Source organism: Bufo gargarizans, chromosome 1 (genome assembly GCF_014858855.1).
Source record: "Bufo gargarizans isolate SCDJY-AF-19 chromosome 1, ASM1485885v1, whole genome shotgun sequence".
Classification (NCBI taxonomy): Eukaryota; Metazoa; Chordata; class Amphibia; order Anura; family Bufonidae; genus Bufo; species Bufo gargarizans.
Window position 1 is genome coordinate 749,325,034 of NC_058080.1, and position 126,017 is coordinate 749,451,050.

Below are 126,017 nucleotides of genomic sequence, written 5' to 3' on the forward strand. Positions count from 1 at the left end.
AAAATGGCCTGGTCCTTAAGGTGAAATGGGGCTGTGTCCTTAAGGTGGGGCTGTGTCCTTAAGGTGTCCTGTGCGACACCTGAGGGGTTAACTGCCGCGGATCGCAGCACCCTGTCAGAGGCATGGGTGTTGGCAATGTGTTTCTGCCGCCGCCTGCATTTGTAATGTATTAAACGTTAGTTATCATTGGTGGCGCAGTGGCCACAGCCCCTCCCCTCCTCCGCCCCTCTGCGTCCCCATTGGTGGCAGCGGAAGCAGCAGCACAGGGGGAAGGGAGAGACTGCTTCCTTCTTCCCTGTCCTGCTGAGGGAACATGGCTGAGAGCATCGCGAGGCATGTTCTCTGATACTGGGCTGTGCAGTAGCACAGCCTAGTATCGATAAAAGGCAAATCTGGACAAAAGTATCGAATGGGTATCGAAAGTTCGATACCTCAAACAACCCTAGTCCAAATTTCACAAAATAATCACCTCTTACATCACATTTCATATCCACCACATAATAGGCATGATGAGGTGAGAATGGATGATGGGAGTTATCCCCTTAAAGCGTCCTCCAAGGTTCTCCCTCAGGAATAGGCCGAGGGCCCCATACTCGATGAGAGGGACCGGTCTCCATAGTAACTATAGGGCCCGGCCTTTGAGGGGAGAAGGAGCCTAGAGAACACTGGACATTTCTGTATAAAATGATGGATTTCCCCCAATAGATGAGAATTTCGGCTTAAAACCTCATTCACACGGAGCAGATTCTCTCATCCAGCACTGAATGATGACAACCCCCACTATCCCTACTCCTCCCCCCATCATACTAAGCTGAGGAGCGGAGAAGGACTCCTTGTGTGTAATGGAGGAGAATCTCCAGAGGTGACATGTCTGAGCTCTCCACCACACTGTCTCCTCACAGCTCATCTTACCTGCAGGCTGGAGGAATGGCTGATACCAGAGAGAACAAGAGCCCTGACTACCGACCAGGACCTGCCCAGTATCTGCTGCACTGCCAGAGCTGAAGGACCTGGGGTGACGTCACCGTCATGTGATCAGTGCAGGGGGCGGGGCTAAGCAGTGGGAGAAGAGGTGTGAAGGACCTGGGGTGATGTCACTGTCATGTGATCAGTGTGGGGGGCGGAGCTAGGCAATGGGAGAAGAAGAGGTGTGAAGGACCTGGGGTGACGTCACCATCATGTGATCAACTGATGAGCGCCCCCATCTACTAATCACATGACAGTGACATCATTCCAGGTCTTTCACCACCTCGTCTCTTCTCAATTGAGACCCGCCCTCTTCACTGATCACATGACTGCGACATAATCACAGGTCCTTCATCTATTCCTATCCTATCCATTCCTGAGCTCCGCCCCTTGTATTGGGCACATGGTGGTGACGTCATCTTAGGTTTTCCCGGTCTTGCCCTGCAACAGATACTGGGCAGGTCCTGGTCGGTAGTCAGGGCTCTTGTTCTCTCTGGTATCAGCCATTCCTCCAGCCTGCAGGTAAGATGAGCTGTGAGGAGACAGTGTGGTGGAGAGCTCAGACATGTCACCTCTGGAGATTCTCCTCCATTACACACAAGGAATCCTTCTCTGTGCCTCAGATTAGTATGATGGGGGGAGGAGTAGTGGGGGTTGTCATCATTCAGTGCTGGATCAGAGAATCTGCTCCGTATGAATGAGGGAAACACTGCACTGCCAGGAGCTTAGATACAGACGGAGCTCAGGGTTTTCCCGTCAGTGCAGCTTTATGAGGGTCTGAGTTTTGCGGGATGAGTTGTACTTTTTCTCGGCCTCATTATCGGGGACTCACTGATTAACCTTTATTCCTGTTTTTAGAGGCATCATGAAGAAAACCAGCAATATGAGCCTTCTCCTGAATGAGCCACCAAGGATGGACAGGAAGGAGATCAGCAGAAGAATATTAGACCTCACCTTGGAGATCATCTCCCTGCTGAGCGGAGAGGTAAACTTTTCTAGATTTCTCTCCTCTTTATTGTATTCTGTAACAAGTCAGACATCGGGAAGGAGAATCCATCATAGGAAGTGATAGGAAGAGTCCAGGGTCCTGGAGAACGGCCTCCAGACCTTCCAAGTGACGGAGAACCTGAAGATCAATCCCCAGTATAGTGAGTGATGTGTCATCTGACCAGTGATCAATAGTCATGTTGTAGGAGCCATGAGAAGGTAAGTAGGCACGTTGTACCCAGGAGGGAAGGGCCGGAGGAGAGCACATGGCCCCTGAAGGTTTTATTTCCTAAGTGTCTCTCTCCATCCACAGGAGTACACAATAGTGAAGAAGACATCGGGGGACTGTGTGACTCCCATCATCCATCTCCAGGAGTCAGGAGGGCGGAGCAGGACCCCTCACCCCATCACAGAGCCTCCCCCTCACCCCCTGATACATGAGCAGAAGATCCTAGAACTCACCCACAAGATGATGGAGCTGCTGACTGGAGAGGTGACACTGCTGGGAATGCTGGGAAATTCTCCAGTAACAGCACTGGAGGGGTCTGGGTGATGACGGTGTCATTGTGTTGTCAGGTTCCTATAAGGTGTCAGGATGTCACTGTCTATTTCTCCATGGAGGAGTGGGAGTATATAGAAGGACACAAGGATCTGTACAAGGAGGCCATGATGGAGGAGCACCAGCCTCTTATATCACAAGGTAAGAGCCGTCATGTGCAGTGTATACACGTGTGTGCAGTGACATGTAATGGAGGAGCACCAGCCTCTTATATCACAAGGTAAGACCCGTCATGTGCAGTGTATACACGTGTGTGCAGTGACATGTAATGGAGGAGCACCAGCCTCTTATATCACATGGTAAGAGCCGTCATGTGCAGTGTATACACGTGTGTGCAGTGACATGTAATGGAGGAGCACCAGCCTCTTATATCACAGGGTAAGAGCCGTCATGTGCAGTGTGTACACGTGTGTGCAGTGACATGTAATGGAGGAGCACCAGCCTCTTATATCACAAGGTAAGAGCCGTCATGTGCAGTGTATACACGTGTGTACAGTCGTGGCCAAAAGTTTTGAGAATGACACAAATATTAGTTTTCACAAAGTTTGCTGCTAAACTGCTTTTAGATCTTTGTTTCAGTTGTTTCTGTGATGTAGTGAAATATAATTACACGCACTTCATACGTTTCAAAGGCTTTTATCGACAATTACATGACATTTATGCAAAGAGTCAGTATTTGCAGTGTTGGCCCTTCTTTTTCAGGACCTCTGCAATTCGACTGGGCATGCTCTCAATCAACTTCTGGGCCAATTCCTGACTGATAGCAACCCATTCTTTCATAATCACTTCTTGGAGTTTGTCAGAATTAGTGGGGGTTTTTTTGTTTGTCCACCCGCCTCTTGAGGATTGACCACAAGTTCTCAATGGGATTAAGATCTGGGGAGGTTTCCAGGCCATGGACCCAAAATGTCAAAGTTTTGGTCCCCGAGCCACTTAGTTATCACTTTTGCCTTATGGCACGGTGCTCCATCGTGCTGGAAAATGCATTGTTCTTCACCAAACTGTTGTTGGATTGTTGGAAGAAGTTGCTGTTGGAGGGTGTTTTGGTGCCATTCTTTATTCATGGCTGTGTTTTTGGGCAAAATTGTGAGTGAGCCCACTCCCTTGGATGAGAAGCAACCCCACACATGAATGGTCTCAGGGTGCTTTACTGTTGGCATGACACAGTACTGATGGGTGCGCTCACCTTTTCTTCTCCGGACAAGCCTTTTTCCTGATGCCCCAAACAATCGGAAAGAGGCTTCATCGGAGAATATGACTTTGCCCCAGTCCTCAGCAGTCCATTCACCATATTTTCACCAGAAGATCAATCTGTCCCTGATGTTTTTTTTGGAGAGAAGTGGCTTCTTTGCTGCCCTTCTTGACACCAGGCCATCTTCCAAAAGTCTTCGCCTCACTGTGCTTGCAGATGCGCTCACACCTGCCTGCTGCCATTCCTGAGCAAGCTCTGCACTGGTGGCACTCCGATCCCGCAGCTGAATCCTCTTTAGGAGACGATCCTGGCGCTTGCTGGACTTGGACGCCCTGAAGCCTTCTTAACAAGAATTGAACCTCTTTCCTTGAAGTTCTTGATGATCCTATAAATTGTTCATTGAGGTGCAATCTTAGTAGCCACAATATCCTTGCCTGTGAAGCCATTTTTATGCAACGCAATGATGGCTGCACGCGTTTCTTTGCAGGTCACCATGGTTAACAATGGAAGAACAATGATTTCAAGCATCACCCTCCTTTTAACAGGTCAAGTCTGCCATTTTAACCCAATCAGCCTGACATAATGATCTCCAGCCTTGTGCTCGTCAACATTGTCACCTGAGTTAACAAGACGATTACTGAAATGATCTCAGCAGGTCCTTTTAATGACAGCAATGAAATGCAGTGGAAAGTTTTTTTGGGATTAAGTAAATTTTCATGGCAAAGAAGGACTATGCAATTCATCTGATCACTCTTCATAACATTCTGGAGTATATGCAAATTGCTATTATAAAAACTTAAGCAGCAACTTTTTCAATTTCCAATATTTATGTAATTCTCAAAACTTTTGGCCACAACTGTAGTCTGTGGCTATCTTTTCTCCCCCAAGTTTTCACCTTACTTTTTATTTTCCAATTAATTACTAATTGTGGCATACCACATAATCTCCATATGTTATCTTTTTTTCTCCCTTAAAGAGGACCTTTCACTAGTATACAAACTAAAAACTAACTCTATCTGTGGGCAGAGCGGCGCCCAGGGGTCCCCCTGCACTTACTAGTATGCCTGGGCGCCGCTCCGTTCGCCCGGTATAGGCTCCGGTGTCTCAGCTCCGTCTGTTGTACTGGACTGATTTTTTTGTAGGAGGCATGTCCCTTGCTGCAGTGCTGGCCAATTGCAGCACACAGCTCATAGGCTATGAGCTGTGTGCTGCGATTGGCCAGCACTGCAGCAAGGGACATGCCTCCTACAAAAAATCAGTCCAGTACAACAGACGGAGCTGAGACACCGGAGCCTATACCGGGCGAACGGAGCGGCGCCCAGGCATACTAGTAAGTGCAGGGGGACCCCTGGGCGCCGCTCTGCCCACAGATAGAGTTAGTTTTTAGTTTGTATACGAGTGAAAGGTCCTCTTTAATCCCCCTCCCCGTACTCTGTAACCGCCTAGATGAATAATATTAAATATCTCAATAATATACGTGCCCCAAGGTAGATATTGCCAATATCTCTAGAAGATGGATCGCATTTGCGTTCCACATGTAACTTCCGGTGCCACATGGAGCTCCGATTGACTCCACACATTACTTCCGGCACCGTTGACTTCCAGTTGAGTGCCCTCGGAATGCATTGCGATGCTAATGAGCGCATTTTCGGTCTGTGGAACGCATTTGCATTCCACAGGGGTGTGTTTAACCGCAGTTTTCGTGTTTGGGGGACGGTGAGAGAGTCACGGCTGGGCAGTTTTGTATCCCGGATTGGGAGGGTGGGCGAACTGGCACTGGGACAGATGGGGGACCTTTTATATAAAAATGTTATGTTGGTAATCTGGCTGGAATTTATGGAAGGAAGTAAAGGGGTATGTTTAGGGGATGTGCTGCATTTAAGATGCCAGTGTTGAATCAAACACTGAGACGCCTTCTATCCTTGAGCCTACATCATAGCCCAGGTCTCCCTGTGGCCTATCTCAGGGACTACTGATGTCCTTATCTCTGGATGTCGCTTCACTTAGGTCAGGATTTTTATCTTTAGACCTTGTTTAAGTTTCATCTTGTCTAGTCCCCTGACCAACCAGTATTTGATTGCTGGGGAAACGCCGTGTCTGGGCGACTTTGTTTTTCTCTTTTTTTTTGGCACATTTAATAGTATCTTTATAGAACTGTTCCTTTTTTTTTTTTTTTTTGTTGTCTATCTTTGACCTACTTAAAAAAGATCTTACTGAAGGGCCTGGGTAGGTGACTAATAGATTAGGTACGAGGACAGGGAACCCCTACCATCAGGGGTGTTCCTTGGCTGAGGATTAATAAGGGTTTAATAACCCTCGGTAATCAACATATCCATAGAGTCTCTAGTGGTTCTACAAATCGTGAGTAACACAAGAGACATGGACAGTTTCTGATTTAGGTTTATCAACTGTATTACTCTTTATTGTATTGTGCCTGAGAATTTGTAGGATCAGGGTTTGATATATTCTCGATTTTTTATTTTTTATTTTATTTATTTTTTTAGAGATATTTATTAAAAGTTATATTTTACACGTAGGAAGGTGTCAAAATTGAGATTTATCAAATTTACCACATGTCATGAAGTACACTATGTGACGAGAAAACAATCTCAGTATGGCTTAACTTTAAAACGCTTTTAATTACTTAGCACCACATAAAGTCACACGTCATATTTGCAAAAAATGGCCTGGTTCTTAAGGTGAAAAATGGTAAGGTCCTTAAGCAAACATAATTGATTCTCGATTGGAGTGATTTTTGCAAAGGCAACTTAATACATCGTTCGCTGTGGTCACCACGAAAATCGGTACTCTCGTTCATTTCCTAATTTTCTGATGTATTTTCTGAGAGTGGTAACAAGGAGTTACCTCCGCATCGGGAGTCCTGTCAATCTTATTCCCAGAGCTAAACTGCCCAAATCTCGGTTGTATAATCTTTCGGAACCCGAAAGAAAGGCCATGCAAGAGTATATCACAGAGAGCTTGGCGAAGGGTCATATCAGACCATCCAAGTCCCCAGTGGCTGCTGGGTTTTTCTTTGGAAAAAAAAGAATGGTACTCTTAGACCATGTCTGGACTTCCATGAGCTCAACCGTATTACCTTCCTTGATCCTTGCCCCCTTCCTTTGATTCCGGATTTGTTTAATCAGATTGTCGTGGGGCCAAGGTGTTCTCTAATTGGATCTGACGGGAGCATATATTTTGGTAAGGGTTAAGGAGGGGGATGAATGGAGATGAGGGTCATTTTGAGAATCTGGTCATGCCTTTTGGGTTACCCATTGCTCCAGCGGTTTTTCAACACTGTCAATGACTTCTTTCATCATCTGGTGGGGAGTTTTTTTTGTTGTATATCTGGATGACATACTAATTTATTCGCCTGATATGGAGACTCATCAGGATCATGTGAGAGACAGGTGTTACAGATCCTAAGAGAGAATAAGTTGTATGCTAAGATGGAAAAGTGTGTATTTGCAGTGCAGGTAGTGCAATTCCCGGGTTACCTGCTCTCATCTTTAGGTTTTTGTATGGATCCCGAGAAATTCCGACTGTGGTTAGACCTTTAACAGACATGACTAGGAAGGGGTCGATTTCTCTATTTGGTCTGATGATGCATTACAAGCCTTTTCAGCGGTGAAGGAGTGTTTCGCTTCTGCCCCTATACTGGTGCAACTGGATGTGTCACAGCCGTTCATTGTGGAAGTTGACGCATCCGAGGTTGGGGTAGGAGCGGTCTTGTCGCAGGGTCCTTCACCTAGTAAATGGCGCCCATATGCATTCTTCTCTAAGAAATTCTTGACTGCTGAAAGTGATTATGATGTGGCTAATAGGTTATTGCTGGCCATTAAGTCTGCTTTTCAGGAATGGCATCATTTGTTGGAAGGAGCGATTTCATCCTATTACTGTGCTTACTGATCACAAGAATCTGGCTTACTTGGAGTCGGCTAAATGACTGAACCCAAGACAGTCCAGATGGTCGTTGTTTTTTACCAGAATTAATTTCATTGTCACCTATCGCCCTGGCGTTATGAAAGGTCAAGGCTGATGCTTTGTCGCGTAGCTTTCCTGGGGGAGGTTATTCGGAAGATTCTGGCCCAATATTGTCCAAAGGGGTAGTTATATCCGCCCTATATAGAGGCTCAGGGAGATGCACCGGTATCTTGTCCTCTGGGGAAGTTGTTTGTTCCATCGGAATTACATCACAAGGTGTTTGAGGAACATCACTGTACGGTTCTCATAGGACACCCTGGGAGCAGATCCACTGTCTATCTCATCTCTTGTAGATTCTGGTGGCCGAGGTTGCATAAGCGTGTTGAGGACTATGTGTCAGCTTGTGGTACTTGTGCACGTGCTAAGGTGACACATACTTTGCTTCTGCTGACCGTCTAGACCATGGACTAATTTTATCCATGAATTTTATCACATATTTACCTAATTCTTCAGGGAAAACTGTGATTCTGGTTGTTGTTGATCAATTTAGTAAGATGGCGCACTTTATAGCATTACCAGGTCTACCCAATGCTAAAACTCTTGCATAGGTGTTTGTCGACAACATCGTGAAACTACATGGTATTCCCTCTGATGTGGTGTATGATAGGGGGACTCCGTTTTTTTCCAAATTCTGGAAGGTGTTCTGTACTCGTCTGAGGGTACAATTGTCCTTCTCTTCGGCCTTTCATTTTCAGTCGAACGGACAGACGGAGCGCACTAATCAGAATCTGGAGACTTACTTGAGATATTTTGTCTCAGAGAACCAGGAGGAGTGGTCTTTGTTCTTGGCTTTGGCCGAGTTTGCCATAAATAACCGTAGACAGGAGTCCACTGAAAAGTGGCCGCCATTCTTTGGGGCATATGGGTACCACCCGTAATTTTAGCTCATTTTCTGGCACTGAGACTTTTGGTGTACCGGAAGAGTAAAGATTTTCCTCTTCTTTATCATCTATCGTGCGGAAAATTCTAAATGAGAAACATTAAGTTGAAAATACCTTCTTGGAAGTTGGGTCCAAGGTTTTTTGGTCCATAAAAGATCACTGCCATTATTAACCCTGTAGCCTTTCGTCTTGAGCTTCCTCAAGCTTTGAAGATTTATAACGTGTTCCATAGGTCGTTGCTGAAGATATATGTTGAACCTGTTGTGCCGTCCTCCTTGCCTCCCGCTCCTGTCATGGTGGACGGTAATTTGGAATTTGATCATTGACTCCCGAGCTCTCCGTAGATCCCTCCAGTATCTCGTGCACTGGAAGGGTTACGGATCTGAGGAGAGGATGTGGGTCCCAGCGACCGACGTTAATGCTAATCGTCTGGTGAGGGCCTTTTACAAAGCTCAATCGGAGAAAGTTGGTCCTGGGTGTCTGGAGGACATGTGTAGATGGGGGGGACTGTCACAGTCACTCCCGTGGCAGGTTTTAGAAGTTCGGAGAGACTTGCTGCCTATGATGTCATCTGACAGTCTCTTTTGGTTTTACTTCTTTCAGTGCTGTTGATGATAATGACCACACCTCTGGTCTCAGGTGCAGCATAAGTGGTCATTACCATTCCCCTAATTAGTCTAGCTACTACCATCACTCCCTGTGGTGGATAGCTTCATTTTGGTAGTGAAAGAGCTGGTGTGTTGTCTGGGTGTTTCTGCTCGTCCATCTACTTCAGGAGTTTCTGAAGTGTCTCGTTCCCTTTTATTTCTATCGTGTTGTTTCCCCTGTCTTTTAGTATCAGGCCTGAGGTAGACTCCTGTTCCTTTAGCTGGAAGGAACGGGTCGTATTTGGCCCAGTCACTATCACCAGGGCCTTACAGGGTCAGGCTTTAAGTTCCAGTGAATGAACAGTTCTACCATTGAGGTCTGCTCATTCGGTTAGCAGTCAGGGCTAGGGTTAGGATTTCATTAGGTTGTGACCTTTCCCTGTTCCCTAGTTTCGAGGCCTGATACCGTCCCCCCTCCCTCTTGTGTTTGGTGTGGAGTTTCCTCCCACACCACGCCGTGACAGATAGCATCTCTTAGAAAACCTTCAAACATTTACCCATGACAGATACCTATAGTTTCCGTGCTCAGTTTTTTTTACCCTTTTTGAATATTGGCACCAAATTCGCTAAGTGCCAATTCTGTGGAACACTCCGTGTCAATATAGAGTCCTTAAATATCAGAAATAAGGGTCTGGCTATGACATTACTTAATTCTCTTAGGATATGGGGGTGTATGCCATTTGGTCCCGGTGATTTGTGTAATTTTATCTTTTTAGGACGCTGCTGTACTTCTTCCTGGGTCAGACAGGGCACTTTTAATAGGGACAGTTTATTTTCCTCAGTGATGACAGTGGAGAAAAAAATATTTAATAGCTTTGCATTCTCCTCATTGCTGTCTGCAACGTTCCCCTCATTACTCTGTAAAGGGCCGACACCTTCTTTGGCAATGGATCTCTCGGTCTCTAATTTGGCTGATTTTGTCTTTTACATATTCTATATATATTTTTTCTTTATAGTTTTCCCATGCTTCATCGTTCCCCTCCTGTTTTAGATTTTAAATGTTTTCTTTTTTGTATCCTTTCTAAACGGACTGTAACCCTGTATGTTAACTGTTCAGTCATAGCTATCATCCAGCCATGTCTCAGTTATTCCCACTGTCATAGTCCTCCTCACACATCACAAATTCCAGTTCACTAGTTTTATTAGTGAGGCTTCTGGCATTAGTATACATACAGTTTAGAGGTTTATGTATATATTCTTTACCATTCACCTTTACTTATGAACTGTTCTAGTCCCTCCTTCCATTCCTCCTCCAGTTCCATCACCTCACCCCTGGTCTCTATCTGCACTATCTTCCCCTCCTATGATGTAATTTCCCAATTGAGGTGTAGCCCATCCTTACGATAGAGCCTGTAGCCGACAGATAAGTCGGCCTAGTTCTCCAGGAACCCAAACCCCTCCTTCCTACACCAGTTCTTGAGTCGGTTGTTAAACTCCCTAATCTCCTGCTGCCTTTCTTGTGTGGCTCATGGTACAGGTAGTATTTTGGAAAACACTTCCTTTGAGGTCCTTGCCCTAAGCTTGTGACCTAAATCTCTAAAATCATTTTTAAGGACGTTCCACCTGCCTTTGTCATTGGTTCTAATGTGGACCATGACTGCTGGATCTTCGTCAGCCCCTCCCAGTAATCTGTCAACCCTATCCGCAATGTGTCGAAGTCGAGCGCCAGGAAGACAACACACCATGCAACATTTATGGCATAGTGATGGCAGCAGCTCAGGAACTGAGCCCCATAATCCGCTTCTTGCGTTAATATGCTATGCAATACATTTACGCCATGGTGCAGGAAGGGGTCAAAGAATATAACTCATCACAAAAAATGCCCTCATACAGCTACATCGACAAAAAAAAAAAAGTTGTGATGTGATAATGAAAATTGGTCAATAAATGACAACCAGGCTTGGTCAGCCTGATCACTAAGGGGTTAAAAATATATATTTTTTCCCCCGTTGTACTGATGTCTTTAGCTCCATGATTATCAGGACGTTCCTATGTCACATGTGATTATTATACAGACAGACGTCTCAGTGATGGTCACCTGCACTCATAGTATACTTCATTATCTCCACCTTCTTAATTCTTGATAGGACTCTCGTTCCCCTTAGAACATCCTGAATTCTTATTGGAATGGACCCAACAATGTCCTGATTGATTGACCTCACTCGATCTATTCTAATACATCCTAAAGATGTCTATAAACCTGAGATCTGGTGACTGTGTGGCCATGAGACTATACAGACCACATTGTCATGTCTGTAAATTCAGCATGAGACGTGTGCGTTACCTCATGGTACATTATCTTGCTATATAGCTAGTTCAGTACTCTGTCATGGGTGCAACTGTAATCTGTATGCCTACTGCACTGAACAACTAATGAGCCAGTGGGAGATGCAGAAAAGCGGACAATGATCTCACATCTCCTGGCGGCTTGTAAGTTATTCAGCGCATTTTATTTTTAACTGTCTCCCATAACAGTAACCTCCACATCGCCCTGCCCCCTTAATTAGGACCTCCACAGCACACCGCCCTTTTAACTGTGACCTCCAGAGCGCCGCCTCCTTAACGGTGACCATCACAGAGCCCCACCCCCTTAATATTGACCTATAACAGTAAAGAAAAATGGCTGAGTTGTTGTGGGTATAAAACTGTGGGTATGTCAATGAGGTGAGGAATGAAGGACCTATAAGTTTATTTTTGCTAATAAGGGTAATGTTACTGTGTGTATGTTGGGATATGACAGGATATTGGCTTATACGAGTCGTGTGATGATGCCATATTTGCATTTCTTGGGAATATCTCAAGTACTGTATGACTGCTAAGACCTTTAGGAAAGCTTTCCAGACAGCCAGAGTACCTACTGTATGTGCCAAATTTGTTGTCCAATGATTCAGGTGTTTGGATGCCTATAAAGGACAGAGGGAGACCAACATTGATTTTTATAATATAGATACAGTATATGGACAGTTTTAGCTACATATAAGGGAGTCAGTAAGGTACATCAGCAGTGATTGAGGATGGTCTTCACTGTTCAGTACAGCGATTTCCAGAGAAACTAATTGGCAGTTATGGTTTAAGCTATAGCTGATTTTTATGGCATGGATTTAAATACTAAATCCACCAGCTTCATCAGGTCTAGGAGATTTATTTTATGTTGAGGAATGTGGAGAAGGATTCATTTTAAGTTAATTTGTTGCATTGACATGATGCCCACTCGGCACAGAAGGGCCAAAGGTGTTGTAAGACAGGGTCAGGTTATTCACATTTGAGTTATGTTTGTGGTTACCGGAAGTAGACTTGAATCAGTTTTTTGTAACCAAAATCAAGAGTGATTAAAGATTTAAAATGGATGATGTGTACCTTTTTGTTCCTGCTGGATCAATTTCCAGTCTAATAGGAACGTTATAGGATTGTCTACGCTGTAGTTTTTTTCATTTCCAATTTTTGTCTTCACAGAAAATACCAGTAAAAATTGTAATGGAAATGTTATATTATCACTAAATTGTAAAGCAGAAGATGAGGATACCATGCAGCATCCTTCAGGAGAAACTCTCATTACCCTTAATGTACATCCAGGACTTCACAGAACAGATGTATCTTATAATCTCCATAATCATGAGGAACCTCAAGGGGATAAAAGATTTCAATGTGGTAAAGACTTCAGTAAAAGATCAATACATTCTACACACAGAATTCTTCCAGTTAAAAAGCCATACTCCTGTTCAGAATGTGGGAAGTACTTTACATTAAAATCAAGTCTTGTTAGACATGAGAAAATCCACAAAGAAGAGAAGCCATACTCCTGCTCAGAATGTGGTAAATGGTTTATAGAGAAATCAAAATGTGTTAAACATGAGAGAACTCACACAGAAGAGAAGCCTTACTCCTGTTCAGAATGTGAGAAATGCTTTCTTAGGAAATCACTTCTTGTTATACATCAGAAAAGTCACACAGGGGAGAAGCCATATTCCTGTTCAGAATGTGGGAACTGCTTCACATTAAAATCAAGTCTTGTTAGACATGAGAAAATTCACAAAGAAGAGAAGCCATACTCCTGCTCAGAATGTGGTAAATGGTTTATAGAGAAATCAAAACTTGTTAAACATGAGAGAAGTCACACAGGAGAGAAACCATATTCATGTTCAGAATGTGGGAAATGTTTTACAGATAAATCAACTCTTGTTAGACATGAGAGACGTCACACAGGAGAAAAACCATTTTTATGTTCAGAATGTGGGAAATGTTTTACAGATAAATCAACTCTTGTTGCACATTGGAGAATTCACACAGGAGAGAAACCTTATTCATGTCCAGAATGTGGGAAATGTTTTACAGAGAAATCAAATTTTGTTACACATTGGAGAACTCACACAGGAGAGAAGCCATATTCATGTCCAGAATGTGGGGAATGTTTTACTACTAATATCAAACTAAAGGATCATCAGACATGTCACATAGGAGAGAAGCTGTTTTGATGTTTTATATATTGAAAATGTTTTATGAGGCAAACAAATTCCAAAACTCATCGACTCAGAAGAAACCTTATTATTTTTTTGGAATATAGGAAATATTATAAGAGCAAAAATAAATGTTAACCCTAGTTATTCATAGACAGGTAAGTAACTGGGGCTACATAGTAACATGTGTTCCACAACAGTAAGAAAAGTTGCACAATGTGTCTGCAACTTGACAAATTGGCCAAAAATGTGCTGAATTGCCAAAATGTCAGTCAAGTTGCACTGGCACCTGACTTGTATTGTGTTCTATGATGGCAAAGTCGCATATGACCTGCAACCACACATCCAAGTGTCATGGCATATAGCGTGTCACATTGTGACCATTTGACAAAAGATGCAGTGTCACAATGTGACATTGTGATTTTCATACCACATAACGTATGTGGACATATTAATATTTCATCTTCTTCAAACAGTATTAACAGATAAAAGAAAATCTTCTATTTGCTCCATGACATCGTCACCATTGTCACTGATAGACATTGTCTTTTTGGCTCATATATTTTCTCCTAGCGCTGTGACCTTCATTGCTCCTACAGACTTAAGCCTCATGCAGACGTCTGTGGAACACGGGCCGTGAGATACCGGAATGGCATTGCAGAAGCGCACGGCGTCATAGCAACCAATGACACCGTGCGCTCCTGCAGTGCCAGTCCGGTATCTCGCGGACCTTGTTCCACGGCTGTCTGCATGAGGCTTAACCCTCCTGTGCGGAGACAGTGATATTGGTGGCATGATGACTATATCGCTAATTTATCTGATCGGGTGATCTGTGATAATTAACCCCATATGTACATTCCTGCGGTTTAAGTATCTAGATACTGGAGCTGAGTGATATATCGGTGGTGGGAATCGCTGGTGATGTCACATCTGTTAATTAACCCCTGAATAATGGGAACATGAATTCAGTGACCAAGTGATGCTCATATATGTGTTTCATATGTATCCTGCCTGCCTGCTTTTGTACCCGCAGAAGCATGAATGGAGACATACTGGGGAATTATTAGTATTTTGTACACTTATTGACAAAAAAAACTATTCAGCAAGAAGGAGTTGTAGAATGGAATGATGAATATATGTGAGTGATCACAGTTTTAAAATTGATACCTTACTTGGGGAAGGCTGTACAATTAAAAGGAGGCTCTAGGACCCTGTCTGGCCCCATTTAGCCTAGATAGAAGATAAGATACAGTTGGGTATGGAGGCCTACAGATCCTGTATGGTATCTTGTGGCACATTTACCCTGTAATGTTACAGCTGGACCTGTAGATCCAGCACACTTGTAGGTTGGTGAAGCTGGCATCCCTTCTGGTCCCATAAATGCTGTTGTGGTGAATAAATCTGGTGACAGGGCAGCCAATGATAGTGTTGTAATCTATGTAGAGACATTCCTAGGAAACCCTTGAGTGCATTATCCTGCTGAAAAATGCCAGGTGGAAGCCCTGCCATGAGAGGAGCACATGTGGTGGCACGATGTCCTGTACATATCTCTAAGTAGGTAATTTCCCTCATATCACTACTGAGGTGACGAACTGTCATATGTGACGGCTCCCCCAATCATCACACCAGCTGTTAGGGAAGACACAGCAAAGTAAGGAATGAAGTGCTCACCATGAGGTCTCCATACTCAAACTAGACTGTCATCAGATCCCAAACAGAACCTAAAGACAATACGATTGCAGTCTGTAGCAATCCAGGTTTCTCTTTCATGACACCCCTTGCAAAAGAAGGCAACGGTGGGTGGCTGTGAATGGCAGGACATGTAATGGGCACAGTGAAAGTTTCCTTCTGCTAAGTGCCTAGAAATGGTCCGTACAAAGAACGGGGTGTAATGAAGGGACCACCTATGTCCGGATGATTGATAACAAAACTGTGGGAGCTGCTCATGCATGTCAGTGGATAATCCTCTCTACTGGTGGTCTATTTGGGCTGTCTGGAGGCTGTTTTCCAAGTGTTTGAGTCCTCATGTAACCACCGCTCCCAACACCTCCTAACAGCTAGGTCAGAACAGCCTAGATGATGGGCAATTTGTCAAAATGACCATCCTGCTTCTTTCAGTCCATTGATGTGCCCCTTCTCAAGGTCTGACAGCTGGGGAAAATGTCTTTGAGTGCATGATAGGGGCATGTCTCATATTAAACAATCTCTCACCAAAAGGTACGCTGCTCAAAAGTGGCCCCTTAAGGCCTTTTCATATGGCAGCAGGGGGGAGCAGTTTATGCCCTCTTGTGGGAAGACCCAGTGCCTAAACAGAGCACACCTGCAATTCTTTACATATCTGCCTGAGATATACAGTGCTGCCCATAATTATTCATACCCCTGGCAAATTTTGACTTAGTTACTTTTATTCAACCAGCAAGTAATTTTTTCACGGGAAATGACATAGGTCTCTCCCAAAAGACAATAAGACTACGTACCAGAGGCATTATTGTGGAAAAAAATAACATTTCTCAGCTTTTTTTTACATTTGAGCAAACTTGCTGGTTGAATAAAATTGAAGTCAAAATTTGCCAGGGGTATGAATAATTATGGGCAGCACTGTAACTGCATGCTGAGTTTTGCAGCAATTCGATATTTCTATCTGAATGCAGTATGTTTGTTGTTTTTTTGTTTTTATCAATGAGTGTTTTTTCCAGATAAGTACTGGCCAGTAGATCGCCCTGTCATCTGGCCTCTGTTTGTTGAATATTACATACACATCATATGCTTTTTTTGTTTTGGTTTTTAACACATTTTGTAATCCCCCCCCCCCCCCAAACATTTCAGTATGCTGTATAAATATAACACCAAATCCCTAGGTGTGGGGAATAATAAAACTATAGCAAAAATGAAAAATAAATAAAATAATTTTAGGTTGTATATATTATGTATAGAAAGATATATATTTTACTAATGTCTTATTTTAAATCTTACAGCTAGAGGTATTCTCATCTCATTTTATGGCATATCCACTGGCTGAGAGAGGTGGCCTGGTTTAGATACAGCCAAGCTCACTGTACTACACTTTTGTTTTGTTTTTTTATTTCTATTGACTTCTATAGGTGCTACACAAACAATAGGGCAGGGAATTTGACTGCATCTGTAAACACAACCAGATCTTGGATATGGTGGCCAGTGGGTCTAGGTCAGTTGTAGGTCTCAAGAGGAGGGACCAACATCTCAGATATGTCATAAATGTCTAAATCAGAATAAGTCAACTTTTCTATTTTAATTATATTGAAGATAACTTTATGTATCGCTGCCCTGAAGTGAAATCCTGTGTAGACTACACTGACGAGCAAAAGTGTAAAAATGTTTGGAACTTTTGAATTTCAGGCTCCATATCTCACCATCCACTACAGCTTCGAATGTAAGACTATCATCATTTTATAGACAATCATCTTGGCTATCTCATACATAAATTGGACTTGCAACTATTTAGCATATGATTAGTTATGCAGATTCTTGTCATGTAACTGCATCGTTACTGTTTTGCTCCTGGTAATGGAACGATATTTTTCTTCTTGTATACTACAAATTACAACCTGTTCTCACATTTTGCTACAGTTTGCTGCAGTGTGTTATTAGGTTGATGCCCAAGCAAAAGGTCACTGGTTCGAATCCAGGAGCAGCCATGAAGAAGATTTCCCAAGAAAAGAGAAACGGCATCATGCAGCTCATCGATAGCGGTATCTCAGCCAAGGAAATTGCCAAACTGCATCATGTGAGCGCCATGACAGTTGGAAGAATCTGAAATGAAGTCTGTCCATCCATTGCAAAGGCTATAACAACATCTAATTGCACATGAATGTGCCAGGATGTATAGTCACACTCCCGATTTATAATTAAATTTCCATTGTTGACTGGGTATATTAGTGCATTAAAGCATAACTTTTACTAGATATGCCATAAAATATAGAGTGGTTAAAAAACACCAACTAACAGTGAGCACATGAACTGAACCTGCACATCCAACTACTGCCTAAGATAGAAAAGGGTAATATCCTTCAGTGCAGTGGCAAAGGATTATAAGGACGGGTGCTAGGTTACACCAAGGCAGCACAAACTAGTATCCCTAGTTTAGGTTCCCTCATAGTTACTCTAAGGAGGGGACTATTCCATTTGACTGCCTATCAGACACCGAGCACTCGCCACTGTCATGCCCTGCTCTGACTATGTGTGGAGGTCGGCCAGAATAGCAGCACGTGCTTAGTGTTTGTTTTGGAGTCTTGCTGGATCCGCCTCCCATCAGGTGCACTGGGTGGGGTCATTAGTTTAAATGGCTCTCAATTCCAGTGCTCTGAACAGGTTATAGAAATCAGTCTGGCCTAGGAAGGAAGGTTTTCTGTCCCAGCTCTGATAAGATAAGTGTGGTTTCTGTTTTTGTTGTTTGCTGTTTCAGTTGTGTTTGTGTCATCTCTCCCTTCCAGGTTCTGTGCGAGCAGGCTGCTCCTATTTCCCCTTTTCTCCATCTCAGGGAATTTAGGGTGTATTAGCCCAGGCACGAGGATACAGCATTCCTACCACCAAGGTCTGTCTGTGGGCTGAGCAGTGCAGGGAGAGAGGTCAGGGATTAGCTAGGAGGTGACCCTTCCCGTGCTTCTCGCTCAGAGCCTGGTTGTTGGTTTTTCTGTGTGTCTGAGTGCTTGTCTGCCATGACAGCCACCAACGGTGAGACAGCAGGATGTATGGGACACTTCTAAGCATCTGAATACAGTGTGACCACCGTCCGACTAGTACAGCCTCCTTTGAGTTAGGAGTGGATACGATACCTTACTATATATCTTCACTATTACACTCCCCTGATGAGGACAAAACGTGGCATGTAGGGATTAGTGAGAGCAAGCAGAGGGAATAGGCCCTTAGGAGCGACCCCGTACGGAACCTGTCCCTACTTATCAGGGCAGGTGCTCTGTGCCTGATAGGCAGCCAAATGGAATAGTCCCCTCCTTAGAGTAACTGTGAGGGAACCTAAACTAGGGCTTCTAGTTTGTGCTGCCTTGGTGTAACCTAGCACCTGTCCTTATCATCCTTCGCCACTGCACTGAAGGATATCATACACGTCGTACACCCATCTGCAATCTACACGTCTGAGATGGTAGGACTGTATATTACCCTTTTCTATCTTGGGCAGTAGTTGGATGTGTAGGTAGTGGTTCAGTTCATGTGCTCACTGTTAGTTTGTGTTTTTTAACCACTCTATATTTTATGGTATATCTAGTAAAAGTTATGTTTTAATGCACTAATATACCTAGTCAACAATGAAAATTTAATCATCCATTGCAAAGCCAAGAGGTGGATGTCCAGGCAAAATATCGAAGTCAACAAGTCGGCTCATCACTAGGTCTATCAGTCCTGGCGCGACAAACACGGCTGTGGAGGTGGCTCGTATGCATTCGTAATAGTGAGATCACAGACATCCATGCAAGCAACATGTATTACACAAGTCTGGAACGGTGGCCCGAAAAGGTAATGAATATAGTCACATTGGCTCGAGTTTGCAAAAAAGTACGAACAGCAGGACAGTAGAACATTAGAAATAGGTGATTCAGAGCAATGAGATGAAAGTCAATAGACTGGGCTCTGATGGGTGCAAATAGGGTCTTGAAGAAACGAGGAAACAGAGGGGCTAACGGATAGGGAAATTGAAGGAACTGTCAAGTTTGGTGTAGGAAGCCTGATGATATGGGGTTGTTTCACAGCCAAAGACATTGGATACTTGACCAGGAGTTTATATGCGAGTATCCTACAAGATGAGTTACTTAGTACACTCTAGTACAATGGATATGAAAAGGACGACATAGTGAACCAGCAGGACAACGACCTGAAGCATATATTGAGATTGGTGAAGAAATGGTTCAATGACAATGAAGTAAAGGCGCTGGATTGGCCCCTACAGTCCCCAGACTTTAACCCAATTGAACACTTGTGGGTAGAGGTGAAGAAAAAGCTGTATTCGTACCCAAGTTAGTCAACGAGTATACACCAACATTGGGAACATGTAGAAGAGACCTGGGAACAGATTTTGGTTGATACATGCTTGAAACTGATCGAGAACATGCCCAGAAAGTTCCAGGCAGTGTTGAAAGCCAAAGGTGGATTTACAAAATACCCAAAAAATTGAATTTAGAATTTTAGGAGCAAAATAGTAACAATGCAGTTACATAAGAAGAATCTGCATAACTAATCATATGCTAAATAGTTGCAATTCCAATTTATGTATGAGATAGCCAAGATGATTGTCTATAAAATGATGGTAGTATCACGTTTGAAGCTGTAGTGGATGGTGAGATATGGAGCCTGAAAAGTCAAAAGTTCAAAACACTGTTGCCCATTTGCTCATCAGTGGTCCATTTTCTCCCACCTGAAGCTGTGTTCAAGGAAGAATTCAGATTAAGGACACTATAAGTTCCCTGGGGTTCTCTGTAACAGACCATTGAGTGTATTAGTAAATTGTCATAGGCTGGACTTTTTTCTCTTTGATCAGTATCTAACAATAAAGGGGTTTATTTTTTTAATAATTTTTGATGTTTCTCTGTGTTGCTCCATGTATGTGCTCTCTGGATCCAACAATTTCTGTAGCTACGCTATTCGTTTTGGTCTTGGGGGTGTTTCTAAGAATGAGTATGATGTCATTGGTGAACAACGCTATGACCCTACTTTAATTCCCTGATAAAGGGACGAGTCCTCGAGATAACAAATCAGTGGTTCAGAGGCCAGATTACATAGTAAGAGTGACAGGGAGCAGCCCTGAATCCTTCCCTTGGTCAATTTAAATGGTTCTAAAAGAAAGTATTCAAGCTGTAGGATTTATATATTGGTCCGAAATGAACTTTCGGAAATTCTGAGATTTTTTACTTTCTATCACTGCTGCAATACATGATGAAATATCTCTTTTCCAGTTGTGGGATTGTGAGGATTTCCACTACTTTATTGTCATGAAGTTTGTCAAGTAACCGAAACAGCATCTTATGGGTGAAGAAGTCATTTTCTCTATTCATAACCATGAAACTCAAGTAGAGGCTCCTTTTATGAATGAATTAGGAAGCTGAAACTCACAAGACGTGGGGCCCCGACATCACTCAGCTAGGGTGTAGACAAGGAAGCTAAGTAGATTCAATTATCTGCCCCTACTGGGTTATTCTCCAGGCCGTGGAAGACTAATCAGGCAATGCACATGACAATGCAAAAGACGTCACTCAGCATAGAACCAGCCGAAATGTGAAATCATGGCAAAACTATAACACTAAGCCATAGCTCAAATGAACTGAGCATATTGCACCATCACAATGCCCCTTAAGCTAAATGTAACCCCTTCAGGATATCCGCTGTACATGTATGACAAATCTCCAGTCTTTAAAGATGAGGCTTTAAAGACTGGGGCTAATGTGTGTGATCGTTGATAATGGCAATCACAGAAACTGAACCCCTCAGATGCCATGGTGAAAAGTCACCACAGCATCTGAGAGAGATTTGTGCTCCTGCGTTTGTTACAGTCTTCCCCCTATCAGTTTCCCTGTTGCTTGAGGCTCCGATGCCTGTCACTAGTCATATTCCAATACAGGCCTGCAGGTGGCAGCACCGCATTGGAATATACTGAATATTGTACACTGTAAGGCCTCTTTCACACTTGCGTTGTCCGGATCCGGCGTGTACTCCACTTGCCGGAATTACACGCCGGATCCGGAAAAACGCAAGTGTACTGAAAGCATTTGAAGACGGATCCGTCTTCAAAATGCTTTCAGTGTTACTATGGCACCCAGGACGCTATTAAAGTCCTGGTTGCCATAGTAGTAGTGGGGAGCGGGGGAGCAGTATACTTACAGTCCGTGCGGCTCCCGGGGCGCTCCAGAATGACGTCAGAGCGCCCCATGCGCATGGATCATGTGATCCATGCGATCACGTCATCCATGCGCCTGGGGCGCCCTGACGTCACTCTGGAGCGCCCCGGGAGCCGCACGGATGGTAAGTATGCTGCTCCCCGCTCCCCACTACAGTTTACTATGGCTGCCAGGACTTTAGCGTCCCGGCAGCCATGGTAACCATTGAGAAAAAGCTAAACGTCGCATCCGGCAATGTGCCGAAACGACGTTTAGCTTAAGGCCGGATCCGGATCAATGCCTTTCAATGGGCATTCATTCCGGATCCGGCCTTGCGGCAAGTGTTCCGGATTTTTGGCCGGAGCAAAAAGCGCAGCATGCTGCGCTATTTGCTGCGGCCAAAAAACGTTCCGTTCCGGAACGGAAGACATCCTGATGCATCCTGAAGGACGGACTGTCCATTCAGAATGCATTAGGATAATCCTGATCAGTATTCTTCCGGCATAGAGCCCCGACGACGGAACTCTATGCCGGAAGACTATAACGCAGGTGTGAAAGGGCCCTAATGCATAAATATCTTTTACAATATACAAGTAGCAATCTAATGAATGCTTGTTGTAGTCGCCTAAGATGACTTAAAGAAAGTAAAAATAAAAAAAAGTTCAAATTAGTTCAAAAATAAACATTCAAAAAAATCATGTGTCGCCACATCCAAAAACACACACTTTTTTTTGTAACTTTGCTTCCCCAAAAAATGTAATAAGAAGTGATAAAAAAAGTCATTCACAACCCCAAATGGTATCATTGAAAAGTACTCAACTGAAATTGTAACAACCTGGAAATTTTTTGTGTTTTTTTTTTTTCAGAGTTTTTAATTGTTTTTATTGCCCTTATAACATCAGGTTTTTTTCTGGTGTTTTTCAAGTCCTAACTTAAAAAAAAAAAAAATCTTTTTATTGAGTTTCAGTACAATAACTCCAAGACAAAACCATTAAATGGACAATCAAACCAGCAGACTTTCCAGTCCTAACTTACACATGGAGAAAACAACTCACTCAACCATTTTCTAAAGTACCATAGAACTGAATGGAGAGTGCACCACGCAAGTGCGACCACCGCTGCATTCACTTCTGTGAGACTGCAGAAAATAGCCAAGCCAGTGATGGGCTATTTTCAGAACTTTATAGAAATGAATGGAGTACGGCCGCACATGCGCGGTTGGTGTGCTCTTGTTCACTTTGGACGCTCCGTTCTAGAGATAGTTGCAGGCCCCAGAGGTGGGACCCACACCCATCTGACAAGGGTGACATATTCTAGTGATATACCACCAATTTCTGAGGTTCGATAACCCTTTTAATTGCGGCTGTTATCAGAAATTAGTGCATTCAAGTCTCCTGGTGGAAATAAAAAAAACATAAAAATGTTTATGTTTGCAAACTATTTTTCCCAATGCAAATGCTTCCTTATATCAAAAGGTAAAAATGAATAAAAGTGTGCATAGCTAGTACTTGTCACATCCATAATGACCCTGAACCATTAAAGTTTCACATTATTTAGCCCACGTCAGGGTAGCATTGTCTTCCCACTCTGTCAGCTGCCTACTTGCCAATGTGCCTCTCCTCCTGCTCCCGTACGGCCCGTGTGTGCACTCTCTGTTACTCACAATCTTTACCAGCAAATGGCTGGCAACAGGGACGCACAGGGCAATGAGGCGAGGTGAGGCAATTGTCTCAGGCAGGACCACCTAATGAACAGTGAGGGGAGCAGCAGGGCCGTGGGTAATGAGTCCTTCTTTTGTGTAAGTGCTCATCTTTGCATATTCAACTGTGTTGCCATCAGGATGGCATACAGTCAAATGCTGTGGCAGGACAGAGGAGCGATCTCTCCCTGCCCCACCATTCCCTCTGACTGGCCGTCAGGCCTAGTGCCTGTAGCATATCAGGGACCGGAGCAGGCATTGCAATGTCATGAGCCAGGCAGCATACAGCTCAGGTCACAGACCAGAAGAGGCCAGGGTCTTGCACTGCATCATGACAGTGGCATAGAGGTAAGTATTTGAGTTTGTTACTTTTCTTTGGCAGCATGCTGTTGGGTCTGTATGTGGAGAGGGTCATTATTATGCTGGGGGGGCACTATGGGGAAATTGTTTTTAATGGGGAGACTAAAAAGGGTATTTTTGTACTGGAACACATAAGGGGGCATTTTAGTTGTACTGGTACACATTATAAGGGGGGGAAACTACGGGGCCATTGATTCTAAAGGGGTCATTTTTTGTACTGGTGCACATAAAGGGTTATCCTTTGTATTGGCACACAAGGGAATTTTTTTTGTACTGGCACCTGTTGAAGGAGGGCATTTCTTGTACTGGCACAGATTGTAAGGGGGTATTTTTTGTACTGGCACAAATAATAAGGGGTTATTTTTCTACTGGGACATGTTATAAGGGAGTAGATTTCTAATGCCACACATTATAAGGGGATATTTTTGTACTGGAACACAAGAGGGTATTTTTTGTACTGGCACACAAGGGAACACTTTTGTGCTAGCATACGTTATAAGAGGTTATTTTTTGTATTGGCTCATGTTATAAGGGGATATTTTCTGTACTGGCACAGGTGTATTATTTGTGCCCCCACCCCACTCCCCTTATTCTATACCCTCTTTCCTTTCCCAATCTGTCCATCAAAGTAGAAAATTACTCCCATTGCCATTAATGACCCTGCTAATGTTTAGAATTTAAGAGCAGTTTTCAGTTCTCTCTATCACCCCAGTATAGGGCTCATTATTTGTATTATTAATTAGATGCTAATTATATCGTTTAATATACTCTAATTAGTGGAGGAGGTACAGATGTAGCAGGGTTAACACACAAACTCTAATTTCTTAACTCATTGTGTCATCTTGAAACAAAGCCATTGAAAGCAATTGAAGGTGTTTGCTTAATGCATTTAGTTTAGGTAACGTGTGTGTTAACTCATCTGTACTACATCTGCATATTACTGTTTGGCCTCTTCTCCGTATTTGACTTGCCAGCCTATAAATCCCCCTTGTTTATCTTCAATATGCCATAAATCACACTGCTTCCTACTACCAGCGCTGTCGTTAATCTTGAACAGCGTTCTGTTGGGTGCAGAAGACCCTTCCCGGTCTTCTAGCAACCCGTTCTTCTAATACGCACGAGTTCCCGAGATATCTGGTGAGATGATGCTCCGCAACGTCACCAGCGCGGGAACTTACCATCGGGAAAGCTGGCTTCTTAAGGCGCATGGTGCAGATGAACAAACGCTGCCATTTAATGCCCACACGCCTGGTGAGGCCCTTAGCAAGTTTGGGAAGCGCCCACTTGCCCCCATCTTTGCGCCCCCATCTTTGCTTACATTAAGTGGGCACACTACATTATCAGGTAGTGAGCCCTGATACAGACCATGAAGAGGAATCTGCTTCCCTAGGCAGCCCCATCTTTGCTCATATCAAGTGGGCTTTTTTTTACTTGGTCTTCAGCTAATGCCCATTTCCCCCGATGAACCAAGGTGAAACATGCTCGTAGGGAAAGTTTGAAAGGGCTTTCTAGGTCTTCTATTTAGAGGCATGTTTCCGGACTGGGTCTCCCGTGAATCGGTCCATAGGGCCAGCGTAGTACCCCCTTAGGGCTAACTAGGGACAGATTTTGGTTCCCTCACCGTCTGTTCCTCCCAATTAAAGGAACCTGTAAGGGAAACCCCCACAGAAGATCAGAAATGTTCATCTGCACAACTACCAGAACGACTACCCCTTATGACTATACCAGGATGTGATAGAACAACTGTGTTCTTTAAATACCGTTTCTGGCTTAGTACTGCCGTGCACTTGGATACCGCCGTGTAGCAATTGTCATTTTTCTTGGGAATATCTATTTCACTTAATCTTGTATACACTTCTACTTATTCATTTTAGAGTTGTGAGTAAATGTTTTGATATTACAACTTTTTAATCTGAATATTGATTGTATTTATTTGTACTGGCACACATTAACCCCTTAACACATTAACCCCTTTTCACCCTTCTGCCCAGGCCATTTTTTGCAAATCTGACATGTCACTTTATGTGATAATAGCTTTGGAACATATTTTTTATCCAAGCCATTCGGAGACTGTTTTCTCGTGACACATTGTACTTCATGGTAGTCATAAATTTAAGTCAATATATTTCAATAAAATTCGCAATTTTCAAAATTTCAATTTCTTTGCTTTTAAAACAGAAAGTGATACCTCATAAAATATTTATTACTTAACATTCCCAGTGTGTCTACTTTATGTTTGTATCATTTTGTAAATGTCATTTTTGTTTTTTTAGGACGTTAGAAGGCTTAGAATTTTAGAAGCAATTCTTAAAATGTTTAAGAAACTTTCCACTTTTTAAGGACCAGTTCAAGACTGAAGTCCCTTTGTGGGGCTTACATAGTAAACTCCACCCCCGCCCCCCCCATAAATGACCCCATTGAAGAAACTACACCCCTGAAGTTTCTTCAAACTGATTTTACAAACTTAGTTAACCCTTTAGGTGTTCCACAAGAATTAAAGGAAAATGTAGATTACATTTCTAAATTTCACTTTTATGGCAGATTTTCAATTAAAAATTTTTCTTTAACACATCGAGGGTTAACAGCTAAACAAAACTCAATATTTATTACCCTGGTTCTGCGGTTTACAGAAACGCCCCACATGACGTCGTAAACTGATGTAAGGGCACATTGCAGGGCGCAGGAGAAAAGGAGCGCCATATGGTTTTTGGAAGGCAGATTTTGCTGGACTGGTTTTTAGATGCCATGTCCCATTTGAAGCCCCCCTGATGCACCCCTACAGTAGAAACTCCCAAAAGGTGACCCCATTTTGGAAACTAGGGGATAAGGTGCCAGTTTTATTGGTACTATTTTGGGGTAGATATGATTTTTAATTGCTCTATATTACATTTTTTGTGAGGCAAGGTAACTGTTTTGGCACTGTTTTTATTTTTTATAACATTCATCTAAGGGCTCATGTAGCAACCAATGACGCCGTGCGCTCCTGCTCTCAGCAGGAATCCAGCCCGTGGTTCCACGGACCGCTCACGGCCGTGAAACACGGCCGTCTACATGAGCCCTGACAGGGTAGATTATGTGCTAGTTTTATAGAGCAGGGTGTTACAGATGCAATGATATCAAATGTCTACTTTCTTTGCTTCAGTTTTACATAATAGATTTTTGAAAAAAAATGATGTTTTTTGTGTCTGTTTCCTGAACGCCTTATTTTTTTTACTTTTCTGCAAATCGTCTTGTGCAGGGGCTCGTTTTTTGCAGGAAAAGTTGGCGGTTTTATTGGTATTATTTTTGGGTACATGTGACTTTTTGATAATTCATTATTACACTTTATGGGCCAAGGTGACCCAAAAATTGGTTGTTTTGGCACAGTTTTTATTTATTTTTACAGCGTTCACCTAAAGGTTTAGGTCATGTGACATTTTTCTAGAGCAGATCGTTACGGACTTGGCAATGTATACTTTTTCTTATTTATTTAAGTTTTACACAATAATAGCATTTTTGAAACAAAAAAAATGATGTTTTTGTGACTCCATAGTCTGAAAGCCATAACTTTTTTTATTTTTTGACCGATTGTCTTAAGCTGGATCTCATTTTTTACGGGATGAGGTGATGGTTTGATTCGTACTATATGGGGGGGGGGGGGCATACACCTTTTTGATCGCTTGGTGTTGCAATTATTGTGATGTGAGGTGACAAAAAATGGCACTATTTTTATTTTTTTACGGTGTACAGATGAGTGGTTAGGTCATGTGATATTTTAATAGAGCTGGTTGTAACAGACGCGGCGATACCTAATATGTATACATTTTCTTTATTTATTTCACTTTAACACAATAATAGCATATTTGAAACAAAAAAATGATATTTTAATGTCTCTATGTTCTGAGAGCTATAGCTATTATTTTTTTATTTTTTTAGCGATTTTCTTATGTAGCGTCTCAATTTTTGCAGGATGAGGTGATGGTTTTATTGATACCATTTTGGGGGGCATACACCTTTTTGATTGCTTGGTTTTGCACTTTTTGTGATGTAAGGTGACAAAAATGGCTTTTTATGACCGTTTTAATTTTTTTTATGGTGTTTATCGGATGGGGTGGATCATGTAATATATTTATAGAGCTGGTCGTTACGGACAGGGCCGGCCTTAGGCCTTTAGGCGCCCTGTGCGAGAAAGCTTTACAGCGCCCCATAGTGACTACGCCCCTCAGTAACCACGCCCTTCAGTAACCACACCCTTTCAGTGGTCACACCCATTTCTTCAATATCGGCTCCATTTAAAACCTTCCATTCCGTTAAGTCCCCAAAAAACAGATTACAAGCTATGATAAAAATACAACTTTTATTCAAAAGGTATTAAACTTGTAAGCACAATATAATCATTCATATTAAATAAAACAACAGAAGACAATCAAGTGGTAAACAATAAATGTCAAACTAAAATAGAGTCTATAAAAGAAAGTGTCAGGTTGCCCCGCAGACCCTTTTTTTCAAGTGCATCTAGAAAAGTAAAAACAAAAAACAGAACACAAAACCTAGACTAGATTGTTACTATAACAAAGTGCACCACGTGTAACAAAGTAAAATGTAAACTAGAACTCCACAAACTCAAAATGAGTACTAAGACACCCCTTGCAGATCCTCATCACTTGGTATTTATTTCCTGCACTAATACTTTGAAAGAGGAGTCTGAAAGTGCAATAATCCAGAGTATAAAACCTACAAAAGTGCCAGCTTTTCAAATAAAGCTTTAAATGTAAAAGTGCCAAAAAAATAGGTACAATTTAACTGTGTACGGAAGTGATTACACATGCACAAGCTCAAAACACAACTTTTCGTGCTTTTGCCTTTGCAAATTCATCAATGGTGCTGTTAAGATCCAATGTTTTGAAAACGTCATTTTCAATGGACAGCACTGATAACGATGTTAGTCGTTCATCACTCATAGAGGATCTGAGGTAAGTTTTTATCAGCTTTAATTTAGAAAAGCTGCGTTCTCCCGATGCCACAGAAACAGGGATTGTCAGTAGTATGCGTAGTGCAATCCAGATGTTTGGGAATGTGTCAGTGAGTCTATTCTTAACAATGAAGTTAAGTACATTCAGTGGCGTTGTTGATTCTTGGGGAATAAGGCCTTGAATGTGCCAAAGCTCCTCTGCTAAGTCGATTCCACTGATAAGAGATTGGCTGTCTTTCTCTAAAGCCTTCTGTAACATCAAGCAGCATTCCTTCAAATTTTCCCTTGCTGGGAGACACTTTATGGCATACAGGAATCCCCAAACCTTGCTATGATTTTTCAACTGGTCAAAACGCTCATCCAATGACATAATTGTTGTATCCACTAAAGAATAGATTTGTAGAGAAGAAATAGAATGAACCTTTTAGATGGCGCTGTCAGCAGGAGTCAGAAACAGGTAGGTATTGTTAACACAATACTTTTTTATTTTCAGTCAACGCGTTTCAGGGGCGGAGGGCCCCCTTTATCAGGACAATATACAAATGTTGTATATTGTCCTGATGAAGGGGGCCCTCCGCCCCTGAAACGCGTTGACTGAAAATAAAAAAGTATTGTGTTAACAATACCTACCTGTTTCTGACTCCTGCTGACAGCGCCATCTAAAAGGTTCATTCTATTTCTTCTCTACAAACGATACCTCTCCCCGACGATTGCTTCCAAGGCACGGGGCTGTAACCTAGGCAGCAGCGCAGGCACCCCGCATGCTGATCGGGCAAATCAGCAGAAGCTTCATATAGGTGTTGTGACTCATCACAACACTATCCGGTAAGAGTTTTAACTTACCTCTTTTATCAATTATCCCACTATACCACACATGAGGCGCTGCCTCCTATTCCTCTTTTAGCTTCACTAAAGAATAGAAGAATTCAATTTTAACCCCTTAAGGACACAGCCTTTTTACACCTTAGGACCAGGCCATTTTTTGCAAATCTGACCAGAGTCACTTTAAGTGCTGATAACTTTAAAACGCTTTGACTTATCCAGGCCGTTCTGAGATTGTTTTTTTGTCACATATTGTACTTCATGACACTGGTAAAATGAAGTAAAAAAAAATTTTTTTTTTGCACCAAAAAATACCTAATTTAACAAAAATTTGGAAAAATTTGTAAATTTCAAAGTTTCAGTTTCTCTACTTCTGTAATACATAGTAATACCCCTAAAAATTGTGATGCCTTTACATTCCCCATATGTCTACTTCATGTTTGAATTATTTTGGGAATGATATTTTATTTTTTGGGGATGTTACAAGGCTTAGAAGTTTAGAAGCAAATCTTGAAATTTTTCAGAAATTTACAAAAACCCAATTTTTGGGACCACTACAGCTCTGAAGTCACTTTGCGAGGCTTACATAATAGAAACCACCCAAAAATGACCCCATTCTATAAACTACACCCCTCAAGGTATTCAAAACTGATTTTACAAACTTCGTTAACCCTTTAGGTGTTGCACAAGAGTTATTGGCAAATGGGGATGAAATTTGAGAATTTCATTTTTTTGGCTAATTTTCCATTTTAACCCATTTTTTCCACTAACAAAGCAAGGGTTAACAGCCAAACAAGACTGTATCTTTATTGCCCTGACTCTGCCGTTTACAGAAACACCCCATATGTGGCCGTAAACTACTGTACGGCCACACAGCGGGGCGTAGAGTGAAAGGTGCGCCATATGGTTTTTGGAAGGCAGGTTTTGCTGGACAGTTTTTTTGACACCATGTCCCATTTGAAGCCCCCCTGATGCAACCCTAGAGTAGAAACTCCATAAAAGTGACCCCATCTAAGAAACTACACCCCTCAAGGTATTCAAAACTGATTTTACAAAGTTTGTTAACCCTTTAGGTGTTGCACAAGATTTAATGGAAAATAGAGATACAATTTCAAAATTTCACTTTTTTGGCAGATTTTCCATTTTAATATTTTTTTTACAGTTACAAAGCAAGGGTTAACAGCCAAACAAAACTCATTATTTATGGCCCTGATTCTGTAGTTTACAGAAACACCCCATATGTGGTCGTAAACTGCTGTACGGGCACACGGCAGGGCGCAGAAGGAAAGGAATGCCATACGGTTTTTGGAAGGCAGATTTTGCTGGACTGGTTTTATTGACACCATGTCCAATTTGAAGCCCCCCTGATGCACCCCTAGAGTAGAAACTCCAAAAAAGTGACCCAATTTTAGAAACTACGGGATAAGGTGGCAGTTTTGTTGGTACTAGTTTGGGGTACATATGATTTTTGGTTGCTCTATATTACACTTTTTGTGCGGCAAGGTAACAAGAAATAGCTTTTTTGGCACCGTTTTTTATTTTTTTTATTTACAACATTCATCTGACCGGTTAGATCATGTGGTAATTTTATAGAGCAGGTTGTCACGGACGCGGCGATACCTAATATGTATACAATTTTTTTTATTTATGTAAGTTTTACACAATGAATTAATTTTTAAAACAAAAAAAAGTTTTAGTGTCTCCATAGTCTAAGAGCCATAGTTTTTTCAGTTTTTGGGCGATTATCTCAAGTAGGGACTTATTTTTTGCGGGATGAGATTACGGTTTTATTGGCACTATTTTGGGGTGCATATGACTTTTTGATCGCTTGCTGTTACACTTTTTGTGAAGTAAGATGACAAAAAATAGCTTTTTTTACACCGTTTTTTTTTTTTTTTTTACGGTGGTCACCTGAGGGGTTAGGTCATGTGATATTTTTATAGAGCCGGTCGATACGGACGCGGCGATACCTAATATGTATACTTTTTTTATTTATGTAAGTTTTACACAATGATTTCATTTTTTAAACAAAAAAAATCATGTTTTAGTGTTTCCATAGTCTAAGAGCCATAGTTTTTTCAGTTTTGGGGCGATTATCTTGGGTAGGGTATGATTTTTGCGGGATGAGATGACTGTTTGATTGTTACAATTTTGGAGTACATACAACTTTTTTGATCACTTTTATTAACTTTTTGGGGAAGTAAGGTGGGCAAAATTTCAATTTCATCATAGTTTTTAATTTTTTATTTTTATGGCGTTCACCGTTTGGGTAAAGTAACATGACCGTTTTATAGATCAGGTCGTTACGGACGTGGCGATACCAAACATGTGTAGGGAATTTCATTATTTATTTTTTTAATCAGTGATCAATGTGTTTTTTGATTTTTTACTTTATTTTCACTTTTTTTCATTTTCTTTTTGACCCAGACCCACTTGGTTCTTGAAGATCCAGTGGGTCTGATGTCTGTATAATACAGTACAGTACAATATATAGTACTGTATTTTACACTTTGTCTGAACAGATCTATGCCTTTCAGCACAGATCTGTTCAGCACCATGGACAGCAGGACGCCTGTTGCCATGGGAACCTTCCCCGTCTGCTCAGTTATGGTCAGAACTGCGCAGATGGGGAAGGGTAAGGACGGGGCTTGGGGGGCTGCCTGGGAGCTCTCTCCCTCTCCATTTGGGGGGCTGCAAAGGCACATCAGCCGCCCGATGGGAGAGGGAGGGAGCTCCCTGCGCTGTTAACCTTTTCCATACAGCAGTCCGTACGGACCGCGGTATGGAAAGGGTTAAACGGCTGACATCGCAGCACAGATGTCAGCCGTTTATACCAGGGTGCCAGCAATGTGCTGGCACCCTGGTATACCCACTAGAAACCAACGATTACGCAATGGGAGGCGGGCGGGGATCGCGATCCCGCCTGCCGCACCGCCCGCCTCCCGCACCGCCCGCAACCCTCCCCCTGCACCTCCCACCGTGCTCAAATAACTCAGGGGTGCAGGGGGGAGGGATGCAGGAACATTTTTGGAATCCTAAAGTTTCTGATCCCCGCGGTCAGGGACCGCGGGGAACGGAAACTGCAGAAATCGCAGCAAACCGCAGGTCTGAATTGACCTGCGGTTTGCCGCGATCGCCGACATGGGGGGGTCACGGGACCCCCCCGCGCATTTAGCCTAGGTGCCTGCTCAATGATTTGAGCAGGCACCGGGTTCCGATCACTGCCAGCCGCACGGCAGTGATCAGAAATACACAGGGCGTACATGTACGCCCTGTGTCCTTAAGTACCAGGGCACAAGGGCGTACCTGTACGCCCTATGTCCTTAAGAGGTTAAATCTCTCCTTTGGATTACTTAAAGGTTCATCTTTCCCCTCATAATTGAATAAAGCCTTCTTCCTTCGAATGCGAGCAGATGATAAAAAAACAGGCTCAACTTCAAGCTTTTCCGCTATTTCCTTTGCAATAAGGAATGCACTTTCAAATCCAGTGTCTCTGAAGATTTGCACAAAGTGTTTACATTTCTCTATTAACTCTGTAACCAAAATCAAGTCCGCTGTTTCACGCTGCATTGCCTTACTGACAATATTGACTTGGTACAATATCTCATACCAAACACATAATGCCATAATACATTTGAAATTGCCAACCTGCTGAGACAATGTCAGAGCTTTGTGACAGACACTTGGTTCTGCGTGTTCTTCCTCTGACAATGCAATCAATGCATCCTGTATCTCAACAAGATTATGCCTGAAAGGTTTAAGGCAGTTGATCCGACATTCCCACCGTGTAGTGCATAGAGGCTTTAACGTGAGGCCAGATACATGGTCTGTCAAAATCTTCCACCTCTTTACAGATGCAGAGAATAAAACATAAATGCGTTGAATTACTCCAAACAGCTCTAGTGATTCCTTGCCTGACCGTGCTGCATCACCAATGATGAGATTAAGGCAATGACATCCACATGGTACAAATATGGCTCTTGGGTTAATACTTAAAACTCTTGACTGGACACCACTGTTTTTTCCTGCCATATTTGCCCCATTATCGTACCCTTGTCCACAGCAATTATCAATATCCAGTTTTTTTTTTCAGATAGAAATTGAAGGAGGAAGTCAGCCAGTCCCTTTCCAGTTGTGTCATCTACTGTTTGAAACCCAATAAAATGTTCTTTTACTTTCAAATCCCCAGTGCTGTTATCCAAAAATCTAACTGTAAATGACATCTGTTCCTTGTGGCTAATATCTGGGGTGCAATCCAGGATTATTGAGTAATATTTTGCTTTTCTACAACGTTCCAAAATGTCCTCAAGTACCTGTTTTGCCATTAGGTTTATTATTTCATTTTGAATTGTTTTTCCACAGTAGTGGTCTGCTGTCTCCTTTGAGGCCACACGGCGTAAGTGCTCTGCCATCACATTGTCATATTTTCCCAGTAATTCCACAAGCCCAAGAAAATTGCCATTATTGGGTGTAAAAAAACGATCTGAAGATCCTCTAAATGCCAAGTTACGCTCAGTTAAAAACTGAACAATGTTTAGTAGCCTCTCCATTACTGATCTCCAATGTTTTCTTTCTTGGCTCATAAGAGATTGTAAATTGTGATCAATTGCACTTTTGGACTTCAATCTCAGTTGTGTTTCCATCCACATCTGTTGAGCTAAAAAGTGACTGCTGGAGGTTTCATGAGATTTGAGAATATTTGCCATATGTCTCCAGTCTTCTGACCCTCCTGAAGCCAAAGAACTTTTTGCATTCCAGTCAAATAACTTGCAAAGAAAAACAAAAAGCTTTATTTGCAAATGGAGAGTACACCAGCCATCGCCTTGTCTGCTCTTCTCCACTTTCTAACTTTCGCTTATAGAATGTAGCAGAGAAGTGGCGATTATGAACATCTTTTTTAAACTCCATATTTGTTACCTGCACAGGGCCAAATTCCAAAATACGGTCAACATTCTTGGAAATTAATTTCGGCCATAAAGCAGGATCTGATAGACTTTCAGATGTTGTCTCAGAAGACACTGAGTCAGGGGGACTATTAGAAGACAGTGGGTTAGAGAGAGCACTTGAATCCTGATCTTGTAGACATGACCTTAATGTTGAAGGTTCATTCTTCTCAAGATGGACATCATCAGCTTGACTGCTGCAGCTAACGTCATCTAGTTTTTCTTCTTCAGTTGCTTCGGAAGCACTATGTGCTGATCTTACCAAGAACTTTTTTAAAGCCCCTGCACTCTTCTGGTCCTCTAAATTCATAAGCACCTTACGTTTTCGATTTTGGGAACCAGAGAGTTTTTTGGGACCCATGATGTCACTAGGTAAGGACAAGGTACAATCAGTAATGCAAATATTAAACATACTAATCGTAAATAACAATGGCAGTTGAACAATTATAGTAAAAAAAATAAAAACCCCAGTGGTGATTAAATACCACCAAAATAAAGCTCTATCTGTCCCTAAAAAATAGTATAAAATTAATTTCAGTACAGCGTTGCATGACAGAATAAACGTCAGTGAAAGTACCGCAGCGCTGAATACGGAAAAATGGCCTGGCCAGGAAGTGGTTAAGAAACACTCTATTTAAATAATAAAATACAAAACCGACATTAAGCAGTACACTGCATTTATAAAAAAAAAAAGAATTTACTTACAGAAGTTTTTACATCTGCTGCCTGCTTCTGAGGATTCATGCCCTCCTTTGTCTTCTCAGTGCGCATGGCATATGAGCTCCTGCTCCTCATCCCTGCTCCTCATAGCAAGGCAAGGACAGCCTCCCGAGTCCCACGTGTCTTTCCGGCAGAATCCGCCTGTGGCTTGCCAGGCTGCCAGTATATTGTCCAGATTTAAAGATGGCCGCCGCGCTGTTGCTGAGCGGCGGCCATCTTAATGATTAATCCACAGACTGCCAGTGACACTGTCACTGCAGCCTGTGCTGCCTGGCTAAGCCGACAGCTGATGCTGATCCATCCAGCGCCCGCACGCGATTATAAACGAGCTTTTAGGACTGAATGTGTGCTGGACCTGGTTGCCAGGTGCCCATGTTGCTATGGCACCCTGTGTGACCGCACAGCCCGCACACCCCTAAGGCCGGCCCTGGCCAGAGGCGGCGGAGCTCGGCAGTGTCACAGGCGGAGAGAGCGGCCGGAGCGGCAAGTGACAGCGCGGACCTCAGCACACCATGGACACGGACTCTGGGGACCTGAGCGAGGGGGAGCTGTCACCAGGTAACAGCAACGCCAAACTTGTCTGCAGCACTGCTGACTGACAGCCGCACGTCCCGCTACAGATCAATCCACTTTATTGAAATGGGCGGGAGGCTGCATTCCGCTGGTAATGGGGGGTTAACCCCTTTTAAAGGGTTAAAAGGAGAGAGCGCTGTGGCTCTCAGGAAGTGGGTGCTCCGCACGTAGGGCAGGAAGTTTGTTAGGGGCATGTGGTACCTGAGCACCTGTCGCTGGTCATAGCAGGTGCTGCGGATTATAAACCGCAGTCAGTGCTCTGCATGGTAGTCACTGTGCCAATGATAGAGCTGCACAGGGTGGGACTGAGGGGGATGTAGCAGAGCTGCCTGGAGGTGCTGCTCACCTACCTGTTGTGTTATCATGGATGACATGCTCAGCTCTGCTACATCAAGAGCTGTGGACTGTAAACCTGACACCTACTGGAGTGACCAGGTGCCAAGGCTGGTCCCTCAGACACTAGGTGGTTGTGATATGTTGTAGCAGGATTAAGCACACACTGTCAGTCTGTCCCCCTGTCCTCTATGAGCCCCCCCCCCCCCCATGGCACATTTTTCCCACTCCATTATTGGCCACCAGGGCCAGTGGCAGATGGGATCCATCCAGATGTTATCTTATCTTTGTACAAAATTGTACTTTGTACTACCAAATACCTGTAAGTAGTTCTGTGTGTTCTGACTTGTTATGGTGGTCCGGTGGAACACTGGAACTTGCTGCTTGGCTTTGGCTGGCTCAGGCGTCTGTTGTGGCTGCTGCTGGCTGGCGCTCGGGCTCGCTCCGCCTCCTTCTTCTCTCTGCCTGTGCGGCAGCTGCCTGCGTCACACACACTCCAGCAGCCACTGCTCTGCTCTGTTAAAGAGACAGGCAGGCCAGGCAGCAGAGCGGAGCGCAGAGCAGCCGCGGGCTCGCCCCCTCCTCACTCAGTCTCTTAGTCCGGACCGTGACGGTGTCACGGTGACTTCATGTTCATGCTGTTAGATGGCCGGCGGGCCGCGGCGACAACAAAATATAGTAGTAAGTAGTAGACTGACTTCACTTAGAGTTCGGCGGGCTGTGTCGGCCGCCCGGCGCCCCTGTTGCTATGGCGCCCTGTGCGGCCGCACAGCCCGCACACCCCAAAGGCCGGCCCTGGTTACGGACACGGTGATACCTAATATGTGTGTATTTTTTCTATTTTTTATTATAAAATTATTTTTTAACTTGAAACTAAATTTTGGGATACTTATCCCCTCTGCAATGCATTACAATACATCTATATGGTAGTGTCTTGCCTGTTAGTGTATTACAATGAGTAATACACTAACAGGTTGCCTAGGAGACCGGGCCTGGGGTTGTGTAGTGTACGGGAGAGTAATACCCCGTCACTACTGAAGGGTCACTTGGGTACTGTCGTTCCCCCTGTATTTATGGGGAGGTTGGTATAGAACATCTTGTCAATGTACTGCTATGTATTTTCCTGTTACTGTGAAATGTGCATGTGCAGGCCGGCTAGGGTGTTATTCCAGCTCTGAGTCACTAGAGGGAGCTAGGGAGCCCTAGTTTATATAAGGCCCAGTCAGGAAGTAGTAAGCAGGCAGACAGTGGGAGAAGGAGTCAGAGATGATCCTGTGTCTGAGTCACGGCCAGGCTATGGGCCTGTGAGAGTAGAGCAGGCCTGAAGCCTGCCGACTAGGAGAGGGTAGTTATAGGCCCTGTAACCGGGTTCCGGATCCAAGGAAAAGGTTCCCCTCCTGAGTCATCATCCGTTTAGTCCTGAAACATCTAAGCAACCAGCCGGGACACAGAATACAACAGAGGCCAATCTGATAAAGCAAGAGGTACTCAAGATAACAGAGGAGGTACTAGATAAGGACAGCTTCAAGGATATGCCAGATATAGGGTATTAGACCTTGGAGAATAAGTCACATGTTTCAGGACCAGTCAGGAATAGTGTGCAAGCCGCCTGTACTGCATCTCCTGTAATTAACACTCTGTAAAGAACATTGCTATAGCCGGCCAGTCTGTACTTCTAAGAACCAACTGTATTCAAATAGAAACCAACTGTCTTCCATGGAACTGCGCTTCCAACTATGTCCATGTATGATTATCACTGACATTCAGTAAAGTTCCAGTTTTGGTTGGCTATCCCGTGGTTGCTTCATTCTTCTACATTACTATACACGGCGTGTCACCGTTTAATTGACACTGGCGTCACGAATATTTACGAACTGCCTGTTCCAGTCGCTGCCCAGATTGAAGACGACAGTGAATCCCAGGTTAGTGGGTTACTCTGCACTACAAATCCCAGCATACACTACTGACCCCCCTGGGACACTGCATCGCTCTTTTTGGCGTCACGAACAGGATCCGCATACTTCTGAAGTGCAGAGAAGTGTGAACTGTGTGCTTTAACTATTCCACCACCGTATTACAAAGACTGTAACCTTTATTCCCAAATCTGTGGATTACAATGGTGCCTGGGAGGAATTAGAGACGCTGTGCTGTGTTGCGCTACCCCCAGAGAGAAAATCGTATTTATGGACTGTGATTTATTGGACTTTTCATCAACCTGCTTGCTGTCATTGAATTGTAGCATCAGGACATCCAAAATGGCCGCCGACGCCATGAGGCTTTTTACTGCGCCATCAAGATGTACAGAGGCGCGAATATTTGGCGCCAAACCCCTCCAAGAAGGAGGAGGAGATTGTCCGGGAGCGCCACCCACCTTGAGAAGTGATGATGCGGCTGACTTCCCTGAAGAGTTACGCCTGGGAGGCGGGCCTCAGATGGAGGTAGACCGGCCCAGTGTGTGGGAGGAGCCAGTGTCGACTCTGCACCCAGTGAGAGAAGAGATGGCTATGGCGTGCGCTGAAGAGCCGGAGTTCGATGCCACGTGTGAGTGGGGCGCCACTCCACCAGACTTTCCCGATTTGGAGGCATGGGACCCTCTAGCCTGGACGGCCAGTTCCTGGGGACAAGCCATGGATCTGAGTATAACTCGTCCCCGGTCCCCACCGATCCGTCGCCGGCATGCGCAATGGCCGACAATCATGGCCGAATTAAAAGCCGCGGTCGCGAAAAAGAATACCAGCCGGAAGAAAAGATTCGAAGAAATGGCTAAATCCATTCAAGGGGACTCCTTCCCAGGTAAGCCCCAGCTGGAATGGCGCCGCGGGATCGTGGTGGCATTTGATAAGGAGAGGGGGTTCGGATTCATCCAGGAGCTGGGGACTGGCCGGGACTTCTTTGTAAACCGGCGCTCAGTAAAGCGGCACTATCTTCCGGAGCATCTCCATAACCTGACCCTGGGAGAAATCGTTGAGTATACCCCAGCAGAAAGCTTAAGGGGCCCCTATGCTACCGCCGTCACTCGCCCGAAGGCGCCGGCTGAAACTTGGGACCCAGAGAAAGAGGAGATAGACCCGAGTGAGGCAGAGGAGGCGAGAATTGGGCCGGCCCGAACCACTCACCTGCATAGTCAAATTTATCTAAACCCCAATGTCTTTTGGGAGCCTATCATCTTGCAGGGGCCAGAAGAACAATACCCCCCTCCCGATGCGGTGAGAAGAGGAGAGAGAGCGGCTGGACAGCTGCCAGCGAGCAGAAGAATGCGCTGAGGCCCGGCGTCTAGCAGCAGCTGCCGCAGTTACACTAGAGGCCACTGTTACCGGACCCCCGGTAGCACCGCTGACCAGCACAAAGGCAGACGTAGAAGCCCTGCGCAAGAGAGTTTACTGGGTGGAGGACCTCGGGTACGCAGGATGCGTTCAGTGTATCCCGTTTCCCAGAACTGATGCAGAGATGGAGGCAATGAAAGACAAGCCTCCTCCTTTAAAGATCGTCAGAGGGGACGGATTCCAGATATGGCCGGCTAGGCCAGAACAGTTGCTGCAAGAATCCTTTGTTGAGTCGTCATCGGATGAGGAGTATGACACTCGTCTGTGAGTAGGCCTTGCTAGTTGCTTATCTCCAACATGGCCAAGTTGTCCCTCCTGTTGGCAAAGCTGGTGAAGCTCGCTGCCAGTTATACACGGCCGGTGGCATGATGACCAAGAAACGGTGCCACTGTATACCACAGCTCCCAGCCTGCCCATGTTGTGTTTGGGACACCCGGCCTGCTGCTAAAAATATCCCAGGTTGTGCCTTAAGCTTTGCACCAATTTCCCTTTTTACCCCCATTTCAGGTTGAAAAGACATTTTTATGTCAGCACTATTTTAAAGGGTAAGCAGGACTTGCCAGGATAACATGGCCCTGGTATTGTTAGAGTCCTGTATTGTCATTTTATATATGTGCTGCTGACAGTATTTAATAACTGGTTTTTATTCACGTCTATGTGCCCAGAGATGGACTTCCTATGTGCAAGCCTCTGAGAGGTTGATTTTATTATGGACTTATTTATTGTCATGGACTATCCTGGTTCTTTAAACACTCCGCTGTGCCAGGTCAGCGCCCCAGTTCCACTCACTATCCTGAGAAGAAGAGATCGACGCCCCTTGTCACCGCACTTCACCTTTGCCAATTGGGTCTGATATGAGTGTAAATGACATATATGTATGCATGCATGTGTCTTTCTCTATTTCAGGTCATTATTCCAGTTGGGCGGGCCCTGATGGAGTACGAGGTCGTACTCAGCTTAAAGCAGCGGGGTATGTAGTGTACGGGAGAGTAATACCCCGTCACTACTGAAGGGTCACTTGGGTACTGTCGTTCCCCCTGTATTTATGGGGAGGTTGGTATAGAACATCTTGTCAATGTACTGCTATGTATTTTCCTGTTACTGTGAAATGTGCATGTGCAGGCCGGCTAGGGTGTTATTCCAGCTCTGAGTCACTAGAGGGAGCTAGGGAGCCCTAGTTTATATAAGGCCCAGTCAGGAAGTAGTAAGCAGGCAGACAGTGGGAGAAGGAGTCAGAGATGATCCTGTGTCTGAGTCACGGCCAGGCTATGGGCCTGTGAGAGTAGAGCAGGCCTGAAGCCTGCCGACTAGGAGAGGGTGTTATAGGCCCTGTAACCGGGTTCCGGATCCAAGGAAAAGGTTCCCCTCCTGAGTCATCATCCGTTTTAGCTGAAACATCACAAGCAACCAGCCGGGACACAGAATACAACAGAGGCCAATCCGATAAAGCAAGAGGTACTCAAGATAACAGAGGAGGTACTAGATAAGGACAGCTTCAAGGATACGCCAGATATAGGGTATTAGACCTTGGAGAATAAGTCACATGTTTCAGGACCAGTCAGGAATAGTGTGCAAGCCGCCTGCACTGCATCTCCTGTAATTAACACTCTGTAAAGAACATTGCTATAACCGGCCAGTCTGTAACTTCTAAGAACCAACTGTATTCAAATAGAAACCAACTGTCTTCCAAGGAACTGCGCTTCCAACTACGTCCATGTATGATTATCACTGACATTCAGTAAAGTTCCAGTTTTGGTTGGCTATCCCGTGGTTGCTTCATTCTTCTACATTACTATACACGGCGTGTCACCGTTTAATTGACACTGGCGTCACGAATATTTACGAACTGCCTGTTCCAGTCGCTGCCCAGATTGAAGACGACAGTGAATCCCAGGTTAGTGGGTTACTCTGCACTACAAAGCCCAGCATACACTACTGACCCCCCTGGGACACTGCAATTGGATCTCCTGGGCACCTGTAGAAGGCAGGTCCTGATGCCGTTAAGGTCATTGGTCAGCCTCTACACAGCATCGGGCTGCCTTTTCACCTATCAGGTCCCCGCCACAGCAGCGCGGGGACCCGATGGGCTCCCTCACCTGACGCAAACGCCTTCTATGTCACAGTCATGCCGGCTTTTACAGCAATGCCGGCAGATACAGCAGGGGCCCGGCTATCAGGGACTGCCAGGCCCCTGCAATGATTGGCACACACCACTCTGGTGCCCGCTCGATCACCATGACGTACTATTACATCATGATGCGGGAACGCAGTGACTTCCATGACGTAATAGTACATCATCTGTCAGGAAGGGGTTAACTGTGCAATTACATGTTGAACTCTTTCTCGCACTCTCTCTCTCACACACAAACCTTCAGCTCATTTCGAGCACTATGTTTATTATTTATTATTACTTTTGTCAGTTTCAAGTTTTTTCACTGACCACTGTGGGTTTTTCTTTCTTTAATGGAATGGTACCAACAATTTTGTCCATGTGCTACATTTTTAAAATCTGACGTGTCACTTTAGGTGGTAATACCTTTGGAATGCTTTTACATACCCAAACAATTCTGAATGTGTTGTTTTGTGACACATTTTTAGTGAGGTACAAAAAATATATATACTTTGTCCTCATCAAGTCTTTTGCTATTGAAAAACTGAAAAAAATAAAAATCCTGTACATATTTGGCACCACTGTGTCCATAACATCCTGCACTATAAAATATCACGATCCATTCCATCCTTGGTCAACCTGCCTCCAAAAAAAACATCATATCAAGCAATCACAAAGTCGTATGTACCAGTACCCAAAATAGTACAAAAAAGAGTGTTAAAGGGGTTGTCTCAAGTTAATGCCCGGCACTAATGTATTGTGATTGCCCATATTGCCTCCTTTGCTGCCGTTGCATGTGCTCTTGGCAGCTGAAGGCATCTGTGTTGGTCATTGCTGAGAAAAATGATTTTTTAATATATGCAAATTAGCCTCTAGGAGCAACGGGGGCATTGCCATTACACCTAGAGGCTCCATTCTCTCTGCAACTGCCACAGCCCCTGCACTTTGATTGACAGGGACAGGCAGTGAAAAAGTTATCACACCTGGTCATGTGAATCAAAGTAGAGAGGGTGCAGCTGTTGCAGATAGAGCAGAGCCCCTAGGTGTAAGGGCAGCGCCCCCGTTGCTTGTAGAGGCTCATTTGAATACATTAAAACATAATAATTCTTAAGTCATCACCTCTATTTTCTTTCCATCTGTAACATAAACCTCAGTTGTCTTCTTCTGGCTCATCTTCATTAGCTTGCAGATTTAATTGTTCTGGATGGCCAGTGATGGTGTCACTGCTCTAATAGTCCTGCCCTGAAGTATTTACTGTTACATACATGAAAAACACCATAAATACCAAATCTAGAAATCTATGACCTATACAACTGTGATACTTCGGGCCCACTGGCTGCACCTGGGGGATCCCTTACCCCTCCAAGAGGTTTTTACGATGATATGTCCCTCTGTTAGAGTAAGTAGTCATGACGCCAGTTGCGGTTAAGCAATGGAAGCCCAAGGCTCCCTTTAGGTGATGGTATGGTACCCAGACGTAGGACTGCCAGAGTGGTGTTAAATAGGCCACAATATTGCAGATATGTGTAGCGCTTTGTCACGGTCCTCCTACCTGAATACGGGTGGATCCCAGACCAGTGTGGTCTGAAGCAGTGCAAAGGGGTAGTAAAACTTGGATGATGTAGAACAAAGTTCAGTCCAGACTTTGTAAAACATTGAACAGTTGCTTTTACTTGTAATAAACGATAATCCATACAGTTTCCAGACTTTATCTTGGTTACCAGCAGGCTTAGGCATGAAGTGGCAGGCAAATACTCTCTCTCTCTCTGCAAACAAACTTCTCTCTGTGTGTCTTTCTATAATAGCTCTCGCAGCTCAGCTATGTCAGCAATAGGCTGTCTCTTACTGTAGGCAATCGTAGGAACATCTTTCCTGGCTTTGAATACCTCAAGTTTGGCTTCAGCTTGGATTTAGGCAATGCAAGCCCAGGAGGGGACATGCAACCTGTGCCACAACCTCCTTTAGTGAGCTGGGCTAACTTGGGCAAGGCTTCTGCACAACCTCCTTTTTGCAGGGGGTAACTTAGACTCTCTTAGACAGGGCGATGGACCTCAGCCCTTACTTCCTTCTCCTAGCAGGGAGGATTCTAGACTGACTTATAACTAACTAAACTCCTCCTCTCTTTCTCCCTCTAGAGGGAGAGAGAGAATGGACAATCCAGTCCATTAACTCCAACTAGCACTGCCAAGTGTTGCTGCCACCTACTGGTGTACCAGGCAATTACATGAATATAACAGTTTCAATGGAATACATATGCACATTATTATGCGATGACATGAAACACATTAGATGACATAGATTAGCACATAGGAAATAGCAGCAAGGTGTAGTGGTAATCACGCTCCTGGTCATTACACAACTGTGATTGTTACAGTATAAATGTGGGTTCTCTGGAGATTAGTGATGATGGAAGGAACTATTGTGACTGAGGCACTGGCGCTGCCAAATCTATAACGGGTTATAGATAAGGCTATCTCATAGATGCAGACTCCAAGAGTCCTCTATGGCTATGTGCTAGACAGCTATAGACTCCAAGAGACCTCTATGGCTATGTACTAAACAGCTGTAGACCCCAAGAGTTCTATATAACTGGCTGTGCTAGACAGATGTAGACCCCATGAGTCCTCTATGACTGTGCTAGACAGCTGTAGACTCCAAGAGTCCTATTGTCACGGACGTTCCCGTGGCAGGTACCAAGAGATCAGAGAGACTGGCAACTCGTGGGTTAAATTGACAAGTTCACTGTGGATCTTATTGTATCTGTGTTTTGGTGAATGCCACACCCCTTGCTTCAGGTGTTGCTTGTTGGTAATTTACCTTTCCCATAAGTAGCTGCTTCTCACTCTTGGAGGTGCGGTTTATAGATTTTCTTCCTGCCTTCTTACTAGCTGGTCGTTTGTACTCTGTGGTGCTTCTGGAGTTGCCAGTTTTCTACTTTCAGATAAGTCTTGTCTTTTCTTATTGTTTTGTGTTTGTTATATTCTCTGTTGTTTGTATCTGGGCCTGAGACAGAGACTTCCATTCGTCCATCTGGGGAGGAATGGTTTGTCTCTGGTCCTAACCTCATTCCAGGGCCTTATAGGGATATGATGAATTAGGTATACAGCATATGAATATTCCTACCTTCAAGGTCTATTGATATTGAGAGGTAGTTAGGGCCCGGTTTATGGTTGTTTAGGAGGTGACCTGTTCCTTCCCTAGTTTCCAGGCCCAGTTACTGTTCCCCTTCCTTCCTATGTTTAGTGTGGAGTTTTTCCCCCACACTGATCGTGACATTATAAACCGCCCAATAACCGTCATTTTGTTGTCTGTATCAGTTCAGCCATGGATGTTATCGCTGCACTGAGCAGACAGCTACAGGGGCTGTCTCTGGAGGTGGATTACCTCCGCACGACCATCTCACAGATGCAGAGACCACTGTTGGCTGATCCTAGTAGTGGTTGTCCTGAATCTAAATTTGCTCTCCCGGATAGATTCTCGGGGGGAGTGATCATTTTATTCGGTTCAAGGAAGCGTGCAAATGGTACTTTAAGTTGCGTCCACACTCATCTGGGAACGAGAGCCAGAGAGGTGTGATTATTTTGTTGCTTAAAGGGGATGCCGAGTCTTGGGCTTTTTCTCTGCCGACCGGATCACAGTCTCTCCGATCAGTAGATGCATTTTTTTCGGAGCTTTAGGTCTCATCTATGATGACCCGGACCGAACCTCCCAGTCCGAGACTAAATTACGCGGCCTGCGTCATGGAGAGCGGTCGGCGGAGATCTTTTGTTCCGAATTTAGGAGTTGGGCTACGGTTACTGAGTGGCACGATCCAGCTCTCCGTAGCCAGTTCTGTCAGGGATTATCTGAGAGGCTGAAGGACGCTTTGGCCTTTCATGAGAATCCTCAGTCTTTGAAAGCCGCTATGTCTTTGGCTGTACGTATTGATAGACGCCTGAGAGAGAGATCTAAGGGCCCACTCTCTCAGGACGTTCTATTACATAACGTACCGTATTCCTTTGACTCTTTGGGTGAAGAGACTCCAGAGGGGCACTTTGAGAACCTGGTCACTGCCTTTCGGATTGACCAATGCCCCGGCGGTCTTCCAACATTTTGTGACTGACATCTTTCATCACCTGGTGGGGAGGTTTGTGATTGTGTATTTTGATTACATTCTTATTTATTCTCCTGACATGGAAACACATCATAATCATGTGAGACAGGTGTTACAGATTCTAAGGGATAATAAATTGTTCGCAAAACTAGAGAAATGTGTTTTTGCGGTACACGAGGTGCAGTTCTTGGGCTACCTGCTGTCATCTTCGGGTTTTCGAATGAATCCTGTGAAAGTCCGTGCTGTATTGGACTGGGATCGACCTGAAAATCTGAAGGCTCTTATGCGGTTTTTAGGATTCGCCAACTATTACCTAAAATGTATTAAGAATTATTAGACATTGGTAAAACCCTTAACAGACATGACTAAGAAAGGGATTTCTCTGTATGGTCTGATTCGGCATTGCAAGCCTTTTCTGCCATTAAGGAATGCTTCTGTTCTGCTCCCATATTGGTGCAGCCAGATGTGTCACAACCGTTTATTGTGGAAGTGGATGCATCTGAGGTGGGAGTAGGAGCAGTTTTGTCACAGGGCCCATCACCTGATAAATGGCGACCATGTGCATTTTTCTCAAAAGAACTATCCCCCACTGAGAGAAATTATGATGTGGCTAACAGAGAGTTGCTGGTCATTAAATTGGCTTTTGAGGAATGGCATCATTGGTTGGAAGGGGCGATTTCATCCGATCACGGTATTCACTGATCACACAAATCTGGCTTATCTGGAGTCTGCAAAACGACTGAACCCAAGACAAAACAGATGGGCCTTGTTTTTCATTAGATTCTATTTCACTTTCACCTATTGTCCTGGGATTAACCTCTTCAGGACACAGGTCGTACAGGTACGCCCTTATGTCCTGGTACTTAAGGACACAGGGCGTACCTGTACGCCCTGTGTATTTCCGATCACCGGCGGGCGGTAATCGGAAGCCGGTTCCTGCTCAAATCATTGAGCAGGCACCTCGGCTAAATGCGCGGGGGGGGGGGGTCGCGTGACCCCCACATGTCGGCGATCGCTGCAAACCGCAGGTCAATTCAGACCTACGGTTTGCGGCTTTTTATTGTGGGGGCGGCGGTGGTGCCATTGGGTCCTCATGGGGCTGTGGTGGTGACCCGATGGCATGGAAGGCAGCGCGATGCCTTCCTGAGGCATCTGCGCTGCCTTCCGGTAACGAGCTTGTGAGATCCAGCCCCCGGGATCTCACAGGCCGGAAGCTGTATGAGTAATACTCACTGTATTACTCATACAGCCAATGCATTCAAATACAGAAGTATTGGAATGCATTGTAAAGGATCAGACCCCCAAAAGTTCAAGTCCCAAAGTGGGACAAAAAAATAAAGTGAAAAAAAAGTTGAAAAAATAAAGTTTTCCCCCCAAAAAATTAAAAGTTTCAAGTAAAAATAAACAAAAACGTCATTTTCCCCAAGTAAAGTAAAAAAATAAATGGTAAAAAATAGGGGGGAAAAAATAGACATATTAGGTATCGCCGCGTGCGTATCGACCGGCTCTATAAACATATCACATGACCTAACCCCTCAGATAAACGCTGTAAAAAAAAAAAACTGTGCTAAATAAACCATTTTTTGTCACCTTACATCACAGAAAGTGTAATAGCAAGCGATCAAAGAGACATATGCACCCCAAAATAGTGCCAATCAAACCGTCATCTCATCCCGCCAAAAACGAGACCCTACCTAAGATAATCGCCCAAAAACTGAAAAAACTATGGCTCTCAGAATATGGAGACACTAAAACATGATTATTTTTTTTGTTTCAAAAATATTATTGTGTAAAACTTACATAAATAAAAAAAAGTATACATATTAGGTATCGCCACGTCCATATCGACCGGCTCTATAAAAAGATCACATGACCTAACCCCGCAGATGAACACTGTAAAAAATTAAAACTGTGCTAAATAAACCATATTTTGTCACCTTACATCACAAAAAGTGTAATAGCAAACGATCAAAAAGTCATATGCACCCCAAAATAGTGCCAATCAAACCGTTATCTCATCCCGCAAAAAATGAGACCCTACCTAAGAAAATCGCCCAAAAACTGAAAAAAATATGGCTCCCAGACTATGGAGACACTAAAACATGTTTTTTTTTTTTTTTTATGAAATCATTGTGTAAAATTTACATAAATAAAAAAATTGTATACATATTAGGTATCGCCGCGTCCGTGACAACCTGCTCTATAAAAATACCACATGATCTAACCTGTAAGATAAATGTTGTAAATAACAACAAAAAAAGGTGCCGAAACAGCTATTTCTTGTTACCTTGCCTCACAAAAAGTGTAATACAGAGCAACCAAAAATCATATGTACCCGAAACTAGTACCAACAAAACTTCCACCCTATCCAGTAGTTTCTAAAATGGGGTCACTTTTTTGGAGTTTCTACTCTAGGGGTGCGTCAGGGGGCTTCAAATGGGACATGGTATCAAAAAAACCAGTCCAGCAAAATCTGCCTTCCAAAAACCGTATGGCATTCCTTTCCTTCTGCGCCCTGCCGTGTGCCTGTACAGCAGTTTACAACCACATATGGGGTGTTTCTGTAAATTACAGAATCAGGGCCATAAATATTGAGTTTTGTTTGGCTGTTAACCCTTGCTTTGTAACTGGAAAAAAATAAATTAAAATGAAAAATCTGTCAAAAAAGTGAAATTTTTAATTGTATCTCTATTTTCCATTAATTCTTGTGGAACACCTAAAGGGTTAATGACGTTTGTAAAATCAGTTTTGAATACCTTAAGGGGTGTAGTCTCTTAGATGGGGTCATTTTTGGGTGGTTTCTATTATGTAAGCCTCAAAAAGTGACTTCAGACCTGAACTGGTCCTTAAAAAGTTTTTTTTTTTTTTTATTTCTGAGAAATTTCAAGATTTACTTGTAAACTTCTAAGCCTTGTAACGTCCCCCAAAAATAAAATGTAATTTCCAAAGTGATCCTAACATGAAGTAGACATATGGGGAATGTAAAGTAATAACTACTTTTGTAGGTATTACTATGTTTTATAGAAGTAGAGAAATTGAAATTTGGAATTTTGGGCAAATTTGGTATTTTTTTATAAATAAAAATTATTATTTTTTACTCCATTTTACCACTGTCATAAAGTACAATATGTGACGAAAAAACTGATCTCGGAATGGCCTAGATAAGTCAAAGCGTTTTAAAGTTATCACCACTTAAAGTGACACTGGTCAGATTTGCAAAAAATGGCCTGGTCCTTAAGGTGAAATAAGGCTGTGTCCTTAAGGAGTTAAGAATGTCAAAGCGGACACCTTGTCACATAGTTTCCCTGGAGGTGGTGATTTTGAAAACCCGAGTCCCATACTGTCTAAAGGGGTGGTGATATCCGCCCTCTACCCTGACCTTGATGTGAAGGTGTTAGAGGGTCAGGGAGATGTACCGGACTCGTGTCCATCTGGGAAACTATTTGTGCCACCGGAATTGCGTCACAAAGTGTTGGAGGATCATCACTGTATGGTTCTTACAGGACATCCTGGGAGTAGGTCCACTGCCAACCTCATATCTCGTAGATTCATGTGGCCGGGGTGGCGTAAGTGTGTAAAGGACTATGTGTCAGCCTATATTACCTGTGCACGTGCCAAGGTGACACATACTCAACCTTCTGGATCTTTACTTCCGTTACCCATTCCGTCCAGACCATGGACTCATGTATCCTTGGACTTTATCACTGATCTACCTAATTCTTCAGGAAAGACAGTTATGATGGTGGTAGTTGATCACTTTAGTAAAATGGTACATTTTATTGCATTACCAGGACTACCTACTGCTAAAACCCTTGCACAGGTATTTGTTGACAACATTGTGAAACTTCATGGCATTCCCTCTGACGTGGACTCGGTTTGTTTCCAGATTCTGGAAGGCGTTTTGTACTCGTCTGGGAATTCAACTGTCCTTTTAGGCTTTTCATCCTCAGTCGAACTGACAGACGGAGTGCATTAATCAGAAGTCTTTCTTGAGATGTTTTGTATCTGAAAACCAGGAGAAGTGGTCTTCCTTTTTTTTTTCTTTGCCAGAGTTTGCCATAAACAATTGTAGTCAGGAAACCACTGGTGAGTCTCCGTTTTTTAGGGCCTATGGATTTTACCCGCAGTTTGGCATATTTTCTGGTTCTAATACTTCTGATATCCCTGAGGAAGAATGTTTTTCAGTCATCATTGTCATCCATATGGTGAAAAATTCAAAATTACTTGAGAAATATGGCAACAAATATAAACGTGTGGCTGACAGGAAACGTATATGAATGGTCCGGACCTAAGTGTGGGTGATTCAGTGTGGCTGTCCACAAGAAACATTAAGTTGAATGTATCTTCCTGGAAGTTGGATCCAAGGTTTATCGGCCCATATAAGATCACGGCCATTATTAATCCTGTAGCTTTTCGTCTTGAGCTTCCTCAGGCCCTGAAAATTCATAATGTGTTCCATAGGTCTTTGTTGAAAAAATATGTGGAACCTTTACAGCCATCTTCCTTACCACCCGCTCCAGTCATGGTGGACGGTAATTTGGAATTCGAGATCGCGAAAATAGTTGACTCTCGAGTTCTCCGTGGATTCCTTCAATATCTTGTCCACTGGAAAGGTTATGGACTGTAGGAAAGGATGCGGGTGCCAATCGTTTAGTGAATGCCTTTCATAGATCTCACCCAGATAAGGTCGTCCTGGATGCCCGGCAGGTCACCCGTAGAAGGGGGGGGGGTACTGTCACGGACGTTCACGTGGCAGGTAACAGGAGATCAGAGAGACTGGCAACTCGTAAGTTAAATTGACGAGTTCACTGTAGATCTTATTGTGTCTGTGTTTTGGTGAATGCCCCACCCCTTGCTTCAGGTGTTGCTTGTTGGTAATTTACTTTTCCCATAAGTAGCAGCTTCTCTTGGAGGTGCGGTTTATATATTTTCTTCTAGCCTTCTAACTAGCTGGTCGGTTGTACTCTGTGGTGCTTCTGAAGTTGCCAGTTTTCTACTTTCAGATAAGTCTTGTCTTTTCTTATTGTTTTGTGTTTGTTATATTCCATGTTTGTATCTGGGCCTGAGACAGAGACTTCCATTCCGTCCATCTGGGGAGGAATGGGTTGTCTCTGGTCCTAACCTCATTCCAGGTCCTTATAGGGATATAAGGGCCTAGGTATACAGCATATGAATATTCCTACCTTTAAGGTCTATTCATATTGATAGGTAGTTAGGGCCTGGATTAGGATTGTTTAGGAGGTGACCTGTTCCTTCCCTAGTTTCCAGGCCCAGTTACTGTTCCCCTTCCCTCCTGTGTTTTAGTGTGGAGTTTTTCCCCCACACTGATCGTGACACCTATATGACTATGTCCTAGACAGCTGTAGACTCCAAGAGACCTCTATGACTATGTGCTAAACATCTGTAGACACCAATAGACCTCTCTGACTGTGCTAGACAGCTTTAGACTCCAAATGTTTTATATGGCTGTGTGCTAGACAGATGTAGACCCCCAAGAGTCCTCTATGGCTATGTGCTAGAGAGCTGAAGACCCCAATAGTCCTCTATGGCTATGTGCTAGACAGCTGTAGACCCCAAGAGTCCTCTATGGCTATGTACTACACAGCTGTAGACCCCAATAGTCCTCTATGGCTATATGCTATACAGCTGTAGACCGCAAGAGTCCTCTATGGCTATGTGCTAGACAGCTGTAGACTCCAAGGACTATGTGCTACACAGCTGTAGACTCCAAGAGTCCTTTATGTACAGTACAGACCAAAAGTTTGGACACACCTTCTCATTCAAAGAGTTTTCTTTATTTTCATGACTATGAAAATTGTAGATTCACACTGAAGGCATCAAAACTATGAATTAACACATGTGGAATTACAAACCGGATTCCAAAAAGGTTGGGACACTATACAAATCGTGAATAAAAACTGAATGCAATGATGTGGAGGTGCCAACTTCTAATATTGTATTCAGAATAGAACATAAATCACAGAACAAAAGTTTAAACTGGGAAAATGTACCATTTTAAGGGAAAAATATGTTGAATCAGAATTTCATGGTGTCAGCAAATCCCCAAAAAGTTGGGACAAGGCCATTTTCACCACTGTGTGGCATCTCCCCTTCTTCTTACAACACTCAACAGACGTCTGGGGACCGAGGAGACCAGTTTCTCAAGTTTAGAAATAGGAATGCTCTCCCATTCTTGTCTAATACAGGCCTCTAACTGTTCAATCGTCTTGGGCCTTCTTTGTTGCACCTTCCTCTTTATGATGCGCCAAATGTTCTCTATAGGTGAAAGATCTGGACTGCAGACTGGCCATTTCAGTACCCGGATCCTTCTCCTACGCAGCCATGATGTTGTGATTGATACAGAATGTGGTCTGGCATTATCTTGTTGAAAATGCAGGGTCTTCCCTGAAAGAGATGACGTCTGGATGGGAGCATATGTTGTTCTAGAACCTGAATATATTTTTCTGCATTGATGGTGCCTTTCCAGACATGCAAGCTGCCCATGCCACACGCACTCATGCAACCCCATACCATCAGAGATGCAGGCTTCTGAACTGAGCGTTGATAACAACTTGGGTTGTCCTTGTCCTTTTTGGTCCGGATGACATGGCGTCCTAGATTTCCAAAAAGAACTTCGAATCGTGACTCGTCTGACCACAGAACAGTCTTCCATTTTGCCACACTCCATTTTAAATGATTCCTGGCCCAGTGAAAACGCATGAGCTTGTGGATCTTGCTTAGAAATTGCTTCTTCTTCCACTGTAGAGTTTCAGCTAGCAACAGCGGATGGCGTTCACTGACAATGGTTTCTGGAAGTATTCCTGAACCCATTCTGTGATTTCCTTTACAGTAGCATTCCTGTTTGTGGTGCAGTGTCGTTTAAGGGCCCGGAGATCACGGGCATCCAGTATGGTTTTACGGCCTTGACCCTTACGCACAGAGATTGTTCCAGATTCTCTGACTCTTCGGATGATGTTATGCACAGTTGATGATGATAGATGCAAAGTCTTTGCAATTTTTCACTGGGTAACACCTTTCTGATATTGCTCCACTATCTTTCTGTGCAACATTGTGGGAATTAGTGATCCTCTACCCATCTTGGCTTCTGAGAGACACTGCCACTCTGAGAAGCTCTTTTTATACCCAATCATGTTGCCAATTGACCTAATTAGTGTTAATTGGTTTTCCAGCTCTTTGTTATGCTCAAATTTACTTTTTCCAGCCTCTTATTGCTACTTGTCTACGTTCTACAAATAAAATATTGACATTTGCCATCCCCACATCATTGTCCCAACTTTTTTGGAATCCGGTTTGTATATACATAATAAAAAAGTGTGAAACAACTGAAAATATGTCATATTCTAGGTTCTTCAAAGTAGCCACCTTTTTGCTTTGATTACTGCTTTGCACACTCTTGGCATTCTCTTGATGAGCTTCAAGAGGTAGTCACCTGAAATGGTCTTCCAACAGTCTTGAAGGAGTTCCCAGAGATGCTTAGCACTTGTTGGCCCTTTTGCCTTCACTCTGCAGGTCCAGCTCACCCCAAACCATCTCGATTGGGTTCAGGTCCGGTGACTGTGGAGGCCAGGTCATCTGGCGCAGCACCCCATCACTCTCCTTCATGGTCAAATAGCCCCAACACAGCCTGGAGGTGTGTTTGGGGTCATTGTCCTGTTGAAAAATAAATGATGGTCCAACTAAGGCTACTTTCACATTTGCGTTCGGGGCTCCGCTTGTGAGTTCCGTTTGAAGGCTCTCACAAGCGGCCTCGAACTGATCCGTCCAGCCCTAATGCATTCTGAGTGGATGCGGATCCGCTCAGAATGCATCAGTCTGGCAGCGTTTGGGATCCGCTCAGCAGGCGGACACCTGAACGCTGCTTGCAGCCTGGCCGTGCGGAGGCAAACGGATCCGTCCGGACTTACAATGGAAGTCAATGGGGGCGGATCCTTTTGAATTTGACACAATATGGCTCAATTTTCAAACGGATCCGTCCCCCATTGACTTTCAATGTAAAGTCTGGACGGATCCGTCTGCGGCTACTTTCACACTTAGAATTTCTTTAACAATATAATGCAGACTGATCGGTTCTGAACGGATCCATCGTTTGCATTATATGAGCGGATCCGCTCTGAACGCAAGTGTGAAAGTAGCCTAAACGCAAACCGGATGGAATAGCATGCCGCTGCAAGATGCTGTGGTAGCCATGCTGGTTCAGTATGCCTTCAATTTTGAATAAATCCCCAACAGTGTCACCAGCAAAGCACCCCCACACCATCACACCTCCTCCTCCATGCATCACGGTGGGAACCAAGCATGTAGAGTCCATCCGTTCACCTTTTCTGCGTCGCACAAAGACATGGTGGTTGGAACCAAAGATCTCAAATTTGGTCTAATGTCCATTCCTTGTGTTCTTTAGCCCAAACAAGTCTCTTCTGCTTGTTGCCTGTCCTTAGCAGTGGTTTCCTAGCAGATATTCTACCATGAAGGCCTGATTCACACAGTCTCCTCTTAACAGTTGTTCTAGAGATGTGTCTGCTGCTAGAACTCTGTGTGGCATTGACCTGGTCTCTAATCTGTGCTGCTGTTAACCTGCGATTTCTGAGGCTGGTGACTCGGATGAACTTATCCTCCGCAGCAGAGGCGACTCTTGGTCTTCCTTTCCTGGGGCGGTCCGCATGTGAGCCAGTTTCTTTGTAGCGCTTGATGGTTTTTTTGACTGCACTTGGGGACACTTTCAAAGTTATCCCAATTTTTCAGACTGACTGACCTTCATTTCTTAAAGTAATGATGGCCACTCGTTTTTCTTTACTTAGCTGCTTTTTTCTTGCCATAATACAAATTCGATCAGTCTATTGAGTAGGACTATCAGCTGTGTATCCACCTGACTTCTCCACAACGCAACTGATGGTCCCAACCCCATTTATAAGGCAAGAAATCCCACTTATTAAACCTGACAGGGCACACCTGTGAAGTGAAAACCATTTTAGGTGACTACCTCTTGAAGCTCATCAAGAGAATGCCAAGAGTGTGCAAAGCAGTAATCAAAGCAAAAGGTGGCTACTTTGAAGAACCTAGAATATGACATATTTTCAGTTGTTTCACACTTTTTTGTTATGTATATAATTCTACATGTGTTAATTCATAGTTTTGATGCCTTCATTGTGAATCTACAGTTTTCATAGTCATGAAAATAAAGAACTCTTTGAATGAGAAGGTGTGTCCAAACTTTTGGTCTGTACTGTATATATATATATATATATATATATATACTGTATATATATATATATAAAATATAAAATCACAGAAATATAGTGGCAAATATGGGGGAACTGCTCAAACCCCAAACACTGTAGCGTGTTTTTTCATTGGGGGAGCAGTCCCACCACATGTGGACCGCAGCAAACGACCATCCCCAGCAAAAATGCATACAATGGAGGATGCCGGCGCGGTCCACATGCACCACAAAGGCATCCTACAGAAAACGGAGCATTGTGCGGATGAAAATATAATTATATAAATCACAGAAAAAAATGCACCAAACGGATATGCCACTGACTATACTAGCTGGTCATACAAGCAGATATTAAAAGCTGAGACTTTTGCCAATATATTCCTGTCAGGAACACATCAGAGCCCATCATGCACCACGTCACGGTCTCTCAGCATGGCAAGGGGTCCTACCACTACGCTAACTATGGTGTGAACAAGGTCTGAAGGTGATAAAATCCAGCTCACAGCCAGGCTTCCACACAACCGCATAGCAGGACAGCTAATGCAATGTGAATAAAGCCAGACTGTAAGCCACACCCATATCAGACCATGTGATGGAGGTCTCCAGGTGCAAAAGAATGTTTAGATGCCAGGTAAAGGCACATTCAATACATATAAAACAAAATCACAGAAATATAGTGGCAAATATGGGGGAACTGCTCAAACCCCAAACACTGTAGCGTGTTTCTCATCGGGGGAGCAGTCCCACCGCATGATCATCCCCAGCAAATGATCATCCCCAGCAAAAATGCGTACAATGGAGGATGCCGGCGCGGTCCACATGCACCACAAAGGCATCCTACAGAAAACGGAGCATTGTGCGGATGAAAATATAATTATATAAATCACAGAAAAAAATGCACCAAACGGATATGCCACTGACTATACTAGCTGGTCATACAAGCAGATATTAAAAGCTGAGACTTTTGCCAATATATTCCTGTCAGGAACACATCAGAGCCCATCATGCACCACGTCACGGTTCTCAGCATGGCAAGGGGTCCTACCACTACGCTAACTATGGTGTGAACACAGTCTGAAGGTGATAAAATCCAGCTCACAGCCAGGCTTCCACACAACCGCATAGCAGGACAGCTAATGCAATGTGAATAAAGCCAGACTGTAAGCCACACCCATATCAGACCATGTGATGGAGGTCTCCAGGTGCAAAAGAATGTTTAGATGCCAGGTAAAGGCACATTCAATACATATAAAACAAAATCACAGAAATATAGTGGCAAATATGGGGGAACTGCTCAAACCCCAAACACTGTAGCGTGTTTCTCATCGGGGGAGCAGTCCCACCGCATGTGGACCGCAGCAAACGATCATCCCCAGCAAAAATGCGTACAATGGAGGATGCCGGCGCGGTCCACATGCACCACAAAGGCATCCTACACAATATGTTATTTTTATATGTATTGAATGTGCCTTCACCTGGCATTAAACATTCTTTTGCACCTGGAGACCTCCATCACATGGTCTGATATGGGTGCGGCTTACAGTCTTGCTTTATTCACATTGCATTAGTTGTCCTGCTATGCGGTTGTGTGGAAGCCTGGCTGTGAGCTGGATTACATCACCTTCAGACCGTGTTCACACCATAGTTAGTGCAGTGGTAGGACCCCTTGCCATGCTGAGTGACCGTGACGTGGTGCATGATGGGCTCTGATATCTTCCTGACTGGAATATATTGGCAAAAGTCTCAGCTTTTAATATCTGCTTGTATGACTAGCTAGTATAGTCAGTGGCATATCCGTTTGGTGCATTTTTTTCTGTGATTATATATATATATATATATATATATATTTATATACACGCACAAACATATATATATATATATACATACATGTATACACAGACACACACACATATATGCACACATGTATATACACATATATATATTACATTTTACTACTGAAAAATGCTAGTAGAAAGGGGATTAAAAGACTAATCAACAGGAGGCCAGTGGGGTGCTGCTCAACACCTAATGTCTTTTTATAGCATGGTCATGGGAACCAATCACAGAAATTAAGGTTAAATACCTTGTTAACCAATATGACATAATTGTTTTGACAAGCTGTCATCACCAATTAAGCTGGATTGCCAGAGAACCGGCCTGTGATTGGTTCCCATGACCGTGGGAACTAGAATGTGATTGGCTAAATATTCTGTATTGAGCGATCCAGCGCTATAAAAAGACCTGGCAGTGAAGAAAATGGCAGATTACTGTTATTAGGATACAGAGATGCTGCCATTTTTTTTTATATTAATTAAATACAATGACATTAGGTGTTAAGCAGCGCCCCACTGGCCTCCTGTCGATTTAACCTTATAATCCCCTGTCTACTAGCATTCAATTATTTGCTATGGGGATGAAGTGGTGAGATCGGTTATTTACAGTTCTGTATGGTACTTTCTATGGTTCAGTTCAGCACCTCTGTTTTTTTAAATTATTCATAATGGGGCAAATTTGGGGGCATTTTGCGGACGTGTGAATGGAAAAGATATCCCTCAAAATGAAAATAAATGAAATTATTAAAGTTAAGCAAAAAGCATAGATGTGGTCGGCAATAACAAGTGCTCGGCTGCACCAAATCAGAAACCATATGTCCTGCCACAATCCGGGGGGTTCCAGTGCACATCCATGAATCCTGGAGGGAAAGCAAAAAATATCTATCCATGGGCTAGATGATGATGTGGTATTGAAGGAGAGGGTGGGCAAAGAACTGTCCCTGATATTGCCCTACAGGGGGTGCTATTCTGGCCCTGATAGCCTAATCACAGACCACCCGCCCTGAATAAGAGCGACCCCATCCGGAACCTTACCCTATATAAAAATGTCCCTAGTAAGCCCCTAGCCCGTAGGCCCCTGACTTCCAGGTGATCACTATATAGATCTATGTGTTTTTGACTCATTATAAAAGTATATTATAAGTATATCGCACCCCTCTGTGTATCACACATATCGATAGTACACCTATACTAGTCCTTAAAATGACTTTTGTTGCCCTATTAGCTAGCGTGTGGTGTCCCTAACAGTCTGTCCCTTCTTATCTGAACATAAATTCAACAATGTGAGAAGTGTCAAGATGTTTCTCCGAGCATATATTATAATTGGTTCATGTATCAAAGTTTTTCCCTCAGCTCTGAGATAAGGCTTCCAGATGTCAGGTGTGTGTAGTGTTGAAGATGTCAGACATGTATGAGTTAACCCTTAATGGTAGGATGCTTATAGCTTATACAACAGTGCCACCCAGGTATGAGTAGGTAAAACTACACCAGTAGCAAAAGTGCATTCTGGGTAGTGTTATGATGACGTCACATTCATTATCAATGGACACACCTATCCGACAATGATTGGAAAGTTCCAAACTAGGTGTGTTTATCTCGTAAGTTTTTGGTTAAGAAACCACATACCAAAAAGAAAGGCAGCCGGAAGATTATCAGAAAAACTCTTGAGCCCTAGACTACCTATAACCTATTTTCCTGGGTTATGTATGATGTTAATGCGTTTGTAGTATTGATAAATTCATTTGCTTGATATCTAGCCAAAATACCCATTTTGTGTGGATATAGTGTTAGTGCTACATCAATATTGGCAGTATTCAGTGAAGATGTATATCACTGAATAAAAGATCTAATATTGATATCAAGAGAACTTCTCTGTTGGGAATCTGTATTCCCTAGTTTGATATCAAGACGATAATTTAAAGGTTTATTGCAGTACTACCAATACAAGCCGAGATTGGTCATAGTTTTGGCAGAGCAACTGCTCGTATCTGTCATTTTCTTGATTTTAATTTTTGTGCATAATCATTTGATGGTATATCTCTCATAATTGTAAGCAGTATTGCATAAATTCTTGTGTTGGTTAAATAGTAGAGAGCGCTGATAAATTTGTGTTCTGTTGGCACCGTCTAGTGGCAAATGTTGGGTACTGCATATCATTGTGTGTCATTGAACTTTACATTGATTAAATTTTGATTGTATTTAAAATTATTGTATAATAAATTATTAATATTTTTGCATAGATGCTTGTCCCTTGTTTTACTGATTCCACAATATAATTAAATAACTGATCAAACTCTTTGAGGTGTTTATATGTCCACCTCAGGATCAATAACCATTTTAATTTTTTATCCTTTCTTTTATATAAAATCTTTTGCTTTATATCCCCGACATTTTGCCACATCTAGTAACCCCCTTGGGTGATGGCCATATACTAATTCAAACTGCGAAAAACCCTGTAGAAGCCTGGGGCGCCTCTCAGATGGAAAACATAAGGTAGGGTAGGAGGCAGTCCCAGTCCAGACTATCCTTTTCTTCCACTTTTTTTAACATCTGCTTCAGGGCCTTGTTAAATCTTTCAACCAACCAGTCTGTCTATGGGTGATATATGGATGTACACATTTGGGTTGTTTTAAACAGTTTGCACAATTCTATCATGACCTTCGACATAAAGAGTCTACCCTGGTCTGTGAGAACTTCTTTTGGGATCCCCATGTGGGAGAACATGAAAAATAACTTGTGGGCAATATTTTTGGACGCCATGTTTTCATAGGGGCGCCTCCGGGTAACGAGTGGCATAGTCCAGCACAACCAATATAAACTGGTGTTCCCTAGCCCACTTAAAAATGGGACCCACTAAATCCATAGCCACTATTTCCAATGGTACCTCAATGACGGGAAGAGGTACCAAGGGACTTCGTAAATATGACGCCTGGGACACTTATTTTACAGGTGGGGCACGACTCGCAGTATGACTTTACTTACTCATACACTCCAGGCCAGTAAAACCTTTGTAGTGCCCTCTCCTGAGTTTTGCTAGTCCTCAAATGACCCCCAAGTCCATGGCTATGGGCTAGGTCTAGTACCATACGTCGATAGGGTTTTGGTACCAGAAGCTGCTCCACCGTGTCTTTGTTACATTTGGTAACTCGATACACTAAGTTTTCATTCACTGGCAAAATGCTGAATTTTTTTGTCAGCTTCTGGTTCCTGTGGTACACCATCTAACACGGTAACATTTCCTCAAGCATTCACGAGAGTGGGGTCTCTGTCACGGATGAATTTGCTGATAGCTGGAACTTATAAATAAACGACGACTGGCTTGATCCCAAACTAAGGAGCATATAAGTGAGCCCTTTAAAACCCTAAGAGCTCTCCCTGACTGCTATGCACATGCAAGGGTCTCAATGGTAGACTATTTCATGCCCACGTACCTAAGACTGAGTGACACCTGGCAGAAGGAAAGGAGATGACAAAGTGAAACCAAAACAAAGAATGTCATACAAGAGGTAGAGAAGAACGTCTGTCAGACCTTCTCACAGAACTGGCGGTGACAGTCTCTCAATTGCTCGGTACTAAAGTTACCTCGGGACACTTCTAAGTCAAATACATTTTGTCTAGATGGGGAAGCTTCCTCTTCCCCCGCTAATACCTCATAGGAAAGCGGGTGTCATCATCATCATCACCACATGACCCCATATTTTCATTAGATATTTCAGTTAATTTGACATTCACTTTGCACCTTATCCACACCATTGTTTTCAATGGTCATCTCACTGAAATGAGTGTTTAAATGGGAAGACACAGATTCTGTAGGAGTTTCTTCACTGGCTGCAGAAGAGTTTTTCTTCTCCTATACCTTCCAAAACAATGGGAAGTCCCGGCCCAATATCACATCATGCATGAGTCTTTTTACTATCCCGACTTCAGAGGTTACAGTCCCAGCTGGAGTCACCAGCTTAACCCGAGCAACCGGGTAAGATTTTGCATCCCCATGGATGCACAGCACATTTATACTTTTGTCTGGCACATACCGTATTTTTTGCCCTATAAGACGCACCTAGGTTTTAGAGGAGGATAATAAGAAAAAAATATTTTCCATTACACCTCAGGTCAGACCAGCAATTAACCCCCAATGTTAATCAGACCTCAGCTCACAGCCCCAATCAGACCCCCAATGTTAATCAGACCTCAGATCAGACCACCAAAGCCTCAGATCAGCCCCCATGTCAGCCACAATGCCCCCATGTCAGCCATCAGTCCCCAATTGTCAGCCATCATGCCCCCAATATCAGCCATCAGCGCAAAGAAAAAAAAAGAGAAAATTACTTACCTCACCTGCCCCTGGACGCCGCCACTCCTCACCACCAGCGCTCTCTTATTCCTGGTTCTCGGCTGTCAGCTGTGAAGGCTGCACACAGTGAGGTCACATGGTGTGTAGCCCTACACAGTAGACAGCCGAGCGGAGGACCAGGAAACTGTGAGTACAGATCCTTCACTGCTTCCCGGTTCTCCGGTACTAATGAAGCGCTTCATTAGTATTAGCCCCATAAGACGCAGGGGCATTTTCCCCCAACTTTGGGGCGGGGAAAACTGTTTTTATTGGGGGGAAAAATACGGTAATTTCCAGCCACGAAGATGGTATGCACTAAGGTGACCAGACTACCGGATTCGAAAAGAGCCCTGACGGAGAAGTCATTTATCACCAGAGTACATATTTGCGGCTCAGTCTCTAATCCTGGTGAGGCCGCACAGACTGGCACTGCATACAGCAACTGTCGCTGGCTACCTCCACACTCCATGGGCTCTGAGGTCAGAGGGCAATGAGCAGCAATGTGTGCCCCACTCACAGCACCTCTAGCACTGGAGCATCCCAGATGGAGGGTCAAACATCTGAGACCGGGCAGGCATGTCCATGGTGTTGCTCCACATGTGGACCCTACAGGCACGAACAGCCATTGTAACACCCAGGCAAGCAAGGACGTCCATTTTTATTTGGCATAGTCCCGGACATCCTAGGCCTTTTGTGGTTCTCTGGACAGAAAGGGAGCGAGGACCTCTGCCCATTCTGCTACTGGCAGCCTCTCTCTCTCCGCCACTTTCTCAAATATGGTGAGGTAGGCCTCAATGTCATCATCGGGCATCAGTTTTTGCAAGGCCCGCTGCTCAGCCCCCCTCACGTAAAAAGTCTCTGGGGGCCTTACCTCCACTGGTTGGGCTGGAGTTACAGCAGTCTCTCTTAGTGCAGCAATATGCTCCATCAGCAAACGATTTGTCTCCTGCTGCCGAGCCTGGGCCTCCGCCTGTTTGTTATGCATATAAGGCCTCTTCAAGCCTCTTCTGTTGCACATTGGCCTGCGCCAGCTGCTTTATCACTTCCTCCATGGCACTTGATGCACTTTGCATTGTAGTTGCAGCTTTTACCCAGGACATTAAAGCACCAACTGCCACTGCTGTTGCCCTTAGTAACTTGCTGTTGCACGCATCCTCCACTAATTGTGATGGATTTGCTCTCTCAAGCAGGGCAGGTGGTGACAGATTTTTTGACAGACAATAGGATTACAGTCCAAAAGTTGCTTTATTTTGTGACTGTGACACTCCGGCAGTTACATGTGAATCCAGTTATATCTCACAAGGAACATAAATCAAACCAAAAATTAAACTCCTGCCCATCTAGGCTCTAACTAATACAGCTTAGTATCTGGCTCACCTATTGAACGCAGGTCACACAGAGCATTAGGCTTTTCTTAGTCAGCAAGGCAGCCAGCCTCCTAGACTTCACTCTCACCAGACTGACAGCCTGTGGCGTGTTTTTATTTCCCCTTAATGATCCCAGCTGGACTTCACCTGGGATCCCTCAGACTAGGGGAAAACCTTCCCTAGGATGGGGTGGATTGGCAAGGTCCCACCACCAAACCTACCTTCCCAATCCAAATAAAATCCAGCCCTTGAATTTTAACAAACTGTCTCAGCAACCTAGGCTTTGCCGAGACCATTTTAGCCTTCTGGATTATATTTACCCAAGCTCACGTTTTGCAGGATGAGTTGACATTTTCATTGGTACCATAGTACTTTTTGATCGCTTGCTATTACGCTCTTTGTAAGGCAATGCTACAATGTTTTTATATATTTTTTTTTTTTAGTATTCACAGGGAAGGGTAGCTCATGTGATATCATGTATAAGGCTGCTTTTATTTATTTTTTACATGAAAATGTAATAAAAAAAAAAAAAACTTTTTTCCTTTTTCACTTTTTTTTTGTCCCACTAGGGTGACATCACCTTTTCCAGGGTTTGATCCCCGTTTCAATGCAGTACAATACATGTTGCATTGAGACTATCAGTAATACACAGAGTGCCTATGAGACCCAGCCTCACCATGCTGTTTACTGTTCATTTACCTGTAGCTACAGTATGTATCAGCACACTGTATTATGCACAAAGACACAGCAAACATTGAACACCTGAATATATGTAAACGTCATTACTGCTATACTTAAGATATAAAAATTAGAAGCTCTTTGCGCATATTTTGATCAAGAATATGACAGGCCCATCTTCTGACGACAAGGTGGCTTCTATCAGACAGGATCTATACTAACAGTCTTGCCTCTCTTGGGCTTTTGGCTTAAGAATTCAGGGCAATGTAGAATCCAGCTATGTGATACTTTGAAAAAAAAGTGGGAGTGCATGGTCTAAATAGGGAAAGCCAATCTCCCAAATGTAAAATGTAAAATGAGAGTTAGACCAGCACCTCAAAAGCATGTATAAAGGGAATTCAGGTGCACACTACCATAGCTACAATGCAAAAGCAAAAAAGAACTACAAGTAGAAGCATACTGCAAAACTGTTAGTGTAGGTTTCATCTGTTAGAAGCTACCTTGTCGCTGGTAGATGGGCCTGACATATTTTTGATCAAAGAGCTTCTAATTTTCATATAATAAGTATAGCAGTAATGCAGTTTTAAGCCTCTAGCTGGATCTTTTTGGACTGGTATGTAGGTTGGTAGTGGGACCTATCAGTCAACACCCTTGCTCCAGTTATTCCCTCTAGCCTAAAGAGATCCCGGGTGTGATCATTACTGGGTAATAAATACAGGCCTCAGTCAGAGTCTGCTTGCTATCTGACTGGAAGGCTGTGCCAAACCGAATCCTCCTGACAGGCTGAAAGCTTAGGTGAGAGAGATGTTTTCTCTGTATTAGTTAGAGCCCAGATGGGCAGGTGTTTATTGTATTGTTGTTATGCTTTATGTGCCGTGGATTCACCTAAGTGACTGTTAACTTGGAGGCCATGAATTGTGCTGCGCTGAGTAGCAAATAAAGCGATATTTACTTTACCCCAGAGTCTAATAGTCTGTCATTGTCAACCCCACCGCAAGTACACAATCCCTCACACTCCAGAAAGCCGCATTCTCTGATAGCCGCTTGTGATTAGTGAGCTGGCACATTGTTATGAAACAGTAACACACCGACAACTTCCCACGGTATTGGTCCTGATTGCCTTACGTATTGCCTTCATTGTTGAAGCATAGGTGTCTCCAGTAATTGTTGTCTTGTGTGGCCAGAATTCTAGTAATAAAACATCTTCTGTATCCCAAAAAACTGTTGCCATGATATTTCCAGCTGACTGCTGCACACAAACTTTCTTTGGAGTTGGTGACCCTTGTGCTTCCATTGCATGGACTCTTGATCACACATAATCATTTGTGAATAGAAGTCTCCTGGATTTTCTCTAAGCATGTCTAAATTCTCTTGGTTAAATGGCTGGCAACAAGTCTTTTGCTCAGGCGTCAACATTTGTGGCACCCAACGGGAACTGACCTTTGACATGATCAAAACATCATGAATGATACTGGAAACTGTGCCAACTGAAATGCCTAATGTATGAGCTATAACACCGACTGACCCGACGATCTTCCAAAATCATGGCCTCCACTTTACGGCACATTTCTTCTGAAAATGCTTCAATGGGTCACTCTGAATGTGGGTCATCTTCAACCTGATTCCCAATCCCATTCAAACTACTTGGCCCAAAACTTTACTTAGTAGGAAGGTGCCTCCTCCCCATATACAGCATCTTCCTTTCATGGATTTCTTTAGGCTTCTTTCTTCCTTTGTCAGTAATTTAGTCACAGAACAAAGCTCAACAGTTCCTCCCTTTCTGTGTAGACCCGCACTGTACTGCACTCGCCATCCTGCCGCTTCCAGTGCTTCTATCAGACTGAGCTGCTCCTGTGTGCGCTGCGTGTCCAGACTCAACCTGCACAGACAAGCTCAGCTCTCTGACACTGACAGAACAGGCTGGGGTAGATAACTTATTGAACACCCCTCGGATACCAAATTTCAAGGCAATTGGAACAACTTCTATCTAAATGAAAATCCTTGTAAAGCAACAAAATAGTAAAACACCTGGGGCTGTGGGGGATGGGTGGCGAATACTTTCATAAGGCCCTGTATGGGCAGATTCCTGTGGTCTTAACTATGGGCACAATGAAATACTGATGAACCGCATTCCAGTGACCGGCGTTCTCCTCTAATCTGCAGTGTTTCGGAGACCACATAGCAGCAGATTTCCTGATCCTGTCTAATTGTAGAACTGGTAACCTCGCCCCAGACTGACCCCAGCGGCTCGTACTGGGAGCTCTGGTGCGGGGGACACACGTTTCTCAGACTTCTACCAACTCCTGGTCGGCTTCTCGTGCTGCGAGCAGGCGCAGGGGGTTTCTATAAAACTGCCCCGAATGTGACCGGACGCGGCATCACTGCGGCACATTTCACTACAAAGGCCGATGTGTGGAGCACAAGTCCCCGCTGTGCACAGGACGTCTCGTCTCCAGAAGGAGCGACAATCCCATCCTTCTCCTCCGGATCTGACACAACAGACACACATTGTACTAAATACAGGACTTTCCGGGGGCGGAACCTGCAAAGAAAGGACAATGTAGTCAGAGAGCGACTCCTGGTCTCTGACTGTGACCAGTGACTGAAGGAGCGCTGCAAATGGGAGACATGTCTATGAGAGGCCCATCCATCCCATCACTGAGGAGCTCACACTGCGAGATCTGCCCCCTACAGGAGACGCCGAGAAGATCCACCTGAAGTCATGGAAATAGTCACTAGAGATCCTCACTGCTCCACACAGAGCCCAGGAGCCCCGCCCCTCATGTCACATGATCATTATCCCAGGCCCTTCACCACCTATTATCCAATCCAGTACTGAGCTCCGCCCCCTGCACTGATCACATGACGGTGACGTCACCCCAGGTCCTTCACCACCTCTTCTCCACACAGAGCACAGGACCTCCGCCCCTCATGTCACATGGTCATTATCCCAGGCCCTTTACCACCTAATCCAGTACTAAGCCCTGCCCCCTACACTGATCACATGACGGTGACGTCACCCTAGGTCCTTCACCACCTCTTCTCCTTTCCACTGCTGAGCCCCGCCCCCTCCACTAATCACATGACAGTGACGTCACCGCAGGTCCTTCAGCTCTGGCAGTGCAGCAGATACTGGGCAGGTCCTGGTCGGTAGTCAGGGCTCTTGTTCTCTCTGGTATCAGCCATTCCTCCAGCCTGCAGGTAAAATGAGCTGAGGAGACAGTGTGGTGGAGAGCGCAGACATGTCACCTCTGGAGATTCTCCGCTCCTCAGCTTAGTATGATAGGGGGAGGAGTAGGGATAGTGGGGGTTGTCATCATTCAGTGCTGGATAAGAGAATCTGCTCTGTGTGAATGAGGTAAACACTGCCAGGAGCTTAGATACACACAGAGCTCAGAGTCTCCTGCCTCCACACACTGCACTGCCAGGAGCTTACATACACACTGCACTGCCAGGAGCTTACATACACACTGCACTGCCAGGAGCTTAGATACACCCGGAGCTCAGGTTTTTCCCGTCAGTGCAGCTTTATGAGGGTCTCAGTTTTTCGGGATGAGTTGTACTTTTTCTCGGCCTCATTATCGGGGACTAGGGCTGCACGATATGGGAATTTTGTGTGATTGCGATTAGGGCCCTAAAAATTGCGATAACGATATGTGATGCAATATTTTAAGGGAATTGTGCTAGAGGTCTATTTGCTTGGATTTTCAAGGCAAAAGCACACAAAAATTACTGATAATGCTGAATTGTAGTTATGCTTAACTCAAGAACTGAAATGCATTTTGTTTTTCAAAATAAAACATCTTTTACTAAATTGAATAACATATTTGCATTACTGCAAAAGTACAAAATACAAAACTTGCCATTTTCTTAATAGCGCTGCACAGAACAGATAAATAGAACAACATTTAGTCATTAAAATAACGACTTGCCTCCAGCCCCTCCTCCCTCCCCGCACTGTAACTGATGCATCGCCGGCCGCGCTGTGCAGTATAGCGGCCGGCGATACATCCGTGTCAGCCACGTAAAAAGTCAACCATCGCTTTATAAGGCGCACTGCCATTTTCCCCCCACTTTTGGGGGAAAAAAAGTTTGTCTTAAAAAGTGAAAAATATGGTAATAAAATTGCAGCATTTTTGGGTCGGCCGATTGGCGATTTATTGCGATTGCTTTGGCGATATACTGTGCAGGCCTATCGGGGACATGGGACTCACTGATTAACCTTTATTCCTTTTATTTGGAGGGTGGATGAAGAAAACAAGCAATACGACCCTCGTCCTGAATGAGCCACCAAGGATGGACAGGAAGGAGATCAGCAGAAGAATATTAGACCTCACCTTGGAGATCATCTCCCTGCTGAGCGGAGAGGTAAACTTTTCTAGATTTCTCTCCTCTTTATTGTATTCTGTAACAAGTCAGACATCGGGAAGGAGAATACGTCATAGGAAGTGATAGGAAGAGTCCAGGGTCCTGTAGAACGGCCTCCAGACCTTCCAAGTGACGGAGAACCTGAAGATCAGCCCCCAGTATGGTGAGTGATGTATCATGTGACCAGTGACCAATAGTCATGTTGTAGGAGCCATGAGGAGGTAAGTAGGCACGTTGTACCCAGGAGGAAAGGGCTGGGAGCAAGATGATCAGATGGCGGAGTGCGGCCTGGAGGGAGGATTTCTACCTTTAATCTGAGATCTATATAGACACATAGAAGATGACAGTAGTAGGAGAGACCATGGTCCACTGAAAAGGATCTGTCCGCAGGATCAACCTTATTAAACCAGACATACTGTGTGGTATGGTTGATCCTGCTGATTAAAACTATGCCTTCTTCTGAAAATCTGTTGCAACATTACTGAGAAAAAAAGATGTTTATTCATGAGGACTTCAGTGTACAAAGGTTCGGGCCTAGTGTTTCTGTGCAGCTCCTCTTTCTAGTGCTGGCCATGCCCACATCTAGGGTTGAATCTGCTGAACAAACTGATGTTTGTCTTGGGAAAACTGATTGTGGCATTCCTGAGAAATAAGATGTGAATGTGGCCAGCACTGTAAAGAGGAGGTTCATAGAAAGGCTAGGCCCAGCCCTCAGTGCACTGAAGCCCTCACTTATAACGAATAAACATCTTTTTTCTCAGGAACGTCACAACCAATTTTCCCAAAACAGATCAAGATCAACCCTACCTGGCACTGTATGTGGATGGAAAGAGTTGATCCTGCTGACAGATTAAGGATTTTTTTCACAAGTGTCTCTCTCCATCCACAGGAGTACACAATAGTGAAGAAGACATCGGGGGACTGTGTGACTCCCATCATCCATTTCAAGGAGTCAGGAGGGCGGAGCAGGACCCCTCACTCCATCACAGAGCCTTTCCTTCATCCATTTATACATAGTCATGTTGTAGGAGTAGTGAGAATGGTAAGCAGACATGTTGTACCCAGGAGGGAAGGGCCGGAGGAGAGCACATGGCCCCAGAAGGGTTTATTCCCTAAGTGTCTCTCTATCCACAGGAGTACATAATAGTGAAGAAGACATTGGGGGACTGTGTGACTCCCATCATCCATCTCCAGGAGTCAGGAGGGCGGAGCAGGACCCCTCACCCCATCACAGTGCCTCCCCCTCACCCCCTGATACATGAGCAGAAGATCCTAGAACTCACCCACAAGATGATGGAGCTGCTGACTGGAGAGGTGACACTGCTGGGAATGCTGGGAAATTCTCCAGTAACAGCACTGGAGGGGTCTGGGTGATGACGGTGTCATTGTGTTGTCAGGTTCCTATAAGGTGTCAGGATGTCACTGTCTATTTCTCCATGGAGGAGTGGGAGTATGTAGAAGGACACAAGGATGTGTACAAGGAGGCCATGATGGAGGAGCCCCAGCCTCTTATATCACAAGGTAAGAGCCGTCATGTGCAGTGTATACACGTGTGTGCAGTGACATGTAATGGAGGAGCACCAGCCTCTTATATCACAAGGTAAGAGCCGTCATGTGCAGTGTATACACGTGTGTGCAGTGACATGTAATGGAGGAGCACCAGCCTCTTATATCACAAGGTAAGAGCCGTCATGTGCAGTGTATACACGTGTGTGCAGTGACATGTAATGGAGGCAGCCTCTTATATCACAAGGTAAGACCCGTCATGTGCAGTGTATACACGTGTGTGCAGTGACATGTATGGAGGAGCACCAGCCTCTTATATCACAAGGTAAGAGCCGTCATGTGCAGTGTATACACGTGTGTGCAGTGACATGTAATGGAGGAGCACCAGCCTCTTATATCACAAGGTAAGACCCGTCATGTGCAGTGTATACACGTGTGTGCAGTGACATGTAATGGAGGAGCACCAGCCTCTTATATCACAAGGTAAGAGCCGTCATGTGCAGTGTATACACGTGTGTGCAGTGACATGTAATGAAGGAGCACCAGCCTCTTATACAGTTGCAAGAAAAAGTATGTGAACCCGTTGGAATGATATGGATTTCTGCACAAATTGGTCATAAAATGTGATCTGATCTTCATCTAAGTCACAACAATAGACAATCACAGTCTGCTTAACCTAATAACACACAAATAATTAAATGTTACCATGTTTTTATTGAACACACCATGTAATCGTTCACAGTGAAGGCGTAAAAAGTATGTGAACCCCTTAGACTAATGACATCTCCAAGAGCTAATTGGAGTGAGGTGTCAGCCAACTGGAGTCCAATCAATGAGATGAGATTGGAGGTGTTGGTTACAGCTGCCCTGCCCTATAAAAAACATACACCAGTTCTGGGTTTTCTTTTCACAAGAAGCATTGCCTGATGTGAATGATGCCTCGCACAAAAGAGCTCTCAGAAGACCTACGATTAAGAATTGTTGACTTGCATAAAGCTGGAAAGGGTTATAAAAGTATCTCCAAAAGCCTTGCTGTTCATCAGTCCACGGTAAGACAAATGGTCTATAAATGGAGAAAGTTCAGCACTGCAGCTACTCTCCCTAGGAGTGGCCGTCCTGTAAAGATGACTGCAGGAGCACAGCGCAGACTGCTCAATGAGGTGAAGAAGAATCCTAGAGTGTCAGATAAAGACTTACAAAGGTCTCTGGCATATGTTAACATCCCTGTTAGCGAATCTACGATACGTAAAACACTAAACAAGAATGGATTTCATGGGAGGATACCACAGAGGAAGCCACAGCTGTCCAAAAAAAACATTGCTGCACGTTCACAGTTTGCACAAGAGCACCTGGATGTTCCACAGCAGTACTGGCAAAATATTCTGTGGACAGATGAAACTAAAGTTGAGTTGTTTGGAAGAAACACACAACACTATGTGTGGAGAAAAAGAGGCACAGCACACCAACATCAAAACCTCATCCCAACTGTGAAGTATGGTGGTGGGGGCATCATGGTTTGGGGCTGCTTTGCTGCATCAGGACCTGGACGGATTGCTATCATCGAAGGAAAAATGAATTCCCAAGTTTTGCAGGAGAACTTAAGGCCATCTGTCCACCAACTGAGGCTCAACAGAAGATGGGTGTTGCAACAGGAGAACGACCCAAAGCAGAGAAGTAAATCAACAACAGAATGTCTTAAACAGAAGAAAATATGCCTTCTGGAGTGGCCCAGTCAGAGTCCTGACCTCAACCCGATTGAGATGCTGTGACATGACCTCAAGAAAGCCATTCACACCAGACATCCCAAGAATATTGCTGAACTGAAACAGTTCTGTAAAGAGGAATGGTGAAGAATTACTCCTGACCGTTGTGCACGTCTGATCTGAAACGAGAGGAAACATTTGGTTGAAGTTATTGGTCCCAAAGGAGGTTCAACCAGTTATTAAATCCAAGGGTTCACATACTTTTTCCACCTGCACTGTGAATGTTTACATGGTGTGTTCAATAAAAACATGGTAACATTTAATTCTTTGTGTGTTATTAGTTTAAGCAGACTGTGATTGTCTATTGTTGTGACTTAGATGAAGATCAGATCACATTTTATGACCAATTTGTGCAGAAATCCATATCATTCCAAAGGGTTCACATACTTTTTCTTGCAACTGTATCACAAGGTAAGAGCCGTCATGTGCAGTGTGTACACGTGTGTGCAGTGACATGTAATGGAGGAGCACCAGCCTCTTATATCACAAGGTAAGAGCCGTCATGTGCAGTGTATACACGTGTGTGCAGTGACATGTAATGGAGGAGCACCAGCCTCTTATATCACAAGGTAAGAGCCGTCATGTGCAGTGTCTACACGTGTGTGCAGTGACATGTAATGGAGGAGCACCAGCCTCTTATATAGCTCGGTAAGACCATTGATTTGCAGTGCAGAGATGTACAAACTTCTTGAGATTCACTTTGTGTTGGATTTGGCAGATTTTTCAAAAAGTTGGGTTCACTCAAATCCATTCATGAGAGTCAAAGTTGGTCAAATTGCTCTATAACACTAGTCTCCTAAGACTTTTTATGAAAAAAAATTCTCAAAAATTGCCTCTTATCGGGGACATATGGTGTTTAAACACGCAGTGTGTTATGGGAAAAAACTGTGACTTATTGAGGGAACAAGCATCCAAAAATTATGCATTAATTGGGGCAGAATGCCCGACCATATGACATGCACAAGGGCTACTTGTCAGAAGAAAGAGTGTTTTGTTCTGAACGAGCCTGGAGAAATTATCCCTCTTATTTGAGAGCAGCAGTGCAGTGTGGATGTGAAAGGGTTGTAGTAGCATGTGGCTGCAGCACTAGCAGCAAAGCATGGAACAGACAAGGCAGTAGATATTTGTGTAGCTAATTGAGGGTAGTAGTAGTAGTAGTAGTAGTTGTAGTTGAGACTGTGTAGTGGTAATGGAAGTGGCAGTAGGGGAGTAGCAGGAAGCCAAAGCCATTTGGAAAGTGATGGTAGACAAACAATGGTAGAGGCCATAGCAACTGCTCCAGGTGTCCAAAGTGGCGTTCACCTTGCTATACAGCGAGAATTATAATTTGAAACTATTATTTTGGAAAAAAATAAATAAAAATGAACAGCCGGGCAGAGTAAAATTTTGGTGAAGGCGCAGAACAGTACCAGGATTACTACAACTAAGTGGTACAGCAGCAACTGCACTACCAGCAACTTGGTCAGTTGGGAGTTAATTATTACTGGTTGCGAATAGTTTTCTCATGGCCACACGTTCTGTTATGGATGTCTCACGATGGAAAAGAAGATATGGAGGAGTCTGAAAAGGAGATGAAGCAGCTGATGATAAGAACACTGTACTGCTTGGGATTGTGGATAGGCTACCACAAAAAGGACCAAATGTCACGGATGGTGTTACAGAAAACTAGAAGATCCGACTGAATTGATCCAAAACTAAGGAACAAAAGGGTAAGCCCTGTAACAGCCCTAGCACTCTACCTTACTGCTCAGCCTATGCAAAAATCTCTATGGTAGAAAATTGCATACCCTCGTTCCTCGACTGTCTGACACCTGAACACCCTATAATAGTGAGGGACACGACCACCGGCTCCCTACACTAAATACGGAGGGAGTCAGGGTCACCTAGGATCAAGCCCACAGGAAAACAGAAATAAAGAAACAGACTTATCTTGTGGATGCAGCAGTAACAGCTTCTAGCATCAGCACACTCCAGGAAGTTGTATAAACCGCAAGGTAAGGCAGTATGGGAGGGGATATAAAGGGAGGCAATCACTGCTAATAGATGACAGCTGGGAGAGGGAGGAGAGATGTCAAAACGAAAGCAAAACAAAAGAAGATCATTCAGAAGGTACTGAAGAACGTCTAACAGAACTTCTCAAAGATCTGGTGGTGACACCAGGAGAAGGAGAACAGACTTGTTGTTATTCGGAATGCTGGCCATTTCAGTTGTTTTTTTCACAGGATCTGGTGATGCCGCCTCATGTGCTGGAATAGATCCCTGGTACCTATGTTTATGTTTGAAATCCCACAGCTTATTTTAATTCTGCAGATCTTGCACATGGCTTTGGTTTTGTGTGACGGCCTTGTGGTGAAAAACTGCCATACGAGAGTTGCTCACACAGAGCTAGAGGCAGCTGAGCTTGGATTAGGTCTGGCAGGTTTGGAGCTTGTGCCTACAGTAACTGGGTGCATCACCAGCTCCTGAGCTGACCACAATAGAAGCAGATCTGGCCCTGACATTTCTTATTTTTTTTGAGGTTCTGGTCATATGTTGCCTCTGCTCTTCATTGCCACAGCTGCCACTACCCTTCTCCTCTGATGTCTCCTGCTCCTCAGCACCCTGATGCGGTTCCCAGGTCCTGTACAACACACATTCATTGTCATCACCATCCCTGCAATTTCTATCAAACTGTAATAAGTCATCGTGGGCTTCTTAGCCCCCCTTCTGATTCGCTGCTCTGTATTTGCCCAAATTGCCAATGTTGCTTCCACTTCCCATACTGCCACCACCACGGCTCCACGGGCCACTACTACTATTAGTTGGTTGGCTGGTGCTGCTACTGCTGCTACTTACATTCTGACTTCAGTCTTTCAGTTTTGCCCTCTTCCATTTCCAGACCTTTTAATTATGAGGCCTATAAATGAAAAGGCACGGTTTGGTACACACAGATTATTAAACGATACTAGCAAAACTGCAGGTGTTTTTTCTGTAATTTAAAAAAAGAGATGCAATGAAATGTCCTAAATCCCTCCAATTTCACAAACACACTGCACATTGGTATTAACAATTTACAATGGTAGTAATGCAATATTTGCAGTGAGATGTGTTTGAAGTACATATTCTGATGCAGTGATACAGACTCTTCACTAAAACACTTTTGCAGTGATGTGAAACATCTTTTGAACTAGAGGTTGTGATGCTGTAATGCCTTCAGTAACACGGTTATATTTTGTGTTACTGATAGTGAAATGCATTTGCTGCTGTATACTATCCACCCCATATATTGCAGTAAATGGCGTTATAATTACTGTATTATTGCTGTAAAATAAAAGTTTTTTTTAAGGAATAACACGTGTTCACTAAGAGTCAGGTGTAGCAATGTAATTTTTTTTCAGTGATGTGAATCATCTTCTAAACTAGATGCTGTGATGCGGTAATGCCTTCAGTAACACAGTTAAAATTTGCGATACTGATGTGAAATGTGTTTGCTTCATCCACCCGTTATCTTGCAGCAATGTACAAGATATTCAGTAACACGTCTATAAAGCAGAGATGCCCACTTACAAATGGTAATTTGAACCTGGTTTCTAGAGAAAATTGAGGCAATTCCTCAGTGTAGTATACCAGAGCATTAGTGCATTAGGGTCTGAGTTTTGCGGGATGAGTTGTACTTTTTCTCGGCCTCATTATAGGGGACATGGGACTCACTGATTAACTTTTATTCTTTTTTTGGAGGGAGGATTAAGAAAACCAGCAATACGAGCCTTCTCCTGAATGAGCCACCAAGGATGGACAGGAAGGAGATCAGCAGAAGAATATTAGACCTCACCTTGGAGATCATCTCCCTGCTGAGCGGAGAGGTAAACTTTTCTAGATTTCTCTCTTCTTTGTTGTATTCTGTAACAAGTCAGACATCGGGAAGGAGAATCCATCATAGGAAGTGATAGGAAGAGTCCAGGGTCCTGTAGAACGGCCTCCAGACCTTCCAAGTGACGGAGAACCTGAAGGTCAGCCCCCAGTATGGTGAGTGATGTATCATGTGACCAGTGACCAATAGTCATGTTGTAGGAGCCATGAGAAGGTAAGTAGGCACGTTGTACCAGGAGGAAAGGGCCAGGGGAGAGCACATGGCCCCTGAAGGGTTTATTCCCTAAGCGTCTCTCTCCATCCACAGGAGTACACAATAGTGAAGAAGACATCGGGGGACTGTGTGACTCCCATCATCCATCTCCAGGAGTCAGGAGGGCGGAGCAGGACCCCTCACCCCATCACAGAGCCTCCCCCTCACCTCCTGATACATGAGCAGAAGATCCTAGAACTCACCCACAAGATGATGGAGCTGCTGACTGGAGAGGTGACACTGCTGGGAATGCTGGGAAATTCTCCAGTAACAGCACTGGAGGGGTCTGGGTGATGACGGTGTCATTGTGTTGTCAGGTTCCTATTAGGTGTCAGGATGTCACCGTCTATTTCTCCATGGAGGAGTGGGAGTATATAGAAGGACACAAGGATCTGTACAAGGAGGCCATTATGGAGGAGCACCAGCCTATTATATCACAAGGTAAGAGCCGCCATGTGCAGTGTGTACACGTGTGTGCAGTGACATGTAATAGAGGAGCACCAGCCTCTTATATCACAAGGTAAGAGCCGTCATGTGCAGTGTATACACGTGTGTGCAGTGACATGTAATGGAGGAGCACCAGCCTCTTATATCACAAGGTAAGACCCGTCATGTGCAGTGTATACACGTGTGTGCAGTGACATGTAATGGAGGAGCACCAGCCTCTTATATCACAAGGTGAGAGCCGTCATGTGCAGTGTATACACGTGTGTGCAGTGACATGTAATGGAGGAGCACCAGCCTCTTATATCACAAGGTAAGAGCTGTCATGTGCAGTGTATACACGTGTGTGCAGTGACATGTAATGGAGGAGCTCCAGCCTCTTATATCACAAGGTAAGAGCCGTCATGTGCAGTGTATACACGTGTGTGCAGTGACATGTAATGGAGGAGCACCAGCCTCTTATATCACAAGGTGAGAGCCGTCATGTGCAGTGTATACACGTGTGTGCAGTGACATGTAATGGAGGAGCACCAGCCTCTTATATCACAAGGTAAGAGCTGTCATGTGCAGTGTATACACGTGTGTGCAGTGACATGTAATGGAGGAGCTCCAGCCTCTTATATCACAAGGTAAGAGCCGTCATGTGCAGTGTATACACGTGTGTGCAGTGACATGTAATGGAGGAGCACCTGCCTCTTATATCACAAGGTAAGAGCCGTCATGTGCAGTGTATACACGTGTGTGCAGTGACATGTAATGGAGGACCACCAGCCTCTTAGATCACAGGGTAGGAGCCGTCATGTGCAGTGTATACACGTGCATGCAGTGACATGTAATGGAGGAGCATGCAGACTGTCAGCTTTCATTTGTGGGTATTTACACCCAAATCAGGTGAACGGTGCAGGAATTACAGCAGTTTGCATATGTGCCTCGCACTTGTTAAGGAACCAAAAGTAATGGGACAGAATAATAATCAGAAATCAAACTTTCACTTTTTAATACTTGGTTGCAAATCCTTTGCAGTCAATTACAGTCTGAAGTCTGGAACGCATAGACATCACCAGACGCTGGGTTTCATCCCTGGTGATGCTCTGCCAGGCCTCTACTGCAACTGTCTTCAGTTCCTGCTTGTTCTTGGGGCATTTTCCCTTCAGTTTTGTCTTCAGCAAGTGAAATGCAGCTCAATCGGATTCAGGTCAAGTGATTGACTTGGCCATTGCATAACATTCCACTTCTTTCCCTTAAAAAACTCTTTGGTTGCTTTTGCAGTATGCTTTGGGTCATTGTCCATCTGCACTGTGAAGCGCCGTCCAATGAGTTCTGAAGCATTTGGCTGAATATGAGCAGATAATTTTGCCCGAAACACTTCAGAAATCATCCTGCTGCTTTTGTCAGCAGTCACATCATCAATAAATACCAGAGAACCAGTTCCACTGGCAGCCATACATGCCCACGCCATGACACTACCACCACCATGCTTCACTGATGAGGTGGTATGCTTAGGATCATGAGCAGTTCCTTTCCTTCTCCATACTCTTCTCTTCCCATCACTCTGGTACAAGTTGATCTTGGTCTCATCTGTCCATAGGATGTTGTTCCAGAACTGTGAAGGCTTTTTAGATGTCGTTTGGCAAACTCTAATCTGGCCTTCCTGTTTTTGAGGCTCACCAATGGTTTACATCTTGTGGTGAACCCTCTGTATTCACTCTGGTGAAGTCTTCTCTTGATTGTTGACTTTGACTTTGTTTTGGCCGCGCCTAATGTTTTTGCCATCTCTCTGATGGGTTTGTTGTGTTTTTTCAGCCTGATGATGGCTTGCTTCACTGATAGTGACAGCTCTTTGGATCTCATCTTGAGAGTTGACAGCAACAGATTCCAAATGTAAATAGCAGACTGGAAATGACCTCTGGACCTTTTATCTGCTCATTGTAATTGGGATAATGAGGGAATAACACACACCGGCCATGGAACAGCTGAGAAGCCAATTGTCCCATTACTATTGGTTCCTTAACAAGTGGGAGGCACATATGCAAACTGTTGTAATTCCTGCACCGTTCACCTGATTTGGATGTGAATACCCTCAAATTACAGCTGACAGTCTGCAGGTAAAGCACATCTTGTTCATTTCATTTCAAATCAATTGTAGTGGTGTATAGAGCCAAAAATGTTAGAATTTTATATATATATATAGATAGCAAAAAGATGAGGCAGCACTCCAACGTCAGGTGAAAACCGTGGATCCTTTATTCCCCTCTGCAACGTTTCAACTTATCATGCTTGATGACGTCTTCTATTTCGGTGATGTCATCGGCGCAGGCGCACTGAGGGAGTGCTGAGGAGACGAGCCTCCTCATCTCAGAGCGCCTGCGCCGAATCCACAGAGGCGCGCGATTTTTGAAATGCCGACAGGGCTGGCCGGAGGAGGAGATCCCGGCTGGCCCTGTCAATCAACACGACGAGGGGGCGGATTTCTGCAGCAGCTACCAGCAAGTAGCCGCCCTACTTGCTGGTAGAGACCGAATTTACATATTATAAAACTTCGTTTTTTGCAGAAACTGCTGGATCAAAGTAAGTAACACAATTATATTGTCATATATCGCAATATAACTAATTTCACTAGCCCAAAAAAAAAAAATCACTTTAGTGGGGTGACAGAAGCCCTTTAATGTCAATAAAGAGAAGTGCCATCTCTGGAGTTAACGTTGAGTTGAGTAAGGTGAAGTCGGCTATCAGGTTTTTAACGCTATCCCATAATGGGGAAATCTTAGCGCAAGACCATAAAGTATGAAGGAGAGACCCTCTGCTTCCGCAATTTCTTCAACAGCTGGGAGATGAAGTATGAAATATTATATGAAGCCTAGTGGGTGTGTAGTGCCATCTTAGGCTGGTTTTGAATACCGCTTCTTGGTGTGTTACACAATGGAAAGCAGTGGTGATGGTACAAAAAGCAGAATGCCATTGGTCCAATGAGAAGGTTTGTTGTAGGTCTGTTTCCCATTTGTGTTTTATTCCACTCCTTTTCCTGAATGGAGGAATCTTAGGACTACTCTGGGATGCATATTGCGGTTCTTTCCGTCTTGCCCAATAGGGATCTAGTTTGCAGGAATTCATATAATTCCCTGTGGGGGATTTGGTAGGCTTCATGTAAGTGCGAGAACGACAATACATTGTCCACTTCCATCATATCCTGTACTTTTTTTCTACGCCCCTGGCAGTCCAGGTCTGGAGATCCAGTCCAGGAATGTGATCCATTAAACAGGCTGTAGGTACTACAGAGGCAGGGATAGTCCCCTCATCTTTTGTCATCTGTAGAATTTTTTTCCAGGCCATGATGGATACTTGTACTGCAGTTAGGGGGGATGCATGTGGGCCTAGTCTCCAAGCCGTTCCTATCCATGGGGAGCGAAGAGTAGAGAGGTTTAGTGAAGTCCTCTCCATTGAAACCCAGTGTTTGTCTGTGGAGTCTTTCCACCAGTGGACTAATTGATCCAGGAGGCATGCTGTGTAGTAGTGTCTCAGATTTGGAATTCCTAGTCCTCCCTTGTTTTTATGCATCGTTAGTATTGAGTATGCTATTCTAGGATGTCTGGAGTTCCAAATGAAGTTCATCATTTGTTTCTTGGCTTTACCGAAAAAAGGAATCTGGGATTCGAATGGGGGGCGTTCTAAAGAGGTAAAGAATCTTGGGCAAGAGTAGCATTTTAAATGCCGCCGAACCAAGAAATTAAGCAGGATTTCATGCCTTTAATATCTGTCTGTAGATCATCTAATAGGTGGAGGAAGTTGGTGCGGAATGTTTTTGAAGTGGGGTAAGTTGGATGCCTAAGTATGCTATACTGTCTGTTGCCAATCCAGGGGAAACAGGTTTAAGTTGCAGTAGTTGGTCAGGGGGAATATTTATGGGTAGGCTCTGGGATTTATCGATGTTCAGTTTGTAGTATGATATTTTGCCAAAGTCATCAAGTAGTGCAAGTATTCTGTGAAGACAGGCTCTGGGATTGGTGCAGATGACAATTATGTAGTCCGCAAATAGTGCAAGCTTGTGTTCTTTGGCTCCCATTATAAAGCCTGATATATCTGGATCCTGGCGGATCATCTCCGCTAGGGGTTCAATAGATGGAATAAAGAACAGGGGGGACAAGGGGCACCCCTGCCTAGTGCCATTGGTCAGGAGGAAGGGAGTAGATAGATCTCTGTTGGCAAAAACTTTGGCGCGGGGGTTTGAGTATAGTGCCGATATGGCTGTGTATATTAGACAAGAAAATCCAAATTTTCTTAGCACCGAAAAGACATAAGGCCAGTTAACGTGGTTAAACGCCTTCTCGGCGTCCAGTGTCAAGAATGTGGTCGGAGTATCTGAAGATTCTACTGTTTGCAAAAGGGATAAAAGTCTCCTGGTGTTGTCCGGGGCCTGCCGTACCGCTACAAAGCCAGTCTGATCTATTGACACTAAGGAGGGGATATTTGATATCAGCCTATTTGCTAGAATTTTGGCATAAATCTTTACATCGCAATTCAGCAACGAGATAGGTCGATAGCTCGTAGTTTGTAATGGCGATTTACCTGGTTTTGGAATGGTCACTACGACTGCCTCCAACATTTCTGGGGGCAATGAGCCAGTTTCCATGGCTTTGAAGTACACAGGTAGGAGATGTTTGCTAAAGAGGTGTCCATATTTTTTGTAGTATAGGGAGGAGAATCCATCTGGACCCGGGGTCTTATTCAGGGGGAGTGAGCGGGTCATTGCTGTTATTTCTTCAGGAGAGATTGGTTTGTTAAGGGCTTCTAATTGACTCGGGAGTAGTGTTGAGCGAACTTCTGTTTTAAGTTCGGCGTCTAAAGTTCGGCTTCCGGTTAGCGGAGAATCCCGATATGGATTCCGAATTCCGTTGTGGTCCGTGGTAGCGGAATTAATAATCGGCCATTATTGATTCCGCTACCACGGACCACAACGGTATTCGGAATCCATGTCGGGATTCTCCGCTAACCGGAAGCCGAACTTTAGACGCCGAACTTAAAACAGAAGTTCGCTCAACACTACTCGGGAGCAATTTTGGGAGGTTAATTTTGTGCAAAAAGGAATTTATATCCTGTTGGGTGGGTTGTGCAGTATATGTTTCATCACCTAGGTTGTATAGGCGAGAGTAGTAATCTCGGAAGGCATTAGTTATATCTCTAGGGGCGTATAATGGACTACCCGTTGTGGGGTGATGGAGACATTGGATTTTTAATTTTAAAGTAAGGGACTTGAGTCGTCTTGCTTGAAGCGCTGCCGCTTTATTATCTTGTGCATAATATTGGAATTTAAGGCGCCGGAGAGATTTTTCATAGGCGTACATGAGGAGGCTCCTCAGGTGCAGTCTAGCTCTGGAGAGCTCTGCTAGGTTAACCTCAGAGAGGGTTTGTTTGTTCAGAGTCTCAAGTTTTTGGATTGTGTGCATAGTATTCTGGATGTCTCTGTCCCTTTGTTTGCGCCATATACTACTCTGCTTTATGAGGACCCCCCCGTATGTATGTCCAGGGTTGGACCTCTGGGGTATCATTTATGGCAAAGAATTCTTTAAGGGATGTCTCCACTTCCCCGCTGATAGATGGCACTATTAGAAGGTAGGTATTAAGCCTCCATACATAATCTGAGATTTTGGAGGGAGATTCCGATAGTGTCAGCATGAGCATGATCAGACCATTGAATACATCTCTACCGTAGAAGCTTTGTCTATAAGGGACCTACTTATCCAAAACATATCAATGCGAGAATACGTTTTATGAGCTCCAGAGTAATATGTGTAGTCTTTTTAATTAACATGCAGGAGACGCCATATATCATACAAATTTTGCAATCGGGGTTTTGCGAGAAAGAGGATCTGCGGTAAAGTCCAGTGAGGCATTGCAGATGGTGTTAAAATCTCTGCAGATCACCACATTACCCTTTTGTACTTTTCGTATTTTACATAGTAGGCACCTAAGGAAACGTTCCGTATGGGAGTTCGGCGCATAGATATTTACTATAGTGTATTCTACATTGTTGAGACGACAGTGCACTATTATGTATCGGCTGTATGGGTCAATCGACGATTGGTGTATCTGGATTGCCACCGATGCATTGAAGGCTATGAGTACTCCTCTCTTTTTATTCGGAAAGGATGAGTGGATGATGAGAGGATAGTCTTTGTGATGTATTTTGGGTGGATTAGACGATGAGATACAGTGGGGCAAAAAAGTATTTAGTCAGCCACCAATTGTGCAAGTTCTCCCACTTAAAAAGATGAGAGAGGCCTGTAATTTTCATCATAGGTATAACTCAACTCTGAGAGACCAAATGAGAAAAAAAAATGCAGAAAATCACATTGTCTGATTAAAAAAAAATGTATTTGCAAATTATGGTGAAAAATAAGTATTTGGCTAGGCCACTCCAGGACCTTAAAATGCTTCTTACGAAGCCACTCCTTTGTTGCCCGGGCGGTGTGTTTGGGATCATTGTCATGATGACAGACCCAGCCACGTTTCATCCTCAATGCCCTTGCTGATGGAAGGAGGTTTTTACTCAAAATCTCACGATACATGGCCCCATTCATTCTTTCCTTTACACGGATCAGTCGTCCTGGTCCCTTTGCAGAAAAACAGCCCCAAAGCATGATGTTTCCACCCCCCATGCTTCACAGTAGCTATGGTGTTCTTTCTCCTCCAAACACGACGAGTTGAGTTTTTACCAAAAAGTTCTACTTTGGTTTCATCTGACCATATGACATTCTCCCAATCCTCTTCTGAATCATCCAAATGCTCTCTAGCAAACTTCAGACGGGCCCGGACATGTACTGGCTTAAGCAGGGGGACACCTCTGGCACTGCAGGATTTGAGTCCCTGGCGGCGTAGTGTGTTACTGATGGTAGCCTTTGTTACTTTGGTCCCAGCTCTCTGCAGGTCATTCACTAGGTCCCCCCGTGTGGTTCTGGGATTTTTGCTCACCGTTCTTGTGATCATTTTGACCCCATGGGGTGAGATCTTGCATGGAGCCCCAGATCGAGGAAGATTATCAGTGGTCTTGTATGTCTTCCATTTTCTAATAATTGCTCCCACCGTTGATTTCTTCACACCAAGCTGCTTACCTATTGCAGATTCAGTCTTCCCAGCCTGGTGCAGGTCTCCAATTTTGTTTCTGGTGTCTTTCGATAGCTCTTTGATCTTGGCCATAGTGGAATTTGGAGTGTGACTGTTTGAGGTTGTGGACCGGTGGCTTTTATACTGATAACAAGTTCAAACAGGTAACGAGTGGAAGACAGAGGAGCCTCTTAAAGAAGAAGTTGCAGGTCTGTGAGAGCCAGAAATCTTGCTTGTTTGTAGGTGACCAAATACTTATTTTACCGAGGAATTTACCAATTAATTCATTAGAAATCCTACAATGTGATTTCCTGGATTCTTTTACCCCATTCTGTCTCTCATAGTTGAAGTGTACCTATGATTAAAATTACAGGCCTCTCTCATCTTTTTAAGTGGGAGAACTTGCACAATTGGTGGCTGACTAAATACTTTTTTGCCCCACTGTATGCGTCTCCTGCAAGCAAGCAATATCACATTTCTGAGATTATGGCTCTCGCCACATTATAGACCTTTTAAATGGGCTGTTTAGCCCTCTTACATTTAGGGATAAAAATTTAAGTACCATTTTCAGTTGTTAAAGTGAGATATGAATGTAAGTTAGTACTAGCTTTTGTAAACTGTAGGGGCTGACCTTCTACATCTGTCATTTCAATACGGTAAAAACAATCACTTGAACATCTGTTTGTGCAATGAACAATCAGAATAAAATAATAAACAAGGAACAAACATGGAGCAAACCACTGCAAAACAATGGCGGTACCCAAACCGCTAATTTACATGCGGCTTCACGGGTACTTGTTAAAGTGGGGTGAAAAACACTGTACATATCGAATTAGCTCAGGAAGTGTCCTGCCATCTCCTTCCCCTAGAATAGAGAACAACAGAGGAGAGACAGAAGAGGAATAAGAAGGTATAGCAGAAAGTGTCAGTTCAGGGTACTGGCACGTCGTGCCACTCTGCATCCATTTTTGCAGGGGGGATGTTCTTAGATGGTGGAGGGTCCTCATCCAATGGGATGCGCCATCTGGTCAGGAGGGCTCTGCCTTCTACCGATGCAGCTGCGTGGAGTAATGCTTTGCGGTTAATAAGGATTTTTGTAGGGAATCCCCAACGGTATGGTATAGCGTGTTGTCTCAGGATTAATGTTGATCGTGAATATTCTAATCGTGAATTTTTATCGTGAATATTGGCACATCGAGAATTTTTGAATATCTAGAATATAGAGCTATATCTTCGAAATCGCGAATATTCTAGATTTTTTTCATCAGTACCCATGATCCCTCACTGCTTCTTGCTTGTGGGCCAATGAGAAAGCTGCAATATCTTTTACTTTAGGAGTAGTGTTGATCGTGAATTTTCGTATCGCAAATTTTCCAATTGGCGATTTTCGCAATCAAGATAATTACCGGAGATCTCAAATTCACGAATATATGACAAATATTAGCGAATTTGAATATTGCCTCTGCCGCTCATCACTGCTCAGGATAGATGTAAGCGGTGCGAGACGTCTACGGGCCTGTAAAGTGGCAGCTGACAAATCTGTGAATAGCTTTAAGGAAGCATATGGTTCCGGTAACGGTTGTTGTTTTCTTGCAGTGTCCATCAATTTTTTCTTTACATGGTAAAAGGTATACCTGGCCAGTACATCCCTGGGCACCGAGTCTGGTAAGTTAGGTGGTTTGGGGACTATGAGCCCGGTCTATGCTGAGTTTGTATTCAGGGCAGACGGGGAGTATGACTCTAGTGAACTTTTGCAGGTATTCACAGAATTCTGCAGCAAAACTTAATGTTATTCCTGCGGCTGCAATCTTCATACTCCACTAGTTTAACTTGTAGCGTATCCACTTTGTCGTCTACTGCATTATGGGAGTCTACCAACTCGTTGTGAGCACCCGCAAAGGACTCCATCTTAGATTCTGTATGGGAGACTCTCTCCCCTAGGTAAGTAAGTACTGAGTGCAGAGGTGATAAAAGTTTTGTAAAGTCCTTGTGCAGGGAGGAACATAAAGTCAGCAGCATGTCTTTTAGTGTATTCTCAGAGGCTGCTTTATCTGATGTCTGAAACTTGGAGAAAATATCCTCTATGGAGGTATTAAAAGGAGATGAGGCAGCGTTTTGGCAAAACCCTTGCAGACATTGTCGCTGCTTCTGAGGGCTCGCCAGTGCTGCGTCTTGATCTGCTATGGGAGTGGAGGTATGGCCGCCTATCCCACCCCAGGCACCGAGGGATGTCAGGGCCTCTGTGAGGCTACTGACTTGTGCTTTATGTTGTCGTCTTCTACTTCAGCGCCAGAGGATACAGACGAGCCCTAGTCTCCATTCAATGAAAACTGACTGGCAGCGGCGGGAGTCAGGGCTGGGACTGCTGCATGGTTTGATGAGTGCAGCGGGGTGTCCGCTGGCGCGGTTCTGGGTGCCTGTGTTTTATCAGCTGCGCCATCTTTGTTCCCTTCTTCCACATAAAAGTGCTTAAAGGGACACTGACAGGCCCTAAAAACATATTTAGATATTCATATGCTGTGATAGGTCTTATAATGTGTATGCCAATCATATAGGTGTAGTCCCTGTCCGCATTTCAAACACTATAAAATCAACTTTATATTCATATGTGAATCACTTGCCTTTTTGCCCAAGGGGCGGTCTTTCTCCTGCATTTGTGCCCAGCCGCGCCCCAACTGCCGTTTCCTAGCACCGCCCAGCTCATTATTATTCACTGCGCAGGAGACGCGGAAGCCGCCGCATTGAAGGCTATGGGACGCAGGCGCACTACGATTCCGGCGAGTGAGGGTGCCAAGTAAGGTATCACACGCAGAAGCTCCAAGTGAGGCCGATGCCCATACGTTTCTATTCGGCATGCGCGGGATCTCGCAGCATCGGGGACTGGAAAAGCCGCCCAGTGCAGTGAATAATGATGAGCTGGGCAGCGCAAGGAAACGGCAGTTGAGGCGCGACTGGGCACAAATGCAGGAGAAAGACCGCCCCTTGGGCACAAAGGCAAATGATTCACATGTGAATATAAAGTTGATTTTACAGTGTTTGAAATGCGGACAGGGGGGACACTTATATGATTGGCATACACATTATAAGACCTATGACAGCACATGAATATCTACATATGTTTATAGGGCCTGTCAGTGTCCCTTTAAGAGGCATTGTACCTTTTAGATTTTGGTACCCTCTGCAGAATATCAGTTTTTCTATTTTTGAGATCTTTAAGTGAGTTGTACCCCCCAATATACAACTGGGTCGTCTTTTATCTGAACCTCTATAACTTTTTTGATTATAAGCACTATTTCATACCAATATTTAAACAATTTTGGGCATCTCCATAGTAAGTGAATTAAACCTGCTTGTTCCTTACCACATCTATAACACTTATCTGTGGTTCTTAGACCCATCCTCTTCAATAGTAGTGGAGAGCGATGCAATCTGTGTATCAAAAAAACCTGAGAGACCCCATGTCTCTAGAGATATTCCCTTTTTTTATATCAAGAAATTCAGTGATTCCATCCATGGGGGGCTTTTTTTTATATTTCTGGGAATCTATCTTCGTAGAATTAATTGCCTCTCTCAGTTGTAGATATTTAAAAAACTCTATTTAAAATCCCAAATTCTTTTTTCAATATGTCAAAATCTTTTAATTTATCCTCGTGAAATATTAAATAAACCCCTCTATTCTTTGTTACACAGTGAGAGGTTTGGTCTGGGAAAACACGTATTTTCCTCCCAGCATGTGCCTCCATCCAGACAAAAGGCTCCCAGATCCCAACACAGAGACATCGCTTCTGAACCCAGCTGCCTATTTAAGGACAGCCAGGTGCTGCCAAAACCCGGACAGGCATTTAAAATCCGGTCCGGTGTTTGTCCTTACCTGGCTGTCCTTAAATAGGCAGCTGGGCTCAGAAGTGATGTCTCTGTGTTAGGATCTGGGAGCCTTTTGTCTGGATGGAGGCTTGCCACCTGTTTGGCATGAAAACAGGTTGGTGCTGCTATGGTCAAGGACTCTTGACCATATGCCTTATATACCTCGAATGGTAGCCCGTCCCCACCTGGGGACTTCTTGTCCCTTGTTGACCTTAATGCTCAATTCACCAATTCTTCGAGGTATATATCCTCCTCCAGGAGAGCAACCTGAGCTTCAGTTAATCTCCTGAAGGGGATGCTTTGTAGATAGCGGCCTAATTGCTCCTTTTTATATTTCATTTTTGATCTGTATAGTTCTTGATAATACTCTGCAAACACATTACTGATCTGTATTGGGGTTTTCACAATATGGACCCTTTTTTTGTTTATTGTCCCAATCCAATTTCCTTTTTGCACTGCACATATTTAGCTGTCAGACACTAGCGATCCGCTAGTGTCTGCTCTGCCCAACCATCCTAATATAATTGCTTTTGGGGCAGCCGTTTTGCTAAAAAAAGAACTTTTATTAATATGCTAATGAGCCTCTAGGTGCTATGGGGGCGTCATTAGCACCTAGAGGCTCCGTCTACCTTCAGAAACTGCCGCCGCCCAGCGCGTCCCTCCAGCCCGCCCATCTCCTCCTGAATGCAATCCTCCTTGTGAGCGCCTGTATCTGCTCATTCATTGGCTTCTATTAGCGACTAGAAGAAAAACACCTTTTCTTGATACACTACCCTCAGCTTGGCTGGGTAAACCAAACTATATTTAATCCCAGCCAGTCCCAGTCTCCTTTTTTATGCCATCATATTTTTTCCTTTGAGCGCTGGTGGAAACAGAGTAGTCCAGGTATGCTCTTATTTTCTTGCCATCAATTGTGAAGTTTTCTGAGAATCTTTGAATACCGCTTCTCGATCTTTATAGGATACGGATTTAGTTTCACAGTTCAGAAAATAACCCGTCTGCAGGTCTTATGTGTTTGGGGTGGCAAATTCCAATTAACAATGTCACAGGTAACCACCATTAAAACTTAACTTTCTAAAATAGCTACAAACCCTCCAACACAAACAACATAACAGTAAAATAAGAAAACAAGATGAAAGATATCATTAGGTTGATACTTAGCTTTGAGGTTAGGAATGGCAGAGATTGGGCCTAATATATAGCTATGGGCTCTCTTCCTGTAGCTGACCCTCTCGCTATTTGTGCCCTGCCTACAAACGGAATGGCCGCCTCGATAGGGGCATTCCCATATCGGGAACCTCCTGAATGCCCTTGGATGGCCCTGAGTCGGGATGTCCCTGGTAGCTATTGTATGCTTACCTATTAGTTAATCGTTTTTGTAATAGCTAACGACTAAAGGTACAAAAAAACAAAAAACAAATATACCATAAAAAGTAATAAAAGTTTAGAGACTGATCATGAAATGATTAGTCTATCTCCTGCTTATACTTGTAGATACATACTATTAGTTGTCAAATAGCACATAATCCCATATTCTAGTTAAACAGAATGTTTGACATCACCTAGAGTTGGTGGTATCAATATCCCTTTATTTCATAGATATTATGATGCCATCTAAGTTGATGACACCATTGACCCGACGCGTTTCACCCTTACTGTACTCGGGTTCATCAGGGAACCAAATTGTATTCAGAAACAGGGGTATAAATAGTGCCTTAGTATCTAAATGATATTTAAATTGGTAATTATGACATTGATAAATATTTGTCTACTTGCGTATCATGGATGAGGGCGTTATACCCGATATCTCCATGTAGTAGCAGCCACCTGGTTATGGTTGGCTTTATGAGTTGGTGTTGGGTCCATGTCACTAGGTTATGATTAAGAACTTCCAAGTTTGAAACATGTTAACCTATGGTGGAGGGTGGTGAAGATTGAAGCATGTACTGTTATGCCGATCTACAATAAAGACGACTAATACTGACGGATGGTGGAGAATATCCCTTTATTTTTCTGGCTTTATGAGTTGTAACACGCAGAAAGATGTGTCTCTATTGCCGTGTGTAGTACTGACTAATTGCTGGGGTCCAGTAATCAGAAGGACATAATAGTACTTCAGTGGTGTCTCCGCCGACCTTTTAGATGGTAAATCTACGGATCCCAGTCCATATATGATAACTCTGAACCAGTGACACTGCCGTCTTTAAAGCGGTGTTTTCTGTGTCCGATGGCCTACCGGCGTCTGCAACATTACATTACGAATTTAGTCAGAATAGTTCTTTTGATATTCTCCTCGTTTTCTCTTTTGACCTGGGACACTATGCGCTCTTTCTATCCCAAATTAATTAGAAAGTATCCCAGCCTTACAATTCTCAACAATTCATTGTTCCATATAGCCAGTACAATCTGACCCTTCCTTGTCCTCCGTTATTCCATACCCATCTCAAGTTCGCCTTTCTGGACCTATCCTTCAAGTTCATTATTTTACTTTCCATAGCTCCATTTGCTTTGTTTATGGTTCAATTTGTTTTTATTGAAAACCATATGCATGTGGATATACGCAACATGAGAAAGTTACATTGGGCATATGCAATATGCGAAAATTACAAAATTACATATTACATCAGCATAACGGAAATAGGTTCTACACCCATCAATACCAGATGAATGGGTTGAGAGGGGGGGAGACAAGACAAAGGATCCGGGGGGGAGGAAGAGGAGGGGAGGAGGGAAGGAGGGGGAAGGGGGAGGGATCGATCTAGTAATCTATACACAATACAATTGCAATCAGACTAGACAGGATACTTTAGGTAGCACGACCTGAGGACAACCAAACAGAGAAACCTGGGGATGCACGGAACTGGTACCAGGCCTCCCATTGTTTAAAGTGAGCAACTCCAAGACCCTGGTCTTCTGCACCCAGCTCTTCCAGGCGTGCCAAGGAATCTAAAGCACCCACCCAAGTGACTCTGAGGGGGCTATCTGAAGATCTCCAAGCTCTGGGAATTATTTGGCGCATTGCTATGACAAAAAATCTAAGGATACCCTTCCTAACTATCCTAATTCTGCCCGGGAAAACTGAAAGGAGAGCTATCTGAGGCGACATAGGAACATGGATTTTGTATAGGTGTTCGTATAGCTTGAAGATGTCGTTCCATAGAGTAGCTACTCCCGTACACTCCCACCAGATGTGCAACATAGTGCCCCTATCTTTCGAACACCTCCAGCACGTGTCTGACACCGAGGGATAGAACTGGTTAAGCTTGACCGGAGTCCTATACCACCTAGACCAGATCTTATAATTGAGTTCCTGAATCTTACAGGAGATCGAAGACTTATGGATGAAAAGGAGAGACCTCTTCCATTGATCAGGTGTAAGAGGATATCCCAGTTCAGATTCCCATGAGAGCATAATTTTCTTAGTCGGAGCCGGGAATTCTTCTGTGTCATCCCCGATCTCTCCCGAGTTCAGAATGGCATATATAAGAGAAATAGAATGCCCAGGAGCAGAAGTAGCTAGGCATAATTTCTCAAAATCAGATAGTGAGGACTGTAGTTGCATACCGGGTGCCAGAGATCCAGTGAAACTGCGTAATTGTAAGTAGTGAAACCATCGCCCAGGTGAGTCAGGAATTATATGGCCTAAATCCTTAAGATCTTTAATCCCTCCGGTCAAATATATATCTTTGACCCTGATCTGGGGCCTAGAGTGTAAGCCGAGAGTCGGTAGAGCTAACAGTGTGGCCGGCATCAACGGATGACCAGATATGTTTGTGAGAGGGCCAGGGATTGTAGCCAACCTGGTCGTGGAGGCAAACTTGGTCCAAATGTGTACTAGAGAAGATAAGAAAGGTGATAACCTTTGAATAGGTATCCGGGCCAGTGTATTTGTCGGAAACCAGAAAACGCTTGGGATAAGGCCAGGAGCTAGAGCGTGTTCTAATTCAACCCAGAGCTTCCCCTCAAGATTATGGGTTAGGTCAATTACACAATTGGCGACCGCCGCTCTGTAGTACGATAGGAAGTCAGGCAAACCCGTGCCCCCATGTTCCCTGGACCTGACCATAAGATTGTAGCTCAACCTAGCTTTGGATCTACCCCATATAAAACGGGAGGCAAGTTTCCCTAAGACGCGCAAAGTAAGAGGCTGGGATCCGACAAGGGATTGTCTGGAATAAATAAAGAAGTCTGGGCAGGACGTCCATTTTTAAGGCGTTTATTCTACCGAACCACGAAATATTTAAAGCAGACCAAGTTTGTAAGTTATCTTCAATGGTGCGAAGTATAGGGAGGTAGTTGAGCTTGAACAAGTGGGAAGTGTCAGACGAGACATAAGTTCCCAGGTGTTTAAGCTTACCTGGGGCCCATTTAAAAGCGAATGCGTCTTTGAGTGCAGTAACCTCTCGAGAGGGGAGAGAGATATTTAAAAGTTCAGACTTTTGGACATTGACCTTGAAATTGGACAATGTCCCAAAAATCCGAAATTCCTTCAATACCGAGGGGAGACCAATTCTAGGGGCTGTTAAGTACATCAAGAGATCGTCAGCAAACAGTGACACTTTATGTTCTATATTGCCAATGTGCAGGCCTCTAATTGCATCATTGGCTCGTAAGGCATTCGCCAGGGATTCCATAACAAGAATGTAGAGAAACGGGGAGAGAGGACATCCTTGCCGCGTTCCATTAGATATAGGGAAGGCATCCGACAGGACACCATTGACACGCACCCGAGCAGTAGGGCTAGAGTATAAGGCCATGATTCTATTTATCATCTTGGGACCCATCCCAATATGAATCAGAGTCCTTTCCAGGAAGTGCCAACTGACCCTGTCGAATGCCTTCTCCGCATCCACCGAGAGAAGACACATGGGGATCTTTAGTTGTTTAGCTTTAGAGATCAGACTTATAGATTTAATGGTGTTGTCACGGGCTTCTCGTCCTGGAACAAATCCCACCTGTTCTCTATGGATACATCTCGGTATGTGAGGGTGTAATCTTAAGGCCAGAATTTTGGCAAATATTTTCAGGTCAATATTAAGAAGGGAAATGGGCCTGTAATTGGAGCAAAGGGAATGGTCCTTGTCTGGTTTAGGAATGACCGAAATATGTGCTTGTAGGGTTTGAGAGGGGAAAGGGCATGTGGCGGATATAGAATTAAATGCATCTAGGAGTATGGGGGCCAGATCCTCCGAAAAGTATTTATAGAAACGTGCGGACAACCCATCCGGGCCGGGACTCTTCCCATTTTTGAGATCCTTAATGACACATAGAAGCTCTGGTGAAGAAAAATCTTCCTCCATACCAGTAGATGCATCGTCTGGGAGAGTCGGGGGACCAAATTGAGATAGATAATTTTGCACGTCTTGGGATGACGAACTCCGAACAGCTGTATGTGTGTGATCTAAATTATATAGGTCCGAGTAATATGACCGAAACTCACGGGCAATTTCAAGCGGGGCATGTATCTGGCCCCTCGAGCCTATGTTCAAGGAGGGGATATGCGTGAGAGGAACACGTGGGTGTAAAGCTTTCGCTAGCCATTTACCACATTTGTCACCAAACTCATAATAACCTCGCTTAACTTTATCTCTCACACAAAGAGATTTCTGATCTAGGATTTTTAATATTTGCTGCCTAATGGAGGAAAGTTCAGCTTTAAGAGAATCTGACGCAGAGGCTTTATTAATGGACTCCTTGGCTTCAAGTTCTGTAAAAAGAGCAGCTAGCTTATGCGTCCTCTCTCTTTTAAGCCGTGACCCGTGGGATAGAAATATGCCTCTAACCACACATTTGAGTGCCTCCCATTTTAGAGGAGAAGCAGTGGTATCTGATCGATGGTCAGCAACAAAGTCAGCGATGGCTGTCTTTATAGATGCCGAGCAAACCGCATCATTTAACAAATTATCATTTAGTCTCCAAGTGAATGAGCGGGGAGATGTGTGAGTTGGCGACAAAAGTCCAAATACCGGGGCATGATCCGACCATATCATAGAATCGATCGAGCATCGGGGATCAAGGTCCAAGAAGCTCTGCGATACGAAGAGATGGTCCAATCTGCTGTATGTGTTATGTGCCGCAGAGTAGTGACTGTAATCTCTGACACCCGGATGCAAGATCCTCCACAGATCAACCAACCTGAGGGAGGTGAGTGCTGATCTGAACTTACGCAATGCAGCGAGAGAGATCGTGGACTTACCCACCGAAGAATCAAGCTCGGGGTTCATGGTCATGTTGAGGTCACCTCCCAAAATAATACGGGAACCCTCAGCGAAGCCAGCTAATCTTCTCAACAACTTGATACCAAAGAAGGCCTGGCCCTGGTTAGGAAAATACATGTTAGCAATAGTAAATACTTGATCATTAAGTGCAAGTTTAAGAAATATATAGCGCCCCTCAGTGTCAATGTCAGAGGCTAAGACCTTGGGCTGGAAGGATTTGTGGAAAGCTATGGAGACTCCACCTGCTTTTTTATCTGGATGTGGACTATGGAACCAGGTTTGGTAGTACCTGTTTCTGCAATTTGGCACGGAGGACTTCTTGAAATGGGTCTCTTGGATCATCGCTATCATGATCCTCTTTTTATGAAATCGGTATAGGATTTGACTGCGTTTCTCAGGCTTGTTAAGGCCCCTGGCATTAAAGGAGCTAAACGATAACAATCCCGTCATGATGAATGGAAGGAGTAAGGGTTAAGGATGCAAGGAAAAACTACACGTAGGGGAGAAGCAGGGGAAAGACGTAGGACACACAGACAATACAATTAGGGAACACTGAGATTTCAGTGAACAGATAATGACAATCTACGAGGTAACAGGAACCAAACAATCGGTTCAACTGGTGCTAAGTATTGACTATTCGTCATGTACAACACTCTGTAGGTGCTGTAAAATCTAGTGGGGGTAAGAGAAGACAAGGGCATCACGGCTGCCCGACTCATCTCCGGGTAAGTAATGAAGTAAGTGGTTATAACAGGTCACAATTAAACTGTCAGAACATTTGGTAAAACATTAGGAGCTTTCTAAAGGGCCTGTGCAACTAGGCTTCCTGAAAGAGAAAAAGAAATCGTAACTAGAGGCTGGGACCTCTCATTAACTAGACAGTTCAGCTAGTAGGTGAACGAGAGCTTCTAGGTGGTCTCTGCTGTTTTGGGAGCGCCGTCTGCCAGGGGTCTCTGCGTGGAACAGGAACCAAGTCCCTTTGTCTGGGCCAATCCGGAAGGCTGACCGTCGGCAAGTTGAAAATGTCCAACATCTTCTGTAGGTCAGTGATGTTCTTGAAAGTGGCAGATTTCCCATCTTTTCTGGCGAATAGCTGAAAGGGATAGCCCCAGCGGTAGACAATATCATTGTCCTTAAGGAGGATCAATAAAGGTTTGAGGGCTTTCCTCAGCATGAGTGTACGCCGAGCCAGATCTGGTAGAATGAGCACTCCAGGATAATCCGGAAGACTCGACGACATATTTCTTGAGGCTTTAAGGATCTCTTCCTTCTCCTTGAAAAAATGGATTCTGCACACTATATCACGCGTGCGAGCTGGATCTGAAAGTTTCGGACCCAGGGTTCTGTGGATTCTGTCAATTTCGACCGGGTATCTGGGCTTCTGTTAAGTCAGCTTGACAAATAGATCTTGAGCCCAATGTTCCAGGTCCTGTGGGAGAACCGATTCTGAGACTCCCCTTATGCGGAGATTATTTCTCCTGTTTCTGTTTTCAATGTCATCAAGATGACTTAGTATGTCCTGGATCTGACCTGTATGATCTTGCAGGATCTGCTGGTGAGACTCCAATGTCTGGAGGGTCTGTTCTTGAACGGCTTCCACATCCTCCACTCTATGGCCCACTTGCTTGATATCTGTATGGAGGCCAGCAATATCTTGCTTATGCGACGCCTCAAGCTTAGTGAAAAGAGCATTCAGCTCATGTTTTGTGGGCAAAGCTTTAAGATGGACCTTCCAGTCCCACTCCTCCTCCTGTGTGGACGGTATCGCCTGTGTGTCAGCGCCTGGCCGCCCCGGTGAGCGGTAAGACTGAGGTGAGGAGCCGGGCGAGGAGAGCCTGCTCTCCGTCATGGCCGGTGAGGATGGCGCCGCCGAGGACGGGCTGTGGACCGCTCCTGCATATGACCGTAGATTCGGTGCATCAGGCGGTGATCTGCTGGGATCAGGGGATGCCGCTGCTGTGGTCGGCTCCACTATCGTCTCACCATGAGGTGCGTCCGCCATCTTGGGTCGCGCAGCCGTCTTGGCGCCACTCGCCGGCTGGGAGCTGGAAGCTAAATATCGCTCCATGGCGCCTGATTTTCGGTCCACCGGAGCTGGCGTGGACGAGGTCCTTTTCCCTCTGCTTTTCATGCTGGCAGGTGAGTCGTTTATGACCTGGTGTCTGTAAAACTGCCGGAGATGTTCAGGAGCTCTGAGCGCACGCTGCTCACTCGGCCATTGGCAAGCTCCGCCCCCCCATTTGCTTTGTTTAAGAGCGGCAATATCCTCCTCCATTTTATTTATTAAATCCTCAACTGGTGATATTCTATTCTCCATCTCTTTTAATGCGATCACGTAATTTCCCTAAATCATCTCTGAATAAACTCGTATCAGTTTGCAATCTGTGTTACCACCTTCCCCATAATTTTTTCCAGCCTTGTGACCGCACCCAAAATTTCCTTTATCATACCCAGGTCAGGATCACATATTTCCAAATTTTTCCCTTCAGAGATGTTTAGGTTTCTTTCGATGCTTACTTCTACCCTATCCTCCACCTCTTTCCCTGATTTCACGGAATTTGATGGAGGTGTTGTAGGTATTAAATATTTGCTCAGCCCATGTTGTTTTTGTCTAATTTCCAGGTCAGAATTTCCCGCTGAGCGCCTATTTAATCCGTGCTGATCTTTTTTTTTTTTTTTTGTGGCATTATAATATTATAATATACCTAAATGTAAATTTATCTCACGGTTTATCTCAGTCTATACAAAAATTCCTGAGCAGGAGGTTGTACCCTGGGAGTTTTTCAGAAGGCAATTAGTGGAGAATAGTGTTGATCGAGCACCGTAGTGCTCAGGGGCTCGGGCCGAACACATCGTGATATTCAGGTGCTCGACCGAGCACCCGAGTATAATAGAATTCAATGGGAGAACCCGAGCATTAAACCAGGTACCCCCTGTTCTGAAGAGGGGAGGGTGCCTGGTTCATAAGAAAATGTCAGAAATTGTTGGAAACACCACCGAAATGGTTCTGTAACAGCATGGGGAGGATGTCCTGGATGCCTCTTGGACTCACTGGTCGCTGCTGGGAACTATGTTGTCTGAATAGTACGCCATTTTTACATAATGACAATAATACGCACAAAACAAAGGGGAAAGAAAATCTATTTTAGAGGAAAAATTGATAGAAAACTTTCTTTCCTGAATATTTATTTGTATATAAAGTGCAAGTGCTGCCAAAAATTACAAGGAAGAGGCACTCCGATACACCATTAGTTACACATAAAGGAGGGCACCATACACACCCTTTAAAAATGACAATTTATGGCCTGCTGGTGACACTCATAAACATTAGGAGCAAGGGCATTCTGATCTGATCATCTAAAACATTATGGGCGGTGGCCTGCTGCCGCTTTGGTGACTCTAGTTAACCTGGGGCCGATGACACGTCCCCGTGGCCTATCAACTTTTGATGTAATTGTCATCTCAAAACCATTGTAAATGACGGGTAACGGGGGATCAGTGTTTGATTCCAGAGAGGGAGCCTGAGAAACGGCTACCACATCCAAGGAAGGCAAGCGGGTGGTGCGCAAATCACACACTCCCGACTCGTAGAGGTAGTGACGATAAATAATAATACAGGACTCTTAAGATGCCCTGTAATTGGAATAAGTAACAAAAAATTAGAGGGAATGTCACTGCGGTATTTTGGATGAGGAAACGTTATACATGAGAGGCTCTGCTGCCGCTTTGTTGACTCTAGATAACTTCTGCCTAATCTACGATCCATTTGGATATCTTCCCTAACAACTTTCAATGTAACAGTCAGCTCAAAACAATTGTAACTATGGGTAACTGGGAATCAGTGTTTAATTCTGGAGAGGGAGCCTGAGAAACGGCTACGGCTACCACATCGAAGCAAGGCAGCATGCGCGCAAATTACCTATTAGGTATAATTAGCTGAGGGCCTGCAGGGGAGCTGACCATTTAAAAGATTTGAATTGCGGGCCTGCTGGTGAGTTGAGGTGGGACTGACAAACCCAACTTGATTTTGATGTGTGCATTAATCTGCAGGTGACCGTCATACAGCTCTACAGATTTGTTTCCATCTGCATCTTTCTAAATAATCTGTGGCCTTACTCTTTTGTCCAGACTAAGTCATTGTGCCACTATGTGGCCTCCTCATGCTGCCATCTCCACACCATGTCACCTTGCCACTCATTTTTATCACCATGCTGCTGCTGATGCTGCTTAAAAGGCCTTAAACTGATCACCAGGCCCACAATTTAAAAAAAGTTTTGGAATCGATAAACCCAACTTGCTTTTGTGGGCTGCATCAGTGGCATAACTAGAAATGACTGGGCCCCACAGCAAATTTTTAAATGGGGCTCCAGTAATTTTTTTAGCGACCATTTCCTTTCATGCCACCCCCCATTCCTGTGGCTAGTAAAGATCGCTCTCTCAGACCAGGGCCGGCAGCTGTTCCATACGTTTTATACACTGTCTATACTGTCACTGTATCTAATTTCATTGTGTAATACTGTTGAGGGGGCCCTGACCAAATCCTTTAGTGCTCCTCCTCCTGGATGGGCCCCTTCTGGGTCAGGGCCTCAAAGCTGTAGCTTCCCCCATAGCTACGCCCCTGGTCTACATTAATCTGCAGGTGACTGTTATACAGCTCCACAGATTTGTTTCCATCTGCATCTTTCTAAACAATCTGTGGCCTTAGTCTTTTATCCAGACTCAGTCATTGTGCCACTATGTGTCCTCATGCTGCCATCTCCACAGTATGTCACCTTGCCACTTATTGTTATCACCATGCTGCTGCTGCTTAAAAGGCCTTAAACTGATCACCAGGCCCACAATCTAATTAAAGTTTTATGAACAAAATCGATTTTGTAGGAAAAATTGATTGAAAACATTCTTTCCTGTATATTTACTTGTATATAAAGTGCAAATGCTGCCAAAAATTACAAGGAAGAGGCACTCCGATACAACCTGTATATCACATAAAAGAGGCCCTCATTCACATTGAGTTGTGGGCCTGCAGGTGAGCTGACCCTGTAAAAGATTTTAGGTTTGGGCCTGCAGGTGAGCTGACCCTCTAAAAAATTATATGCGAGGGCCTGCTGGTGAGCGTACCCTGTAAAAAATTATATGTGAGAGCCTGCTGGTGAGCGGACCCTGTAAAAAATTATATGTGAGGGCATGCTGGTGAGCAGACCTTCTAAGAAATTATATGTGAGGGCCTGCTGGTGAGCGGACCCTCTAAAAAAATTATATTCGAAGGCCATATATGCGAGGGCATTATGTGACGAATAAGCAATGCATGTTGATATGACGGAAGAGGAGGATGAGAAAAGGAAGATTCAACAATATACCCTTGTTTGTGGTGGAAGGGGTGCATGGGAATACAGTCTATTAACTACCTTAAAAACAACACATGTAAAGTGCCTTTATGTTCATCAGCATTCCTCTGGTTGAGTCGAGAAGTCATGGTCAATCCAGGCCTTTTTCATTTTTATATGAGTCAACCTGTCTGCATTTTCATTTGACAGGCGGATACGCTTATCTATTATAATGCCACCAGCAGCACTAAATACACGCTCAGACAAAATGCTGGCGGCAGGGCAGGCCAGCACCTCCAAGGCGTAGAGCGCTAGTCGCTGACACAGTCTGCTATGTACTCCTTCACCATCTTCCAAAAATGTTCTCTCCTTGTGGCAGTAGGCCGCACATCAGGGTGAGGGTGCTGGCGGGGTGTCATTAAACTGTCCTAGGCTTTGGAGAGTGTTGCCCTGCCTCTGTTGGAACTGCTGTGTGTTCCCCTTGTCTCCCCTCCTCGGTTGGCCAAGGAAGTATGGACTCTGCCGCCAGCGTTGTCAGATGGAAAATTTTGGAGCAATTTTTCAACAGGGGTCTTCTGGTATTGCACCATTTTGCTCGTCCTCTCCACCAGAGGAATGAGAGTTGAGAAGTTCTGTTTGTAGTGGGGGTTGAGAAGGGTGAACAACCAGTAATCCGTGTTGTTTAAAATGCGTGGGTCGTGGGAAAGGCGGGCTAACATGAAGTCAGCCATGTGAGCCAGAGTACCAACAGGCAAGACTTCGTTGTCTTCATCAGGAGGTTCACTCCCAATCTCCTCATCCTCTTCTGCCCACCCACGCAGAACTGAGCTGAGGCAACCGTCTCCTGCTCCTCCTCTTCAGCCTCCAATTCGCGCTGAGAAGACGAACTGAGGGTGGTCTGGCTATCATCAACCTGTGTAATGTCTTCCCCCATTTCCACCTCTTCCACATGCAAAGCATCATCCTTAATTGTGAGCAGCGAGTGTTTGAGAAGACACAGAAGTGGGATGGTGACGCTGATAATAGCATTATCGCCGCTCACCATCTGTGTTGATTCTTCAAAGTTGTGTAAAACCTCACAGAGGTCAGACATCCATGCCCACTCCTTGCTTGTGAATAGCGGAAGCTGATTGGAAAGGGGACCATGTTGCAGCTGGTATTCCACAACTGCCCTCTGCTGCTCACAAAGCTTGGCCAACATGTGGAACTGCTGCAGCGTTGACAGACCAGCGGAAGCTGTCGGTGACTTGCGGAAATGCGCACACATGCGGCGCACCTTCCCCAGTAGCTCAGGCAAATTGGGGTGTGTTTTTAGAAACCGCTGAACCGATGTGTCTAAGGTTGCCCAGCTCCAAAGCCGCCACCAAGTTACAGCCATTATCAGACACAACCATGCCTGGTTGATGGTTGAGTGGCGAGAGCCACAGCTCAGTCTGGTCTCTTATCCCCTGCCACAGCTCTTCCTGTTTGTCACCTAGGCAGATCAGCTTCAGCTTGGCCTGTTGCCGCTTCCCCACTGCTGTGCTGCACGCGGATAATTCGGAGGTGAATGTGGAGGAGGAGGTGGAGGAGAAGTGGGGGTTGGAGCTACTAACGTAGGTGGTGGCGGAAACCCTGATGGAATTGGGGCCCGCAATCCTTGGCATCGGTAGCTCCTGTGCCATCCCAGGGTACGAGTCGCTCCCAGCCTCCACAACATTCACCTAGTATGCCGTCAGGGAAATGTAGCGTCCCTGGCCGAAAGTACTTGTCCATGTGTCCGTGGTTAACTGCGTTGGTCAGATCACGTGTGATGTTAAGGAACACATGTTGGTGTAAGGCTGGCACTGCACACCTTGAAAAATAGTGGCGGCTGGGGACTGCATAACGAGGAACGGCCGCCGACATCAGGCTGCGGAAGGCCTCAGTGTCCACAAAGCTGCATATTTAGTGCTATGGCCTGTTGGTGGGTGGCTGGGTATTTGCGCTTGTGTTCAAATGCCTGGGGTAATGACATTTGGAATCTGCGCTGGGACAGGGAAGTGGATGTGGTCGCGGATGGTGCTTGCGACGGTCCAGGTGCAGGGCGGGAGGCATCCGGGCCTGCGTCTTGGACAGGGGATTGGCCAGCACGTAACATAGGGGAAGAGGAGGCAGTGGTTTGACCCGCAGACACAGATTGTGGACCCAGGCGTTCGGCCCACCTATTAGCGTGCTTTGATGCCATGTGGTGGATCATGCTGGTGGTGGTGAGGTTGCTAGTGTTCACACCCCGGCTCATTTTGGTGTGGCACAGATTGCAAACTACTATTATTTTTTTTGTCCGCACTTTCCTCAAAAAAGCGCTATACTGCCGAACACCTACCCCTTGGCAAGGGAGATTAACGCAAAGGGAAGCTGTTTGGAACAGTTGCGAGCCTGTTCGCTGGTGCCCGCTTTCTACCTTTTGACACCCCACTGCCTCTTCCAGCCTGTTGAAGTGCTGCAGATCCCTCCCCCTCTGTACTGCTCTCCTCGCTTGGCTTGTTGCCACCTTCCCTGGTTGGGTCAGTGACCTCGTCGTCCAGCACCTCCTCTTCCACTTCCTCACTCTGATCATCCTCCTGATTTGTTGACGTAACCACAACCTCAGTGATTGACAACTGTTTGTCATCCTCTTGCTCAACCTCTTTGGACAGTAATTGCGGTTGAGTCATTGGCAACTGTTTTTTATCATCATCCACCTCATTAGTGTTTAATTGCCGTTCCGCAGCGTCATGTTCTTATGAATATGGATGCCCAATATCTGGCCCTGACACACAGACGCTATTGCAGCGCAGATGTGACAATTCACTGCAGGACCGTTTATAGGAAAATTATGGAAAAAATATATTTGTTATCACTAATATTTTTACCAGTATGCACGCCTGACACACAAGATGTGGCATGGATGTCACAGTTCACAGCAAGCACAGTATATGGAAAAGGTGTGTAAAAAGGGTTAGTATGGAAAAAGGAAAATAGATTTCACTTATATTTTTACAATCTCTTGTCCTGACCCACACACGCTATTGCAGCGCAGATGTGACAATTCACTGCAGACATCGTTTATAGGCAAAGTGTGGATAAATTGCACGGAATACCTCATATTTTATCACCAGCTATTTGTCTCAGTAGCAGCCCAAAGGCCATCAGAAACGTCCGCTCCCACCGGGAACTTAATCTTTCCACGTCTCCTGCTCTCCTCACAAACAGCCTCTCAGGCAAACACTGCCCTCCTCCACTTAGCACCGCACATTCAAGGCTGCTAGGGCCACTCTCACTGACCCTTGTGCTCCATGCCAGTCAGCCAGGACGATCCGGTCTCCAGTGCGGCGTCTCTCCAGTCACCTCTTCCTATCGCTCGCAGACAGCCTACACGTCCGGATTAAGCCACGAGAACAGGGGACAGAGCTTAGCGTTACACGTCAGACACTCCCATGCTGCACTGTTAATGATGATTATTTGCTTATTTTCATTGAGGTACCCCAAGATAGCATCTCTTAGAAAACCTTCAAACATTTACCCACGACAGATGTTAAACTTGCTGGCCTATAGTTTCCGTGCTCTGTTTTTGGACCCTTTTTGAATATTGGCACCAAATTTGCTAAGAGACAATTCTGTTGAACACTCTCTCTGCCAGTATAGAGTCCTTAAATATCAGAAATAAGGGTCTGGCTATGACATTACTTACTTGTCTTAGGATACGGGGGCGTATGCCATCTGGTGCCGGCGATTTGTATATTTTTATCTTTTTAAGACGCCGCTGTACTTCTTCCTGGGTCAGACAGGGCACTTTTAATGGGGAATTTACTTTTACATTCTGCATTTCATCTGACAGTTTATTTTCCTCAGTGAATACAGTGGAGAAAAAAATAATAGCTTTGCTTTCTCCTCATTGCTGTTTGCAACTCCCTCCTCATCACTCTGTAAAGGGCCGACACCTTCAGATTTATAGTTTAGTTTTACTCTCTTTGGCAATGAATCTCTCGTCTCTAAATTGGCTGCTTTTATTTGTCTTTGACAATATATATATATATATATATATATACAGACGTGGACAAAATTGTTGGTACCCTTTGGTCAATGAAAGAAAAAGTCACCATGGTCACAGAAATAACTTTAATCTGACAAAAGTAATAATAAATTAAAATTCTATAAATGTTAACCAATGAAAGTCAGACATTGTTTTTCAACCATGCTTCAACAGAATTATGTAAAAAAATAAACTCATGAAACAGGCATGGACAAAAATGATGGTACCCCTAGAAAACACAGAACATAATGTGACCAAAGGGACATGTTAATTCAAGGTGTGTCCACTAATTAGCATCACAGGTGTCTACAACCTTGTAATCAGCCATTGGGCCTATATATTTGGCTCCAGGTAATCACTGTGTTGTTTGGTGATATGGTGTGTACCACACTCGACATGGACCAGAGGAAGCAAAGGAAAGAGCTGTCTCAAGAGATCAGAAAGAAAATTATAGACAAGCATGTTAAAGGTAAAGGCTATAAGACCATCTCCAAGCAACTAGATGTTCCTGTGAGTACAGTTGCACATATTATTCATAAGTTTAAGATCCATGGGACTGTAGCCAACCTCCCTGGACGTGGCCGCAGGAGGAAAATTGATGACAAATCTAAGAGACGGATAATCCGAATGGTAACAAAAGAGCCTAGAAAGACTTCTAAAGAGATTCAAGGTGAACTTCATGCTCAAGGAACATCAGTGTCAGATCGCACCATCCGTCGTTGTTTGAGCCAAAGTGGACTACATGGGAGACGACCAAGGAGGACACCATTGTTGAAAACGAATCATAAAAAAGCAAGACTGGAATATGCCAAACTACATGTTGACAAGCCACAAAGCTTCTGGGAGAATGTCCTGTGGACAGATGAGACAAAAATCGAAGTTTTTGCCAAGGCACATCAGCTGTATGTTCACAGACGAAAAAATGAAGCATATCAAGAAAAGAACACTGTCCCTACTGTGAAACATGGAGGAGGCTCTGTTATGTTCTGGGGCTGCTTTGCTGCGTCTGGCACAGGGTGTCTTGAATCTGTGCAGGGTACAATGAAATCTCAAGACTATCAAGGAATTCTAGAGAGAAATGTACTAGCCAGTGTCAGAAAGCTTGGTCTCAGTCGCAGGTCATGGGTCTTGCAACAGGACAATGACCCAAAACACACCGCTAAAAACACCCAAGAATGGCTAAGAGGAAAAAATTGGACTATTCTAAAGTGGCCTTCTATGAGCCCTGACCTCAATCCTATTGAGCATCTTTGGAAGGAGCTGAAACATGCAGTCTGGAAAAGGCACCCTTCAAACCGGACACAACTGGAGCAGTTTGCTCATGAGGAGTGGGCCAAAATACCTGCTGAGAGGTGCAGATGTCTCATTGACAGTTACAGGAAGCGTTTGATTGCAGTGATTGCCTCAAAAGGTTGCGCAACAAAATATTAAGTTAGGGGTACCATCATTTTTGTCCATGCCTGTTTCATGAGTTTATTTTTTTACATAATTCTGTTGAAGCATGGTTGAAAAACAATGTCTGACTTTCATTGGTTAACATTTATAGAATTTTAATTTATTATTACTTTTGTCAGATTAAAGTTATTTCTGTGACCATTGTGACTTTTTCTTTCATTGACCAAAGGGTACCAACAATTTTGTCCACGTCTGTATATATATATTATAGTTTTCCTATGCTTTCTCGCTCCCCTCTTGTTAGATTTAAATGTTTGCTTTTTTGTCATTTATTGCTTTCTTTACAGTTTTATTTATCCCCATTGTTGTTTTTTTTGTTCCTTACCCTTTTATTCCCATAAGGTATGTACCTCTCACAATTAGATTTTAGGATGCTTTTAAAAATATTCCATTTTGTGGCTGTATTTTTACTTTTAAGGACTTTGTCCCAGTTAGTTAGGCCTATGGGCCTCTCTTAGTTGGGTAAATTTAGGTTTTTTAAGTTTGGTATTTTTGTTCCTCCCTGAAGAAATGACAATTGGAAGGTTATTACTTTACGGTCACTATTTCCCAGGTGTCCCTTGACCTGCACATCTGTTGTTCTGTCAGGTCTATTGGTTAATACTAAGTCCAGTCATGGGTGAAGCAGGGGGAGCTGCCTGGGCCAGAGTATTGGCTGAGAGAGTACCTTGGTATTTCTACCTTGTGGCCAGTGTTGGAGTCCCTGAGTATGGTCCCTGGGAGAATGCTTCCTGCCCATAGGCTAGCTAACCAGGTGTGGAAGGCTGCCAAATTTAACGCATTTGCAGATCTACCTGATGCAGCTCCCCTCTGGGATAACCTTATGTTCCCACACTTGATTGACCTGGAGGGCTCGGCGATTTGGAAAGGATATGGGATCATATCATTGGAAGAGTTATATGTGGGGGGTGTGCTTAGATCTCTGCAGCAACTGCAGGAGAAGTTTGAGATTCCTCACACCCACTTCTATAGATACCTTCAGCTACGACATGCTCTGGAGGCGCAATTTAGGGGGATGAGCCGCAGTATTTCCAAGTACCCTCTGATAGGAGTGCTGAGGTCCCAGGGTCCTAGGGGAGTCATCTCTGTCTTATACACACAGCTACTTGGAGATAGAATGCGACTTCAGCCGCTGGAGGTAGAAGCAAAATGGAAATCTACTATCCCGACACTTGATGATGAGGAGTGGGAGGAGGCATTACTGGTTCCCACCAAGGTTTCTCCATCGGTTAATAATAGATTGACTCAGCTGTTTATCCTCCATAGAAGTTATCTGTCCCCTCTTAGGCTGTACAAAATGGGGAGATTATCTAGTAGCAGATGCCACAGGTGTCAGGAGGAGGGAGCTGACTTCTGGCATTTGATATGGAGCTGTAGCTATGTGCGGACCTTCTGGGAAAGTGTTGTAGGGATTTTGTCGACGTTGGTGCCCGCTCCGATAACACTTTGCCCCAAAATATGTATACTGGGAATTCTGGATGAGGAACTGTGGACACATCATCATAGAGTATTTTTGGGAGAGACTTTGTTTTTGGCCAGAAAGGCGATAGCTTTGAGATGGATGGCGGACAGGCCCCCTGCAGCTGGTCAGTGGAAAGGCTTGGTAAATCAGGCTATGTCTATGGAAAAGGTAGTCTATATTCATAGGAAGTGCCCGAAGAAATTTGAAAAAGTATGGGGGGAGTGGTGCTCTTCGACTCACTCACTACATCGCTCTCATATGCATTCGGTGTCGGAGGACCCTTGGGGATGATGGCCTCTGCTTGCTGACTATTACTTGAGTACTACAAGTTACTTGATGCGTGGTGGGGTGCTGGTTTGCCTACTGCTCTTGCAAATAATGTCACTGTCCCTCTTGATGTTTTTGTGATATGTATCTGAACATTTGCTTGTGAAGTATGGGACTCCCCTGAGTGGGCTGTCACTGCTTCCTGCTGTCTTGATTCATGCCTAATGTTAACCTTCAATAAAACGAGTTTAAAAAAAAAATACTAAGTCCAGTATGGTTGTCCCTCTAGTCAGGTCCTGAACCAGTTGGGAAAGGTAGTTGTCTTTGGTTATTGCCAAGAACCTATTTCCTTTTATTAGATCTACAGGTTTCCCAGTCTATATCTGGGTATATAAAGTCCCCCATAATAACAGCCTCATTATGATATGCCGCCTCGTCTATCTTGTTTAGTAGTACCAATAGTACTTGCTTTTGTTTTGGCGATCCATTGGAGGATGTAATTGCGCGGTCTGGCGCCATTGGGTCACGTCGAGGCCGTGATGCGTTTCCGCTCTTTGGAGCGCATCGAGGTGTCGACTTCCGCTTGGGTGCCATCTTGCGCATGCGCACTTGCTTTTCCACCAGGCCGGTCTCCACCGGCGCCCGCATTTGCGCTCGGACCATGCACCGGGGAGTATTCAGGTAACGCCCACATGCGCCTTCCCCTGTCTCCTCCTCCCTTCATCATTTTATTGACCTGACTACAGCTATACTTAATTATTGATTAATTATGATGACTATAACAATCTTGAAACATCAGTGCATACTTACGTGGACCTCTGAGGAAGCTAGTCTATGTACTAGCGATACGCGTGAGGGTTCTTTGCTTTCCTCACTTATGGGTGTACAGCTCCTATGGGCCACCACTGTGTTTCTGGTAAGTATATTATCCAGGAGATTGTAGACATTTTTTTTGCTATCTTCTTTGCTGATTGTATATACATTGATTGTTTCTATGGCAACTTTGGATGAATTTTTATACATGATTTTAACCATCAGTGGGGTTTGCTCCATGTATTAATATTTTTAATCAGTATGTTTGAATAAATCATGTTTTATTTTTGGAGGTGCGGCCTATTTGTGGTATTTCTTTACTTAGTTGTGTTCATATTTGCATTTCTTGGGAATATCTCAAGTACCGTATGACCGCTAAGACCTTTAGGAAAGCCTTCCAGACAGCCAAAGTAAGTGCCAAAATTCGTTGTCCAATGATTCAGGAATTTGGATGCCTATAAAGGACAGAGAGACAAACATAGATTTTTATAATATAGATATTATGTATATGGACAGTTTTAGCTACATACAAGGGGGTCCGTAAGGTTCATCAGCAGTGATTGAGGAGTGTCTTCACTGTTCAGTACAGCGCTTTCCAGATAAACTCATTGGCAGTTTTGTAATTAAAAAAAGGACTAAATCAACAAATAAAGTATATTGCAAAAATAAATAGAATCACTCGCCCTATGCCTTTAAGAAAATTAAATTAAATGACCCTTATGCTTTACGCTATAGCTGAGTTTATGGCATGGATTTTATACTGAATCCACCAGCTTCATCGGGTCTAAGAGACCTATTTTGTTTTGAGGAATGTGGAGAAGGATCCTTTTTAAATTAATTTGTTGCATTAACATGATGCCCACTCGGCATGGAAGGGCCAAAGGTGTTGTGAGAAGGTAGCCTAGATTGTAAGACATGGTCAGGTTATTCAAATTTGAGTTATGTTTGTGGTTACCGGAAGTAGACTTGAATCAGTTTTTTGTAACCAAAATCAAGAGTGGTTTAAAAATGGATGACTGGTACCTGTAGTTCCTGCTGAATCAATTTCCAGCCTAATAGCAACGTTATAGGTTTGTCTACTTTTGTCTCTATTTTTCAATTCCAATTTTTGTCTTCACAGAAAATCCCAGTCAAAATTGTAATGGAAATGTTATATTATCACTAAATTCTAAAGGAGAAGATGAAGATAGCATGCAGCGTTCTTCAGGAGAAACTCTCCTTACCCTTAATGTACACCCAGGACTTCACAGAGCAGATGTATGTTATAATCTCCCTAATCATGAGGAACCTCAAGGGGTTAAAAGATTTCAGTATGCTAAAGAGTTCAGTAAAGGATCAAGACTTTCTACACACAGAAGAATTCTCCCAGGGAAAAGTCCATACTCCTATGCAGAATGTGGGAAGCACTTCACAAAGAAATCAAGTCTTGTTGAACATGAGAAAAATCACAAAGGAGAAAAACCGTATTCATGCTCAGAATGTGAGAAATGCTTTATTTGGAAATCCCATCTTGGTATACATCAGAAAAGTCACACAGGGGAGAAACCTTATTCCTGTTCAGAATGTTTTAAGTGCTTCCCATTAAAATCAAGTCTTGTTAGACATGAGAAAATTCACAAAGCAGAGAAGCCATACTCCTGCTCAGAATGTGATACATGGTTTATAGAGAAATCAAAACTTGTTACACATGAAAGAAGTCACACAGAAGAGAAGCCATACTCCTGTTCAGAATGTGGGAAGTGCTTTACAAAAAAATCAAGTCTTGTTGAACATGAGAAAAATCACAAAGGAGAAAAACCGTATTCATGCTCAGAATGTGAGAAATGCTTTATTTGGAAATCCCATCTTGGTATACATCAGAAAAGTCACACAGGGGAGAAACCTTATTCCTGTTCAGAATGTTTTAAGTGCTTCCCATTAAAATCAAGTCTTGTTAGACATGAGAAAATTCACAAAGCAGAGAAGCCATACTCCTGCTCAGAATGTGATAAATGGTTTATAGAGAAATCAAAACTTGTTACACATGAAAGAAGTCACACAGAAGAGAAGCCATACTCCTGTTCAGAATGTGGGAAGTGCTTTACAAAAAAATCAAGTCTTGTTGAACATGAGAAAAATCACAAAGGAGAAAAACCGTATTCATGCTCAGAATGTGAGAAATGCTTTATTTGGAAATCCCATCTTGGTATACATCAGAAAAGTCACACAGGGGAGAAACCTTATTCCTGTTCAGAATGTTTTAAGTGCTTCCCATTAAAATCAAGTCTTGTTAGACATGAGAAAATTCACAAAGCAGAGAAGCCATACTCCTGCTCAGAATGTAATAAATGGTTTATAGAGAAATCAAAACTTGTTAAACATGAGAGAAGTCATACAGGAGAGAAACCATATTCATGTTCAGAATGTGGGAAATGTTTTACAGATAAATCAGTTCTTGTTAAACATTTGAGACGTCACACGGGAGTCAAACCGTTTTTATGTTCAGAATGTGGGAAGTGTTTTACAGATAAATCAACTCTTGATGGACATTGGAGAATTCACACAGGAGAGAAGCTGTATTCATGTCCAGAATGTGGGAAATGTTTTATAGATAAATCCGTTCTTGTTAGACATTTGAGATGTCACACAGGAGAAAAACCGTTTTTATGTTCAGAATGTGGAAAATGTTTTACAGATAAATCAAGTCTTGTTGCACATTGGAGAATTCACACAGGAGAGAAACCGTATTTATGTTCAGAATGTGGGAAATGTTTTACAGATAAATCAAGTCTTGTTGCACATTGGAGAACTCACACAGGAGAGAAGCCATATTCATGTCCAGAATGTGGGGAATGTTTTACTGCTAATATCAAACTTAAGGATCATCAGAAATGTCACACAGGAGAGAAGCTGTTTTGATGTTTTAGATATTGAAAATGTTTTATAAAGAAAACAAATTCTAAAACTCATCAGCTTTTTTTTTCCAATTATATGAAATACTATAAGAGCAAAAAGAAATGTTAACCCCAGTTTTTTACAGACAGGTAAGTCATATGTTCCGCAACAGCAAGAAAAGTTGCGCAATGTGTCTGCAACTTGACAAATCAGCCAAAAATCTGCCAAATTGCCAAAATGTCACAGTCAAGTTGCACTGGAACCTCACTGTATTGTGTTCTATGATTGCAAAGTCGCATATGACCTGCAACCACATATCCAAGTGTCGTGGCATATTGCGTGTCACATTGTGACCATTTGACAATCAATAGATGCAGTTTCACAATGCGACATTGTGATTTTCATATCACATAACGTATGTGGACATTAATATTTCAGTATTTACAGATAAAATAAACTGTTATATTTTCTCCACGACATCATCACCATTGTCACTAACAGACATTGTCTTTTTGGCTCATATACTTTCTCATAGCGCTGTGACCTTCATTGCTCCTACAGAGTAATCCTCCTGTGCAGATGACAGTGATATTGGTGGCATGATGACTATATCACTGATTTATCTGACCGGGTGATCTGTGATAATTAACCCCATATGTGCATTCCTGCGGTTTAATGATAAACCTATCTAGATACTGGAGCTGAGGGATATATCGGTGGTGGGAATCGCTTGTGATGTAACATGTTAATTAACCCCTGTATAATGGGATTATGAATTCAGTGACCAAGTGATGCTTATTAGAGATGGCCTTTGCAGTTTGTGGCGAACTTTGCGTGTTCGCGATTCGCCGAACATGCAAACATTTGGAGATATTCGCGCCCGCCATATTCTTTTACATTGTGAAGAATTTTGATCCATGACACATCCATTAGGTGGTACAGGACAGCCAATTGAGACATTTCAGCACATGGACATACCCTGTCACGAGTTGGAGGTCCCAGGAGAGACCTCCGCGTCGTCAAGCAAAAACATACAGCAATACGGTAAAGTTACAACAGAGTTTATTGCACAAACAGAATCCAAGGAGGGAAACACAGGGAAATTGAGAGCTCTATGTACCGTCCGCACAGTGGGAGGAAAACCCCCACTGCGCCACTGTCTAGTAATACTCCAGAGGGGCGTGACTAAGCAACTCCTGGTATTCACTAGGGACCCAGATGGTAGTGTTAGGCTTTGCCGCAGGGAGTTGCCAGGGTCCACTCTGGAGCGTGAACTAGACAGTGACAACAGGAGCAAACGGACAACAGGTACCAGAAGGTACCGACGGTACATAGGCAAACATAACATAGACAGGCAAATACAAGCAGGCAACTAAAAACACAAGCAGGAGTTCATGCAAGGGAACAAGAGTGGCAATGAGCAGAGAAGGACTAGCTCCACCAGTGGTATACTGCGTGGCCTTGCCCATAGCACGCTGCAGCAAGGGCTTGCTGAACAGAGACATATGAATACACGCAAGGTGACTCAAACATAATAGATAACAGAAAGACAGGAAAGAGGACGGCAAGTGAACAAGTAGGAAACCCACAGAGCACAGACAGACACGGATCCCATGGGTCAGCAGCATGGGAGAGCGAGTACAACCTAGGAGCAGGACAAGACAACACACACCAGGAGAGCTGACCCAGAACTGATGGAAACCTCAGCCTTATATACAGGTTCCATGGGTGCAGCAGAGAGGCCACACCCATAGAGCAGACAGAGAAGATTAACTCCAGATAGGAACACAGGGGAGTTAACCCATAAAGAATCACAAAGAACACACAGAAACTAAACTTCAGCGAGGAGCGCCGAACGAGCAAGAACGGAAGGTCACAGCCATAGATAGTGGCTGTGACATACTCCCTACCTTATAAATAAATCTGATCTGGCTGCCATTTTACATTCAGTGTTTTGCCAGTGTAGGGAGAGGTTGCTGTGTGGAGCAGGGACAGGCTGTTAGGGACCCCAAACGCTAGCTAATAGGGCCACAAAAGTCTTTTTAAGGACTGGTATAGGTGTGCTGTCAATATGTGTGATACACAGAGGGGTGAGATATACTTACAGGGAGTGCAGAATTATTAGGCAAGTTGTATTTTTGAGGATTAATTTTATTATTGAACAACAACCATGTTCTCAATGAACCCAAAAAACTCATTAATATCAAAGTTTAATATTTTTGGAAGTAGTTTTTAGTTTGTTTTTAGTTTTAGCTATTTTAGGGGGATATCTGTGTGTGCAGGTGACTATTACTGTGCATAATTATTAGGCAAATTAACAAAAAACAAATATATACCCATTTCAATTATTTATTTTTACCAGTGAAACCAATATAACATCTCAACATTCACAAATATACATTTCTGACATTCAAAAACAAAACAAAAACAAATCCGTGACCAATATAGCCACCTTTCTTTGCAAGGACACTCAAAAGCCTGCCATCCATGGATTCTGTCAGTGTTTTGATCTGTTCACCATCAACATTGCGTGCAGCAGCAACCACAGCCTCCCAGACACTGTTCAGAGAGGTGTACTGTTTTCCCTCCTTGTAAATCTCACATTTGATGATGGACCACAGGTTCTCAATGGGGCTCAGATCAGGTGAACAAGGAGGCCATGTCATTAGATTTTCTTCTTTTATACCCTTTCTTGCCAGCCACGCTGTGGAGTACTTGGACGCATGTGATTGCATTGTCCTGCATGAAAATCATGTTTTTCTTGAAGGATGCAGACTTCTTCCTGTACCACTGCTTGAAGAAGGTGTCTTCCAGAAACTGGCAGTAGGACTGGGAGTTGAGCTTGACTCCATCCTCAACCCGAAAAGGCCCCACAAGCTCATCTTTGATGATACCAGCCCAAACCAGTACTCCACCTCCACCTTGCTGGCGTCTGAGTCGGACTGGAGCTCTCTGCCCTTTACCAATCCAGCCACGGGCCCATCCATCTGGCCCATCAAGACTCACTCTCATTTCATCAGTCCATAAAACCTTAGAAAAATCAGTCTTGAGATATTTCTTGGCCCAGTCTTGACGTTTCAGCTTGTGTGTCTTGTTCAGTGGTGGTCGTCTTTCAGCCTTTCTTACCTTGGCCATGTCTCTGAGCATTGCACACCTTGTGCTTTTGGGCACTCCAGTGATGTTGCAGCTCTGAAATATGGCCAAACTGGTGGCAAGTGGCATCTTGGCAGCTGCACGCTTGACTTTTCTCAGTTCATGGGCAGTTATTTTGCGCCTTGGTTTTTCCACACGCTTCTTGCGACCCTGTTGACTATTTTGAATGAAACGCTTGATTGTTCGATGATCACGCTTCAGAAGCTTTGCAATTTTAAGAGTGCTGCATCCCTCTGCAAGATATCTCACTATTTTTGACTTTTCTGAGCCTGTCAAGTCCTTCTTTTGACCCATTTTGCCAAAGGAAAGGAAGTTGCCTAATAATTATGCACACCTGATATAGGGTGTTGATGTCATTAGACCACACCCCTTCTCATTACAGAGATGCACATCACCTAATATGCTTAATTGGTAGTAGGCTTTCGAGCCTATACAGCTTGGAGTAAGACAACATGCATAAAGAGGATGATGTGGTCAAAATACTCATTTGCCTAATAATTCTGCACTCCCTGTATAATATACTTTTATAATGAGTCAAAAACACATAGATCTATATAGTGATCACCTGGAAGTCAGGGGACTAGGGGCTTACCAGGGCCATTTTTATATAGGTTAAGGTTCCGGACGGGGTCGCTCTTATCAGGGCGGGTGGTCTGAATGGAGATCGCAAATTCGAATAATACATCTGGTATGTCACTGTCCATGTTGTGGGACTATTTGTGCACTTCTAGTAATTATTTCTTAGCTGCAAATATGAGCTGAAGGTTTTTTTGTCTCGCCAGTAGATCGCCCTGTCATCTGGCCTCTGTTTGTTGAATATCGAATATACATCATATGATTTTTTTTGTTTAGTTTTTAACACATTTTGTAATCCCCCCCCCCCCCCAAACAATTCATTATACAGTATAAATACAGTCCTGATCAAAAGTTTAAGACCACTTGAAAAATGGCAAAAAATCATATTTGACATTGTTGAATCTTAACAAGGTTCCAAGTAGAGCTTCAACATGCAACAAGAAGAAATGGGAGTGAGACAAAACATTTTTTGAGCATTCAATTAATTGAAAATAACGATTAAACTGAAACAGGCTGTTTTTCAGCTGATCCAAATTTTAGGACCACATGCCTTTAAAAGGCCAAATCTGTGCAAAGATCTGGATTCATTGTAATTTTCTGTCAAGTAGTCACACGTTGTGATGGCAAAGGCAAAAAAACTCTCCCTTTTTGAACTGCATAAGCAGGGTCTCTCACAGCGCGCCATCGCTGCTGAGGTCAGACGCAGTTATGGGTTAATGAACAAAAAAGTCAAGTGGAAGACCTAAAAAAATTTCATCAGCACTGAGCCGGAGGATCCAATTGGCTGTCCGTCAAGACACTGGACGATCCTCGACCCAAATTAAGGCCCTTACTGGTGCTGACTGCAGCCCCATAACCATCAGACGGCATCTGAGACTGAAGGGCTTCAAAAACAAAAAACGTCTTCAAAGACCTCGTCATTCTAAGGTGAAAGAAAGTTTTATTCTCTGATGAGAAAAAAATTAACCTTGATGGTCCTGATGGTTTCCAATGTTACTGGCATGACAAGCAGATCCCACCTGAGATGTTTTCTACTTGCCACAGTGGAGGGGGCGCCATAATGGTCTGGGGTGCTTTTTCCTTCAGTGGAACAATGGAGCTTCAGGAAGTGCAGGGGCGTCAAACGGCCGCTGGCTATGTCCAGATGTTGCAGAGAGCATTCCTCATGACTGAGGGCCCTCGTCTGTGTGGTAACAACTGGGTTTTTCAACAGGACAACGCTACAGTACACAATGCCCGCAGGCCATAGACTTCTTCCAGGAGAATAACATCACTCTTTTGGCCCATCCTGCGTGTTCCCCTGATCTAAATCCAATTGAGAACCTTTGGGGATCAATGGCAAGGGAAGTTTACAAAAATGGATAACAGTTCCAGACAGTAGATGGCCTTCGTGCGGCCGTCTTCACCACTTGGAGAAATGTTCCCACTCCCCTCATGGAAACGCTTGCATCAAGCATGCCGAAACATATTTTTGAAGTGATAAACCATAACTGCGGAGCTACTCATTACTGAGTTCATGTTTGGAAGTTGGATTTCTGTTTTGGGGGGGTTTAGTATTTTTTGGGAGGTGTGGTCCTAAACTTTTGATCAGCTGAAAAACAGCCTGTTTCAGTTTATTCGTTGTTTTCATTAACCACTTCAACCCCGCTAGCTAAAAACCCCCTTAATGACCAGGCCACTTTTTACACTTCTGCACTACACTACTTTCACCGTTTATTGCTTGGTCATGCAACTTACCACCCAAATTAATTTTACCTCCTTTTCTTCTCACTAATAGAGCTTTCATTTGGTGGTATTTCATTGCTGCTGACATTTTTACTTTTTTTGTTATTAATCAAAATTTAATGATTTTTTTTCACTTTTTTTCACTTTCAGCTGTAAAATTTTGCAAAAAAAACGACATCCATATATAAATTTTTCGCTAAATTTATTTTTCTACATGTCTTTGATAAAAAAAAAATGTTTGGGCAAAAAAAAAAAAAATGGTTTGGGTAAAAGTTATAGCGTTTACAAACTATGGTACAAAAATGTGAATTTCCGCTTTTTGAAGCAGCTTTGACTTTCTGAGCACTTGTCATGTTTCCTGAGGTTCTACAATGCCCAGACCCCATTTCGGAAAGTAGACACCCTAAGGTATTCGCTGATGGGCATAGTGAGTTCATAGAACTTTTTATTTTTTGTCACAAGTTAGCGGAAAATTATGATTTTTTGGGGGCCCCTAAATTGCCAGGGCAGTATAACTACCCCACAAGTGACCCCATTTTGGAAAGAAGACACCCCAAGGTATTCCGTGAGGGGCATGGCGAGTTCCTAGAATTTTTTATTTTTTGTCACAAGTTAGTGGAATATGAGACTTTGTAAGAAAATAAAATAAAAAAAAATCATCATTTTCCGCTAACTTGTGACAGAAAATAAAAAATTCTAGGAACTCGCCATGCCCCTCACGGAATACCTTGGGGTGTCTTCTTTCCAAAATGGGGTCACTTGTGGGGTAGTTATACTGCCCTGGCATTCTAGGGGCCCTAATGTGTGGTAAGTAGTTTGAAATCAAAATGTGTAAAAAATGACCTGTGAAATCCTAAAGGTGCTCTTTGGAATGTGTGCCCCTTTGCCCACCTAGGCGGCAAAAAAGTGTCACACATCTGGTATCGCCGTACTCAGGAGAAGTTGGGGAATGTGTTTTGGGGTGTCATTTTATATATACCCATGCTGGGTGAGAGAAATATCTTGGCAAAGACAACTTTTCCCATTTTTTTATACAAAGTTGGCATTAGACCAAGATATTATCTCACCCAGCATGGGTATATGTAAAATGACACCCCAAAACACATTCCCCAACTTCTCCTGAGTACGGCGATACCAGATGTGTGACACTTTTTTGCAGCCTAGATGCGCAAAGCGGCCCAAATTCCTTTTAGGAGGGCATTTTTAGACATTTGGATCCCAGACTTCTTCTCACGCTTTCGGGCCCCTAAAAAGCCAGGGCAGTATAAATACCCCACATGTGACCCCATTTTGGAAAGAAGACACCCCAAGGTATTCAATGAGGGGCATGGCGAGTTCATAGAATTTATTTTTTTTGGCACAAGTTAGCGGAAATAGATTTTTATTTTTTTGTATTTTCTCACAAAGTCTCCCTTTCCGCTAACTTGGGACAAAAATTTCAATCTTTTCATGGACTCAATATGCCCCTCATTGAATACCTTGGGGTGTCTTCTTTCCAAAATGTGGTCACATGTGAGGTATTTATACTGCCCTGGCATTTTAGGGGCCCTAAAGCGTGAGAAGAAGTCTGGAATATAAATGTCTAAAAAATTTTACGCATTTGGATTCCGTGAGGGGTATGGTGAGTTCATGTGAGATATTATTTTTTGACACAAGTTAGTGGAATATGAGACTTAGTTTTTTTTTTGTTTTTTTTTCTTACTATTTCGCTAACTTGGGCCCAAAAAAATGTCTGCATGGAGCCTTACAGGGGGTGATCAATGACAGGGGGGTGATCAGGGAGTCTATATGGGTGATCACTCCCCTGTCATTGATCACCCCCCTGTAAGGCTCCATTCAGACGTCCGTATGCGTCTTGCGGATCCAATCCATGTATCCGTGGATCTGTAAAAATCATACGGACATCTGAATGGAGCCTTACAGGGGAGTGATCAATGACAGGGGGTTGATCAATGACAGGGGGTGATCAGGGAATCTATATGGGTGATCACCGGCCTGTCATTGATCACCCCCCTGTAAGGCTCCATTCAGACGTCCGTATGTGTTTTGAGGATCCGATCCATGTATCCGTGGATCTGTAAAAATCATACGGACATCTGAATGGAGCCTTACAGGGGGGTGATCAATGACAGCGGGGTGATGTCCGACCTCTGCTCGCTATTCTGAAGGAGTATAACATCAGCTATGAGTCTTATGCGGACGATACACAGATTCTTTTGAGAGTATCGAAATCCGCTGATGACTATAAGCTCACGCAAGAAGGACTAAATAAGGCCAGGAACTGGCTAGCATATAACCACCTCAAACTCAACCCGACCAAGACTGAGCTTATTGCACTACATAAAACACCTGAGGCTGCCGCCCCGTCTATCTTCGGGGAAAATGTTGCCATTGCCACACAAGGAAAGAGTCTGGGGATAATCTTGGATCAAGAAATGAGTCCTCCGTCCCCAGATTAAAGAAGTAATACGGCAAAGCAAACTTCGCCCTATTCCTTCTAAAAAAAGCCCTACCGTTTCTCCCCAACACATGCAGACAGTTCGTGGTGGGAGCTCTAGTCAACTCCCACCTGGACTATGGTAATGCAATGTATGCGGGGCTGCCAGAGAAAGATCTGGGAGCTCTACAACACTGTCAAAACAGAGCCATTCGGCTCATCAAGAAACTAGACTGGACAGATTCTGTCACAAAAGCACGCAGGGAACTCCACTGGCTCCCAGTGAAAGAGAGAGTGCAGTTTAAGCTGTGCTGCTTAACACACAAAGCTCTCTACAAAACAGGTCCCATCTACCTGCAAAAGAAGATAACACGTCACCATCCTCCTAGAGAACTGAGATCCACCTCAGCCTCCCTTCTGTCGGTGCCAAGAACCCGCCTCAAGACAAGGGGGGGACAGACGTTTCTCAGTATTGGCCCCCAAAATCTGGAACTCCCTCCCAGAACACATTAGAACAACATCAGATTATCTGGAATTCAGGAGGTTGGTTAAGACCTGGCTTTTTGTGTAGGATGACGAGGGGCCCACCAATATAGCCGTCGACAAGCGTTTCGATCGGATTGAGTTACTCTAGAGCGCTATACAAGGATTTAGTAACATAACATAACATCAGGGAATCTATATGGGTAATCACCCCCCTGTAAGGCTCCATTCAGACATCCGTATGTGTTTTGCGGATCCGATCCATGTATCCGTGGATCTGTAAAAATCATACGGACATCTGAATGGAGCCTTACAGGGGGGTGATCAATGACAGGGGGTGATCAGGGAATCTATATGGGTAATCACCCCCCTGTAAGGCTCCATTCAGACATCCGTATGTGTTTTGCGGATCCGATCCATGTATCCGTGGCTCTGTAAAAATCATACGGACGTCTGAACGGAGCCTGACAGGGGGGTGATCACCCCCCTGTCATTGATCACCCCCCTGTCAGGCTCCGTTCAGACGTCCGTATGATTTTTACGGATCATCGGATCCGCAAAACACATACGGACGTCTGAATGGAGCCTTACAGGGGGGTAATCGATGACAGGCGGGTGATAACCCATATAGATTCCCTGATCACCCCCTGTCATTGATCACCCCCCTGTAAGGCTCCATTCAGACGTCCGTATGTGTTTTGTGGATCCGATCCGTGGATCCGTAAAAATCATTCGGATGTCTGAATGGAGCCTGACAGGGGGGTGATCAATGACAGGGGGGTGATCAGGGAGTCTATATGGGGTGATCATGGGTGATCAGGGGTTCATAAGGGGTTAATAAGTGACAGGGGGGGTGTGTGTAGTGTAGTGTAGTGTTTTGTGGTACTTTACACAGCTGCCTGTGTCCTCTGGTGGTCGATCCAAACAAAAGGGACCACTAGAGGACCAGGTAGCAGGTATATTAGACGCTGTTATCAAAACAGCGTCTAATATACCTGTTAGGGGTTAAAAAAAATCACATCTCCAGCCTGCCAGCGAGCGATCCACTCGCTTACCTTCAGTTCCTGTGTGCGCGTGTTCACAGAAAATCTCGGTTCTCGCGAGATGACGCTTATATGCTTCACTCTGCGCAGAGCTGCCGCCTCCGGACCGCAGATCTGCGTTAGGCGGTCCGGAGGCGGTTAAATTGAATGCTCAAAAATGTTTTGTCTCACTCCCATTTCTTCTTGTTGCATGTTGAAGCTCTACTTGGAACCTTGTTAAGATCCAGCCATGCTAAATATGATTTTTGGCCATTTTTCAAGTGGTCTTAAACTTTCGATCAGGACTGTATCATGGCTGATTCAGCGGCCTCTGCTGGCGGAAGGTTGATGGTGGTGACAGAGATCCGTTTCCACTAGAAACAAGAAAAGTTAAATGAGTGTGGAATAGTTTTATGTCAAGGGGCAGAGCAAGAGGTTTGCAATATGTCAAAATAAAAGCATGAATATAAGAAAGAAAACCACTGCAGGAGATAAGGTATTTTATTAAACATGGCAATGGTGAGAGCTTAAAGGGACACTGACAGGCCAAATCAGCATATTTAGTTATATATATGACATTACAGGTCTTATACAGTCTATTAAAAGCATCTAAGTATCCCGCCTGTCCACCTTATAAATACCGAAAAATAACGTTTTATAACCTGCCTGTCTCGTCACCAATCTGCCCAAGGGGCGGCGTTTAATCTCAAATTGCGCCCAGCCAGCCGCTCCCAACTGCCGTTCTGAAGCGGCTACAACTCTCCCCAGTCAAGATCCTGCGCATGGGCAATTGAATCCTCTTGGCATCGTCCTCGTCTAATCTTCTGCGCTTGCGCCCGGCCGTGGTTACATCGCGCCTGTGAGCTGAGCGCTGCGATTGGCCAGCGCTACAGCCTGGGAGAAGGAGACACCGGCAGGTTCCACCCAGTTGAGCCGAACATATAAAGATACCGGAGCCTATACCGGGAGAACGGAGCGGCGCCCAGGAATAACAGTAAGTGCAGGGAGATCCCTGCGCGCCGCTCTCCATGTCTGTATAGTTAGTTTAGATTTTTTTATTGTCGTGAAAGGTCCTCTTTAACTACAAGTTCAGATATAACTATACGTAACTTATACATAACCTTGACCCATGCTTGACTGTATTATTGCTGCTATTCCTGCCACTGGTACTCTGGGCATTTTAATATGGTATTCAGTTTTTCTTATGATTCCCATCTTTACTTTGAATATCTCCATACTAATCGGCACTAACATCTCTACTCAGGCTAGGCCATTTGTAACACATCCATTTGACAGCCTCTGCCAGACCTCATACATGTCTCTGCGCGCGCGCTCGGCAAGATCCTTTCCAAGACAGCACATTTAGACTGCGCACGCGCCCTCTTGGCTCTCGCACCAAGCAGCACGATACTACACACATCCGCCATCTCCCTCACTGGACAGTATGTCCCTATTGCGCCCGCCTTGCCTTTCGCGCCGAGTGGCGCTTCACCACTCACGCCCTCTCCCTACGTCCCTCTTAAATGGAAGGCAGATACATGGCGTCCCCACGCCATCCGATGCCTCTACTACTCGCAACACTCACGTAAGTACCCACTGACCACCAACACCTGCCTTGACTATTTGAATCCTTATATACGAGATGCCATAGGACCAGCATAATACTGGCCACTAAATACTTGAGGCTAAACTTCAATGGTCTTATAAGCTGGCTGCATAAATTGTTATATTTGAATACTAAGGAGTAGTATCGAATCTATATTGTACTTAAGGTGTACAGACATATCTGTATATTCGTCTGATTGACCTATGTAATACTATCATCTGTGGTAGATGTATTGATCTGTCTATACCCGTCTACCATTCTAGGAATCGTGTACCTTTGATAACAATCATGCCTCTTCTACTGTAACCATATACTAGTACAATCATGTGACATGTAATATTTTTTTTTATCTACTATATGTAATACCTGAACCTTATAATTTATGCCACTTTGTTCTTTTTCTATATGTCAGGTCGTGAACAAGGTTTTGGGTAAGACTGAAACGTTGGCCAGTGTACAACTATGAATATTTTTTTTTCCGGATGGATATATATACACAAAAAATATAAAACAAAATATAAGAAAATAAATAAGATATTTATGCAATATTCTCTCTTGAGTGTTGTGGTCTTCCTATAAACATTGTTATTATACTTACCACTGAGCACCCTCCATACTAAATGAGGAGAGCCGTTAAACTGTTGCCTTAAATTTTATGTAAATTTGACTCTGGGGAATGGGCACAAATCTGAATCCTTGCCCTGGGTGCAGGGAAGCCAACACCTCTCCTCAGAGGTCTCGCATTACACTATGTTATAATATTTCTCTTCTGGAGAGCATCGAGACTTCTCACCACTGGCTAACACCGGACCAAACCTTCATCTCTACACTTCGTCTCCTCTCCACAGCTGAGCCCCTGCCCACTGCACTGATCACATGATGGTGACATCACCCCAGGTCCTTCCAAGTGGTACCTATAAACTGAACCCAAGTTAGGTATCAAGGTTTTTTGTACGGGGTGATGCGCTCCGTACAGTATCACAACAAGTTTTTTGTGAATCGCCTTTGCTCATCCCTACTCACCATGGCTGAGCTCCGCCCCCTCATGCACTGATCACATGACAGTGACAGTCACCCCAGGTCCTTCAGCTCTGGCAGTGCAGCAGATACTGGGCAGGTCCTGGTCGGTAGTCAGGGCTCTTGTTCTCTCTGGTATCAGCCATTCCTCCAGGCCTGCAGGTAAGATGAGCTGTGAGGAGACAGTGTGGTGGAGAGCTCAGACATGTCACCTCTGGAGATTCTCCTCCATTACACACAAGGAATCCTTCTCCGCTCCTCAGCTTAGTATGATGGGGGGAGTAGTAGTGGATATGAGAATCTGCTCAGTGTGAATGAGGTTTTCACTACCAGGAGCTTAGATACACACGGAGCTCTGGGTTTTTTCATCAGTGATCATTGACTCACTGTTTAATCATTATTCCTTTTTTTTGGAGGGGGGATGAAGAAAACCAGCAATACGACTCTTCTCCTGAATGATCACCAAGGATGGACAGGAAGGAGATCAGCAGAAGAATATTAGACCTCACCTTGGAGATCATCTCCCTCCTGAGCGGAGAGGTAAACTTTTCTAGATTTCTCTCCTCTTTATTGTAATCTGTAACAACTCAGACATCAAGAAGGAGAATCCATCATGGGAAGTGATAGGAAGAGTCCAGGGTCCTGTAGAACGGCCTTCAGACCTTCTTAGTGACGTAGACGTTGAAGATCAGCCCCCCAAATGGTGTGTGATGTATTATGTGACCAGTGACCAATAGTCATGTTGTAGGAGCCATGAGAAGGTAAGTAGGCACGTTGTACCAGGAGGAGAGGGCCGGAGGAGAGCACATGGCCCCTGAAGGGTTTATTCCCTAAGTGTCTCTCTCCATCCACAGGAGTACATAATAGTGAAGAAGACATCGGGGGACTGTGTGACTCCCATCATCCATCTCCAGGAGTCAGGAGGGCAGAGCAGGACCTCTTATCCCATCACAGAGCCTCACCCTCAACCCCTGATACATGAGCAGAAGATCCTAGAACTCACACACAAGATGATGGAGCTGCTGACTGGAGAGGTGACACTGCTGGGAATGCTGGGAAATTCTCCAGTAACAGCACTGGAGGGGTCTGGGTGATGACATTGTCATTGTTTTGTCAGGTTCCTGTAAGGTGTCAGGATGTCACTGTCCATTTCTGCATGGAGGAGTGGGAGTATATAGAAGGACACAAGGATCTGTACAAGGAGGCCATGATGGAGGAGCACCAGCCTCTTATATCACAAGGTAAGACCTGTCATGTGCAGTGTATACACGTGTGTGCAGTGACATGTAATAGAGGAGCACCAGTCTATTATAGGAGCAGAATATTGTTATTTCCCCCTGATAACTAAACCTAGAAGTGAAGGAGCTGAGAGAAGTGTCTGATCTATAGACAGATCTACAGGATGCCATGTATTCAGTCACTGTGTGCTTGTGTCTCCACAGATGGATCCAGGAGGAGAAATCTACCAGAGAGATGTCCCCGTCTTCTGTATTCCCAGGACTGTCCAGAGAAGAAGGTCCCAGAGAACCCTCAGGTAGATGGAGCTGAGCCCTATACACATCTATAAAGGGGGTCCTGCAGTCATAGAGGGGTCATAGATTGTGGGGGTCTCTTATGTGGATCTGTTACATTTCCCACCTGTCTGCTGTATTGTACTGAATTGTTACAGATGACAAATCAGGGGGAAGATCTGACTGATATTAAAGCAGAGGATGAAGAAGAGAGGATGATGGGTGATCCCTCGTGTAAGAGTGAGGTGGAGGAGGACATTCCAGGAGATGTCACCACAGGTATGGAGTCATGAATGAAGAAAGTGACTTCAGATTCTGTCCTTGGTGCCTTCAGGGCAGCAGGAGAATCTGATCACCGGCTGCTGCGCTGCTCTTTGATTCTAGATGTCCCCATCACATCATGAAGTGTTCTCCTTATCCAGCTGACGGCGATCTCTGATCAGGTTCTTCTGATTCTGACTTACTATTTACCCTCCCCTTTCACTTTGAGCTGTGACTCCCCTTTCACTTTGAGCTGTGACTCCCCTTTTCGAGCGGCGGTCATTTGATATAAAGATTCAACCTTTCAACGCTGTGGGAAGACATCTTGTCTGTAGATTATGTGACTTCCCTTCTTTGTTGCCCCGCCCCCTCACAGCATGTCAGTTATTTCTTTATACTCCCTTTATAAGAGCAGACCAAAGATCAAACCCACCTACAGGTACATCAATGGGAAGAAAAAAAGTTATGGTCATTGGAATGCAAAAGCACCAAAATGACTTACTATTTTTCCCCTTAAAATTTTGGTATTGTACAAAAACATGCAAAATATTCTACATATATGACATCTCCAAATTTGTACTGTGCTGCAGAATAAAATGAATATGGTGTACTTACTGTAAAAAAAAGAAGAATTTCAGTTGTTTTTCCCCCTCAAAAATGAAAAAAGCCTAAACAATAAATGACATGTACCTCAAAATTGTGCTGTTAACCCATTAAGGACAAATCTTATTTCAACCCAAAGTAAGCAGCCCCAATTTCAAAATCTGACATGTCACTTTATTGTAAATATAATATAACTTTATTCAATTATTAAAATCAATTAACATCCAATTAAAATAATAATACGCGGTGGTGTATGACATACATGGAAGCAACAGCCTAAGCAGGGAACAATCAAGGTTAGAATAACCAATTGGATACATTGATAATATAAATAGCACAAAACTCCACTGAAAGTTAATTAGCAGCTACTAATATAAAGTGCAAGTGCCTATAGTACCTTTAAATATGAATAATATTAGTAAAGCAGCCCGCCAAAGGTGTGCCAACACAAATCAAATAATAAATACCAACCAAGAGGAATCAGTTTTTTGTAACCAAAATCAAGAGAGGATTCAAAGTGGATGACTGGTACCTGTAGTTCCTGCCCGGATCAGTTTCTAGCCTAATAGGAACGTTATAGGTTTGTTTACTCCGAAAGGTTTTTCAATTCCAATTTTTATCTTCACAGAAAATCCCAGTAAAAATTGTAATGGAAATGTTATATACTTGCTAAATTATAAAGCAGAAGATGAGGATACCATGCAGCGTTCTTCAGGAGAAACTCTTATTACCCTTAATGTACATCCAGGACTTCACAGAACAGATGTATCTTATAATCTCCCTAAACATGAGGAACCTCAAGAGGGTAAAAGATTTCAGTGTGGTAAAGAGTTCAGTAAAAGATCAAAACTTTCTACACTCAGAAGAATTCTCACAGGGGAAAAGCCATACTGCTGTGCAGAATGTGGGAATCACTTCACAAAGAAATCAAATCTTGTTAGACATGAGCGAATTCACACAGGAGAGAAGCCTTACTCATGTTTAGAATGTGGTAAATGGTTTTTAGAGAAATCAAAACTTGTGAGACATGAGAAAGATCACACAGGAGAAAAACAATATTCATGTTCAGAATGTGGGAAATATTTTACATGGAAATCAGAACTTGTTAGACATGAGAGAATTCACACAGGAGAGAAACCATATTCCTGTTCAGAATGTGGGAAATGTTTTACAGGTAAATCAAATCTTGCTGAACATTGGAGAACTCACACAGGAGAGAAGCCATATTTATGTCAAGAATGTGGGAAATGTTTTACAAAAAAATCACATCTTGTTGAACATGTGAGAAGTCACACAGGAGAGAAGCCATTTTCTTGCTCAGAATGTGAGAGATGTTTTACTACTAAAACCAAACTTAGGTATCATCAGAGATGTCACACAGAAGAGAAGCCATTTTGATGTTATATAATTTCAAAAGGTATTTATTTGGTGTTAAAGCAAGGAGTGACAGCAACATACTGCGAGTGTACCCCTCATTTGATGTTTTGTATATTGAAAATGTTTTGTAAGGAAAACAAATTCTATAACTTGTCAGCTCAGAAGAAACCTTATTATTTTTTTGGAATATAGGAAATACTATAAGAGCAAAAAGAAATGTTAACCTCCGTTATTCACAGACAGGTAAGTAACTGGGGCTACATAGTAACGTGTGTTCCGCAACAGCAAATCTCAGAATAGTAGCACAACGTCTCGAGAGCTTGCCAATTCAGCCAAAAATCTGCCAAATTGCAAAAATGTTGTAGTCAAGTTGCAAGCTACGTGACTTGTATTGTGACCTATTAACATTGTGATTTTCATATCACATAACATGTTACTGTGTAGCTCCAGCCTAAAAGCCAATACGAATATTTATCTTTTGGGATTAGTTATCCTGGATCTGCCAAACAACCAAATTCTATTTCTTTGAGGTCAAGTGTGATCAAGATCTACAGAGGAAAAGTATTGTGACTACAAGGAAGAGAAGAAGAGCCTTGTTTACTTCCAGCGCAGTGAAGATGAATTGTCCCCATGAACCTTGCTTCTTATCTCTGTATTCACACCTCCACCCACACTGAGTGAGAATCCAGAGTGACATGGGGAAAAGTAATGACGCTCCATGTAATAGTTTTATGATGTATGTGGACATATATTTATTTTATATTATTTTATTTTATATTTCATCTTCATTCAAAGAGTATTTACAGATAAAATAAACTCTTATATTTTCTCCACGACATCGTCACCATTATCACAGACATTGTCTTTTTGGCTCATATTATACTTTCTCCTAGCGCTGTGACCCTAATTGCTCCTACAGACTAACCCTCCTGTGCGGAGACAGTGATATTGGTGGCATGAAAACTATATCACTGATTTATCTGACCATGTGATCTGCGATGATATGTACATTCCTGCGGTTTAATGGTAAACCTATCTACTATAGATACTGGAGCTGAGGGATATATCGATGGTGGGAATTGCTTGTGATGTCACATCTGTTATTAACCCCTGAATAATGGGAACATGAATTCAGTGGCCAGGTGATGCTCATATATGTGTTTCATATGTATCCTCCCTCCTGCTTTATTACCCGCAGAGCATGAATGGAGACATACTGGTAATTATTAGTATTTTGCACACTCATTGACCAAAAAAATGATGCACCAAGAAGGAGTTGTAGAATGGAATGATGATATATGTGAGTGATCACAGTTTTAAAACAGATACGTTTTTTAGGGGGAAGGCTGTACAAATAAAAGGAGCCTCTAGGACCCTGTTGAGCCCCCTCTAGCCTAGGACTTAAGATGAGATACAGTTGTGACATAGAGGCAATACAGGTTCTGTATGGTATTCTGTGGCACATTTGTTCTCTGATGTTACAACTGGGCCTGTAGATCCAGCACACTTGTAGGTTGGTGAAGCTGGCATCCCAGATGATTTCATAAATGCTCGATGGGCAAAAAATCTGGAGACCGGGCAGCCAATGAAGTGTTGTAATCTGTGTGGAGACATTCCTAGGAAACCCTTGATGTGTGCGGGCAAGCATTATTCTGCTGAGAAATGCAAATGACGGGGCCCGCTGTGTCTTGATGGTGGACAACGAAACTTGAGCTGCTCGTGCATGTCAGTGAATCAAATGATCCTCTGTACTAGTG

General features: G+C 43.9%; 2 protein-coding genes and 2 long non-coding RNA genes across 5 annotated transcripts; all 4 read left to right on the forward strand.

Annotated features, from left to right (window-relative positions):
• The first annotated feature begins 1,442 nt into the window (after nt 1-1,442).
• Nucleotides 1,443-2,308, forward strand: LOC122938016. Its single transcript, XR_006389962.1, has 3 exons — nt 1,443-1,488; nt 1,827-1,951; nt 2,267-2,308. It is a non-coding gene; the product is annotated as an uncharacterized LOC122938016 (long non-coding RNA).
• Nucleotides 2,309-2,593: 285 nt separating this feature from the next.
• LOC122925086 (gastrula zinc finger protein XlCGF17.1-like) lies at nt 2,594-14,054 on the forward strand. The gene is made up of 2 exons (XM_044276603.1): nt 2,594-2,653; nt 12,670-14,054. The coding sequence occupies exons 1-2, from the start codon at nt 2,620-2,622 to the stop codon at nt 13,686-13,688; spliced, it is 1,053 nt and encodes a 350-aa protein (XP_044132538.1). The 5' UTR covers nt 2,594-2,619; the 3' UTR covers nt 13,689-14,054.
• Nucleotides 14,055-68,729: 54,675 nt separating this feature from the next.
• On the forward strand, nt 68,730-74,743 carry LOC122925087. 2 transcript variants are annotated; one of them, XR_006387518.1, is made up of 3 exons: nt 68,730-68,787; nt 74,253-74,377; nt 74,692-74,743. It is a non-coding gene; the product is annotated as an uncharacterized LOC122925087 (long non-coding RNA). The 2 variants fall into 2 exon arrangements; XR_006387519.1 differs by lacking the exon at nt 68,730-68,787 and adding an exon at nt 68,836-68,866.
• A 276-nt stretch (nt 74,744-75,019) lies between these two features.
• On the forward strand, nt 75,020-108,865 carry LOC122925085 (gastrula zinc finger protein XlCGF26.1-like). The gene is made up of 2 exons (XM_044276602.1): nt 75,020-75,078; nt 106,736-108,865. The coding sequence occupies exons 1-2, from the start codon at nt 75,048-75,050 to the stop codon at nt 108,511-108,513; spliced, it is 1,809 nt and encodes a 602-aa protein (XP_044132537.1). The 5' UTR covers nt 75,020-75,047; the 3' UTR covers nt 108,514-108,865.
• The last annotated feature ends 17,152 nt before the right edge of the window (nt 108,866-126,017 follow it).

What these genes read in the sequence shown, in the direction of transcription:
- LOC122925086 (XM_044276603.1), top strand. Translation starts at nt 2,620, where the DNA reads ATGATGGAGGAGCACCAGCCTCTTATATCACAAG. An exon ending in CCAGCCTCTTATATCACAAG is followed by an intron (nt 2,654 to 12,669) that starts GTAAGAGCCGTC and finishes TTGTCTTCACAG; the next exon opens with AAAATACCAGTAAAAATTGT.
- LOC122925085 (XM_044276602.1), top strand. Translation starts at nt 75,048, where the DNA reads ATGGAGGAGCACCAGCCTATTATATCACAAG. An exon ending in CCAGCCTATTATATCACAAG is followed by an intron (nt 75,079 to 106,735) that starts GTAAGAGCCGCC and finishes TTGTCTTCACAG; the next exon opens with AAAATCCCAGTCAAAATTGT.